The sequence below is a fragment of the Chelonia mydas genome, chromosome 3 (genome assembly GCF_015237465.2).
Source record: "Chelonia mydas isolate rCheMyd1 chromosome 3, rCheMyd1.pri.v2, whole genome shotgun sequence".
In the NCBI taxonomy this organism is placed as follows: domain Eukaryota; kingdom Metazoa; phylum Chordata; order Testudines; family Cheloniidae; genus Chelonia; species Chelonia mydas.
The window spans coordinates 64111886-64256064 of NC_057851.1; the positions used below are offsets into that span (position 1 = coordinate 64111886).

At 43.9% G+C, this 144179-nt stretch overlaps 3 long non-coding RNA genes and 3 other non-coding genes across 11 annotated transcripts; 2 read left to right on the forward strand and 4 right to left on the reverse strand.

Annotated features, from left to right (window-relative positions):
* Positions 1 to 19260: 19260 nt before the first annotated feature.
* LOC114018490 lies at positions 19261 to 43378 on the reverse strand. 3 transcript variants are annotated; one of them, XR_005224631.2, is made up of 10 exons: positions 43367 to 43378; positions 38524 to 38526; positions 33071 to 33097; positions 30550 to 30605; positions 29337 to 29410; positions 28524 to 28620; positions 26764 to 26793; positions 25700 to 25743; positions 24965 to 25080; positions 19261 to 23017 (listed from the first exon to the last, which is right to left on the reverse strand). It is a non-coding gene; the product is annotated as an uncharacterized LOC114018490 (long non-coding RNA). The 3 variants fall into 3 exon arrangements; XR_005224629.2 differs by having other exon boundaries at positions 19261 to 25080; XR_005224630.2 differs by lacking the exons at positions 33071 to 33097; positions 38524 to 38526; positions 43367 to 43378 and adding an exon at positions 32308 to 32745 and having other exon boundaries at positions 19261 to 25080.
* LOC114019741 lies at positions 25295 to 25359 on the reverse strand. The gene has a single exon (XR_003564740.1). It is a non-coding gene; the product is annotated as a small nucleolar RNA SNORD50 (small nucleolar RNA).
* Positions 26641 to 26711, reverse strand: LOC114019734. Its single transcript, XR_003564737.1, has one exon. It is a non-coding gene; the product is annotated as a small nucleolar RNA SNORD50 (small nucleolar RNA).
* On the reverse strand, positions 27876 to 27945 carry LOC114019728. The gene has a single exon (XR_003564732.1). It is a non-coding gene; the product is annotated as a small nucleolar RNA SNORD50 (small nucleolar RNA).
* On the forward strand, positions 32827 to 51635 carry LOC119565762. Of its 3 annotated transcripts, none has more exons than XR_005224636.2 (3): positions 32827 to 33750; positions 33902 to 34068; positions 51381 to 51635. It is a non-coding gene; the product is annotated as an uncharacterized LOC119565762 (long non-coding RNA). The 3 variants fall into 3 exon arrangements; XR_006289476.1 differs by having other exon boundaries at positions 33902 to 34064; XR_005224637.2 differs by having other exon boundaries at positions 33902 to 33942.
* Positions 51636 to 54163: 2528 nt separating this feature from the next.
* Positions 54164 to 80101, forward strand: LOC122464992. Of its 2 annotated transcripts, XR_006289478.1 has the most exons (4): positions 54164 to 56496; positions 74904 to 74975; positions 78055 to 78417; positions 79633 to 80101. It is a non-coding gene; the product is annotated as an uncharacterized LOC122464992 (long non-coding RNA). The 2 variants fall into 2 exon arrangements; XR_006289477.1 differs by lacking the exon at positions 54164 to 56496 and having other exon boundaries at positions 71616 to 74975.
* The last annotated feature ends 64078 nt before the right edge of the window (positions 80102 to 144179 follow it).

Sequence of the window (144179 nt, forward strand, 5' to 3'; positions counted from 1 at the left end):
CCGCCTCCCTAGGTAACGCATTCCAGTGTTTCACCACCCTCTTAGTGAAAAAGTTTTTCCTAATATCCAATCTAAACCTCCCCCATTGCAACTTGAGACCATTACTCCTCGTTCTGTCATCAGCTACCACTGAGAACAGTCTAGATCCATCCTCTTTGGAACCCCCTTTCAGGTAGTTGAAAGCAGCTATCAAATCCCCCCTCATTCTTCTCTTCCGTAGACTAAACAATCCCAGTTCCCTCAGCCTCTCCTCATAAGTCATGTGTTCCAGTCCCCTAATCATTTTTGTTGCCCTTCGCTGGACTCTCTCCAATTTATCCACATCCTTCTTGTAGTGTGGGGCCCAAAACTGGACACAGTACTCCAGATGAGGCCTCACCAGTGTCGAATAGAGGGGCACGATCACGTCCCTCGATCTGCTCGCTATGCCCCTACTTATACATCCCAAAATGCCATTGGCCTTCTTGGCAACAAGGGCACACTGCTGACTCATATCCAGCTTCTCGTCCACTGTCACCCCTAGGTCCTTTTCCGCAGAACTGCTGCCTAGCCATTCGGTCCCTAGTCTGTAGCGGTGCATTGGATTCTTCCATCCTAAGTGTAGGACCCTGCACTTATCCTTATTGAACCTCATCAGATTTCTTTTGGCCCAATCCTCCAATTTGTCTAGGTCCTTCTGTATCCTATCCCTCCCCTCCAGCATATCTACCACTCCTCCCAGTTTAGTATCATCCGCAAATTTGCTGAGAGTGCAATCCACACCATCCTCCAGATCATTTATGAAGATATTGAACAAAACCGGCCCCAGGACCGACCCCTGGGGCACTCCACTTGACACCGGCTGCCAACTAGACATGGAGCCATTGATCACTACCCGTTGAGCCCGACAATCTAGCCAGCTTTCTACCCACCTTATAGTGCATTCATCCAGCCCATACTTCCTTAACTTGCTGACAAGAATACTGTGGGAGACCGTGTCAAAAGCTTTGCTAAAGTCAAGAAACAATACATCCACTGCTTTCCCTTCATCCACAGAACCAGTAATCTCATCATAAAAGGCGATTAGATTAGTCAGACATGACCTTCCCTTGATGAATCCATGCTGACTGTTCCTGATCACTTTCCTCTCATGTAAGTGCTTCAGGACTGATTCTTTGAGGACCTGCTCCATGATTTTTCCAGGGACTGAGGTGAGGCTGACTGGCCTGTAGTTCCCAGGATCCTCCTTCTTCCCTTTTTTAAAGATTGGCACTACATTAGCCTTTTTCCAGTCATCCGGGACTTCCCCCGTTCGCCACGAGTTTTCAAAGATAATGGCCAAGGGCTCTGCAATCACAGCCGCCAATTCCTTCAGCACTCTCGGATGCAACTCGTCCGGCCCCATGGACTTGTGGACGTCCAGCTTTTCTAAATAGTCCCTAACCACCTCTATCTCCACAGAGGGCTGGCCATCTCTTCCCCATTTTGTGATGCCCAACGCAGCAGTCTGGGAGCTGACCTTGTTAGTGAAAACAGAGGCAAAAAAAGCATTGAGTACATTAGCTTTTTCCACATCCTCTGTCACTAGGTTGCCTCCCTCATTCAGTAAGGGGCCCACACTTTCCTTGGCTTTCTTCTTGTTGCCAACATACCTGAAGAAACCCTTCTTGTTACTCTTGACATCCCTTGCTAGCTGCAGCTCCAGGTGCGATTTGGCCCTCCTGATATCTTTCCTACATGCCCGAGCAATATGTCAGGGTGCTGCAGTTTGGCTACCCTCTCTCCACCTCCTCTTCTTACAGAGTCTCTCTCTTCCCCCTCCGCCCACAGCATACTCAAAATGATGGCCACTCTAGAGAATTCAAAAGCTCCATACATACCATTTATTTCTCCAAAATATCAAATCCTACAACCATTGACCAAATATGCTGGGCATCCCCTTCCCGTACTGCTAATTGCTCCTTCTCCTTCCTGGCTGATTGCAGCATCTCCCTCACTCCACTGAAAATAGCGGCACTGTGTGGGTTAAAAATTAAATGCATTGCATGGCAGGCATGTTTATTGTAGCAGCAGATACAGACAAGAAAAAGTAACAGCAATATTTAGGCTCACAGTTTCATTAGCTTTTAGCTGACTTGCAATTTTATGAGGTAAATTTGAGATTGTCAGATATCATAAGGCATTCATAGCTATCCCTCTTAGATTCAGAGCAATTACTGCAGAGTTCTATTTATTTTGCAGTTACTTTATGCTGATCTGCAAGTGTCACAAAAGAGAACTTTATGCAAAGACCGTGCTCCTATTTTGGGTTGTACATTGCAAAGCAATGCAGCCCTCATGACTGCCTATGTAATTTGTGATTTTCCTTCCACTCCTATACCAACTCTAAGGGCACCCTGCTGGCAAACAGCAGTGTGGCATATCTCCTGGTTTGTCCAAGATCCTTTCCCCCTTTTTGGTGACAACTCAGGGTAATGTCTTCCAACATTAGGTCAGCTTACAAAGGTGCATATGCAGTTACTTACCTGTCCCTGCTCTCCCACTCCCATCAACCAACCAACCCCCAGTCAACTGACAGCCTGAAGAGATGTATATGCAATTACTAATTGCCCCCAACTGCTCTCCAACTGTCCCCCACAAAAAAATACACCCCCCCATCCCTACACAAATTGGGAAGGAAGTTGGAAAACCTCTTACTAGCTCCAAGCACAGCCCAGACTTAGAGCCCTTGGGCCTAGAATTTCAAGTGGGGGGGGAGAAAAAGAAACATTTTATCAGTGTTGTCAAGGAGACTAAATTCGGGTAAGAATTACCTGTCCTTTTTCTCTGTCCACTCCCTTAGCACTTGGCATGTCATGGTCCCCAACAACCGGGGTGCTATCACCAGGTGAATGCATGGCAAGTCTGAGGGAAGAGAAAGAGAATAAGGGATGACACATTTGGTGACCTTGTGGCTGCATCCCAGCAGAGGGAGAAGACGACAGAAAAGTGCAGGGAAAGTTTCCTTCTCATGATGCAAAGGAGAGAGAGGAGAACAGGGAACCGTCAAGGGCCACAGCAGACAATCCAGCTGCAGAACAAAGTGGTATTACGTTCACGACACCACCCTAATCTACCCATGTCCTGCAGCCCTCTGAGAGCTCTTCGCACTGGGAGACACCCAGCTTCCCCAACTCCAAGTAACAGGTCCTTCTTTCTCCTTGTTTTCTTGTAGTGTGGACTGGTGAACAGTGAATACTAGGACAACTACAAGGGGCAAGCCCCTCTAACACCATCCCACACCCCAAGGCACAGAGAACCTACATAAGTTTGTGACCTCATCTGCACAAACATGCATCACTCAGCACTTTAGTTATTTTTAAATTTTGCCCTACTTTTTAAACTTTGCACCATGTCATGTTCAACAAACATTCTTCTTACTTACAACCTTGGTTATTATTTATTAAAAATGTATTTAAAGTGTTATAATATTGTTTGAAAATTTCATAAAATCATTGCACAAGGCATGAAAAAAATCCATAACCAAAGCATGAGGAAATCTTTACACAAAGCATAATATGCTTATAGAAAGCCTGATAAAATCCTTCGCATAGATATAGCATTTTTCACAACAACGGTCTTGCCTACATCCCTGACCCACCACCCTGGCTTATGTAGTGGCAATCAGGATTAGGCAACCTTTATGGACCAGTGAGACATCAAGCATGTGGTCAACAGTTTGAAAGGTTGCCTGGAAGTACTGGAAGTAAAAGACTGATGTCCCACTGTGCTGTTGGCTTCACTACTGGTGGGAAGGTCCTAGTCAGACCCTTTAGAAATCTGGCTGTTTCTGGGTAAATAAAAATAGAATAGGCAATCACTGGAGAGTGGAATGCACTGATTGTTATGGGTCTACCTACCAGCAATCTAATAGAAAGACCTTGTCAGGCTGTCTGGAGTGGCTAAAGAGTGGGAGTACCAAAATCAGGGAAGACTGTTACAAAATAGGGCACAAACCCTAAACGGTTTGTGAGTTCTATACTTAGATTTCACCAACCAAGCATCAAGTGTGAACTCCTCAGGCACTATAAACATCTTAACATGGAGTCACAAATAGTCCCCTTGGGCATCTATCTTGACACCTAAACCAGCTTGTCTTTTGATAGATAGTCCCTTACACAAAAAATCACAACAGTGTTCAGGTTAATTGTTCCTTCATGAATCTTTAAATTACAGCTTGTTGAAATATAAACATTTCACAGAAACTTTCAAAAAAGTTTAAAATGTTTGGTTTTGTTTAGAAGTTTAAAAAAAAACAACTAATTGGGGGGGTTCAATTTATTTTTTGTACTAAAAATGTTCAGCTTTTCATTTCTCCTTTTACCTCCTTGCCTCCTTTCCAATTTTGCCACTGGAAAATGGAGTCTGCAGAAGGATAAAAGCAGAAGAAAGGGGGAAACGTTTTCATTTTTAATTGAGCAAAATTTGTTTTAAATCTTTTGTTTTAAAATAAAAGGCCCTTTTTTGACTAAAAAAATCATTACAAAAATGTCAATCAGCTCTGCTTAAGTGGCTTTTCTAAATGTGGTGCCACTAAAACCAAAAACTTAATAGTGCATAAACATTTGCAGAGTAAACTATTTATAAATCAACTATGCATAAATTAAAATATTTCTAAATAGTATTTTTAAAAGGAGAAAATTTCTAAACATTTTTGCATACAAAAAGGGGACTGAAGAGGGAGCTTAAATGACTACTTCATTTAATCATCACTATAACATCAATAATCATAATGGAAATTTCATCTCCGCTAAAGCATGCACTCATCAAAATTTCCTGTTCTCGCCTTCCTTGCCCTATTTAACCATGTACACGAATGTATTAATGCATAAATGCTAACTGGATAATTAAAATGGTTAACGCATAAGTGCATTCTCACAACACACTAACACACAAAGCCTAGTGTGTGGAGCACAGGAAGGTAACCAAGATACAGTAATAGTCTTTCATTTAATGTTTATCTTGTGTGTGTTAAAATAATTCCAACAGGAAACTGAAACAGTGATCTCAATATTGACAACCCCAAGTATTCAAAAAATGCATTAGGCCCCAAAAATTCATGAGATTATATTAAAAATCATGAGTGTTTTTTTGAATAACAAATTCTATGTTCTTTGTATTTACCTTCTGGTTCCTGAATCTTTAGGATGAACTTGGGTAACTTTTTCTAGCTTTTCTCCACAACTATGAGGATTAAAAACTTACTTTCTTTAATTAAAGCTGAGATTTTCACCTAATTACATAAAACTAGCAGCTCAGGGTTCAAGAAAAACACCAAATATCATGAGACACATGATACAGTCACAAAAGTTGGCAACACTGAGATCTTTGCATCCAGAAGCAGGAGTACATGGTAGAAGTCCCATCACTCTGGCACTGCTTCCTCAGTCTGGCTTCACTTAGCAGGATCTTTAGGGTTTTTTTGTTTGTTTGTTTTTAAATCCTTCTGACAGAGAAGCCAACTTGCTGCTGCCACTTTCTCTCCCTTTTAACTGTCTCATTACAAACTTGTGAGAGTAGAAGAAGCAACTGCTCAACCCTAGGTTGTGACCCAAGGGAGCATCCTCTGAAAATCTGGGGAAGTGAGAAACCTCAAGGAGTTAGGAGTTGAGGGATGGAAGAAGTATGTCATAGGGAATGCTGGGACAGAGTGAGAATCAAAGGGTCCTGGAGGTTGAAGCTGAGAATGAAGAGCATAATTAGGACAGGAAGGAAATTGCTCAGATCACAAGGAGAAAGAGTAGTGAGAGACCAAGTGAGGGTAGATTCTCCCTAAGAGGTAGTGGGATGGAAGACTCAAGAAGAGAAGTGACTAGGAGGCAAGAAGTGAAGAGACCAAAAGAAGGAAAAGAGCCTCTTTCCCCTTGCTCTTCACACAACAACAGGTCAATGGCCTTCAACTGGGGACAAAAGACTCCAAATACGGTGTGTAGTACTAACAAGAGAGGGGAGGGGAGTTTGAGACACACATGATGGTAGAAAACCTCTGGTGGGGAGGGAATGAAAGAAGAGTCAAGAAAGAAGAAGGCGGCATGGAGGGTTGGAGCCAGAGGAAGGGGAATGGAAGGAAGGAATTAGGAGGAGGATGAAAGAAAAGTTAGACAGATCTAAGAGGAAAGAAAGACAACATGCAACAAAACTGTGAATGGAACAAAAAGATATGAGAGATATAGTAACTTAAGGTGCAGATCTACTCTGAAAAGAGACTGTCCAGGATGGAGGAGGCTAGTTGAGTAGAGAAGACTACAGCGGCTGCTCTGTGGGAAGGAGACTAGCTGCTTACCACCTTAGACAGTGGTCCACCCTCCCACACAGGTCCCATGTCTATCAAGGTCAAAAAGTGGTATGCTGTACTGGCAACAGGAGAAGAGGAGCAGACCCCGATAGCTGAGGAAGACGTGCCACCTGCTCCCAAGACTGGGAGGCTCCTGGCCACCACATCCAAAAGGAGGAGATGTAGGGTGGTGGTTGGGGACTCCCTTCTGAGAGGGGAGGAGACATGATGTCCCGGGAGGTGTGCAGTGTTACATAAAGGTTGTTCAGGCTCATTTGTTCCTCTGACCGCTGCTCATTCATATGGACATTAATGATACTGCCAGGTATGACCCCGAGCAGCTCATTAGTGACGACAGGGCTCTGGGAGCAAAGGTGAAGGAGTTGGGACAGAGATGTTCTCATCCATTCCCCTGGGTGAGGATAAAGGGACTCACAACTGGAGATAAATGCACAGCTGCGCAAATAGATTCAACAGGAGGACTTTGACTTCCTTGACTACATGATGCTGTTCCATGAAGGCGGACTGCTGGAAAGAGATGACCAAGCAGGGAAAGAGCATCTTCAGACACCAATTTGCCAACCTATTGAAACTAGGTTCAAAGGAGGCAGTTGACAAAGCCCACAACTAAGTCTTAAAAACGTGACCTTAAGAGAGGGCTAGATTATGGGGTGGGGGGTAGAAAGTTAAAGTAGGGTTATAGGAGCAACAAGAGGGAAAACAGTGGGTGAATCTGTTCAGTATCCTAGATGTCTATACACACATGCATAGAGTATGGAGAATAAACAAGAACTGGAAGTCTTAGTATACAAACTAAATTATGACTTAAATGGGATCACTGAGACTTCGTGGGATAAATCTCATGACTGGTATAGAGAGGTATAACTTATTCAGGAAGGACATGCAGAGAAGAAATGGAGGTGTTGCATTATCCATCAGGAATATATAAACTTGTTCTAAGACCCAGAAGGAGATCAGAGGCAGACCAGTTGAAAGCTTCAGGGTGAAGATAAAAGTGGGAAAAATAGGTATGTCATAGTAGAGGTCTACGATCGACTACCAAATCAAGAGGAGGTGGATGAGGCATTTCTATAACAAGTAACAGAAATGTCCAAAACACAAGATCTGGTAGTAGTGGGGGACTTTAACTACTCATCTGTTAGGAAAGTAATATGTATAGACTGGATGGGGTAAATGCTGGTGAAATTATGGTGAAAGAGATTTTATGCAGGACGTCCAGTCATTAGAGTATTGGGATGCAATCTGTAACCATGTGTCACAAATTGTTCGATATTTATTACCAAATGATCCTTTGGTAATTCTCCTGGGGCATCGTAGTGGAAATGGTCACACCAAAGGAAATGAAGAATTAATCTCTCATCTGCTAGTAGCTGCTCTGCTATTGGTAGTCTCTCCTTGTGAAAAAATAGCCCAACCATTGAGGAATGGTTCAAAAAACAAAAAAAAAAAGGGGAGGGGGGGAAAGTTGTAATTATGGAAAAATTAATACACCAATTACAGCAAAACAGACAAAGAATAGATAGATACTTAGATATTTGGTCACCTTTTATTCAGTACTCAAGTACTTCCTCTGCAAAAACAAAACAAAACCCGCACATCTATCCAATTTTTTTAATATTAATATTTGACAGACATACCTGATCTGTTAAAAATGTGTGTGTATATATACAGATTTCACTCAATTTAATAAAATCACTAGAAACAACACAGATGTTGTAACGATGCTCACTCTATAATATGGTAACACCCTGTTAAATAGAAAGATCTGATGGCTATATTCATGTATAACATCTCTTTAAACAAATGCTAAGTGTTGTAATGATTTGTTTCCAATATTTATATAGCAAGGATTGGTAAACTATAAGGTGTGCTAAAAGAAGGCAATATGGTAAAATACAAAATGTCCAGACAAAAAGGTCTTGGAATGTACCAATAACAACTTGTTTCAGAAGGTGGAGGAAAGAAGTAGGGGCACAGCCATTTTAAACTTGATTCTGACGAACAGGGAGGAATTAGTTTGAATCTGAAGGTAGAAAGCAATTTGTGTGACGGTGATCATGAAATGAGATTTCAAGAGTCTAAGGAAATGAAAGCGTTAGAGCAGCAGAATTAGGACAAAGGACTTAACCCCTTCCCTTCTCCCCTCCCCCCAGACTTTAACAAACTCAGAGAACTGGTAGGTAAGGTTCCCTGGGAAGAAAATCTAAGGGAAAAAGGAGTCCAGTACAGCTGGCATTTTCTTTTAAAGAGACAATATTTCAGGCATAACAGCCAACTATTCTGATGTGAAGCAAGATAGGATGAATAGTAAGAGGCCATCAGGAACACTTTAAGGACCTAAAAATTCAAAAAAAGGAATCCTACAAAAAGTGGAAACATGGACAAATTGTGAAGGAAGAGTACAAAAAAATAGCACAAGCATATTGGGATATAATCAGAAAGGCTCAGGGACAAAATTGAGGTATACTTTGCAAGGGTCATGAAAGGCAATAAGAAGAGGTTCTATAAATACTTTAGGAGCCAAGAGAAAGATGAAGGAAAATGCAGGACCACTACTTAGTGGGGAAGGAGAGTTAATAACAGATAACGTTAAGAAGGCTGAGGTGTTTAATGTCTATTTTGCTTCACTAAAAAGGTTAATTATGACCAGATGCTTAACAAAATTAATATTAAATAACAAAAAGGAAGGGGCGCAAGCCAGAATAGGGAAAGAACAGGTTAAAGAATGTTTAGATGAGTTAGATGTATTCAAGTCAGCGGCACCTGATGAAATTCATCCCTTGGAGTATTTAAGGAACTAGCTGAAGCAATCTTGGAACCATTTCTGATTATCTTTGAGAACTCATGGAGGATTGGTCAGGTCCCAGAGGCCTGGAGAAGGGCAAACATAGCACCTATCATTAAAATGGAGAACAAAGAGGACACAGGGAATTATAGACCAGTCAGCCTAACTTTGATACCTGGAAAGAGATTGCAACAAATTATTAAACAATCAATTTGTAAGTACCTACATCATAATAGGGCTAAAAGTAATAGCCAACATTGATTGTGAAGAACAAATCATACAAAACCAACCCAATATCCTTTTCTGACAGGATTACTGGCCTATTGGATGGGGCTTGCCCCACTGCACCCGCCCAGCATTCCAGCCAAGGAGCGGGGTTGGGGCGTGGGGGCTTGCCTCGCTCCACCCAGCATTCCAGTCAGGGAGCAGCGTTGGGGTGTGGGGGCTTACCGCACTCCTGCTCCCCAGCAGGAGCGCCAGGTGGGCTGAACTGGGCAAGCCCCTGCTCCCCAACCCCGCTACACTCCTGCCTCAACCAAGCTTCACCATCATCATTGGTGAGTACAATATTAAATTGTTTAAAGTTATTTAAAACTTATACTGTATATGTATATAATGTCTTTTGTCTGGTGAAAAAAATTTCCCGAGAACCTAACACCCCCCGTCCCCAATTTATATGAATTCTTATGGGGAAATTGGATTTGCTTAACATCATTTTGCTTAAAGTAGCATTTTTCAGGAACATAACTACAATGCTAAGCGAGGGATTACTGTACAATGGATTGGTGAATGGCCCTATTGGATCTTAGAAATGCTACATGCAAGGAAGCTCCTCCTATGGCCTTGGAGGCTGAATGGAGGAAATAAAACAGACACAAGAAAATTTTGCATGTTTTTGCAGTTTGAACGCTCACAGAGCCAGAGATGCTAAACTGAAGCTAGAGATCCCCCACAGCTATCTGTAGGTCCACCCTGAAGGACACTTTGAATTGGTAAATCACTACAATTCTGTCACTCTGAGGTTTTAGACTGCAACTCATTTGTGTCTGTTTACATATTTAAGCTGTAAATAACTCTCATTTCTTTTTCCTAATTAATAAACATGTAGATAGTTTATTACAGGATTAGCTATAGGTGGTGTCTTTGGTGTAAGATGTAGGGTACCCATTGACCTGGAGTAAGTGACTGGTCTCTTGGGACTGGAAGCAACCTGAATATTTTATGATTTTTGCTGGAAGTGACTATTTATCACTAAGTTCAGCTTGCCTGGGTGGCAAGATAGACTGGAGAGTCTAAGGGGACGGTCTGTGACTCCATGGTAAGACTGATGTAGTGGATCCAGGAATTCACATTTGTTACTGGGTTGGTGAAATCTAATTACAGTAGAACCTCAGAGGTATAGACATCTGGGGAACGGAGATTGTCTGTAATTCTGAAATGTTCATAACTCTGAACAAAGCGCAGTTTGGGCTCCAGATCCAGCAGCTGACATTCCAGGACAGGCTTCAGCAGCAGCTGAGCTCCCTACTCAGCGCTGGCATGAGATTGCAAGCTTTCCCCCCTCCCAGCAGGGAGGGAGGGGTGTGTGTGTGTGTATGTGGAAACAGCATGTCCCCCTGCCAGTGAGGGAAGAGGGGGTAAAAATACCATGTCCCCCTCCCGGTGAGTGGGGGAGGGGTGAAAGCTGTGCAGACCCCAACCCTGTTCCTGCTCTGCTGGCTCTGGCAGCCCCAGCGTCTTGCTGTAAGAGGCATCCCTGCCCGTGGGGGTGGGGAGTGGGGACACACAACCCAGATGTGCCTACCTTTAAGATAAAATACAAGCACCGCACAGTATTTGTTGTGGCTTTTTTCGTCTCTGCTACTGCCTGATTGGTTACTTCCAGTTTCACATGGTGTCCAGTTGACTGGTCAGTCTGTAACTCAGGTGGTTGTATCTTTGAGGTTCTACTATATAGAACATACCATGAGTTTGTGATGTATGCCCTGTTTTTGACCGTCTGCCCTGAGGTAGGCACTCATGGTCATGAGTCACTCCAGACAGCATGCCAGTGGGTGCATAACTGGTTGAAAGACCATATGCAAAGACCGGTTTCAGAGTAACAGCGGTGTTAGTCTGTATTCGCAAAAAGAAAAGGAGTACTTGTGGCACCTTAGAGACTAACCAATTTATTTAAGCATAAGCTTTCATGAGCTACAATAAATTGGTTAGTCTCTAAGGTGCCACAAGTACTTCTTTTCCATATGCAAAGAGCAGTTACCAATGGTTCACTGTCAAGGTGGGAGAATGTATTTAGTGGGGTTCCACAGAGGTCTGTCCTGCTACTAATCAACATTTCCATTAATGACTTAGATAATGGAATGGAGAGTATACATATAAAATTTGCAGATGACACCATACTGGGAGGGGTTGCAAGGACTCTGGAGGACAGGATGAGAATTCTAAATGACATTGACAAATTGGAGAATTGGTTTGAAATCAACAAGAAGAAAAACAATAAAGACAAATGCAAAGCACTACATTTAGGAAAGAAAAATCAAATGCACAACTACAAAATGGGAATAACGGGCTGGGTGGTAGTATAGCTGGAAAAGGATCTGGAGGTTATAGTGGATCACAAATTAAATGAGTCAACAGTGTGATATCATTTTGGGGTGTATTATCAGGAGTGTCCTATGTAAAACATGGCAGGTAACTGTCCTAATCTACTTGGCATGAGTGAGGCCTCAGCTAGAGTATTGTGTCCAGTTTGGGGCTCCATACTTTAGGAAAGCAGCAAATTGGAGAGAGTTCAGAAAAATCAACAAAAATGATAAAAGGTTTAGAAACCCATCCTTTGAGGAAAGACTAAATCAACTGGGCATATTGAGTCTTGAGAAAAGGCAAATAAAGGAGACCTGATTACAGTCTTCAAATATGTTATGAAGAGGATGGTGATGAATTATTCTCCATCTCCACTGAAAATAGGACAAGAAGTAATGGGTTTAATCTGCAGCAAGTGAGGTTTAGGTTAATGTGATGGGGTATACAAATGCCACACTGGGCTGGAAGTGGTTAAAGGACAGTATTGGGCTTGAAAGGGTTGAAAAAGGAGCAAGAAGGGGGGAGGCTGGGGAAGAGGAAAGTCCCACTCCGAAGACTCCTGACAAAGGCACCAGAGAAGTCTCCTAGAAGGAATAGAACTATATGCTGAGCCCAGTTGGGGCTAGGGTGACCAGATGTCCTGATTTTATAGGGCTGATATTTGGGGTTTTGTCTTATATAGTGCCTATTACCTTCCACCCATCCCGATTTTTCACATTTGCTGTCTAGTCACCCTAGTTGGATCTGATGGTTTGTTTTCTTCTTTCTACCTCATCTGGGACCTGAAGGTGAAGGAGGAAAGTAGCAATAGGAAGTGATCCAGGAAGGGTAACTCACAGGCTCCCCTTGGAGGCCGAATGCTGTTGACCCTCCTGGGGCCCTGGATCAGAGTTTGGAGTGCATGGGCCAGGGCTCACTTACCACTGCCCTCCCTATAGGGTGGATGCTAATCACTAGGCCATCTAGCCCATCAAGGATCCTATTACAGTTAGATATTAGAAAAAACTTTCTAATTATAAGGATAGGCACTGGAATAGGCTTCCAAGAGAGGTTGTGGAATTCCTGTCATTGGAGGGTTTTATGAACAGGTTAGACCAACACCTGTCAGGGTTGGACTAGTATAGTTCACCCTGCTTCAATGCAGAGGGCTGGACTAGATGACCCTTTGAGGTCCCTTCCCGCCCCTACAGTTCTATGATTCTATCTGAAACTGGCACCATCTTAATGAAACTCACCCCCACAGCCCACTGAGTTTTATCTGTTTACTTTAGTGACACAAGTTACTACTTCTACTATCACTGCAAAGAGCTGACCCAACTAAGAGAACACAATTCTATTCCCTTTGCATGTAATCAGCAGAGTTTTTAAATAGCAGTTTTGCTCTGAGAAGGGACTAAAAATGGCATGCGGCTGGCAGAGGGATACAGTTTCTATGTTCATTCCTAATGCCAACTCTGCATCCTAAGCCTGGAATTTGAAAGACCATTATTTCTCCTCGTTCATGTATCAACACTCACAAAAAGAATCTGCAGAAAAAACCCTGAACTAGTTTGCACCTATCCAAGTCCCATTGGATACAAGATTACATAGATTTAACTAAGGACTTTATTTAGAGAGAATAGGTTTTCAAAAGTATAATTCAGGACAGAATTTGGTCTGTAGAATCTTTTACTGGTGATGATCATGAAAGAAAAAACCTAAATTACCTTTCAAACCTTATGTTGACTATGTAGAGATAGAAGTATGTGTAGGCACTCCATTTACCCACCCACAAATGACTCATGCTCATGACAGATGGAAGTGGGACAAGACAGTTTGTGAAGGTGAGGGACTTTGGTTCTGGAGAGCTGGAGACGGGTATGTTGACCTCGACTGGCCCATCAAAATGACTGCTTTGCACTTCCCAGGTGTTTTGAAGGGCCTGGGGCGGAACCTGAGCAAAACCAGCAGGAGGGAGAGGCCTATGCTTGCAACCCCTGGAACCTCTTTTTTGACAAGTCCTGTCAAAGAAAAGGTACAGAATATTGGTGCATCTGCTGTGGCCGATAGTGCTTCCTCACTAGGACAGGTGTGTATAGACCTAAGGACTTCAAGGTGGCTCTCAAGTCCATGGATCTTACCCTCCATCAGGTCCGAGATTAGAGAATAACTTCAAATTGCAAGTCCTGTGTAGTATTTTAGACTTCATAGGGAAGACCTGAAGACCGCAACCAGGATGATCTATACATGGCAACTGTGGAAGCCAGGGTTGCAAACCCTCATTGAATAAATCTTTCTGCTGAATAAGTCTAGCCTCTTACCATCTTTTAGTTTGGAGGGTGGGGGTGGCAGCCTCATGCCCCAGTTGTGCTCTCTCATTAACCGCTGTAATGACTAATGAGCCTGGACATGGGTGAGCATAACGCCACTCAAAAGGGGGCAAAATCTCTTCTATCAGCTGTTGCTCTGGAACCTCTTTTTCATGCTTAGTACTGGGCAAGGTACTGGACTCTGGAGATGGAGCCACTCAGTGCACAGACTCTGCCCTTCTAGATGAAGGCACTGAGTATGCATGGTGTGGGGAAGATTTGGAAGCTGTGGGGAAAACCCCAACGGTTCCAAAACAGCCACTGGTATGGGGCAGGGCCCCACTGCCCTGGCCACATACCCATGGCAGGTACCATGGAAGAGACATGCTGGTAGGTCAGAAGAGAGGATCTTTGAGGAGACCAGCGGATCCTGCTTCAGGATTGTGAGATGTAAGAACCCACCTCCAAGTCCGAGGACAAAGAGTCCCTTACCTCTGACTGTGGTGGGGATGATCCACTTGGTGCCAGGGACTGATGCCAAGAGGCTGGTGATGGGTGGAGTGATACCATCATTGCAGGCTTCTCCTGGATGGTACCAAAGGCCTGCCTGCCTCGGAAGCAGGCAACTGCAGCTGAATTGCTGGTGGGCAGAGCAGGAAGCAGAGATTTCTTGCCATTGCAAATGCCTCTGGGGTAGTTGGCACCGAGATGGTCTCTTGTTGCAGTGCCAAAGTTGATGGTTTCACTTCTGGCACCAGGCTCAACAGTGCTCCTTTTAAAAGCTGGAACGAACTATGCTGATTTAGGCACCGTTTGGTGGTGGAGTGGTTTCAGGTGCACTCTACTTGACTCCTTCTCAATCCTCTTATCAGATTTAGAGGATGGAGACTTCCTCCCTGGCTAGTGCCTCTCTGGAAGCTTTGTATTATTTCCTTGGTATGGGCGAGGAAGAAAGCTGCCAGGATTCTGCTCAAGCTGAAGGTGCACTTCTCACTGAAACTGTAGCACTTGGAACCAACTCAGAGTGGGATGGCTCCAACAGTGACCTGAGCGCCACCTCCATCAGCAGGAATTTCAGCCTACCCCACCTATCCCTGCAAATCTGGCATTGGTCCTTCCCAAAGTGCTTCCTCCACGCACGTTAGGCAGCTATTGTGTGGGTCATTCACTGGCAAAGGGCTGGAGTAAGAAGCACATGGCTTGAAGCCCAGTGAGTGGGACATACCTTGGTACTGTGAATAGAAAAAACCCAGAACAGGGAAAACAAGTACAAAAAACACAGCTAAAACTTGGAAGTCACCAAGAGTGGAATGCACAGGTGCAATTGTTCAAAGAAAAACCGGTTACTAACTTGCTCCATCTCTGTTGCTCATTCCATGAGCCACCCTCCTACCCCTCTTCATCAGTTAGGGCAAGCAGCTGAGGAGGGCTAGGGACAGCTACTCCTTTTGTGCCTGCCTGCACTGGCACATGGCAGGAGGGGAAGCTTGAGCTGCCCAATGGGTACCACTGGACACACTGACACTGAGTGAAATGCACATATACAATCACTTGAAGAAACTGATATTGTAGGATATGGAGGGCTGGGAGACCTGGTTGTGGTGTGGACAAGAAACCTCTATCAAATGTGAAAGATACTTTCTTTGTTTCAGTTTGGCTTTTTTCCCCAATGTTGATGCTATCTTAATATTTTCAATATAATTTTATGTTTTGTAGGATATATATGTGTTTCTGATGGAAATTATGTGACAATTGTATAGTTCTGATATTTGCTGTATAGCAATTATTTTAGCTTAATTTGCTAAAGAGGCAAGTTATCCTAATATAAGAACGGCCATGCTGGATCAGACCAAGAGCCCATCTAGCCCAGTATCCTGTCTTCTGACAGTGGCCAACTCTCAAAATGCAGATGGAGTTTATCCAGTGTATTACAGATGCAGATTATACTACAACACATAATTAGTGTGAATATGTACGTGAAGTGATAAAGTTGTATTTTTAAAGGAATTTATTTTATTTAAAATGTTGGGTTCTGGAACTGACTATTACAGATACAAAACTTGAAAGAAAATGAGTGTTACTTACTTGTAACCCAGGTTCTTTGAGATGACTGCACCAGGCAGTGCATTACCCAGAAATGGGAATATGCAAAGCCACTCGAAGAAATATCAGTTGCTCTTTATTGGTGGAGGTATTTTGTTGCTCTCCATATTCATGCATGCAGATATTAATCATAAAACATACTCAGTGATTTCATACGACTTTCCTAGTTTAGCTAGGCTTACTTTACAAAGTATATTGAAGTTAAAATTCAATCACAGCAAATCTTCCATTGACCCAGAAGGACTGTAAACGCTTCTGGGCAGTGAACATCTTACTGTATGTAACTCCTCATGTTGAGAAGAACCTTCCTCTGGAATTAGTGCCACTGCAATCTATGGGACTATTCATGATGTACGGCACTACTCAATGTGCATCAGGGTGGCGGAATTTGGCCCTTATATTTTTAAAGTTGTACATTTGCAGTTATATGTGTTATGTACTTTTTTGTTATTTCTCAGAATAGCAGCCGTGTTAGTCTGTATCTGCAAAAAGAACAGGAGTACTTGTGGCATCTTAGAGACTAACACATTTATTAGTCTCTAAAGTGCCACAAGTACTCCTGTTCTTTTTTTGTTATTAACACTTTCATGTGGGAAAGCAGAGTAAAGTTAAGAAGTGACCTTAGGATTCCCATTCTGAGCTGTGGTTTTATGACTAGATGGAAAACAGGGGAAACACAATGCTAGTATACACCATAATGAATGCCCTCCTTATCAGCTATCAAATAAGCATGTACTTTATAAAACATAAACCAGAAATAAAGAGGCTCAGGGCCCAAATGATTTCTATTAGGAGTTGGATCAGGTCATTAGGTCAATATAGAATTCCAGAGCAATACTAAGTTCTTAAATGCAGACATTTAAATAGATTTCAAAACTTTCTTGGACAGGATACCTGAACACAATTTTTTGCCTCTTTTGTAGCCTTTTCAGTATTTTCACTACTGTCGGAACTTATAGGAGAATCTACTTTTTGTCAGAAGCACCTCCATTTAACTCTTAAGAATCCAGGCATGGCTCCCTGTAAAAGGATTTTTTAAATTTATATTATATATATTATATTTATATTTAAATTTATATTAATATTATAAAATTAAATTTTTCATCATGGTATCTGCTATAGTATTACCATTTAAAATTTATATTCTCATGGGTTAACTTGCTCTTGCCCACTAAATGTTTAGTGTCTAGTCTGCCCTTAGCTTATGTGAAGGATGTGTGCAATAGGAAGCATTAGTTCTTTCTAACCAATGTCCCCTCAGTGTCAGACCAACAACTTAACAGTTAATGTCTCTTCATTCTGTTCTTTGGAACTGAAGATAGGCAATTTTCTGGAATGGTAATAATATTTCGCCAAGTAGAAGAGTCAGATTCAAACCAGACAGGATAAAAGAAATGTACTTAGTTTAGGATACAGCAGACAAAGCATACTGGCAACAACTGTTTAAATGTAGTTGCTTTTTTAAAAATACAAGTTTTGCTAATAAAGTTAATTGTGCATGTTTGATTAGAGTAAAATATAGTTATTTACAAACTTATAGTGCTCTGTATTTTAAGAAAATTACACCTCTTTCCTATAGAATGCAAAAAGAGCAGGAGTTCTTAATTTCTCTCCTGGAGTGATCTTACAAATAATAAAGCAAATGAAGAAAACAGGGTTTGAGGATGGAATATTTCCTTCAAAATTTTGTTTATGGTACTTGTGATGTCACTCACCCTACTACAGAAACCAGGAAGCAACTAAAACTGGTGAGAATTGTCTGACATTAATTACATTCAGTTAACATATTACATATATTTCAGCTGCTTTCTCCCTCTTTAGGAATCTTACAAGATAAGCAAAAGATTTATTTTGAATTCCCCAAACTTTCACCCTTTATTCAGTTAGAAGCTGAATAGTTATCACATTCTGGTCCTGTTAGCCTCTTTCCAGAGCTAGAGTGACTTAACCTCAACTATCCTCCACCTAGAATCACAAAACCAGCACTGTGATTGTTGCTGTGACTACAAGACTGAGGTTACAGTCAGAAACAGCCCTATGGGTGGTGGATGTACTGAAGATGGGAGTGGGAAGGCAATGCAAGGCAGTGGACAACATGTGGAAGTGCTGCAGAGGATTATCAGAAGGGAGAGGACTCACTCCTGCTGCAGCATATCAGTCCTCCCCAATCCCCTGCAGATCTCAAGTAAATAAATTGCAGAGCTGCCTGAGTTCTACAGTATAGGCTTATTGTCTCCATATTTCACTTGGTGTTGAGTAGTTGTAGGAGAGAGAGGTCAGAGGAAGGGAAGAACTGCAGGAAAAGGTGAGCTTTCTCCTTTCATCCCTCACCTACAGGAAGTTACAAACACTCAGCACACCTGACATTCAAATTCTGCAGAAACTAAGTTTTGGGGGTTTTTTAAACTGGTTATACCTCTCCTGGTTGCAAAGAAAACTTCCCAAACATGGAATGGTTAAGTCAACACAATGTTGTCTTCCTGAGCCTGCAGGCAACCTGAAATAATAGCTCGTCAGCTATGGCTACACTTCATATATTGTGGCAGCATGTAGAATATGTCTAGGTATATGATGCAGAGAAAGGTTTCAGAGTAACAGCCGTGTTAGTCTGTATTCGCAAAAAGAAAAGGAGTACTTGTGGCACCTTAGAGACTAACCAATTTATTTGAGCATGAGCTTTCGTGAGCTACAGCTCACTTCATCGGATAAAGCTGCATCCACACTGCAGATGTAGCTACCGCTCTCTCTGAGAAGTTCTGGCAGCAGGGACCTGGGAGAGGCTTTCTGTGTTGCCAATGCCTTTCACTGTAGCAGGGAAAGGCTCTGGCAGTGGGATACTACACTGCTAACACTGGCAGTGCAGGCAGGTGAAGTACTGCTTGGCTGTGTAGCAAGCCACATAGGTACATACCTACAGCATTCAGGTGCATCTTCACTCCCCTAAGCAGTGCCTCACTATCTACACTCCTAATTATGCTAGTTCACATACTGCCATAAGGTGTGTATAGTTCAGACATGCAGCATACCTTTAAAAGGGTGGATTCCATGCCCCAATTAGTCCAGATGAACTAGCTCAAAAAGCCCACTACTGACACTTTAATGTAGTATTTAATTTTATGGGGTAGGAAAGGAAGAAAATGCAGAGTGGGGAGACAGGGAAGGAAGAGAAACAAATGGCAGAAAAAGCATTTGTTCTAAAAGTAAGTTTTGTTTAATGTCGAGTACAGCAATGAAGTATTGTACAGATAAGGGTAAGTTTAATTACATAAAGGTCTTTTTAGTGTACTTTATCTCTCTGCAAACCTCCCACTAACATCAACAGAAGTACTGCTTTGGAATTAAAGGGAGTATATAGCAAATTTATATTCCAGCGCATGGCCCAGAACAGCAAATGAAATTCTCACCCCTGCATGAGCATGACTTTCCTGCTGTAGGTCCCAGGAGTTGCCTAGTGACTTTTCTGAGGTGGGAAGGGGGTGAAAATGATTTTGGCCTTGGCCCCAAGGTTCAAAAACTGCTGGACTAAAGAATGGAATAGCTTAACTAGACTAAAGAATGGAACAGGTAGTCTGCCACAGACCAATTGAGAAAACAAAGGACCTTGGCATTTGATGCCATGTCTTATTTCTATTTGCTTCTTCCTCAGTGTTATTTCTGCCTAGACTCTACCAAATCCATTTCTAAGTTTCCATCTCCACTCTGGGAACGTATCACTTTCATGGATAATGTCCGAGGACAACACAGAGCCCCCTCATCAAGCTTTGTGCTAGGCACTAAGGACCAGATGCCCAAAGATAGCAAGGTGCCTAAACACCAGATTTAGGCCGCACTGGAATCCACAAAATCCCTGCTCAGCTAGTGCCTAACATTACTTGACACCTAAATTTGTGCTGCAAAAGTTTCTTAGGCACCTAACTTGCTGGCTCTGAGCATATGCACTGCAGCATCACTAGGTGTCTGACCACCTGGCTCCTACCTAAGCCCCACTGCTCTACCGGGGGGTGGGGTGGGGGTGGGAGGAATAAGAGAGAAGGACGCTCTCCACCTATCTTGCCTGAAACTGTTTGAATTTGGATACTTTAGAGACACGCTCTAGCCCAATGACTTTTCAGCCTGATAGTCAGGGCACCCACACCTGAGCTAGGAAGGAAGCATCCACTCTCCATTATCCAATGACTGTCTACACACAGCACAACAGCTTTACTAAGACACACTGACAGAGACCTCTATCAGAGTAACCCCCAAGTTTAGTGGTTAGGAAATTCTCCCATAACATGCAAAGAACGCTCTTTGGAATTGAATGTGGGTCTGCCTCATCCCTACCCTATAAAAATACTCTTAACGCCCACGTTAAAACTTGAGGCACCATCTCCACTTCCCCTGTCTGTGCAGTTGCCTAATATTCACAAGAAACAGCTTAGGGGAACCTAAACTGTTTGACAGCAGGAGATGGATTCTTGTCCATAGAGCACATTCCTTATCAGCATCTCCCACAGCCTAGCTTAGGGAAAGAGCTGCTTAGCATACAGAATTTGATGAATCCCATTCTCTTTTTTTTTTTTTTAAACCAGTTTTAAGTTCATTTTAAGTTCAGCTGCACAAAGGACTGCACACAGGCTTCAACTATTTTTAATGACAGCAGACACTGAGATGAAAAAAAGTTAGAGGTTTATAAGGACACCTATTAACACCACATATTAAAAGATACTAATATCCTTAAATCAAACTTGGGGCTCCGGCAATGTAAGAAAAACACTGTTTATCTGTGAATTTTTATTATCCATATAAATAGCGAAATCAATGTTTGCCAACATTTACCACTCAGTCAAATCCTTCCTAGCCTACTTACAGACAAAAGCAGAATGTCCCTGCATGAAGAGGGTGCAGGTGCCTGCCTCATCCTGGAAAAGCAAAAAATGTAAGTGGTACCAAGGAATTTATGCAGCACCATTCCATTTTTCCCTCCATGCCCAGCTGTAATTTGATGAAGGTAAAAATCTGAGAAAAGGTATATGGTTTATTCTCACATGTAGCTTTAACTTCTCATTTCCTGGCTTGCTACATACTTCAACATTCAAATCCAATGAATATTGGTACAGGATGTCAGTATAAAGTTTTGCTTGATGCATGTAATGTTTTAATGCTTCATTTACAAAGCAACTTAAGTTTAAAAGGTCTTACATCTTGTTAAACAGCAATCTTATAAAATCATGTAACTGACTGATTTTTCTTGTTGTGCATTAAAAACTCTGCCATGATTTACATTTAATTACTTCTGTTTATATCAAATGTCACCCTATATCTGTGCCACACAAAGTAATGAACACAAAATACCACATTAAAATCAAACACTAAAAAAGTTGAGAAAGATACATTGTTCAGAGGAAGTAATTTCCCCCAAAAACTAGAGGCATCACGCACTTCTTCCCAGTCCCTCCTCACTAATCCCATATCCCAGGTCATCTTCCAAAGTGTAGTCAAGTGGCAAAAAAATGCTTGTTCATTTTTATGAATATCACACCAGAAGGCAGCGAAGATATTCCATAGCTACTATGCTTAGTGCTAGCCAAACCCTTCTCTTACCAAGCTAAGAGATCAAAGGCTCATCATTTTGTGTAAAATAACTGCTCCTGGAGGTAGGCCTCCACCATTTCATAATCAGAGATGCAGGATCTTCTAGCATGGTACCCTTTTCTGCTACTTTAATCAAATCTAGATCAAGGAACAAATCCCAGAGTGACATTTTGGAATGCGTGGAGTGTGATGCCTATGAGGTACCCAAAAAGATCTCACCTTCTGAACACTGAAATCTTTCAATTTTGCTCCAACTTTCTTCTATTTGATACCTGATGCTAGAGGAGCTTGTTTTCTCACCAGTTCTAGTGGAAACACATTTAGCAACTGTATCTGAGAGAACATTTTGGTAATATTCTGTATTAGACCTGGGAGAAAGACAGGTAATGTACTTTAAATCATGGATCTAAAGAAAGCAAGAATGTACTCCTCAGACCCCCCAATATAAATTATACGAGCCTTCTTTCAGAATGGGTAAAATACTATTTAGCCAATATACTGCTGCAATAACATCCACTTCTCCAAACTGTTCTTGCAGGTGGCACTTTTTTGCCCTCTAGGAGGCAAATGAGCAGATTGACTTGGCTAAGACTAGCATCTTTTTAGCACCCCATCAGAAAGCTTCATCAAAAGGTCTCTGCATACTACACAGACTTTTCTTAAAACGCCACTGTGGAAGCGTTAGAAACAGATTGCTTCCTTCATACCTCTGAGGCACTGCATAGTCACTAATAGCTTTGTATTGCCCCAGTAATTGCTCGAGCATAGAGAGTGGAATTCCGTTTGTCTAGCCCAGCGGTTCTCAAACTGGGGGTTGGGAGCTGTCAGCCTCCACCCCAAACCCTGCTTTGCCTCCAGCATTTACAATGTGTTAAATATATAAAGTGTTTTTAATTGATAAGGAGGTGCGCTATGTGAAAGGGGTTACCAGTCCAAAAGTTTGAGAACCACTGGTTTAGCCCATGGTGTTTGGTAGTTGGTGCAATGGAAGGCCATTTTGCCTTTGCAGTTCTTGTAAAGTATAAGCAGCTGTAAAGGAATGGCTGAAGTGACTGCAGACTTTATGTGCAATGGCCAGCATGTTTTTCACATCATCTTTGTTCAGTAATGAATGAACTATTGCATCAAGAAATGTGTACAAAGCATGGCACATGAAAGTATCCCCCCTTCCTTAATGGGACTAACGTGGTATGTGCCATCATCAGAAGTAATAAACCCTGCTAAAAGTGAGCAAGGGGAAAGCCATTCTGCATTAATATTCTGCAGTTTCTCCAATACACAATGGATTGTAGGGTTTTTCAAAACGGAAAATACAGTTTTGCAGGCTGTAGTCTGTGGCCAATGGGTCTGGCTACCTGCTGCCACAGATAACTGAAAAGGAAGAGATACTCAGTGAGCTGATATACACACAGTCCATGACCCAGAGGTGGGCAAACCATGGCCCACAGTACCATCCTGCCCAGCCCCTTCCCCGCAGTCTCAGCGCACTGCGCCACCAGTGCTCTGGCCCACCACTCATGGCAGCAGCGTGGGTGGCTCCAGTATGGTAAGGGGGCGGGAGGTTCCGGGGGCAGTCAGAGGACAGGGAGCGGTTAGATGGAGCAGAGGTTATGGGGGGGGGGTGCGCAGTCAGGGGATGGGGAGCAGGGGGAGTTGGATGGGGTGGGGTTCTGGGGGGCGGTTGTCATGGCAGTCAGGTGACAGGGAGTGGGGGCCACGCTGTTTGGGGAGGCACAGCCTTCCCTACCCGGCCCTCCATACAGTTGTGCAACCCTGACATGGCCCTCAGGCCAAAAAAAAGTTTGCCCACCCCTGGTCTGACCACTAGTCCACATTTCAGTGGTCAGATGGATGTTCCTCCCCTCTGACATCCTCAATGCCTTGGACACAGTTATCTGGAGAGTTTTGTACAACTGTGGTATTGCCTTAGCTGAAAGGTAGGTTTTGCTAGGTATGCGCCACTTGGGAATGGTGTATTCCACTAGTGCCTGAAAGCCCTCTGCCTCGACAAATGAAAAGGGCTGCAGCCCCCAACTAGCATTTTTGCCAGTTCTGTATTAAGTATGGGGATTATAGGATGGTTTTTCTTATACTCTGAAATGCGTGTTTAAGTGTAGGTTGTCATTTGCTGTGTATCACTCTTTCATTCTGCTTTCCTACCTAACACTAGGGTTGAGGATGATACTAAAGGGCATACTGGATGTTATGCCACTCACTGCAGCCTTTGTGGCCTGCAATTTATCAGATGTTTGACCCCTCTCCTCCACCTCTTTCCTTACTGCATTAGGGCTGAATGCAGCAGAGATGTTTCTCCCACATGGTTGTTTTTCACTTGCTTTAAGAAACCACAAGTCCCCATGTGTGTGCCTGCCTCTCTTCCCTCTACTGACCTCTTTTCCACACAAACAACATGCATTGATAGCATCTTTCTGATCAAGAGAAAAAAGTTCCACACCAATGACATTGGTCTTTTCATGTGGTTGGGCAGTGGTGCATAAAAAAAAAAAACTTACTTCTCTTTCCCTATCAGCATAAACAGAACCCAGGCTGTGGTTTAAGCCTTGTTTTCTCTTGTGACCACAACTCCTCCCATGAGTCTTGAATTTTGCTTTCTCACAAATGTCCGATATTTTTGCTTCCTCAGTGCCTTCACTGATTAATACCACAACCTGATCTTCCTCTTTCACTTCCTGAATGATACTGTACTCAAAAGGGGGAAGACTCATTACTATGATTTTCTGCATTATTAGTACTCTCCATCTTTTTACATGGGGTGCCTGGGTTTTCCATTGACTATTTATTATTTTATTACTGTTAGAGGTAAGTTTTTCCTCAGTAATAGCAAATTGTGCTTTATTTCTTTCACAGGAGACCAGCTAGCCACTGGGAGTTTTTTCCACCCCGCTACTGAAGCTTATTGTTTGTTGCCCTTAGTATTTTCTTTACTGAGCAGGGGAGCCTTTCCTGATAAAACAGAAAAAAATTAATTATGCTACACTTTTAAAAAAGTTTTAAAGTATGTTCTATTTCCCTTCAGCCACCATAATCTCCTGAGAGAAGTCATGTCTGAAAACATAAAATGTTAAATGTGACTGATTCTAGCAAAACTGAATTTTCTCTTCTTTGATTCCACATGCAGTTTCTAGCTTTGGTTTCACTAGAGGGAGCTGGGTCTTCACTTTTGGCAAAACCTTCAGATTTCCACAAAACATGATTGCTCACAGTTTTAAAAGTGGAAACCAACTGGTTCTGTGCCATGTGACATTTTAGAAATATTAACTACCAAACAATTCCACAAACTATTTCAGAAGCATAAACCTGGTAAATTTTTTTGTTGTTAAAATCTTGGTATGTGAGTATCTTCAGGTGTTGGACTTCTTCCAGTGATACCATCCACACTTGTCAGGTGATGATACAAAAATTCCACCTCATCACTAAAAAGGGAAAACAAACTAAATAAAACAGCTTATTTTACATGAGAAACTGAATGCACAAAAGAAAAAATATGTTACAAGACATTTTACATTTTATTCTCAAGCAAATGAAGCTATTCCACCTGAAAGTGTGATTTTAAGGTTAAATAGTTGGTAGATTTATCCAATAGACAAATTTAAAATTTAGTATATTCCTATGATATCTCTGGATCTTATTTCAGAAGCTAGATCCATAGTTTTTCAGCAACAAAATCAGGTTCAGAATAGGATTATAAAACCCCAATAAATTACAATTCAATTCACATTTAAAGTGTATAAGTTAAAAAACCAACCAAAAACAGTGCAAGCAATATGCTCAGCCCATAGAAGTAAAGCACACTGACATTTCAGAGTGACCTCTACAGATTAGAAAAGAACAGTGTTGATTCATTCAAAGGCTAATTAAGATTACTGACATATGAAGGGCCTTGAACAGAGGAGGGATGTCCTTTCAGTTTAGGACAAATTGAGATCAGCTACCTCACCAAGTTAAGCCTATGGATATCTGCGAAGTGAGAAACCCAAAATTACCAATACAAGGCACTTTTCAACAGAGGGTGCATTTTCTTCAATTACATACCTGCATAACTAAATGCATCTGCTTGTACATTTTCCACCATTTCACTGTTCAAAAAAAGATTCAGTTAGTAAATCAAACATTCATTTTTAATTCTTAGATTAGGCAAGGAAATGTGCCAATGTCATTCAATGTGCAAATCTAACATCTATTCATCCTTTCTTATTGAAGTCTTATGATGTAGTATTAATTACATACTACATCAGTATAAGCATTCTGCAAACTCTGTGGAGCTGAAAATATAACACCATGATTACACATCTTTCTTGTTATCCTAAAAGATCTACTTTTCTTGCTCACATATAATTTGGCACCTTTGTAAGGCTGGGTAAACAAGTAAACAAATGTGATCATGACACTAGAGACTACTAAAATTCCTGTTTTCCTATCCTTCAGAGATTAGAACGGCAGGGAACTCCCAAAGAATAAGTTAATTGTCAGCCAATGAACAATAAAAATCCCAAATAGGCTTAAACAGCCGGCATTACTAAATTAAAGGCCTACATCCCAGCCACTTTTATTGCGCTGTCCAGGTATTCAATGCATTTTAATCTTTATTACTGCAACAGAAATGCAAACTGAAGTGGCCTCATCCTAGATTGAAATATCAAATATTTCATGAACAATAAATCAATTATATCCTATTAGAAAAGAAAGGACACAAACCAAATGCCATTTAAGTACATATAATGAGCCACTGATCATGCAACAGTCCATGCATCACCACAAGTTCAGAAATCAGACTGAAGTGGGGAATAAGTGCAGTTTTAGAAGAAAACAAGGCAATAATCATGCCTTGTGGAAAACAGTAAATGTGGATACAATAGGCAAATTTTCAGTCAGTCAATACATGGTCTACCAAGTAAACAAAATCTACTTGTTTGAAATACTACTTTCACACAGCTCTAGTGTTTAGAAAAAGCAATATGAATCATGGTTGTCTAATCTCAGAAGCCAGATCCGTATATGAGTTTTTCATCAAGGAATCAGGTTCGGGATAGTATCATCAATGATCAGACCAGAATTACTTATACTTCATCAACATCAACCTTTATTAGAATACATACCTTTAATATTGAGTCAGCCTTCAGAGAACTCTGCAACAAGACAGATTGCACAGTAGTTTGGTGAAACTGAATACTACCAAAGGTATTATGTTCATTTATTAGCGTCCCTAGAGCAACTGTGTTGAGTATGTGACATTTCCCACTAGTCTGCTACCTGTCCAGATGCATGAGTTGACTGCACAGGAAATTAGGATTATGTAATTACTTTATGTGTAAACACTTGGGCCAAATTGTGTCTCATGCCTCATCTTAACATCCTACCCTTATGTCCACCACTCACATACTCCATCCCATTTCCACTGTGATAATTACATTGGGACTGCATTTTCCCTTAGATTAAAAGCCATCTCATCCAAAGCAGAAAGGAAGAAAAATATTACAGATGTAGTATGGATTACACCAAGTCAGAAATTTGATATTGGGGTTTTATTTACGAATGTTAGCTTTAGAAATCTCTGATGTGCTCCTGGAAGTGGGACAAAGTATAAATGCCAACACAAGGGTCCCAGTAGTTGTACTACAGAGCCCAGTCAATTTGGTCTTGTCCCTAAGGATCTACCCATGCTTTTGGCCTCTATATATGCAAGCTATTTGCCATAGGGCTTTTCCTCCTGATTTGGTTCAATGCTATGCACACATACTCCATAGGACTGTATTTTAACTAATCTTCAAACCTCTTGACTAAGCAGAGAAGTTCTGATAAACAAATACAACTGACAATTAACTCTTCAGTTATTTTGAAAATCTCAGCCTAGTCTCTATTCTTCACTACCAGGAGTGTTCTGGAATTATGGGATTTGACCCCTCCTGCTAGAATTTCCCTGATTTGCCAAAAGAATCCTGAGCAAAGTGTCCAGAATGCAGCACACCAACAAGCCTTGCCAGGAATTTTGGGATAGGTTTCCAGACATCAATGTACCACAATCAGTGCAGTACAGCCCCAAGTGTGATTACTGCATAGGACTGCATGTACAGCTAGTACAGCACAAAGACAGTTTGAGTAACAGCATCAATTGACATTAGATACTTTCCTAGTGGTAACAGTAAACATTAATGTCTAAGTAGTGCATAGAACAGTGGTGTAACCAGGTTAACTCTTTTATGGTGGTCTCATCTCAGAAGCCAGATCCGTATAAAATTTCTCATCAGCAAGTCAGGTTCGGGATAGGTTCATCACTGATAGACCACTTTAAAAATTAGACACTTTTTGGTATACTGAACACTATACCAAAATGAACATGTGAGAACTATAACTCAGTTTAGATGCTATCCTAGAATGAAATTATTTCTCAAGAAGTTGAACAGTGCCCTTTTTCCATTTGGGCCAGATACCTTTATCAATACAAGGCACTGCAACTTATAGATACAATAGAGTCTGTTGCGGGGGGGAACCTCACAAAAAAACACTTAAAATCAAGAAAAGTATCAGTACACTATTTTTGCCCTGACAAAGGAAAGCACTTAGACATCTTGTCTTGATTTAAAAGAAAACAAAAAAACCCCACAACACACAGACAGATTGGAACTGCTTAATAAGCCAGAAATATCAAAAGCATTTCTTTTATAGAAAGGGAGGCAAGAATGTATAGGCAGTTCACAAGAAAGACTACTCAAAGATTCAATTGACAAAGAGAGACAGCTTACTCCATAACTTAGCTATGTCCCACGCTTTACAGTATTTGAAAAGTATTAGTGCTTTGAAGATTAGCATATTGTATTGTGTCAAAATATCATCAGAAGAGTGTATTTTTCAATTGTACCTGTCTTAGTAGCACTAGAGTCGCAAGTAGTTTTATATCCCAACTGCGCTGTCAGTTATTCATTCATTCTCCACTGGATACTTGCTAATAAGTCACACTAGAAATAAGGATAAACCAACCATTTAAAGTGTTACTAATAAATATTGCATAATACAGCATTTTGAAAGTGACCTAACAAAACAAAGTTACTTTCCCCTCAAGCATTGTCAGGAAGGGGAAATACTAGATACTCTCGTTAACCAGCATAAAAATTCTATAAAAAAGTGGTCCAAGTTTTGCACCACTCAGGGCCATTGGCCAAGACCCTGAGAACCACAGCTAGTTTGCATATAAATGTGCATAATCTTTATTAAAACTGCACACCACAATATATGTTCATTTTCTGTGATAGATTTGAATTCACCACCAACAAAAAATCTTTGAGGTCATTTTTGTTCTCACCCTCTTAAGAGTCTGAGAGCACTAAACTTCTATCCTGAGTTAGATAATTCAAGTTAATGGATAATGAGTTAACATGGTTGTAAAGCCTAGTGGGGCCACTCCACAAATGGATATGGTTTACAATCTCCCACAGTATTGGTCTTAAACAATCCAAATAAACTACACCACCACATCTACTCCCATGAATCTCAACTGTTCACAATATCAGGATAGACCATGTGATACCTCACAGGACTGAAAGTAACAATTTTACCTCAACTATTTAAATATGGATTAATTGAACTAAACCAATGCATTAAAGTCTAGATTTTTGCCAATCCATTTATCCCCATCTTCATATTTATTCCTCCACTTGACCATTCACAAACATACTTCTTAAACATTCAGGAACATCCACAATTGTACATCATATAGTCTTCAAGAACTGTTGATGTTTTCATGAAGGGCTGCAGTTAAAATTAAACAGAAAAGGGTCAGATTCTGATGTAGAAAAATCAATAGCAAATTCAAGTTTTATAATATGGGAATACTTTTGCTGTCTTTGTGGTAATACAACACCACATCATATTGCATCTTAAAAACGGTTTTCAAGAGTAAAACATTCCCTGCCCCGAAGAATTTATAATCTAAGCCAGTCACAACAAAACTTCAGCTGATTTGTCAGAGAAAGTTTACATCTAGTCTATGGACACTCAAAATTAACACTGTGTATTATGTTAACCTGAATTATTGTCTACCTATGCAATGACAGCGGACTACTGAAAAGCCAAGACATATCAGATACACACTTAGGCCCCAATCCTGCAAACTCTTATGCATAAAATAACTTACTCAATAGGACTAGCCACATATGTAAAGCTATTCATGCTCAGATACTTGCAGGATCCAGGCCCTAATTACTGCAGATGACAGAACTACCTGGCTTAGTTCATATGGCTAATTCACATACTAACCCTAAGGTATGTCTAACACTACTGCAGCTGCAGCCACACCTCAGTAGTGTAGATATTTACTATAGTGACAGATGGAGTTTTTCCATTGCTGTAATAAGTCCATCCCCTCGAAAGGCAGTAAATAGGTCAATGCAAGAATTCTTCTGTCAACTTAAGTACATTGCACAGGGTGTGAAATTTTTCCCAGCCTTAAGCAATGTAGCTAGGTTGACCTAAATTTTAGGTGTAGAACAGGTCTAAAACCAAAACACAACATAGTGCCAGGATAAACAGATGCTCCAGAGTCCAGAATATAGGGTACGGTATTGGTAATAGCACCAAAGTGCTTTCCTCTACTGAGAACAGGTAAGCAGAAGCAGTAAGATGCTGGAGAGCTGACAAATAGAAAATTATGTGGAATGAGTCTAGTAATTTACTGTAACTATCTTTTCTTTCGGCTCTACCCAGTAATACTGTGACAAAGTAACTGATGTCCTGGCACATACTGTAAGAGGGAATTACTTTCAAATAGATGAAGACATGAAGAGCGGTCTATGAAACTGAAGCACTTTGGAGTGTTCAATCTTGACCAAACCCAAAAATACTGTGCCCTTTCCAGCCCAACCAAATTCGAAACATTCTCAGAGTCATACCTTAATTATTCTGCACAACTTCCAGGATATCACCATAAAGTTTATCTCCATAGTTCCTAGAACAAAAAATTGTGACAACACTAGTTATATGCACTATCTACTTGAAAAATCCAGACAGTTAAAAGAAATGTTAAAAGTACTTTCAGCTAATAACTAGTCTTTATTCCCCAAGCTAATTTTTACAGATTTACAAAAAGTGTTCTGTTGCTGTGTAAAAGACCTGCACAAACATGGCAACTGATTATACAAAAAACCTTGTCAAAGAACAAAACATGAAAAAAGTCTGCCAGATATCATAATCTTAAGAGTTACACCTATAGTAGTGGGTTTAACAAAATGGCTAATGAGTGTTATTTAAATTAGGTGACTCTGCTTAAAGGGACAGATCAACTTTTAAATATGTTTTATTATGTAAAATGTTTTTGGTTCCTCCTCTCTGCAAATTCTGAGAGGCTGTTTGAGTCTTCTCCATACCTTTCAACATTCCCATCTCCCAACTGACAGGCCACAAAAAATATGTGAAAAACAACAAAATGTGGAATACCCATACTGTATTTTGGTGTGTGTCACACCATAATCGACAAGTACAGAATCTACTTAATTATGTTTCAGCTATGTTCTCAAACCCAGCAATCTCACAGATTAATTGTTGGAGGGTGTCCTGTTGCAGTTGAATAATCTTAATTCAAAAGTCTTACACACTAGTGGTTCCACATTTTGGTGTTCACACCCCAGCTGCCTCAATATTCAATCAAAGCAGCCCACACACACTTGTAACACTGCTCATCCTACTCTCCCAAATCAATGCAACCACCTCCCAATTATTGCTTGTTGGAGCCCTTCCTTTCCCAAGGCTGCTGCTGTAGCACCCTGCACTGTCCTTCAGGAGCCCAGAGAGTCTCAGCTCTGAAGCTCTGTGCTTGCTGCTCCTTTGCCACCCTCTCCTCCAGAAAAACCACTGCTCAGGTATTTTTCCAGAAGTAGGGAAGCAGGAGTAACATCCACCTGCTCTCTGCTCCCTCCCTTATCTGAAGTCTCCTGAAGAGATTCCTTCTTCACAGTACTCTTTGCTTGCAAGGGAAGGGAAACTGAGGAGCAGTGGTTCAGAACTGTAAATTAGCAGCCTTTTATCCTGTCAAACACCTTAGGTATGTAGAGTCCCAGTACAGCTAGAATTACAAGTGCACTGATGCTGTCACAGCTAATATGCCAGTTCCATATATAAGAGAACTAGGCCAATTCAAGTGAGTGAGAAGATATCAGAGTTGGGGGGAAAAAAAAAGCAAAGTTTGACAAACTCCAGATATGCGTAACTCATCTTGACTGTAGTCTCAAATCCCTAAAGTTAAAGATTAATTTATAATATTGCAAACTAAGATTCCCAGCTGACTTCAGTTTGTGTACTGCTCTGGTTTTAGGTATACTAACTCAAGCATCATCCACTAAATTATACTGGGTGGGAGTCATGACTGTACGATTACACTAAAAGGGGATTTCAACATGAAATACTTCAACAACCATAAGGATTAGGAATTCAAGCTATCAGTGTATAGCATTCATTTATAGCCACTGAGGATCCATGAAATAGCCCATTTAAATTGATTAATTCAATCAGATATGTAACTGTCAATATTAAATGACATTGTCTGCTATATTTCGTAATTTCCTTAATTATTTTTACCAGTTTCATTCAGAGATACTCTTAAATACTCTTCAGTGGTAGTTCTCAACTTAATAGCACTACAGCAACACACGTACATAGTTAAAGCAAGTTTATTCCACGCACACACAGCTACTAGTATCATATTACACTTGGAGGAAAGTAGCAGGATTGATACAGATGCCTGGGCAAGTGTGAACTCCACGCATCATAAAGCGGAGCAGTAACAGCTCAGTTTCACAGGACCAGAGATGATGAACATAAAAACGCCTGTTTTGCTTCCAGCACGAATTGCTGGATGTCGCGGAGAACAGCTCCAGCCCTGAACAGGAGGAAGAGGGGCGAACTGTCTGCTACTGCTCGGGAGCAGACCGCTGTCCGGGCCAAGGTTATTTCGCGCTCCCTGTGCGGCGCCTGACACCGCGTTTGGGCCGCGCCAAGCGGCAGAGCGCAGCGCCCCGCACCCGCGCCGCAAGGCTCGAGGCAGCAGCCGGGACGCACCGCCCAAGCCACGTTTCAGCCGATCAGCCCCGCCGCGCCCAATCACGCAGCCTCGCTGCGAGCGACGGAGCCCGGCCTGCGCGGCCCACCAACCCCAGCATGCACTGCGCCACGGGCACGCGGCGGCTCAAGAGGAGCGCTGCATTTTGGGACTTGTAGTCTCCGCAGCCTTCATCCAGCTGCCGCCGTGAGTCGCACAACCCGGCCTCGGCAGGTGCAGGCGGCCCGCCCGCCGCGGGGGGAACGCAGCAAGAACTCCTGGACATGTCTAAGACGAAGCCTCCCGAAAACAGGGACGGGACCGGACCAGCCCAGCCTCTTCCCTCCCCGCTCCGGGGGCACAGAACACCCCAGACTCACCCGCCACTTGAGTCACCAGCTCTGACGCTCCGCAGGAAAAAAGGAAAGAACATCCCCCAGAGACTGTTATATAGCAGCTGCCTAAACCAGAGCGAGGCCGACTCCTCCCCTACCCGCCCATTGGGCAGAGCGCGCCAGGGCGGAGTTTTGTGCGGGGGAGTTTGAGGGCCGATTATCTCATCGTGCAGCCGAGGCCACGCCCCTCGCTGCTGGAGCGCGCGTCGTAGCAGCGCGAGGATTCAGAGCCGAGGAAGCGGCGCGCGCAGGGTGGGGTTCTAGTGGTTAGCTCCCCCAGAGCTTAGGCCATGGCACTGCGTTGACAGACTGTGGTTCTGTCTCCGGCCCCAGAGAAGAGTGCTGTGATCTTCCAAAGCGTGTCCTTCCCACCTGCAGACGTTGGGCTAATAAAAGTTATGACCCCTGACCTTCCCCAGCTTGTGGCTCTCAGAGTGCATGAGAAAAATTTGCATGAAAAAAATTTCTTATTAAACAGAATCTATTTGTGCATTGTCTAATTAGTGCCAGAATGGTGTTTGTTAGGGTTGTGGCAGCGTTTTCAGCTGTAGCAGCCTAAGTGAGGAAAGAAGATGAAGTTTTTCTCAACTACTACATGGTCAAACTGTTGTGATTTTTTTATAATCTGAAAAAAGGGACAGTACATGACCTGAAATGCTCAGAAGGTGAGAATCACTGTTGCTTGTTAAATTGCTATAACTGCCCCTACTTTGTGTTTTTACATAGCTTCAGAATTAAGAAACTGTGCTCATATTACCTGTGATAGGTGGGTGAATACAAATTTTCTTGTTGATTAACTTTGCCTTTCTCTTGCAGACACAGGGAGAAGGTGAACATGGGCTGTGTTGGAATCTGAGGTAACAGTGCAGCCTCCTGTAGCATAGTTAAGAGGGTGCTATGAAAAGACACAATGTGAATGGAAATAGGCTTAAGATGTATCTTCAGTAATTTCCTTGCTGGTTCTTGCATATTTTTCAAAGTAGGTATGTAAACTCTGAGCTATGTAGCTGGGTTTCTTTCAAATAGTAAATATATCTATGAATTGTATGCTCTGTCTACCTTATAGAGGCATTACAATTTTAAAGTGAGCTTCACAGGCTCTTTATTATAATGCTTGCGTTCTTTAATATTTTATATACTAGCTGAAATAAGCACATAAATGCCAGTTGGCCAAAGGGAGGACCATCCCCCTAAATAAACAGCACTAAGGCCAAAAGTTTAAAACTTGTGTTCCTAGACATATTAGACATATAAATCCATTGTCTTCAGTGGTAGTTTTGAAATTGCACATCTCTTACTTATTTAGGTGCCGAAATAGGGATTTAGTTATCTAACTTTTCTTGAATGGAATTTATTACTTCAGGATTATGAAATTTAGTATTCTTATTTTCAGTACATTTTCTGATTTATTTTTAAATATCCCTAGTGATGGGTCTTCCACTAATTCATAAGGAAGGCTACTCAGCGGTCTAATAAGTTGCACTGTTAGTCACTATAATATTTCAGGACTAGATCACTCAGCCCTTACATGGATAACCATTTATCCACAAAAACAATACCACTGAAGACAGTGGGCCTACTTGTGTAACTGCTTATAATTGCAATGGAGGGTGGGGGGCATGGATCAGTGTTTACATTTACTCCCCATCAGTACCTGACCCAAGCCAGGGAAGCTAATGATTCAACCAGCGCACCAAATTCGGTGATGAATCCTGGTCACGTGACACCTGAGGCACGTTGTGCCTTCTCTAAGGAGTGCAATAGATATAGAGCCACAATCGCTCCCAAAGCACTTTTCCTGATACTGTAAAATCCCTTTTCTTTATTTGAATCCATTATCCTTGGTGACCTCCTTACATTATCCTAATTATTGTTCTCCATGCTTGATGTTTACACCTTTCATATACTTGTAGAATGGTTAATACACCCCTGTTTAATCATTGAGCTAAGCTATGTAGTAGACAGTTATTTTAATCATTCTTCACATATTAATCTGTTCAGCACCTGGCTATTGTTCAAATTTCCTGACATTGAAGTAATAAGAAATATTTCAGGTGTTGTCTCAACTGAGTCATACACAGAGAGATTATAACGTGTTACTCCAGAACACGATGTCTTCTTGTATGCAGCATAAAAGCATATTGACATTTTTTATTTTTTGCTGCCATACTACACTATGCACTATTGTCTTATTTCCTTCTTTGTCCCTCCCATTCACTGCTGAAAGGCTGCTTTCCAGGTTTGACCCACCCACTGAATATCTGTTTTCAAATTATTATTCCCCACCTATATTAACTTGCATTTTCCTAAGGTGAATCTCTTTTTATTTGCTGACTAATAAAGAGACCTATAAAGGTTAGAAATATAGTTATATGTCCACAATGTTCACAGTGCCTCCCAATTAAGTATTGTTATGCCGAAGGGTATTGATAGCTGCCAGTCAGGAGCTGCTTTAGCTATAAGCAAACTAGGCCACAGTCTAGCACTGCCGATTTATGAGGAGGAGGCTGGTGGGGCTGCCTTGGGGAGGGGGTATCCCACAACAGGCACTCCAAGGAGCAGGAAGCAGCCCTCAGCCCTCAGCCCTCAGGGGAAGCACTCCTGACCCCTCCTCAACCACTCCCTGCCTCCGCTGCAGTAAGATCATGGCTCAGGCACTGAGTGGCTTTGGGCTGCTCCTGGCAGCACCACGAGTGCTCCAGGGACTTTGGCCACAAATTCAATGACCCACCCTGTTCCCTGTCAGCATGTGGGCCCTGCCACCCAGGCAGCACGCAGCCCCTGCCATGGCTGCCTCTGCCACTTCAACCTCACTGTGGCTGGGTTCTGGAGGTGCTACTACAGTGCAGGATAGGAGCTCCTCCGGAAAGGTGTGGGCTGAGGGTGCGGAGGCTGGGTAGGAGTTGCAGAGCAGGGGTGGAGTGTGGGGGACTGCATAGGCAGTGCAGGCTGGCACGGCCTGGGGGTGTGGAGTGCAAGGGGCCAGGTGTGGGGTGGGATTATGGGGGTCAGGCAGGTGGATTTGGGATGGTGTGGAGGCCTGGGAGCGTGGGGCTAAGCTGGGGCTGGGGCTGTGGCAGGCTGGGGCTGTAGGTGCTGAGATCCAGTGATCCTCACTCTGTCCAGGAGGGAGCCTACTGATCCCTGTACAAGGGGTGATCTGTACCCCCAGCCCGCGTAGCTTTGTGCAGCGTGGGAAGTCTGCGCAGCCCATTAAACAGGTCCCTACTGGCTGGGAGCTGCCTCCTGCCAGTGCCCAGATGTTAGCTGATTTCTGTCCTAGGGGGGTCTGCAGTAGCCTCTGCAGCCCCAGGCCCGGGTGTCCTACATCAGCCTCTGGCCAGGCTGCACAAGTTTCAGGGATGGGGGTGTTAGCAGTGAGGGAGGTGCTGAAGTTTTGCTTAGGGTGGACGATTGTCTTGAATCACCTCTGCTGCCAGTAAGTGTCTTTGATCTTGAGGCTGATGGGTGTATTAGACACCCTTCATTCTGACAAAATGCAAGAAGGCATTAAGGTCCTTTATGGAGTAAGATAGCTTTTTTGTTGTTGATTTGGCCAAAGCTAACTTGTCCCCATTCGGTTTTGCTCTTTATTAAATGATCTAATATAGAAATATTCTTTTCATGCCCTGGGGCTGAAATAAATCCCTTTTGGCTGTTACATATGACAACTGCAGTTGTCAATCTCTTGGCTAAACTTTTTGTATTCAGTCTAATCCAAACAGATCTAATAGTCAGTGGTCTCCAAGAAGACAGTTTAGCTAATTCTTCCTCATCCTGTACCTTGGGGATTAAAATTGTTCTATTTTCTTTAAAATAGTCAGGGATCTGCATATTTAAAAACCAAATATTAAAAATGTGTGAGAATTTGAGTCCAAATTAAAGATTTCCCATAAATTGTTAATAGTTACTCTGTCAGGGCCTGGGGTACTAGTTTTACAAATAACTTGCAACACCTCCCTAACTTCCTCCATAGAGATCGATTCAGTAATTAATCATTATCTGCATTTTCAACGGCTGGGGGTGCCAGCCTCTCATACTATCATGTCCAATATTATCTAACATACCTACATAATATTGTAGGATCTCAATCAGGGGAGTACTACATTTGGTTTTATCTGGTTCACCCATAATTATCCACGCCAATCTTTTCTTATCTTTAACAAATAACTGTTGATAGACTTTGTATCAGGCCTTCTTAGTAGCATACCTTCTGTAGAGATCAGCTGCTTCTTTTGGTCTCCATTCCCGTTATTCCTTACCCTATTTCTATTCATCTCTGTTCCTCAGCACCACTACTTAAATCAACCTCTATCAATGATTTACACAATTCCTCTACCATCCCCATACCAACAGAAGCCATATGAACTTCTCTCAATAACTTTTTGATTTCCTCCAGACTACTTAAAATCTGCTCAGCCTTTCTATTTTGTCTACCTTGCCTACGCAATGTAACCACATTATTTACCGATGGATGCTCTCTTAAAAGAATTTTTTCCCGAGGGGGCGGAACCTCCAATACACACATCACAAACTCCTTCATTACTTAAATCAACAATATCCTTATTAACCCTCTTCTTAGCCAACTTATGTCTTTTATCTGAAATTTGTTTATTAGTTTTAGTCCCTAATTCACTCTATACACTTATTTATGTTTCTCTTACCTGCATATTTAATCTCTAATCGGGTAAGAAGTTCAGCTTCTTGTTCAGTTCATATTCGAGAGTGAATAGACTCACTAACAACCTTCCTAACCACCTTACCTTCCTTCGCTCATTTCTAACTGCAGGGTGCCTGTGTCTAGTATGTTGGCTCCGTCCTGTCTTGGTGTGGAAAGCCGACCCGCAGAGCAAACAGACATAACCCATATCTGGGTGGCCACCTCCTTGGGCACACACTTGGGGTAGTGGCAAGCTATATTATGGAACTGAGAGTGTTTAACCACATTTTTTGCATACAACTCTCATAGCCTTACTCTTATGGAACACTTTGATATGTTTAGCCTACTTACCAAAGGTTGCTAAAGTCTGTGGGCATATAGGACAATTATAACATTCAACGGGATATTTTAAATAAAAAATTCAGTCCTTCCACAAGCTGCTATTTTGTGAGGTATCCATATTATTAAAAGCAGTAGTAAAATTAGCACTAAAATGTCCCATCTCATAAAAATACAGATCATCCAAAGTACCTAAATACTTAAAATTAGGATTAAAATTGTCCACATCCAAATTATTAAAAAAGCTATTCATAAAAACCATAGGTAAAAATGACAAATCATCAACCTGGTCCTCACCTAATCAGCCAAAATTCTTCACTCCCATATCATCTCTGGCAGGGAAAAATCACATATCTTAGTCTCATAAGGTAACCACTCACAAAAAATGTTTTATGGATCAGTCCAGTGACCCGAATTAGTCCCCTAACATATTTGACACAGCCTGCCAGGGCATCAAAACCAGCAGGGGGGCAGGAGAGGGGGTGTTGTTTACCTGGTCCAGCACCACTACGGTGTGAATATTAAAATTCCTTTTCTCCGTAATTAAAAAGATATAACGCTTCACAGGGGGAGGCTATCCCTTACCCGGGGGATTCACCGGTGCCTGGAGGAGACTACCCTTGCCAGGGGGAGGCTACCGTTGCCGGGGGAGCAGATTTTCTTGGGGCTGCCACCCCACCCCCCAATAAGGGGGGGCAGGGTTTGCCCTCTGCATTCTGCCCAGCAATCGATACTAGTTAGCGACTCTCACCATGAGGAGGTGGTGGTAGGACTTGCCATCCAGAGGCTTTCCACACGGAGGGGTTCCTGTCAGCTTAATGTCAAGTCCTAATGGGAGTGTGAAAGAGGGCTCAGATCTTGATAGAGATTGGTGAAGTGGAGAAGGGTGCGAACCTTACCAGGAGGGGCAGTTACCAATCCACCACAACCCTCAGGCATTCAAAACCATCTGGACTCAACAACTGAACAGGGTCCAGAGACACATAAATGGCCTTGAGAGTCTTTGGGGTTATACATACCACCCTCGCAGAGATGCACAGCAACAGTTATATAGGCCACAGCGTCCTTGCATGAAGCCCTTCCCCCCCGAAACAGTGAGACTATCCCAGGAAGAGAGACCAGTCTCACAAAATGAACTGCTCGAACTTGAGGCTTGGCCAGTATTTTCACCCTTCAGTGCCTCCTAAGTGCCCATTTTGACTGTTTAGTGAGTGCAGGGCACCATTCCAGTTGTCGTTCTTCCACCTTAGTTGTCCCTCTGTTTGGGGACAGACTGGCCTGCTTTGACAATGCTTGGGTCTCAATTATCTCCAACAGCTGGGTCCTTGACACAGTTAAATCGGTCTCTACCATCCAGTTTCTCTTCACACCCCCCCTCCACCACCTTTCCTTATCCATCTTCAGGGACGCCCTCACAAGACACTGCTCTTTGAGCAGGTCAGCTCTCTGCTAACATTGGGAGCTGTGGAGGAAATTCCGCAAGAATAATGGAGTCATGGGTTCTACTTTGATACCAAAATTCAAGGGTAGGATGAGGCCTATCCTCAACTTTTGCAGACTCAACAAAGTCATCATGAGGTTCCTCATGGTCACGCTCAGCTATCGTCCCTGCTCTGTCTCAGAATGACTGGTTCACTGCTGTGGACCTTCAGGACATTTATTTTTATGTGGCCATTCCACCGAGTCACAGGAAGTTTGTGTTTTGTAGCAGGAGAATGTCATTGTCAGGATATGGGTTCTTCCATTCAGCCTCTCTTCTGACCCCTGAGTCTTCACCAAATGCATGGTGGTGGTCATGCTGTACCTCAGGAAGAAGTGAATCTACATCTTCCCTATCTCAATGACTGGTTGCTGAAGGGCCGCTCCAGAGAGGAGGTTTTTGCCCACATCAACACCCCACTGCATTTACTTGACCATCATGAAGTCAACCTTGGCTCCCACTCAACAAATAGAGTTTATTGGGGTCTTGTTAGATTTCATGAAGTAGAGAGCATTCCTACTGACTGATCCCTTCCAGGAAATTCAACAGCTGTGTCTCAGTCTACAATCTCAACCTTCCACGGCAATCCGGATATGCTGAGCCTGTTGGGCCACATGTCCACTTGCACACAGGTGGTCCACTTCTCTAGGTTGCGTCTTTGCCTTCTTCAAACGTGGTTTAGGATGGTTTACTACCCGGTCCCACATTCTCTGGACAGGTTGCTTTGCCTTCCTCCACCTGCTCTGGAGTCCTTGCACTGGTGGGGACCTCACACAATGTATGCCAAGAAGTCCCCTTCGCTTGACCCTCTCTGACCAAGTCAGCGATTACCAATGTGTCCCTTCTGGGTAGGGGAGTGCATCTGGACTTCTTGAGGGTATAGGGCCAATGGTCGGAACACAAAGCCTCATTCCACATCAACGTGTTGGAGCTTTGGGCCACCCACAACATGTGTCATGCCTTCTGGGACTGTATCAGGCATTTAGTGGTTCACATACTCACTAACAATACCTCTGCAATGTACTGTGTGAACAAAAAAAGAGCCCACTCCTGATCACTCTTCCTGGAGGTGATCAATTTGTGGCAGTTCATTATTGAAGAGGACATCACCCCACTAGCTGTCTACTTACTAAGAGTGCAGAACCATCTCACAGACCATCACAGCAGGATTTGCTCCCTGAGCAGCGAATGGTTTCTGAAGGCAGGTGTCCCTCGGATTGTTTTCACAGAGTGGGGCATCCCCATGAGCAACTTATTTGCACAAGGGACAACAGGAAACATCACCTGTTCTGTTCTTGGGGCGGTCTCAGCCCAGGTGCCCTCTCTGACACCTTCCACTGCAGCTGGCAGTTGATTTTTCTGTATGCCTTCCTTCCTATCCCAATCATTCCACAGGTCAATCGTCAAGCTCAAGGCGGATTGAGCTAGGCTCATCCTGATTGCCACAGCGTGGACGAGACAGTGATGGTCCTCGGATCTCCTTGCTCTGTCAGTTGTGCCTCCCACATTGCTTCCTCTCCTTCCCAACCTTCTCACACAGGACTGCGGCCACACCGTGCATCCGACAATCGGTTCCCTGCCCCCTACAGGGTGGCTGCTGCCTGGATGAATGAGGAGGAAGAGCATTGCAACAACTGGTGCCCCCCATACTGAGGGGAGCAGCAGCTGACCTCCCAACATCTCCTTTCCTCCATGCCCCGACCCCAGCCCCCATGCTCTCCCCGCCCCACCCCATGTTACCTGTGTGTGGAGGCTCTGTCCTTCCACTGCACCTGCTCCCTCCCCTCCCCCGGCATGTTCGGTTGTTCTTCCTGACAGCCAGAGCCGGGCAGGGAGCAGGACAGAGCCGCTGCCTGATGCGCTGCAGCAGCTGCCTGGGAAAGTGCCTGGCTGCGGCCGCAGCAGACTACCTCCTGCCTGGGCTTGGCTTCCAGGATAGCTGCTGAGCAAGTCAGAGCCCCCTGCCACCCTCCAGGATGCACAGAATCAGCTCCTGTCCCCAGAAGCGGAGCCTCAGCCGCCCCTCCCCAGTAGAAGAGTTTTTTGGAGCGGCCCTTGGCCTGTGGGGCCCACCCAGCAGGGACTTCCATCCAGGACATCTTCAAGTACCTGCTATATTTTCAGAAATAGAGTTTGACTCTCAGTTCTCTGAGAGTGCACTTGGCAGCAATATCCAAGAAAATGCCAATGCCATGGTGATGAGATTTCTGAAAAGACTTCTTTGCCTGCATCCTCCAGTTGGAGAGTTGGTCCCTTTTTAGAACCTGAACATGGTTTTAGCAGCTCTAATAGAGCCTGCATTCAAGCTTCTTTTTTCCTGTCTACTGCCCCTCGTCTCAAGAAAACTGCATTCTTGATTGCAATTACCTCTGCCACGAGGGTGGGTGAGTTGCAGGCCCTGATGGTGGGGGCTTCCTTACACACGTTTCTCTAAGGACGAGGTAATGCTCCAGTCACACCTGACACTCTTATCCAAGGTGGTTTCTCAGTGGCCATGTATTTGCCTGTATTTTCCCCTAAGCTCGAGGAGCAATGCTTCCATATATTGGACACGGTCTACCCTTTTATCTGAGCAGGACTAAACAGTTCTGTGCTTTGCCTTGCCTGTTCATATCATATGTGGACCACATAAAGATACAAGCAATCTCTGCATAGACCTGACTGGTGCCTCCCTCTCCTGGGGAGCATCAGCTAAAGGGGAGGACACATGACCTCCCCACATGTCTTCTCCCTGCCCTGCCCCCAGCCTGGGGCCCTGTACTCTGCCCCATGTTACCAGGAGGTTGGAGAGGGCAGAAAGGGGCTCTGTCCTTTTGCTGTGCCGGCTCCCCCTCAGCACGTTTGGCCACCCTCCTTGGCAACCAGGCCTGGGCAGGGAGTGGAATGGAGCCGTTCCTGGTTGCTGTTCCACACAGCATGGCCAGCTGCCTGGAAGAGAGCGTGGCTGAGGATGGGTGGCAGCAAGCAGCCCACTACCTGCCTGGGCTCAGCTTCTGGGCCAGGAGCCAAGTGAGCTGGAGCCCCCCAACCCCAGCATGCTCTGTACACAACAGCAGCTGCTTGGGAGAGAGCCTGGCTAGAGATGGGCGGGGAAGTGGCAGCCCGCTCCCTGCCTGGGCTCCGCTTCTGGGGGCAGGGGCCAAATGTGCCAGGGGAGAGTGTGTGTGTGTGGGGGGGGGGGGCCCTCTGGCTCACTCGGCTGCTGTTCCCAGAAGCTGAGCTGGGGGTGTGGGGTGGGTGGGTGGGTGGAAGCCTGCCACCACTGGAACCAGGCTGTCTCCCAGGCAGCTGCTATGGGCAGTGTCCCCCTGCGGCCAGAGAGGCTCTGGCCCCGCCCCACCCCTTCCTCTCCAGTTCTGGCCCTGCCCCTTCCTCTTGCTGCCTGGTTGGCTGCTGGGGGGGCACTGGACCCTCCATACCTCCGCCCCCACCTCCAAGTTGCCTTGGAAACATCTTGTTTTAAGACTGCATATGAGATCGTATGTACTAAGGAGTAGGGTGACCAGACAGCAAATGTGAAAAATTGGGACGGGGTGTGTGAATGTGTGTGTATGGGTAAATAGGAGCCTATATTAGAAAAAGACCCCAAAATTGGGACTGTCGCTATAAAATTGGGACATCTGGTCACCCTACTGAGGCATATTGTTAATCTATCCAACTATACTCTTAGCCCAGCAGAAGAATCTGTCCTATCTCGGGGCCTACCTCTCCTTCTGCCCCTCCGCCCCCACGAACATGATACAGTTCTGTGGTGACCTAGAATCCTATTTTCGATGTCTCCGACTCAAGGAATATTTCCAACACACCTCTGAACAACATACTAACCCACAGAGACCTTCCTACCAAGACTACAAAAAGAAGGATTCTGGATGGACTCCTCTTGAAGGTCGAAACAACAGACTGGACTTCTACATAGAGTGCTTCCGCTGACGTGCACTGGCTGAAATTGTGGAGAAGTAGCATCACTTGCCCCATAACCTCAGCCGTGCAGAACACAATGCCATCCACAGCCTCAGAAACAACTCTGACATCATAATCAAAAAGGCTGACAAAGGAGGTGCTGTCGTCATCATGAATAGGTCGGAATATGAACAAGAGGCTGCTAGGCAGCTCTCCAACACCATTTTCTACAAGCCATTACCCTCTGATCCTACTGAGGGTTACCAAAAGAAACTAGACCATCTGCTCAGGAAACTCCCTGAAAAAGCACAAGAACAAATCCGCACAGACACACCCCTATAACTCTGACCAGGGGTATTCTATCTGCTACCCAAGATCCATAAACCTGGAAATCCTGGATGCCCCATCATCTCAGGCATTGGCACCCTGACAGCAGGATTGTCTGGCTATGTAGACTCCCTCCTCAGGCCCTACGCTACCAGCACTCCCAACTATTTTCGAGACACCACTGACTTCCTGAGGAAACTACAATCCATCGGTGATCTTCCTGAAAACACCATCCTGGCCACTATGGATGTAGAAGCCCTCTACACCAACATTCCACACAAAGATGGACTACAAGCCGTCAGGAACAGTATCCCCGATAATGCCATGGCAAACCTGGTGGCTGAACTTTGTGACTTTGTCCTCACCCATAACTATTTCACATTTGGGAACAATGTATACCTTCAAATCAGCAGCACTGCTCTGGGTACCCGCATGGCTCCACAGTATGCCAACATTTTTATGGCTGACTTAGAACAACGCTTCCTCAGCTCTCGTCCCCTAATGCCCATACTCTACTTGCGCTACATTGATGACATCTTCATCATCTGGACCCATGGAAAAGAAGCCCTTGAGGAATTCCACCATGAATTCAACAGTTTTCATCCCACCATCAACCTCAGCCTGGACCAGTCCACACAAGAGATCCACTTCCTGGACACTATGGTGCTAATAAGCGATGGTCACATAAATGCCACCCTATACCAGAAACCTACCGACCGTTATTCCTACCTACATGCCTCCAGCTTTCATCCAGACCACACGATCCATCGTCTACAGCCAAGCTCTATGATACAACCGCATTTGCTCCAACCTCTCAGATAGAGACAAACACCTACAAGATCTCTATCAAGCATTTTTACAACTACAATACCCACCTGCGGAAGTGAAGAAACAGATTGACAGAGCCAGAAGAGTACTCAGAAGTCACCTGCTACAGGGCAGGCCCAACAAAGAAAATAACAGAACGCCACTAGCTATCACCTTCAGCCCCCAGCCTCTCCAACGCATCATCAAGGATCTACAACCTATCCTGAAGGATGACCCATCACCCTCACAGATCTTGGGAGTCAGGCCAGTCCTTGCTTACAGACAGCCCCCCAACCTGAAGCAAATACTCACCAGCAACCACACACCACACAAGAAACACACTAACCCAGGAACCTATCCTTGCAACAAAGCCTGTTGCCAACTGTGTCCACATATCTATTCGGGGGACACCATCATAGGGCCTAATCACATCAGCCACACTATCAGAGGCTCGTTCACCTGCAGATCTACCAATGTGATATATGCCATCATGTGCCAGCAATGCCCCTCTGTCATGTACATTGGCCAAACTGGACAGTCTCTACATAAAAGAATAAATGGACATAAATCAGACGTCAAGAATGATAACATTCAAAAACCAGTTGGCGAACACTTCAATCTCATTGGTCACTCGATTACAGACCTAAAAGTGGCAATTCTTCAACAAAAAAAACCTTCAAAAACAGACTCCGAGAGACTGCTGAATTGGAATTAATTTGCAAACTGGATACAATTAACTTAGGCTTGAATAAAGACTGGGAGTGGATGTGTCATTACACAAAGTAAAACTATTTCCCCTTGTTTATTCCCCCCCCCCACCCCCCCACTGTTCCTCACACGTTCTTGTCAACTGCTGGAAATGGCCCACCTTGATTATCACTACAAAAGGTTCCCCTCTCCCCTCCCCCGCCCCCCGCCTCTCCTGCTGGTAATAGCTCACCTTACCTGATCACTCTTGTTACAGTCTGTATGGTAACACCCATTGTTTCATGTTCTCTGTGTATGTAAAATCTCCCCACTTTATTTTACATTGCATACATCCGATGAAGTGAGCTGTAGCTCACAAAAGCTTATGCGCAAATAAATTTGTTAGTCTCTAAGGTGCCACAAGTACTCTTTTTCTTATAGCTGACACTGACTCATTCAACAAGAGCGTAGACATCAGTAGTGTTCCTTGACATTTCCATATTGGACATTTATAGGGCGGCCACATGGCCATCAATACATATGGTTACAGACTATTATGCAATCACTGCATCTTCCAGAGCAGATGCTAATGTTGGAAGAGTGGTCCTACAATCCCTACTTTGATTGACTCCAAGCCCCACCTCTTACAGGTGGTACTGCTTATGAGTCACCTACCTGGAATACACATCTGCATCTACTCAAAGAAGAAATGGTTACTTACTGTAACTGTGGTTCTTTGAGGTGTGATGCAGATGTGTATTCCACAACCTGCCCTCCATCCCCTCTGAATTGGAGTCTTCCCCTGGATATTCAGTGTGAAGGAACTGAGGGGAATCGGGGCGGCACCACCTCATATAGTGACTCCTCAGTCCCATTAGCTTGGACTAAAGAAAAGGCTTAGATCTTCCTCAGGCTTGCTACCTTGCTCGACTGTGTCTGTACTGAATCCAGACAGAGGCAGAGACTCTACACAAAGTATTCAGGGAAGAAGATCTCTCTGGAACACTTGTCACCTACTGTGACCTGGGGTGCCTAGGGTAGCCTTCCCTGAAAATGCCAAGGTCAGGGTAGGCTGCAAAAGAAGAGCAGATTCTCCCAGGACTGGTGGTTAACACTGAAATTAGATTCACTATCCAGTCACAAACTGTACTCCTGATCCCCCACACTGGTTATAAAGAAACTGAAAAAAGTAATCACACAATCCCCTTTATTGCATTCCAGTTCTCTGGCTCCCAGTCAGCCCATAGGTCTAGTAAGGTGAAGAGTTTTTAAAAAATTCTGCTCACTATACAAAATGTTCTGAAGCCCAAAGGACCAGTGTGTACCAACCCTGCACTGGTGCAGCAGGGGTTAATCCTTCTCTTTGGGCCAAGGAGGCCATGCCCGCTTGGCTATGCTGGGCATCCTCCAGCTGTAAACAGGATATAAAAGGAAGCAGAGCAGCTCAGTCTGAGCTGACCGCTGGAGAGGAAGGAGTGTGCTGCCGACTCCTGTCAAAGGACTGCCCACACTCTCTAGGATGCGGAGGCCATCCAGACAGAGATGACCCATGACCCCCATGCTCAGGGCACCACTGAACGAGGAGAGACTGTGGAAATCCCAAGACGGGAAGCCATGGAGAATCAGGTAGGAAGTGACCGAGGGAAACTTTGTGGGGAGTCGGTTGTAGAACCGGAGACTAGCTTTGCGTGCTGCAGCAGGATCCGAGCTGAGCTGGTCGTGAGCAACCCCACCACTGACAGGGCCCTGGGTTGGGACCCAGTGGAGAGGGAGGGCCTGGGTCCCCCTACCCAAGCTGCCACCCACCCTGGGGTGGCGACCCAGCTCATCAATACTATTGACTCTGGCCACCAGGCCGCACTGCCCTGACAGCGAGGGCTATGCTATTGACTCGGGCCAATAGTAGGATTTCAGGAATGCCTGGTTAAAGGGATCCTGGTGGCTCTGGAACAATAATTTTGTCATCTCTGGATTGGAGGATGGACCCTCTGAAAGTTTGTGTAGGGGTTCCCTTTGCCCCCCCCACTACAAACCCTCAGTCTAGTCACAGATAGGGGTTCCCTGCAGACTCAGGGTGTCTGGTCATCTCAAGATCTAACGACTCAAAAATATTGGACTTATCAGTGGTATGTCTAGCCTGCTTGGCCTTTCTCCTCCATTTAGTAGGAAAGAATTAATTCAACAGACAATTTGGTGACCAAGTTTTACATAAACAGGCAGGGAAGGACACTGTCAACTAAACTGTGCCAGGAGGCAATTTGCCTATGGGACTTTTGTATAACCAACTCGGTTCATCTCAGGGCTTCTTACCTTCTGCTAATGTATTCTGTTTCCCTGGATTATCTGAGCAGGTCCTTCTGAGATCACCATGAGTGGGCACTATGTCTAGATGTGGCCAGGTCCATCTTCCAGCTCTGGGGACTCCCCAAGTGAGAGTTTGCAAGAAGAACCAACAGAAAATGCCATCAGTTCTGTTCCCGGGGTGGGCTCAGCCCAGGCTCAATGACAGAGGATTTTCTCCTGTCTTGGAGGAATGCTCTACTGTATGCCTTCCCTCCAATTCCTTTATTCCCAGGGTTCAGCTGGAAGGACATTCTGAATAGCAGAAAACCCTCAGCTAGGAACACTTGAAGAAGTGCTCCACTTGGCCAGCTATTTGGTCTCATCAGGAAGGTGTATGTCCAGAGCAGGCACTCCTGGACCTGGTGCTGGACTATCTTCTAGGTCTAAAACCAGGCTTTGGCTATTAGCTCTATAAAAGTGAATCTGGCAGCTATTTTGGCTTTGTACGTCTTAGTGGATAGTAGATTCCTTTTCTCCAACCCCATTGTCCTCAGATTCCTAAAGGGCTTAGTAAGATTATACCCCCACCCACAAGATCCCATCCCTCCTTGGGATCTGAACTTAGTCCCATCAACTTTGTTAGGACTATCCTTTGAGCCCCTTACAATTTGCTGCCTCCACCTCTCTATGAAGGTAACATTTCTAGTTGCAATTACCTCAGCCAGAAGGGTGGGTGAGTTGAGAGCTCTACTATCAGAGCCTCTCTATACAGGTTTCCATAAAGATAAAGTTTGTCTGCCCTCACCCACAATTTCTCATAAAAACAGTCTCTAATTTTCATGTTAACCAGGCAATCTATTTGCAGATGTTCTTTCCAAAACCCTGTGCACACAGGGACAAGGAAAAACTTCATTTGTTGGATGTCAGAAGTGTTTTAGCTTTCTGCCTGGAGTGTACGAAGTCCCTTAGTTCCTCTATGAAGCTGTTCATTGTAGTTGCAGACAAAGCCAAGGGCTACCTGTTTCAACTCAGAATCTCATCCTGGATCTCTTTCTGCATTTTTTTGTGCTACCAACTGGCTAATATAACCTCACCAGCGAGAGTATTGGCACTTTCTTCTAGAGTGCAGGCAACTTTGGCTGCTTTCTTGGCACAATTGCTGACTGTAGACATTTGTAAAGCAGCAACTTGGTCATTAGCCCACATTTTTGCTTCTGATATGCCATTTCCCATCAGTCCAGAGATGATGCCAGTTTCGGACAGATTGTCTTACAATCACTGTTCAGGTAGATCCAGGCCCACCTCTATGCAGGTTTGCCTGTAAATCACCTACACTGAAATGGATGTGCCATCATAAGGAAAAAAGTGACTACCTACTTTTCTGTAACAGTTGTTCTGAGAGATGTGTTGCACATGTCCAATTCTACAACCCTCCCATCTTTGCCTCTTTTGGATCCTGTTTGGTATGAAGAAACTCAGGGGAGATGGGAGCAGCCCTGCCCTCTTATACCAGCATGCAGGGGTGTGTGGCAGTAGAGGGTGTTTGAGCCACCCTGATGGATACCACAGAGTGAAAAAAAAAATCTGACAATTGGACAGGGCGCACGCGTGTGCAGACACACAGGGGAATGGACATGTGCAACACATCTTGAAGAACAGTTACAGAAAGGTAGGTAGCCATTTGTTACCATCATTCTTGCCTTAAATTGTGTTATAAAACTATGGTTAATTAAGTTTGGAGAAATACTAGTATTCCTCCTTTGTTAGTTATATTTTGGACTAATTATACTGTATAAGCTTTTCTATAGCACCATAAATGTACACAACACTTCATAATGCTCTAGTTCAAAAGGAATTATTTTGGCAAAGTTCTGCTGCTTGTATTATGTAGGAGGGCAGATTATCTGATCACAATGATCCCTGCTGGTCTTGGAATCTACGATTAAAATAGAGAATAAGACATAGTCCCTGCTACAGAGAGCTGATATTGTAGAGTATAAATTTGAGATCTATTTGCAGGATATAACCTGTGTGTTGAAGGCACACCCCTTGCACAGGTGTAATAATTGTGAGGTGGGGGTGGGGTGGAGACACATCACTACCAGAAGCGTACAAGGGGATACAATGCCTCATGGAACAGTCAGGGAGTACAGCCACAGCACCACCATTTCAGAGGGTGCAGTGTGTATTCTCCAAGTTCAGCCAGCTCTACCTCAGAGTATGGGGTTATGTTCTAGTTACTACTTTACCCTCCCTGTTTGCTTTGGTGGCTAGTGCTTGTAGCTAGGAACAATTCTTGTATACAAGGGAACATAAGGTCTGCATTTGTCCTAGACAGCTGCCCTAAGACTCTGGCAGGTTTCATGCTTTTCATCATAAAACCCACAATCTTTCATAAATTGGCTAATAGGGAGCCAGCTGAACTAGGGAAAGAGCCTTCTTGCACCCTTCTTTTCTTGTCAGCCTATGCAGGGGCCAGGCATAGTGTGACCTCATATTAAGCCTGGGTCTCAATCCAGCAAGAAGCAGAGTGCCTTCAGCTCACACTGAATTTAATGGGAGTTGAGAGTACTCAGCACCTTGAGAGATTGAGCCATTACTGCATAAGTAGATAGCAAGTGATAGGAAAGCTAAGAGAGCTTCTTCAGCAAGGACTTCAATTTGCATTATTATTGCATCAACTAGTATACCATTCTGTGATGATAGTGTCTATGGTAAGAATGAGAAAAAACAAACGACACTTTTTGAAGGGTTTTGGAGTGGGAGTCACATCTTAAAATGATAAGGCTACTTCTATCATCTCAGGTATCAAATAATCTACTTAATTTCTTACCTGCATGGAATATTTTATGCTAGTTCATTGTGCCAATACTGTATTTATAACTACAGTTTGCCATATCTAAGATTCTTTAAGGAATATGATGTATGTGGTCTATTTAAACATTTGTCTAGCATAGACAGATGTGCAGAGAGGATTGATCTTATATACAGGAAATGTTAATAGATTTGTTTAACTTGTCTTAATGATCCAGTAGTTCGTTAGCACAAATAGTTCCCACAGATTTCATTGGGAGATCCACACACAGGACAGCAGGATCAGGCCTTTAAGAGCAAGTCAAGGCTTGGAATAACTTTAATAAAGTGTGTGTGTGTGTGTGTGTATGACACACACAGCACATGAACTAGTTATCTTGAACTGCATTCAAATAATTCTTTCAAACACAAGAGGGCACTCACCTCACTTAATTTTTTCAAATTTGCTGTATACTTTAAATGCATTTGGAGGTTCATAAAGGGACTGAGGTGCTGTGATGCTAAGCTTTGTGACACTTAACTTTTAGGCACCTAAAATATCGCAGGAACAACACAGGCTTTGTGAATCACAGAGTTAGGTACCTAGCCTCCCTATACAATGAATAGGGAAGAGATAAGCACCTACGATTCATAAAAGCCAGCATACTAAAGCAGGGCACTGCCTAAACTAGCAGTGGGAGATGTTGATAAGAGGAGGGTGTCCTAAGCCCTCCCTCCCTCTCTCGGAGTTAGGTGTTTAAGTCCAGGCTACTGGGAACCACATAGCTCTGCTTGCAATTATCAGCCATGAACCCTGTCCTGGAGTTATGTTCATGTGATGTTATCTGATAAACGACCATGTAGATGTTGTTGCTACCAATAATTGCAACAAATTGTGTACAAAGTATGTCAAGTAAGGTGTCTATGGAAAGGTTAAGATTTGCAGCTTGTGCTATTTGTATGCATGTATCATTTTTGTATCTGAAGTTATGAATATTAACGATGTACCTGTATTTCAGATGTTTGCTCCTGTGGTTACACCCACGTGGTATTTAGCCTGCACATCTTGAAGGGACTATTCAAGTTAAAAGGCTTAACACTTAACTCTTAATGGACCATGGAAGATGCCTATCTACACTTCTCTTGGGAGGTAGGCCAGTCCTCGCTTACAGACAGCCCCCCCAACCTGAAGCAAATACTCATCAGCAACTACACACCACAGAACAAAAACACTAACCTAGGAACCAATCCCTGGAACAAACCCCGTTGCCAACTCTGGCGCATATCTATTCAAGGGACACCATCATAGACCTAACCACATCAGCCACACCATCAGGGGCTCGTTCACCTGCATATCTTCCAATGTTATATGTGCCAGCAATGCCCCTCTGCCATGTCCATTGTCCAAACCAGACAGTCTCTACGTAAAAGAATGAATGGAGACAAATCAGACATCAAGAATTGTAACATTCAAAAACCAGTAGGAGAATACTTCAATCTCCCTGGATACTCAGACTTAAACATGGCACTTCAAGAAAAAACTTCAAAAACAGACTCCAATGAGAAACTGCAGAACTGGAATTACTTTGCAAACGGACACCATCAAATTGGGCCTGAATAAAGGCTGGGAGTGGATGGGTCACTACAAAGAAGTAATTTTCCTCCTTTGATATTTACCCCTTCTTCTCAACTTTTGAGAATAGACCACTTCCACCTTAATTGAATTGGCCTCGTTAGCACTGACCCTCCCACACACACACACTTGAAAAGATGGGAGTTGCCTTACCATGTGCTGTAATATTTATACTGCTTACTGTATTTTTCACTCCATGCATCTGATAAAGTGGGTCTTAACCCACGAAAGCTTATGCCCAAATAAATTTGTTAGTCTAAGGTGCCACAAGGACTCCTTGTTTTATCTACACTTAATGGACTTTCCTATGATGGCCTCAGCTATGACTAAGTGAAATCATGCATGGACATGTGACTTGCCCATGTGACTCCAAACACCATCCTGTTACCTGTAACTTTCCACAGTGAGAACAATGGGAGTCCCTTCACTTGGCAGAAGCTATAAAAGGCCCTGGAAACATCTCCCTTTTGCCTCTTTCCTGCTCCAGACTATGGACTTATACTCATGGGAGCATTCTAACAGAAGGACTGAGGACCTTCCAGTGATTTGGAAGCAACCAGAGATTTAACAAGCCAGCAGTTTATTCCATCTCTGCTAGAAGTCTGATCCCAGAATGTTGCAATTGTATTTGATTCCTTTAACCAATTTTAATCCCTTTCTATAAAGTGATTTTAAAAAAACCCAACACCACACAATCATTTAAATATTTTTGGATGTTTTCTACATTTTCATATATATTGATTTAAATTACAACACAGAATACAGAGTGTAAAGTGCTCACTTTATATGTATTTTTGATTACAAGTATTTTCACTGTAAAACATAGTATTTTTCAGGTTTCAGAGTAGCAGCCGTGTTAGTCTGTATTCGCAAAAAGAAAAGGAGTACTTGTGGCACCTTAGAGACTAACAAATTTATTTGAGCATAAGCTTTTGTGAGCTACAGCTCACTTCATCGGACATTTTTCAATTCACCTAAGTACTGTAGTGCAATCTCTTTATCATGAAAGTTGATCTTACAAATGTAGATTACAAAAAACCTGCATTCAAAAACAAAACAATGTAAAATTTTAAAGCCTGCAAGTCCACTCAGTCCTACTTCTTGTTCAGCCAGTCACTCAGATGAACAAGTTTGTTTACAACGGGAGAATGCTGCCTGCTTGTTTACAATGTCACCTGAATGTGAGAACAGGCATTTTCATGACACTGTTGTAACCGGCTTCACAAGATATTTATGTGCCAGATGTGCTAAAGATTCATATGTCCCTTCAACCACCATTCCAGAAGATATGCATCCATGCTGATGACTGGTTCTGCTGGATAACAATCCAAAGCAGTGAGGACCGATGCATGTTCATTTTCATTATCTGAGCCGGATGCCACCAGCAGAAGGTTGATTTTCTTTTTTGGTGGTTCGGGTTCTGTAGCTTCCGCATCAGAGCATTGCTCTTTTAAGACTTCTGAAAACATGCTCCACACCTCATCCCTCTCAGATTTTGGAAGGCACTTCAGATTCTTAAATCTTAGGTCGAGTGCTGTAGCTGTCTTTAGAAATCTCATTTTGGTACCTTCTTTGTGTTTTGTCAAATCTGCTGTGAAAAAGTGTTCTTAAAATGAACAACATGTGCTGGGTCATCATCTGAGATCACTATAACGTGAAATATATGGCAGAATGCGGGTAAAATAGAACAGGGGACATAAAAGTCTCCCCCAAGGAGTTCAGTCAAATTTAATTAACACTTTTTTAAAAAAATAAAAACAAATATCAGCATGGAAACATGTCCTCTGGAATCGGGGCCAAAGCATGAAGGGGCATACGAATGTTTAGCATATCTGGCACGTAAATACCTTGCAATGCCAGCTACAAAAGTACCATGCTAATGCCTGTTCTCACTTTCTGGTGACATTGTAAATAAGAAGTGAGCAGCATTATCTCCTGTAAATGTAAACAAACTTGTTTCTCTTCGTGATTGGCTGAACAAGAAGTAGGACCAAGTGGACTTGTAGGCTCTGAAGTTTTACATTGTTTTGTTTTTGAGTGCAGTTATGTAACAAAAATAAAAATCTACATTTGTAAGTTGCACTTTCATGACAGACTGCATGCACTACAATATTTGTATGAGGTGAATTGAAAAAAAAAAAATGTTTATCATTTTACAGAGCAAATATTTGTAATATACACTGATTTCAATTACAACACAGTACAATATATACAAAAATGTAGAAAAACATTCAAAATATTGAATACATTTCAGTTGTTATTCTATTGTTTAACAGTGCGATTAAAAGTGCAATTACTTTGAGTTATTCTCATGAGTTAACAGATTAATTGACAGCCATAAAATAAACCGTTAGATTTTAGATAAAGGATTGGCAACAGCGTGATTATTGGGTAAGATCTGAGTTAATGTATTGACCCGGGTATGTGGCTGGTCCTTTGGGATCAGAAGAACCCTTTTATTTGATGAAATTGGTCTTCAGTTGTGACCATAGAAGCACAGTGACAGCACTTAAAGCATTTATTGCAAGCGGGGAGTGGGGAGAAGGAAGAGCTCCCTCAACTTTTAGATCAGTGGTTAAGGTAGGGTGTTTAGCCAGGATGTGGGTGAGCCATGGGTCCCTCCTTTGCCTGATGAGAAGGAATTTGAACAGGATCTGCCACCACTCAGGTGAGTGCCCTAACCACTAGGCTAGGGGTCATAGCTTGAGGTGGGTCTCCCTCAGTTTATCCTGTTGAAGCTGTTCCTCTGGATAAATTAAAAAAAAAAGAAAAAAAAAAGAAAAGCAGTTTAAGTATCCAGTACAGTAATGAAAACCCAGGAATATAAAATGGAATTTTTTGTTTTTAAATGCAAGTCAGACACACAAACAGTAATGCCAATTTGCCATTTTGCAGGGAATACTACCTTTATAAACCTAATATTAGTAACTTTAGAAAAAATGCAAAATACCAATTTAACTTATTTTTTAAGTAAGTTACTTGTAAATCTTTGGCTAGGGTGAAATATGCCCCACTTCCCCCTCAAGGAGAGTAATTGGGTTTTGTTTAGGGATTTACATGGAAGATGTGGAGGTAGCAAATTTTAATGCCAAAACTCTGGGCTGAAATAGTTGTAGCAGCTACTCCACATGCTCACTGCGGGGAATTTTGTGCCATTGCACAGGTGCAGAATTCATGTTTCCTGCAGATTTCTTTGCTTCCCTGCAGAAATAGGACTTTCTGACAGGGAAGCCACAAGAGTGGTCATATGCCCCCCCCCCCCCCCCCCAGCAACGTGGGTATGTCATTTCAGGTGCTTGGAGCAGCTGGTGGAGAGATAAATCACTGTGGCGTAGAGGGGGCTGGAGATCCCCTGACTGGTGGCTCCTATCCTGCACCGGGCTCCCCTGCTAGTCCTAGCTGGGCTAGGGTGGGGGAGGAGTGGAGGGAGAGGGGAAGGACAGGACTTGCTCTTCCCCTGCAAGGAGCAGCTGGGTCAGACCCACCCCCAGAAGCTTCCCCCAGCTGAAGGAAGCTCTGCCCCCTCTTCCCCACCCCACTTTCTGCCACTATCACTCTTCAGCCATGGAAAGAGAAGTTACAGTATGGGGAGCTGCTCCCGCATGCATCCCCCATCCCTCCAAGCCAGAGTCCTCCAGCACCCTGCCTTCCCCCACTCCCTTGTATCCAGATCCCTACCCCCAGATCAAACTGAACCCCAGCACTTGAACCCCCACCTCTATGAGCCCAACCCTCTGCATCCAGACTTCCACCCCCCTGAGCCTCATCCCCTGCATTCAGAGTCCCCCTGCACCTAGACCCCACCACCAAGCCCCAACCAGCTGTACCTGGACCCCCACTTCCCCAGCACCCAGAACCCCCTGCTGAGCTACCCACACCCAGACCCCCCTACTGAGCCCCATCCCCCCACACCCAGACTCAATGAGCTGAGCCCCAACTACTTTCACCTGGACCCTCCTACAGAGTCCCATTGCCCCTCCACCCAGAACCCCCACCCCTTGCAAGGCCCAGTGCATCCAGATCCCCCCTGCCCCTGGACTCCCCACTGAGCTGCCTGCACCCAGATTGCCCCACCCAGAAACCTCACCCCACACCTGGATCCGCCCCCACTAAGCCCCTCCACACTTGGATCCTGCTGGGCCCAATGTGTCTGCCCACACCTGGAACAGAGCGGCAGGTTCCCAGGGTTTTTCTGGGGCAGGTGTGGCCCTTGCATTGTGTCAAGGTCTGTGATAAATAAAGGGCGGGGAAGCTCCCTTTGATGGACACCCACCTAGTCAGTTAGCTGTAAAATCCCTCTTGGTAGCTGTTCTCTACTTGCTTTACCTGTAAAGGGTTAAAAAGTCCCCCATGTAAAGAAAAAAGTGGGCACCTGACCAAAAGAGCCAATGGGAAGGCTAGAAATTTTTAAAATGGGGAAAGAAACTTTCCCTTTGTCTGCTGTTCTTCTATGGGCTGCAGGAACATCTATAAGCAGAAATGCTGTGTAAGGTTTGAACCAGGTATGAAAAAGTATTTTCCATATCCAGAAGGAATAATTTGGATAGGGAATGTTTAGACAGATGCTATCAGGTTTATTTCTTATTTTGGCTTGTGGATCTCCTCTGTGCTAATCCCTGATGCTTTTGTGTGCTTGTAACCTTTAAGCTGAAGCCCCAAGAAAGCTAATTTGGGTGCTTAATTTTTGGAATTGCTCTTTAAAAAAAAAAAAATATCTAGCAAATGCCTAAGTTCTAGATGTATTTTCTCTTTGTTTTAATAAAATTTACTTTTTTAAAAAACAGGATTGGATTTTTGGTGTTCTAAGACATGTTGCTTGGTTAGCTGGTAGAAAACAAAGGAGATTAGCTGTGGCTTTTTCAGCTCTTCCCCGGAGGGGGTGGTTAAAGGGCTTGAGGGTATCCCACAGGGAGGGATCATCAAGTGCTCCTTTCTGGGTTCAAAAGGGGGTTTTTTACATTTGGGTGCTGGCATTTACCAACCAAGGTCAGAGAAAAGCTGTAACCTTGGGAGTGTAATACAAGCCTGGAGTGACCAGTATTAATTTTTAGAATCCTTGTGGGCCCCCAGCTTCTGTACTCAGCATGCCAGAGTGGGGATTCAGCCTTGACAGGGTCGGATACAGCTTTCCCACTGAGTTCATGTCCTGAGGGGTGGCTGCAGGGTGATCTCCTACCTCCATGCAGCCAGTGGCCTGTGCTCCCCACTGTGATGTCAGAGCCTCCACATTTATTTATTGACAGATAAGATTTGCGGTATTTTTTTGGTGCAGAATTCCCTCAGGAGTACTTGATCCACATAATTTCTGGCCAGCGAGAGGCCTCTCTGTGGAGTGCAGAGGTTTCCTGCCACCTGCCCAACAGCTATGCCCAAACAGCCATTCTTACCCTTGCACTGAGAAACAATGCAAGGCTTACAGAAGTGCAGCATGCCTTGCATTGAGCCTCGTGAATACCACTCAAATAAAAAGATATACTCCGATACATGGAGCAGGTATAGTACAGACCAAGCAGGTCAGATTATGGTGGATAATTGTGCCTCTTGATCATTATGTATCTGATCTTCTCTTTCTGAGGCACAGCTCCTACTGGCCAGCAGGAGCCACCTCTCCAGTTGACAGTTATTTTCCTTATCAAAAATGTTAAGGAAAGGAAGGACAGAACATGTTAGTTTCTAGTGCAGAAAATTGCTTGCTAGTACTTTAGAGGACATTTTCAAAATATGAAATATTGTGGGTGTTTCCATGTTGATCATTGAGGCATATGAGTTTATATTGTGGGCTCTTCATCTCCATTTTACTTTTAACAATTAATTTTTTACCGTACCTAGCAGACATCTCTCTTGGGGCCAGTTTAAACCATGGTGGAGGTCCCTGGCAGCAGAGAGTCTTTCAGGAGATCAGGGTGCTGTGGCTCAAAGTTGCTGCCTACTGTCCTATTCAGAAAGTGGCATCACCTCAAACATGGGTGTTGATGGCCAAGAAGGAGATGTGGTCAGAAGAGCCAGGAAATTCACTGATTCAGTATTACTCCCACAGTGCCTCCCACAGGTGAGAGGCAAGCTGCTGCCTCCTCAAGCACCTGTACTACATCAGAGGGAATGTCCTCTGGGGCTTAAAGGTCCTCACTGCTGGACTCTCAATCAGACCTGACTGCTAGAACACATTGGCCCAAATCCACAAATGGACTTAGACATCGTTGTCACAGTGTCAGGGCAATGGCACCTGTATTCCCCTGCTGTGGTCCACCGAAGGCACCCACTTAAAGGTTTCCATCTCCTAGCCATCGCCACTCCTGTGGCACGCTTCTGAACACCCCAAGAATAACTCGCCCTGCTCCCCCTCTGCCTTAGCAAAAGAGGGACTTGTTGGTGCTAAACTGTGTGCCGTCCCAGTCTGTTAGCCAGCCAGATAAACTCCTTAGGACTCTGCCAGCTCTTACTTTGCTGGCAGAGTCCTAAGGGATGGCACACAGCTAGGTGGTAATCCATCTAAGACTGGCATCTCCCATTGGCTATGACAGAAGTATAGCTAGTGCTTAATTTGTAGTGAAAGAGCTCCTGGGGCTCAAGCAATTTTTTTATTTTCATAAATGACATGGCAAGCCCAGAACTGCTGGGGCTATGAACTGCCAAGCCTAGAGATGCCAGGGCTTAGCCTTGGGACAAATTAAGCACGGGGTATAGGTAGGGCCCTACCAAATTCACGGCCATGAAAAACACGTCACAGCTGTGTCTGGTCTCCCCCTGTGAAATCTGGTCTTTTGTGTGCTTTTACCCTCCACTATACAGATTTCACGGGGGAGACCAGCGTTTCTCAAATTGGGGGTTCTGACCCAAAAGGGAGTTGCAGGGCAGTCGCAGGGTTATTTTAGGGTGGGTCACACTATTGCCACCCTTACTTCTGCAGTGCTGCCTTCAGAGCTGGATGGCTGGAGAGTGGCAGCTGCTGACTGAGGCCATGCTCCACAGGCAGCAGCGCAGAAGTAAGGGTGGCAATACCATACCATGCCCTCCTTCCTCCTGGGCTGCTGCTGGCGGCAGCTCTGCCTTCAGAGCTGGGCTCCCGGCCAGCAGTTGCTGCTCTCCAGCTGCCCAGCTCTGAAGGCAGCACCGCCACCAGCAGCAGAAATAAGGGTAGCAGTACCGCAACCCACCCCTTCAATAACCTTGTGACCCATCCCCACCCCCCCTCAACCAAGAATTTGTTTTTGGGTCAGGACCCTTACAATTACCATACCATGAATTTCAGATTTAAATAGCTGAAATCATGAAATTTATTATTTTAAAATTCCTATTACTGTGAAATTGACCCAAGATGGACCATGAATTTTGGTAGGGCCCTAAGCCTAAGCCTAACCCTACCCCAGCCTTAGCGCCCCCCCTCTCCCCCCCCCCCCCCCCGCCCCGAGTTAGTCACCTAAGTCTGGGCTGCAGGGAGGCACCTATCTGTGCTTGAGATCCACCATGGGTAACCCTCTCCTGGAGTCAGGCAGCTTAGGCACTTATGCTGTTTCTTGCGAGAGTGAGTTAGGCAGGTGTCTAACTCCACATGAAACAGCTGACCGGAGAGTGAGGGGAGTTGGGAATCCTTTCTAATATTTAGCCCAGTGATTACAGCACTCATCCAGGGTGGGAGACTCCAGTCCAATTCTCCCCTTCTGCCTGATGAAGAGAAGGGATTTGAACAGAGGCCTCACACCTCTCAGGTGGGTGCCCTATCTGCTGGAGTCAGTCTTTGGCTCAATTAATATTTAACTGAAGTGGAACAACTTCAGCAGGAGAGGTTGACGGAGACCCAGATCAGAATATCCCATAACTCAGTGGTTAGGGCACTCACCTGGGAGATCCCTGTTCAAATTCCTTCTTCTCATCAGGTAGAGGAGCGAATTGAACTGGGGTCTCCCAAGGCAAGCTGAGTACCCTAACCATTGGCGTGTTTTGTGGGGGGGTTAGGTGGCCTCCGAGCACACCTACAGAATCAGGCCCCACAGGTAGGTGGAAGAGTGCTGGGGTTTAGGTATAAATAGGTATCTCAACACCTAGCATGAGGCAACAGTGTGCATGCCTGAAACTTAGCTGCTTAGGGAATATTTTAAGGGCTGTTATAAAGAGGATGGGGTTGAGGAACAACCATTTTTGGAGGTTTTTAAGAGCAGGTTAGACAAACACCTGTCAGGGATGGAGAAGGGATAGTTGGACCTGCCTCAGGGTACTGGACTAGATGACATCTTGAAGACCCTTCCAGCCCTACATTTCTATGATTCTTTGAATGTTCGTGGGTCACTGAGTGCAGAGAAGGAGCTGGAGCAGGGGCTGGTGCCAGCCACCATGGTCTAAGCTGAGGCAGAGCAGGTGCTCGCCACTTCTATGTACAGCCTGTCCTATCTCACCCAAGACTCCCAGGACCTGTTCATGGAGGAGGTGAAGGAACAGACCAGGGGAATAGTCATGGGAGAACACAGCAGAGGAACGAACATAGCCTCAGCTGCACTGTCCTGAGGCAGCTGGACTGCTAGTCTTGTTCACTTTTGCACTGCATTTACTTTGTGGCAGTTGGACTGCCACTGTTGTTCAAAATAGTTTGCTGTTCAATGACTTTTGACAAGACAGATAGAAGAACTTCAAAACATCGATATTTTAATGCAGTCACACTATAACAATACATACACAGGAACACAGTCATCTCATAGGCCCGTTGACACAGTGCATTATAGTAATGCTCAGGTGATCTCATTTTCCCCTTCCTCCGTTTCCCTATCCAAGCTAAGGATGTGGAAACACAAGGCATCCCTTACTTCCTTAGCTGTCCTGCTTCTAGCTCCAGCTGGTTCATTTTCTGGCAGCCTGTTTCTCTAAAGCAGTGGCTCTCCAGACAACTGTACCCCTTTCAGGAGTCTGATTTGCCTTGAGTACTCCAAGTTTCACCTCACTTAAAAACTACTTGCTTACAAAATCAGACATAAAAATATGAAAGTGTCACAGCACTTTATTACTGAAAAATTGCTTATTTTCTCATTTTTACCATATAATTATAAACCAATTGGAATATAAATACTGAACTTATATTTCAGTATATAGTATCTAGAGAAGTATAAACAAGTCACTGTCTGTATGAAATTTTAGTTTGTACTGACTTTGCTAGTGCTTTTTATGTAGCTTGTAAAACTAGGCAAATATCTAGATGAGTTGATGTACTCCCTGGAAAACCTCTGCATACCCCCAGGGGTACACGTACCCCTGGTTGAGACCCACTACCTTTAAATCATGACCAAAGTAATTTCTCCTTATCCTCACATATATTGTTTAGAACACTGCATGCCCTAATGACATGAATGGCATTATAAATGCTGTCAAATGATGGTTCTGTAGACAGCAGCTTCTGGCCTTCAGCCAGCCAAGTGAACACTTCACCACCATCTTGCAACTGATCAGTGTGTAATTAAGCTTTCATCTGCCATAGACAGACAGATGTCTGTCTATGTATAATTATTATCATGCTGTAGTCCTTTTATCTCCCCTAAACAGAATGCTTCCTTTTCCTAGGTGTAATATATGTCCTCAGCTAGAGATATTCAACAAAATTCTTCTCAGCAGTGACACTAGAAAAGAAAAAGATTTTTCAAAGGTTTGCAAAGTAGTGAAATGATTTGCTGCATCAATTTTTCTTCATGAAAGTACAAGGCTGTTTTCACAAATGGAAAACATTTCTCCCCCAAATTCATCTTTTCTTTCCATTATACCAGTTTCTTTTTGATTCAAGTAGACAATAGGATTCTGCAGAACCATAAAGGCCCAAGTGAGGGCTAATTCATTATTTCAAATTAAAATTTTTTAATAAACCTACTTTTAAAAATTGGGACAGAAATGATAAATTCCTGATACAGAAACAAAGAGCTTGTGGTCATTGTTTTCTTGGGGACTACCTTTGTAGTGCCACTGGTACGTTGATAGTAATAAGGAGACATTAAAACTTTAAAAAACTGTTTCAAGGTGAAACTGCTGCATAACTGTAAAAACAATTGATTAAGATCAATACAGGCTCATTTCTAATCAGAGGTACTTGATCTAGATGCCTCTTTAAAGTCAATTATCTCTGTTTTGTGCAGCTGACTGAAGAAAGTACAGATTGAAATAGCTACCTTAGATCAATGTAGATTTGTCTTCTAATCTTGAAAATATGACTGACTGATTTTTATTTTACATTATTTGAATTTAAAGAAGCTATTTTCTTGACATGGAATAAAATGTAGTATTGCTGGACAATTAGATTTCTTTTTCAATTAATAGAAAAAGAAATACAGCTGAATAACTACAGGGCATGATTGCCTATTCATAATAGCTCTTTCATAAATGTGTTGCCTTTATTGATTTCGACATTAAGATCAGTTTTTGTCACCTCTAGGGGGCAGTTTAAGACAAGCTATATAGTTGTTGGATTACGTACAGTTAGAGTAGGCTACAGAGATGGGAAGATATTATTATATAGTGGAAAACTGTCTGTTTTTGTAGCAGATGCTGAAGAATTTATTTCTCCTTAAAGGGTTTGATCAAGCCAAAGTTAGTTTCTGGGGCTGCTGATCCATGAAAGCTCTGCAATGGGTCTCCTAGACTACAAGAGCACAGAAGCTGATCCATATTCTCAGGGAGATGTCAGCCTTTCTCAATGGCCCCAGAAAACCAAATGAGGCTTTCTGAAATTTTCCTTTCTCAACAATAGAGTCCTTCTAGCCTAGTGTGGCAATCAGGCTCTTGGGGATTGTAATGGGGTAACAGCCCTTTAGGGCCAGCGGAGGCAATCTGAGAGGCCAGTTATTTCATCATCTTCGCCAGGTGCCCAAGGAAAGTGAATGAAGTACTGAAAGAATAACTGAAACAGACACTGGGCGAGGGGTAGATGGTCGAGGAAGGAGTAGGAAAACTCAGGCCACTGTTCCTTTAAGGGACAGCCTGGGTCCAGGAGCCTGGTAGAGTGGATGGGACAAGGCTCCCCTCTCTCCCTGAGGCCCCAGATAAGCGTTTGGGGTTATTAGACACCTGGGAAGGATCAAGAGCATGGTCAGATGACTTGGCTCCAACTCCAGTTAAGGAGAGCTGCAGAGACGAAGAACTCGGAGATGTCACAGGTCCCAGAACAACAGCTGTGAAAACCCTGAACATAAAGGGAAGGCTTGGGGTAGGCTAGGGAGCCCAGCACTGGAACCACACAATCCTGAGAAGGATGATGGAGTCTCCAACCTAAATGGGGATGTAGTAGGGACTGTTTTTGGAGCTGGAAACTGTTTAATAGATAGACCCTGGGTGTAGGAATATAGTCCCACAAATTTGGGTGAACTATGGTTTTAAATTGAGTTGGGATATTAGTATGGCCCAAAGGATGTAACCAAAAAGAATGAGATCATAAGAAAGAAGATTTGTGTGAAACTGGCACTGATCCTGTGAAATAGCAGTGTTACCTTATTTAAGTTTTGGACTGAAGTAATAGAAATAAAACATTGTTAACTGGGTACCAGTTGCTGTAAGTTATTGGCTATAAAAGAAACTCCTTCATCTGGCCTTAGCTAAGGTCTGATAATTGGCAGTGACATCCCTTGTTTGTTAAAAGATATAAAACCAGTAAACTCTTAAAGGGTTCATTGCTAATACCTGCCTGACCAAGTTGGAGCTGACCAATATCAATTGAAACACCTCTAGGTTCAGCCTGTTTTGTAAGTATGTTGATCAAATGCTTATAAATGTTTTATTGCTGTTTGGATGTAGTAAATTGCTTATTATTTGGACTTTTTAGGCATGTTTAGAGCAATTGTGTAAATATCTTTTGGCCTTTGGATTTAATAAAATAATTTTTGATTAAACTAGTGATGAGGTAATACCCTGCATAAATAGTAACAATTCCAATACCAGGAGAGGGGAAATACTGTTTAATGACTCTGGGTAGTGGTGTGTAAATTATTCTGACAATTGGAGGGAAACTGAAGCAGGGGACTGCAGTGGCATGCCAGGCTGTCTGGGATTATGCTTGGAGACCATATCCTTCTTTCAGTGATGATGTTGGACTAGGATATCCCCTCAGTTCTTTTCTTTCCCCTCCCCCCAAGAAAGGACAAAAATAAACAAATGCAATGAATAACACATTGAAATTAATACAACAATAATTAATACCAATGTCAGGCTGTCTAGGGCAAAGATGGTTTTATGGTTAAGGCATGGGGTGTAACTCCGGAGATTTAGGTTTGATTCCTAGCTCTGAGACATACTTCATGTGTGACCTTGGAAAAAATACAATTTCTCTGTGTCTCTGTCCCTACCTGTAAAACAGGGATAGTAGTTACAGCTGGTCAAAAAAATTTTTTAAACAAACTTCCCCATGGGCCATTTCACCAGCCAGGGATTGGCTGCATGCAGTAGTGCTCCAACCATGCCTCCTCCAAGGGAGGAGTGTCCTAGGAGCCATTATGCTAGTCCTTATGGCACTTGGGGATTCCAATCCAGTCCAGTTAATGGGTGAAGATCCATTAATCTCACCAAGATAGTTTACCAAGTACCCTTCGCTTATAGCAATAGTAAACTCCTCAGCATCACTGAGTTAAGTAGGTTACATTCCCACCAATTAATGAGACACATTAACACCATTAGTCTTTTTAACCTTCAGTAGTTTGTATTTCTCCAGTTATTTTCCCAAGGTATTGCAGTAAGTAGATGTCTTGTTCATGGCATTAACCTTGCAAAAAACAATGTAAGTAGCTCAAATCCTATCAGAAATCAGATCCAAACTTCCTCTGAGTCTGGCAGTGTTTGGATTTGGGGTTTAGGGTGGGGTCTACATCTCTTAGAAATACATAATATAGGCCATGGGGTATTCTGCAGTCAGATTTTCAAAAATCAAACATACCGTCTAAACCAGGTAGATAGATGAATGCACAGTGCAGTTTTAGTAGGGAATTTTCAGAGCTTGTGTGAATCACTCATATATTTGGAAATTCCAGTCACATAATTATGTATAGTCATGGGCTATGCTTAGCTGGGATATTCAGAAAGGCTGATGAAAGTAATTTGTACCTGATGAGCAGATGGTGAGGTAACGTGGTGGCATGCTGCAGCTGGTCCAGTGTGTGCATTTTGCAGTGAAGTCTCTTGTTTCTTGAAGGAAACTGAAAAAATAACAACAATTTCCTTCGGTTTGCCTCTGGTTTGTTGCAAATATAAGAATGTAACCATAGAAAGCTTTCCTTCAATCTTTATATCTGCCCCAAAGTGATACAGATGCAGCTTTCCCCGAAGCAACAGCCATTTGCCTTCAGGCAGAAACTCCAAAGGTACCCAACACTTAGGGAGCATGACCATAGCAGAGGAAGAGATATAGGGTATGACACTGGTATGAGAGATGGAACATCTGAGCTCTCACCCCACCCCAATAACTCTCTACCACAGCTAAAATCCCCATGCCACTGACTATTGGCAGAGAAATGAGACTAATATCCACCCGCCATCCTTGACACTAACACCTACCTCACAATATTTTCCAGCAAAGGCACCTACATCCAACTGAAGAAGAACAGTGTCTCTCCCTGCAGGACCAATGCCTGAAGCAGATAAGACAACTGACCTTGCGAGAACTGCCAGATGGACCCTTCAATAGCCTTTTTCAAATATGTTAAAATAATATTGGGGTTAAATTTGAAAGATGCATATGGAACCCTCTGAGCCTCACCCACAACCTTCAAAATTTACTAACCTTTTGAGGCAAAGGAAGTATAGAAATAGAGCAAGTTAAAGCTGAAATTTGGAGGATCTGGTATTTTATCTAAGAGATAGTGTTGCTTAGAAGCAACATACTGTACTTAGTAAATCTCAGACACAATAGGATGAGTTAGGGATAGTTAGTAACTTTGAGCTTTTTGACTTCTAATTAGGTCCAGAATATTATTAGGAATAATCAATTGTAAGAGCTACTATAATAGAACCAAACCATTAATCTTTTTAATTTGCCATACTGGATTGGCCCACTGATCTGTTTTCTATAGCACTCGGCCTTTGACCGTGACAAATACTTGATGTTTCAGAAGGAGGCAAACTTCTTCTAATGCATGTGACACACTGAATGGTTATTTGGAGGGGATGATAAATTCTTTCTCAACTATCACAAGTAATTGGTTTGTGCCTTAAAACATGAAGCTAGATTTCCTTTGTATATTTTTGCTCTAGCCAATGATCCAATACTTTTTAAATCAAAGGGAGCCTTTCTGGGGATTTCAGCGGGGGTTGAGTCAGGCCCATAACTAAAATTATTATTTTATTGTTACACATACAGTGCTCAGTCTTGAAAATCCTTGTGCATGTGATTAGCTTTACTCAGATGTGTAATGTTAGTCCTGTGTGGTGGATTAGACCTTAAATTCTGTAATCCCTTGAAAGATCCAACTAAACTATTTAACACTGACTTCCTGTGATAGTGGTCTAAACAATTTACTGTTAAATTGGCAATCTTATCTCAGTGTTTGAAGATTTGTTTTGAAAATATTTAATTATTACAACTCCACACTTCTTTAGATGAACTAATTAAATTCAGCCTATCTTCACTCATAAGGGGGAAAGATTCCTACCAGGTAAACTCAATTTCTGTGACAAAAATAATTGCTCTGATGCATTCAAACTGATTTGAAATCAAGTTTGCTGATAAATGTATAATGTGGTATCTGGGATACTGAGTACACATGTAACAAACAAATGTGGAAAAATGCCTCTTTATTAGCAAAGTCCTGACACAGGGAAGAAAGGAGAGCAGCAGAATACGGACCCTGGATTTCAGAAAAGCAGACTTTGACAACCTCCAGGAACTGATGGGCAGGATCCCCTGGGAGAATAACATGAGGGGGAAAGGAGTCCAGGAAAGCTGGCTCTATTTTAAAGAATCCTTATTGAGGTTACAGGGAAAAAAACATCCCGATGTGTAGAAAGAATAGTAAATATGGCAGGCGACCAGCTTGGCTTAACAGTGAAATCCTTGCTGATCTTAAACACAAAAAAGAAGCTTACAAGAAGTGGAAGATTGGACAAATGACCAGGGAAGAGTATAAAAATATTGCTTGGGCATGCAGGAGTGAAACCAGGAAGGCCAAATCACACCTGGAGTTGCAGCTAGCAAGAGATGTTAAGAGTAACAAGAAGGGTTTCTTCAGGTATGTTAGCAACAAGAAGAAAGTCAAGGAAAGTGTGGGCCCCTTACTGAATGAGGGAGGCAACCTAGTGACAGAGGATGTGGAAAAAGCTAATGTACTCAATGCTTTTTTTGCCTCTGTTTTCACGAACAAGGTCAGCTCCCAGACTGCTGCACTGGGCAGCTCAGCATGGAGAGGAGGTGACCAGCCCTCTGTGAAGAAAGAAGTGGCTCGGGACTATTTAGAAAAGCTGGACGAGCACAAGTCCATGGGGCCGGATGCGCTGCATCCGAGAGTGCTAAAAGAGTTGGCGGATGTGATTGCAGAGCCATTGGCCATTATCTTTGAAAACTCATGGCGATTGGGGGAGGTCCCGGACGACTGGAAAAAGGCTAAGGTAGTGCCCATCTTTTAAAAAGGGAAGGAGGAGGATCCTGGGAACTACAGGCCAGTCAGCCTCACCTCAGTCCCCGGAAAAATCATGGAGCAGGTCCTCAGGGAATCAATCCTGAAGCACTTAGAGGAGAGGAAAGTGATCAAGAACAGTCAGCATGGATTCACCAAGCGCAAGTCATGCCTGACTAATCTAATTGCCTTCTATGACGAGATAACTGGCTCTGTGGATGAGGGGAAAGCAGTGGACATGTTGTTCCTTGACTTTAGCAAAGCTTTTGATACAGTCTCCCACAATATTCTTGCCAGTAAGTTAAAGAAGTATGGGCTGGATGAATGGACTGTAAGGTGGATAGAAAGCTGGCTAGATCGTCGGGCTCAACGGGTAGTGATCAGTGGCTCCATGTCTAGTTGGCAGCCGGTATCAAGTGGAGTGCCCCAAGGGTCGGTCCTCGGGCTGGTTTTGTTCAATATCTTCATTAATGATCTGGAGGATGGTGTGGATTGCACCCTCAGCAAGTTTGCAGATGACACTAAACTGGGAGGAGAGGTAGGTACGCTGGAGGGTAGGGATAGGATACAGAGGGCCCTAGACATATTAGAGGATTGGGCCAAAAGAAATCTGATGAGGTTCAACAAGGACCAGTGCAGAGTCCTGCACTTAGGATGGAAGAATCCCATGCACTGCTACAAACTAGAGACCAAGTGGCTAGGCAGCAGTTCTGCAGAAAAGGACCTAGGTGTTACAGTGGACGAGAAGCTGGATATGAGTCAACAGTGTGCCGTTGTTGCCAAGAAGGCCAATGGCATTTTGGGATGTATAAGTAGGGGCATTGCCAGCAGATCGAGGGACGTGATCGTTCCCCTCTATTCGACATTGGTGAGGCCTCATCTGGAGTACTGTGTCCAGTTTTGGGCCCCACACTACAAGAAGGATTTGGAAAAATTGGAAAACGTCCAGCAGAGGGCAACAAAAATGATTAGGGGACTGGAACACATGACTTATGAGGAGAGGCTGAGGGAACTGGGATTGTTTAGTCTGCGGAAGAGAAGAATGAGGGGGGATTTGATAGCTGCTTTCAACTACCTGAAAGGGGGTTCCAAAGAGGATGGATCTAGACTGTTCTCAGTGGTAGAAGATGACAGAATGAGGAGTAATGGTCTCAAGTTGCAGTGGGGGAGGTTTAGGTTGGATATTAGGAAAAACTTTTTCACTAGGAGGGTGGTGAAACACTGGAATGCGTTACCTAGGGAGGTGGTGGAATCTCCTTCCTTAGAAGTTTTTAAGGTCAGGCTTGACAAAGCCCTGGCTGGGATGATTTGATTGGGGATTGGTCCTGCTTTGAGCAGGGGGTTGGACTAGATGACCTCCTGAGGACCCTTCCAACCCTGATATTCTATGATTCTATGATAAAGTGATGAACAACCTTCGAACATTACATTAAGCTCTCAATAACTGTCATAATGAGAAACAAACTGAGCTAAAAGCTGATCTTTTACACTGGAACAACCATACTACTTCAGTAGTTTCCTCAATGTGGCTGAGCAGAATTAAGTCTATATTTAAATATCAATACACCTCTACCCCGATATAACATGATCCGATATAACATGAATTTGGATATAACGCGGTAAAGCAAAAATGGTTTTTGTCTCATCTACAACATACAATACTTTTATTCTGTTTAATCCCAGTTTATACATTTAATGATTACCGTGTACAAATTCAGTATGTATGTTTTTACAAGCCTGCCTTGGATCGAAAGTCGAAACACAAAGCCGAGCGCATTTTCAGTATTTTTAAACTTTCACACTGATCTTCATTGCATAAAAAACAGTCTTGTCTGCAAGTCTTAATTAAAGTTATAATGTTGACAGTTTAAATCCGTTGATAGTTTAAAAACATTGAAAGTTTAAATTTGTTTTGTGGACAACAAAACCATGTGCGAGGTGGTAGCTAATTTTCAACGGCCGTTATAATAAAAATAGCCTTTGTATTTATAACCATGACTAATTTATCAAAAAGGAGAGTTCAGTCTAACTTCGTCGTTGACTAACCTGCTGCCGCCTTGCCAGTTTAACGTTGTTACAAAACCATCTGTGGTTGGTGCCTCAGCTCTTAAAATGTGGCTTGTGTCAAATTACATACATACAGTACATTGTCTGTACAAATGTGCATGTATCAAAGTGGTGGAATGAATGTGCAACAATGAGAAAGCAGGGGTAAACATATGTTGCCTGCCCGTGGTCCCATTAGGCGTTCTCATCTCTCCCGCCTATTTTAATCTCATTTCTAAATTGTGTGCAGTACAGACTAAGTTTAAATTGTCTCACTAGTTGTATTTTGGAACCATTGTAGCTCTGTGCTCACATTTTCTAAACAATTAAAAAAAATTGTTAGCATTAATATTAAAATACCATTGACATGATGGCAAGTAGTTCACAGCCACGGAAATGAAAGGCATGGACAGTCACAGAAAAATTGGAAGCTTTGGGCAGACTGAAATCAGGAATGAGCCAAGCGAAGGTCTCAAAAGAACTAGGAGTGGGGGAATCAACATTAAGAGGGTGGATCAAAGATGAGGAAAAATTACGATCAATGCTAGTTGAACTGGATGAAAGTGAAGGCCTGGAAAGGAAGTGCCTAAAAACTGCCCAGGATAACCAACTAGGTAGAGCAGTATTTACGTGGTTTACCCAAGAATACACCGACAGCACGCCAATTTCCGGCGACATTATAAGGAAACAAGCGGGGAAATTGAAGAAGGATCTCGATTTTAGACGCTTGGACAAGGACACTTCTGCACATCAAGGTAACAAATTTAAAGCTGGCAGTGGATGGCTTAATCGTTTTAAAAAATGTCATGGCATTCGGCAAGTCACAATTTCAGGAGAGACATGCTCTGCAGATATAAAAGCTTGCGACGAATACTCACTAAAGTTACAAGAGATCATCATCGAGGGTGGCTATGCTCTGGAGCAAATCTATAATGCTGATGAAACCAGCTTATGTTACCGTATGCTGCCGGATAGAACACTTGCTTCTAGGACCGAAGAACAAAAGGCCGAAGGTTTTAAGGTGATAAAAGAGAGAGTGACAATACTTTTCTGTGTGAATAAAACCGGTTCACATAAACTTAAACCTCTGTGCATAGGCAAATCCAGGTCACCTAGGGCTTTCCACCATAAGAACATGGATTCGCTTTCATTCATTTATCACCATTCAAAAAATGCCTGGATGACATTGGATATTTTCGAGGAATGGTTTAATAAATATTTTGTACCAGCTGTCCGGAGCCACCTACTCATACAAAACCTGGAGCCAAAGGCACTGATTCTACTTGACACCTGTCCTGCCCACCCCCAGTTGAGACCTTAACCAGCAAAGATGGGAAGATAAAGGTGAGCTATCTTCCTAAGAACACAACGTCCAAAATACAGCCCCTCGATCAATGCATTATAGCCACATTTAAAATGAACTATCGTAAACCCTTAATAAAGAAAATTGTTGAGGACAACAGTAGCATAATGGATGTAATCAAGAAATTGAATTTGCTGGATGTATTTAACTTAGGCGAGACAGTCTGGCTAGGAATCACTCCATCAACGTTAGAGAAATGTTGGCATTGTGGTCTCAAAAGTGCTTTTGTCACTGAAAGCGACAACAACCAAGATGAGGAAGAAGACGAAGATGAGAACAACTTGGAATTTTACGGAAGAGGAGGCCATGGAGGCAGAACAAGTCTACAGGGAACTTACGGCTCAAAGTGGGATAGCTGATCATAGAATCATAGAATATCAGGGTTGGAAGGGATCTCAGGAGGTCATCTAGTCCAACTCCCTGCTCAAAACAGGACCTATCCCCAACTAAATCATCCATCAAGACTGGATGGAGGTGGATGCTATGTGTCCAACCTATGAACGACTTCCAGATGTAGATATAATTCATAATGTTGCCCCTCAACCACCTGGTGCCTCAGAAAATGTGTCTAACCCTGAGGATAGTGACGAAGAACCCTTGGAGCCATTGCCCAAAGCTGCTGATGCCGTTGAAAGGTTAGAGATTGGTCTTAAGTGGCTAGAAAGCCAGGATGTGGATAGACTGCAAATACTGCAGTTAAAATCCATAATTGGCCTGGTGAAGAAGAAGGCTCGCAGTAGCATGAAGCAACAAAGTATAACAAGTTTTTTAAAAATGAAAAAAATGTTAAGGGGTGCATCTTAAATAAGAAAGCATCTTGTACACCAAAAAAAGGTATTTACTATTTTATCAATGTCTCTAAACTTGATTACTTTACCTTTTTTTAGCTTCATTTTAACCTTTTCTATAAGTAAAAACTCCCATCTCCAAAATGTTTTCAAACGATTTAATAGTTAACAGTTCATATTACTTAACAACCTACGTATAACATAGTTGGCTAAGTGACAAAGGGGCCCATGCTCCTATTTGCTAAGAACTGATCCCTGTGGGACCCCACTGGAGACAGACCCACTCAGTGAGAATTCCCTGTTTACGGTTATATTTTGAGACCTATCAGTTAACAGTTTTTAATCTATTTAATGAGTGCCATGTTAATTTTATTCTAGTTTTTTAATCAATATTTGCAGCACCAAGTCCAATACCTTACAGAAGTCAGTTATATCAACACCATTACTTTTATGAACCAAATGTATAATGTCATAAAAAAAATCAGTTAGTTTTACAGGTTCTATTTTCCATAAACCCATGTTGATTTGTCTTAATTACATTCTCCTCCTTTAGTTCATTATTAATTTAGCACTTATCAGTAGCTCTTCTATCTTGCCTGGGATTGAAGTCATGCTGACAGGCCTATAATTACCCAGGTCATCCCATTTACCCTTGGCTTTCTTTCAGTCTTCCCCAGTGTTCCAGAACATGGAGTCCACTCACATTATTATACGAGAAACACAGCTCAGGGGAACATGGTAGCAGCGGTCAGTCGTGTGACTTACAGCAAGAAAGTGTGTTTAACCAGAAAACAAAGCAGCAGCTGAAACAGAGTAAACACACAGCATGGAGGGACTTGGACAACTGGAAAAGCCTAATTTCCAGACAAACCTTTCACAAGCACAGAAGCAAGAACTGACTCTGTATACAGAGCTGACTGTAAAAAGGCTGATGATATCCTGAACAAACCTGAAGGAATGAAGATAAACTTTATTGAATTAGGGATAATACCTTTGGGGTACACTGTATTAAAAATGCAGTTGGATATTGTATATACCTTCCCTACTAGGGAAGGGGGATGCTAATGTATTTTCTCTATATCCGCTTCTGAAGCCACCCCCTGGAGATATGTATATACTAATTCAAACTGGATTTTCCAGAGACCAACAGACAAAGAAAAGACTCTTGGATAAAAGCCTGGGTTCTAAGCTGACTTAGGGTCTTCTTCCTGATCTAGCAAACTGACTGGACCCCTGGTCCATGGAGACCGCCACTCCTTAGGGGAGGGTTGAAAGGACGTCACCTAGGGAGGCCTCAGAAGACTGCTTGTTCTGAGCCGAAGCTCTGATGAACTCGTAACCTCAAGTGGGGTGATTCCTGGTGAGCTTATTAGCATAGGTGCAGGTTCTTTTATTATTTTAATGTTTCTCTGTAATACCTTTTACCTGAAGAAGAAAGCAGGCTTGCTTAGAAAGAACTGTGAGGTACATATCTGTAGAAACTACTCTTACCAGGCTCTGAGGAGAAAGCAAGCAGGTTTGTTTCGACAGACTCTTTGCTGGGAAATACACAGCCAAGGCAGGGACCTGTGCAGGCTGGGAATACCTTGGTCAGAAGAGAGAGAGGTGCGTGTCTCCACCTAGAAAGGCAACAGCTGGGGACCTGAGCGTGGGTAGCCTTGCTGAACCACTGAGGGGAAATACAGGAGCAGTTGCCCTGAACTTTGACACTGACCATGGGGCATAAAGATGAGAAAATGAAGGTAAAACTTTTTTTTACTGTCACTGGGAAAACACTGCCATGCAGTGTGGCCAACTCTTGTGATTCCTTTTATCATGTGTCTTGTGGTACTCAGTGTGTTTTCTTGAAGTCCCAGCTCTTGGAGTCATATGAATACAACAATTTCAGCTTTCATTTTTTTTTTTAAATGGAATCTAAGTTTCTAGCCCTCCTGGTTGCAAATATGCTTGAAAACTTGAACACTAAAACTTCAAAAGCCAGAAGGCAAATAAAGATTTTCAAATACATTTTTAATATCACATTTTTCTGCCTGTGATGGGGGTGTATAAACCCCATACTGGGACAGGTGTGATTAAGGGCACAGGTGACTCTGCTCTACCAAACTTGCAGAGCCCGCTCCACCTGGCGGAGGAGCTTATAAAAGGGAGCCAGACTGCTCAGGTATGGGAGTGGAGAAGACAGAACTGTGTTGGACTATATAGCTCTCCAACACTTTGATGAGATGTTGCCACCCTTAAAATGGCACGGAAGGCTACGAAGGACAAAAGCAGCTGTACAGAAGGTTGACGTTGGTTCCAACAGCTGCAAATAAGCAACACCCTTTCCATAAAAAGGATGTGCCTGCCTCTGGAAGAACAAAGAACAAAGAACAAAGAACAAATTCCTGCTCATTTGCCACAATTGTCTTCATGACATCCTTCTTGTAGCAGTGTTCATGTACTCATGTCCAGCACTGGGTGGCAGTACTAACTCAGATATACAGCATGTCAGGGCCATCATCTATGTCTTTGCCATTTTTCGTAACGTTTCAGGATTGCCAGAGCACACAGTGTCCCATTGTAGATGCCCTACTTTCCCTTACAGTTTTTGTATCTGAACTTTTTCCTTGTTTTACACTGAAAAGCAATTTGTAGTAATATCCATCCATCTCATTTTCCAGTGGAAGCTTCATAGTTCGGAAAGGGAGAATGACATGGGGTCCTATAAACTACAGGCTTCTATCTCTTTCACTACAGTCTGGGGTTGGAGTTTATAGTTTAGCTGAAGTTATCACAGATACACCTAGATACACCATTTTCTAGTGGTCTGTATAGTTCATCTAGGGTTTTTTTCCCCTCTGACATGATTTTTCCTGTTCTTAACCTTGTTTGTTTACATTTTTACCAATCACATAAAGGGGAAGAAATATAAATATCACCAGTAATCTGCTAAAGTTGAAATCTTTTCTCCACACTCTCATTTGCCCTGGTATTGATAGGTTGGTGTGTAGCAGAGTTTTATGAAGAGCGGTTTGTTTGCAAGAGTTCAGTTGACCTCTTTCATGGGCTTCCATTTGTGGCTTTGTATCTCTGAAGTTTCAGGTTTGAATGAACACAGCAAGTTTCACCTGGTTCCACTGCAAACAATCAGTGTCTCATTCCCTCTAGTGCAGGTCCACAAGGAGGATGACCTACTATTGCTGGCAGAGGCTTGTGGATATAAAGGTTCCAACCCTGCTGTTGAGGTACGTAAGTCACAATATGATGTCACATGATGGAATTTCTGTGGTTTTTTTGTTTTTTTTCTTAAAAACCTTAGCAAATAACACACAACTCTTAAAAGACCAGTAAGGTTGCAAAGTCAAGCACTCAAAAGTTAGGAAGTGCCAGAATTAAGGTTGCCATTGCCATCTTTAATTATGATGATAGTTTCTAATTACATGATCATACTGTTTTCCTCCACAGAAGCTGCTTCATTCAGTGCACAGGATGGACCTGCTTTGAAGATGAATCAAGTTGTGTCATGAAGGAAGCTGTCTGTAGGACCCCTTCTTCATTTGTTGTAGAACTTAGGTGTGTTAAGACAGTTGAATGCTTCCTTGGAGAACTGCATGCTATTCTACCTGTGCCACAGATATTCTCTGTGCTAGTTAAGTTACTTAAACCAAACTTTTCGTAGGTGTTCACTAGTTGAAGGTGCCTTATTTTCTGGATGTCCTGAGATTCTCGTCTCTGACTTGCAGAAGTGTTGCACACTCTCCACTGCAACTGAGGTTTGTGGGAGCTTTGAACATAGAAAGTGTTATATAATTCTAAGTACTCTGAAAAGTCAGGTTTTAGGCATCTCAAATTGTCCACTCACAATTAGTGGACTCTTTTGACCTTAATCTGTTTGTGCCTTATTTCCCCATCTGTAAAATGGGGATAATACTAGCCCATCGTTTCACAGGGGTTTTGTGAAGATGCTTAATATTTGTAAAGCACTCAGATAATATGGTGATGAACACCAGAGAAAAGCTCACAAGGAAATCAATAATACTGTTTTCAGGGCAGGGCGTGCTTAGTGTTCAGTAAATAAGGCGTGATGCCATTTATTGAACAATATATTGAACAAAATACTAAATAGCTCCTCACTAGGTGAGAATTGTCCATCCTGTGTACTGAATGTCAGGGGTCCTGTGAAAAACTCTGTGATCATTTAATTAAAGACCACATCATAATATATATGCACAAAGGGGCCAAATCAAGGTTGTGCAGGAAGCTTTAATTCTGCATTTCTTAACTTTGAGTACTTGTCTCTGCAGTGGGGGAGGTTTAAGTTGGATATTAGGAAAAACTTTTTCACTAGGAGGGTGGTGAAACACTGAAATGCGTTACCTAGGGAGATGGTAGAATCTCCTTCCTTGGAAGTTTTTAAGGTCAGGCTTGACAAAGCCCTGGCTGGGATGATTTGATTGGGGATTGGTCCTGCTTTGAGCAGGGGGTTGGACTAGATGACCTCCTGAGGTCCCTTCCAACCCTGATATTCTATGATTCTATGAATATTAGACACACACGAATTGAGAAAGGTAATTACTATTAGACTTGTTCTAATTCTTTCAGTTTGGTCTGTCATGAAGTATATATTTCACCAGCTGATTCCAACTTAAAATGAAAGGCAGGCATTTCAGGAGATATGGCTTGCTCAGCTGCACATTGCTCTAAAATGGTTGGGGAAAGGCTTTCTTCCCAATTGTCTCTTCAAATGGGGTTCTTAGTATCAGGGAAATCATTAGTTCTCAACCTCTCAAGTCTTTCATCCTGTAACCATTTGCCTGCTGTGCCTACCATTTTCATTAGTCTTTCCTCATGATTGCTGCTTGTATCTTGGCAGCACTATTCACAGCCATCCTTCTGCCCAAAGCTTGTGACCTACTCTCCAGGTCAAGTGCCTTTTTTCTTACACCTCATTCCAGTGGCTAGAACTTTGTTTCCCTTGCTGTCAGAATAGCTTGCAGGAATTAGTTCAGTGAGGCCCTCTGTGCATTAGAAACATTAGAAATGTGTACCTATATTACAGCAACTGGCATTAGCAATGGTGCCCCATATAGTATCCTACTGACAAGCACAGCGGTGCCATGATAAACCCTTTATTGTAAGCCAAGGTCTGAAAGCTCTTGCCTGCCATCTATTGATGAACTGGGGGAAGAAATTTCAGGAGCCGACTGTATTCACTTAGGTGAAGTAGGTTGCTGTGTCTAGGTCAGCATTTCTCAAATGTGGCCACCAGAGGCTTTTTTTTTTTTTTTTTTACTACCACAGCAGCCTCCAAAGCATGGGCAGAGACTGGGGTGGGGTGGGGGGGTATAGAGGGCCTTGCTTCCCCAAACTGTATATGTTGATAGCGGAGGGGCACAAGTTAAAGTTTCAGCTGCCCCCGGAATGGCTCGACTCACAGCCCCACTCTACCCTCCCCGAAACCAGCACTCCTTCCCAGCAGCGCCCAGCTGTTGCTCCTGAATAGCTGTTGCCAAGGGCAGTGAGATGCACCATCTTGGTGTTTGCACTGGTGCTGCCAGCAGGGATTGGTGCCTTGCACTGCACAGACGCTTTGGGGGCTCTGGGTAGTGCCTCTGGAAACCTGTGGGGCCGGTGTGCCTGGCACCCGAGGCGGCTCTTGTCTGTGGAGGCAGCTGCGGTGTTCAGTCACCAGGGCTCTCCCCTGGGCAGTTCCCTTGCTTCTGCCCAGCCAGGGCGTGAGATGCCTGGGGCTCTGCAGCCAGCTGGTGAGTTCTGACCCAGCTTCCCTGGGGCAGACTCTTGCTGAAGGGCCGTCGGAGGCAGGGACAGAGATGGGTCAGCACTTGGATGTGTCTTGGAAAAAAACAAAAATAAAATGCACATAAAGTAAATTATGTATTTTAGGAAAAATTATCAGAGTGGCCACCAGCAAAAGTCAGAGTGCAGCCACCAAAAATGTGTTGTGAGAACCCCTGGTCTAGGTGATCATCTGACAAACCTGCTTTGCTAAAGTTATCAATTTTGGCTGTTTTGGGTTAAACTTCACTTTTCGTTTTGGCTGCAAGGGTAATAAATTGTTTTTATCTTTATGTATGACTAAAGGGCAGCAAAACTGTACTTAACATGTCTTAATTGAAGAGGGGTCACTCTAACTTGAACCTCATTTGCTAAGCAGGGGATAGTGATGCCAAGTGAAAGTCCGAGGTGGTGGGAATAGCTGTTCCTATCTAGTTGTGCCACAGACTCTGTTAGATATCCCTTGGCTCTCCCTTCCAATATTTAAAGAGAGGTGATCAGACTCAAGTTAGAGCCCTTTTCTTCTAGGGGGCTGAATCCTAAACCTGGTATGGAGACAGTAGTGTGGCGAGAGACAGAATGCAGCAGCAGCGAGGTTTCCTACTACACACAAGAATCACTAAAAGCTGGGGCACAGACCCCTCAGAACACATCACATCAACAGGCAGAGGTGATCAGTGGTGATCAGCAGCAAGCGGCAGCAGTGGCATTGCTCGACACATATCCACTCCAGAAGTGGGAAGTGAACTCACACGAATGCACCCCCAAATTCTGGCTTTGTTGACCTAACAACAAACCGAGGGCAATCCAGTGGAGGGAAAGGGGAGGGGCACGTCTGAACTTTCATACCAAGAGCTGGGAAACTGAGGACACCGCTCAAGATATTGTGGGGTGAGTGTTTACTTTGTGTCTCCATGCTTTTGAAATCATTGTTGTGATGTTTTTCTGAATTAATGCTGAATTCCTTCTACTCTTAAGTTTTCTCTTGTTATGCAGACTCCGCACTTGCGAGCGGGGAAGTATTGCCTCAGAGGTGCCCCAGGGAGGGAATACAACAAAATCCAAGTGAAAGGAAATACACTTTATCTATACAATAGGCTTTATGCAGAGCTGTATTCATAAAAGCATAACATTTTTCACCTAGATTCTGAATGGACAGACAAATAGTTGCTAGAAATGAACCAACTTAAACTGGCAGTGGATGAGTTTCATTGCAATGACAGTATCTCTGTTCTGCCATATAATTTCCTGCTTTATCCAAAATGTTAAATTATTCCCTTCTGTACAGAAGATGGTCCTAATTAACTTTACTAAAATTAGTTTTGAAGAAATATGTTTGGCATCCATTTTGATCAGTGTCTTTATCTGGCTCCCACAGTTGCAATACTAATGGTGCAGATAAATAGGATAAATATTTTGTTGACTCTGACTTTATATCCTAGAACTGGAAGGGGCCTTGCGAGGTCATCTATTCCAGTCCCCTGCACTAATGATCTAGACCATCCCTGACATGTGCTTGTCTAACCTGCTTTTAAAAATCTCCAGTGCTGGAGATTCCACAAACTCCCTAGGCAATTTATTCCAGTGCTTAACCACCCTGACAGTTAAGAAGTTTTTCCTAATTGAAGGGCTAAAATCCATATGCTGTTTATGTTACAACCTGATATATAGACTGTGTCAGCTCTTTTTACAGACCCAAAATCCAGAGTTTGGTCAAGAAGACAGAGGCCTAGCAAAAAGAGTGAACAATATTAGCTAAGAAGCGGAACAAACAAAGGACAACCTTGCTTTTTGCTAAGATAAGCTTGGTCAGCAAGAAGCCAGGTGGAAATTATAATTGGGGGTTTATCTCAAAGTTGCAAACAGACCAAAGAAATGAAAGGGGCCCTGTTTCTTCTGTAGAAGAGGTGCCTTCCCACACACCAGCCTTGAGTTTATGGAAGAGGTTCAAACATATCAGTATGAGATATGATATCCTTCCTTTCACAGATGTGCACCTCTCCTCCAAGCCATTGCCAGTGCCTGCCTTAGAAACACAAATGAATAATTAAAAGACAATCTTTATTGCTATATACTTTTCATTTGTCCTTTTGCTTTAACTCCTAGGGGTGTACCTGTTGGACAATCAGGGGAGCTACTTCATTCATGTGGATCCCAAAACAGAATTCAACATATATATTTTATACTAACACACTCTATATATTGTTTAATGGAAAACACCTGTGTACTAATTACCATGGGCGGAAACATTATGTAACCTTTTGACCATTGGCTACTGTGCTTATCTTGTCTTGCTGCTAGATCTATCAAGGGGTTTAGGACTGCCTACCCTGTCATTTCTCTCCGCCCATGGAAAAGCCATATAATCCATTGTAATCAATTGTTTGGCAGTGTCTCTGAGCCTAATAAGCGAGGTGACGCTCCGTCAGCGCTGTGCATAATAAACCCACGTGCTTGATTCTACATGGTGTCCATATTTGTTCCTTCACTAATGTCCAACCTAAACCTCCCTTGCTGCAATTTAAGCCCATTGCTTCTTGTCCTATCCTCAAAGGTTAAGAAAAACAATTTTTCTTCCTCCTCATTGTAACAACCTTTTACAAACTTGAAAACTATTATGTCCCCACTCAATCTTCTTTTCCAAACTAAACAAACCCAATTTTTTCAATTTTCCCTCATAGTCATGTTTTCTAGACCTTTAATAATTTTTGTTGCTCTTCTCTGGACTCTCTCCAATTTGTCCACATCTTTCCTGAAATGTGGTGCCCAAAACTGGACACAATAGTCCAGTTGAGGCCTAATCAGAGTAGAGCAGAAGAATTACTTCTCGTGTCTTGCTTACAACACTCCTGTTAATACATCCCAGAATGTTTGCTTTTTTTGCAACAATATTACACTGTTGACTCATATTTAGCTTGTGGTCCACTATGACCCCCAGATCGCTTTCCGCAGTACTCCTTCCCAGGCAGTCATTTCCCATTTTGTATGTGTGCAACTGATTGTTCTTTCCTAAATGGAGTATTTTGCATTTGTCCTTATTGAATTTCATCCTGTTTACTTCAGACCATTTCTCCAGTTTGTCCAGATCATTTTGAATTTTAATCCTATCCTCCAAAGCACTTGCAACCTCTCCCATCTTGGTATCGTCAGCAAACTTTATAAGTGTACTCTGTATGCCATTATCTAAATCGTTGATAAAGATATTGAACAGAACCAGACCCAGAACTGATCCCTGTGGGACCCCACTTGTTATGCCCTTCCAGCATGACTGTGAACCACTGATAACTACTCTCTGGGAACGGTTTTTCAACCAGTTTTGCACCAACCTTATAGTAGTTCCAGCCAGGTTGCATTTCCGTAGTTTGTTTGAGAAGGTCATGTGAGACAGTGTCTAAAGCTTTACTAAAGTCAAGATATACCACAGCTACCACTTCCCTACCCCATCCACAAGGCTTGTTACCCTGTCAAAGAAAGCTATCTGGTTGGTTTGACATTTGTTTTTGACAAATCCATGCTGACTGTTACTTATCATCTTATTTTCTAGATCGGGGTGGCCAACCTGAGCTTGAGAAGAAGCCAGAAGTTACCTATGTACATTGCCAAAGAGCCACAGTAATACGTCAGCAGCCCCCCATCAGCTCCCCGCTGCTCCCAGGGCCTCCCACCCACTGGCAGCCCCGCCAATCAGCACCTCCCCTTCCCTCCCCGCACCTCCCGATCAGCTGTTTCGTGGCATGCAGGAGGCTCTAGGGAAAAGGGGGGAGGAGTGAGGGCACAACAGGGTTGGGAAGAGGCGGGAAGAGATGGAGTGGGGACAGGGCCTGTGGCAGTGAGCACCCCCTGACACATTGGAAAGTTGGCGCCTGTAGCTCCAGCCCCGGAGTCGGTGCCTATACAAGCAGCCGCATATTAGCTTCTGAAGAGCCGCATGTGGCTCCGGAACCATAAGTTGGCCACTCCTGTTCTAGATGTTTGCAAATTGATTGCTTAATTATTTGCTCCATTATCTTTCCAGGTACAGAAGTTAAGCCGACTGGTCTGTAATTTCCTGGGTTGTCCTTATTTTCCTTTTTATAGATGGGCACTATATTTGCCCTTTTCCAGTCTTCTGGAATGTCTCTCGTCTTCCATGACTTGTCAAAGATAATCGCTAATGGCTCACATATCTCCTCAGTCTGCTTCTTGAGTATTCTAGGATGCATTTAATCAAGCCCTGGTGACTTGAAGACATCTAATTTGTCTAAGTAATTTTTAACTTGTTCTTTCTCTATTTTAGCCTCTTCTGTTCCTACCTCATTTTCACTGACATTCACTGTGTTAGACATCCAATCACCTCCCAACTTCTTGGTGAAAACCGAAACAAGTCTTTAAGCACCTCTGCCATTGCCCCATTTTCTGTTGTCTCCCCCCACCCCCCATTGAGTAACGGGCCTACCAGTCCTTGGTCTTCCCCTTGCTTCTAATGTATTTGTAGAATGTTTTCTTATTACCCTTTGTCTTTAGCTAGCTTGATCTCATTTTGTGCCTTGGCCTTTCTAATTTTGTCCCTATATACTTGTGTTTTTTTGTTTATATTCATCCTTTGTAATTTGACCTAGTTTCCACTTTTTGTAGGACTCTTTTTTTTTTATTATTTTTTTTAGATCATTGAAGATCTGGTTAAGCCAGGGTGGTCTCTTGCCATACTTCCTATCTTAATCCCACTGCGTAGGAGTTTCCTCTTGTGCACTTAATAACATCTCTTTGAAAACTGCCAACTCTCTTGTATTGGTTTTCCCCTTAGGCTTGCTTCCCATGGGATCTTACCTACCTAACTGGAGTATTTAATAAAAAGTCACCTTTTTTGAAGTTTTTACACATACTGTGCATGCTCTACACAAACACACACACTTTAAAGTCAATATAATTCCATTACTGGCTCTCTTATGATGCCATATAAAACAGCATAATGGCATATAGAACAGCTTCCAATCAATGAAGTGAAATGTGATCCAGTTATTCTATCTTTCAATTACTACAAATACCTTTAGATAAACTGAATTTAAATTTCCAGCACAATTTTTAGCTTTGCTTGTCTGAGTGAAAGAAAGTGTTGATCTAAAATGTAGCTCTGAACCACTAATATGGGATAGAGACTAAAAGTTATCAGAGTTGTACCCGAAGCACCCAAGTAATCTGGGGAGCCAGAGCAACCTTTTGCTGATTCAAAATAAAATTCAGCATTTATTTCAGATCTTTCTGACACAATGCACTGACATTAGATGCTCTACGTGCTAAAAATCTCACCAAGCATGAACAGAATTACCACATTTTTTCAGGTGCTTACTGTTGCTAAGGAAACTGCAATAGCCAGGTTTTTTCTAGGCTGTGTGGTGCTGTGGTTTGAAGTGCAGGACTGAACCCTAAAATAATGTAGTGGCGACATAAGGAAAAGAGCAGGAAAAAATGAAGAAAAGTAAAACCACTTTCCAACACCTTTTTAAAAACGTTTACTGGACAAAATATTACCTAACCTCCCTAAATAGGCACTCAGCTACTACAGTGATGGAACAGAATAAAAAGGTATGGTCATTAAAGGTGGGGATTCTTCTGCTTTCTTTTACCTACAATAAGTTCCAAAGCTCAAGCAGTATACACCTTCTTGGAGCTGCTCTGATCACCAAACTCTGTCCACATAGGCCACTGAGTGACTTGCAGGCCTAGAGGCTGAGCTGCAGCTGAGAAGTGTTCAGTGGCACTGAGTAGTGGGCTGTCAAGGGTGGCTAACACCACCTTTCTCCTGGAACCAGGCTGGTCCCTGGCATAAATTAGAATATTTTAAAGGTTGCTTTAATCTATGACAGCTGTTACAGCAGCCAGGAATTGCCAGGGCATAACATAAGGGATTCCTCTCCAAGCTTCATGTCCCCAGGATAAGCCCCCAGAACTGGCAGCTGAGACTCAACAATCAAGCTACTTCACATCTACTGTAGAGGTATGTCCTGTTAAATGGACAGGTATCCACAATGGCCAGGACTAAGGCCACCAATTCATTTCACAGAGGCCCCAGCGCTGCCATAAGGCTATCCTAACTTTTGTCAGCTATCTGCTTGGCCTGGATTCAAAATGGTAGCGGATAAAAGGCTCTATATTCAAGCCCCTGACTCTTATTCATCTGAACGTTGTGTACAGGCTTTAAATTCTAAGTGTTATAAAGCCCTACAGTGTAAGGGGACTTATTTCCTCTTTATGCATGTTTAGCATCCTAACAGAAGTCAATAGGATTCACCAGTCTGTAGAAGCAGATATAGTCAATATTCTGCTGATTCACCATGTCCCCCAGACCAGGTGGGCCCTATTAGCTCTAATCCAGACAAATTGGATAACTGGTCTGAAATCAAGGCACTACACTTGGAAACGGTAAAAAAAAAAATAAGTTTTGAGACAGGGTGACCAGACCTGCATGCAGTATTCAAGGTGTGGGCATACCATTGATTTATATAGTAGCATTATGCTATGTTGTGTAAAATGGTCACAGTGGCATAAAGGGGCCAGACCTGCATGCAGTATTCAAGGTGTGGGCATACCATTGATTTATATAGTAGCATTATGCTATGTTGTGTAAAATGGTCACAGTGGCATAAAGGGGCCCTAAGATCCCCATATCAGGCCAGGGAAGGATTCCCTCAGTACAGCGACTGAGGAAGCCAGCTGTAAGTCTGCCTCTTAAGAATGTCCCTTAAGCTGTGCTTGTGAGCAGGACTGCAGAGATTCCATCCTTTGCTGTGGCCCACAGGGTAGCTTCTCTCTAGGTTGCCCTACTTTAGACTGGCCCAAGGTATGTCTAAATTATGAGGGCTAAATTTATCCCTGATGTAACACTGCTAAAACAATGTAGTTACATCAGGGGTGAATTTTGCATGGAGGGGGGCGAGATTAAAGTTTGAAATTAGACATGCTTGCTAGGTATTTTGTAGTTTTATGGTGGTATCCTATACTAAAATTTCCAACACCCTTGTGATTCAATAACAATATAAGATCAACCAGACTGTAAAAATTAAAAGTTAAAAACCTGAGCTTATGATTTGTTCCTAGCTGGAGTTGAATAGGTATTTAAAAATACAGTACTCCACAGCGGTGGCTTGGATGGTGTTGGCTATTAATTTACTGTCTACTGTCAGATGCCTCTTCATTCAGTAGTGCATCTCTGCCAAACCAGTGGCAGGAAAAGACCCAAACAAACAGATGCTTACATCCATTAAGACCACATTACAGTGAAAACTGTGATATCCGGCTCTGTACCAACCAGAAAGCTCTATAAACCAGTATTTCTAATCTTCATAGAAAGTCCAGTTTATAATCCAGTTGGCATGGGGCTGGCAGGCTTCCTACCTGACTCCACATGGCTCCCCACAAGCAGCTCACCTGCTACTCCTAGGCAGAGGCATGACTAGGTGTCTCTGCACGCTGCCTCCACCCGCAGGCACCGTCCCTGCAGCTCTCATTGGCTGCAGTTCCTGGCCAATGGGAGTTGTGGAGCCAGCACTCGCGGCAGGGTGGGGACAGCGCACAGAGCTGCCTAGTCACACCTCCACCTAGGAGCAGCAGGGACAGGTCACTGCTTGTGGAGAGCTGCCTGAGGTAAGCATCCCCCAGATCTGGCACCCTGAAACCTCTCCCATGCCCCAACCCCCCAGCCCTGCACTCCCTGCTACACCCAAACTCCCTCCCTCTTAGTTAATCAGAATTTTTCACTTACAGGCACCCCCCATTCCTCCTACATGCCGGATAAAAAAGCTTTTACTTTATTGTCTTAATGTGGGAACTCTTAGTTTTAAAGGTCATATAATGACACTGATAAATGTAATGCATATGGTGGATCGGCAAGAAATACTAAAGCTACGTGATCTAATCTGTAGCCCCAGTTATTGCATCTCTGTGGTTTGGAAGGACTGCTCTCTCTGATAAGGGATGATAAGTTCTTTAGTTTTAGTCAGTCATAAATCCCTTCTAAGCTAAAGCTGCCAGCTGTGTTGAGTTTCAGCAAATTTGTGATCAGAGCTTAAATTAGTTCCATATAGCCATGAATCTCTTTCTAATCAAGTGGATTTTTGCTTTTCGCTGGATGAAACTGTGATCCCAGAAGCCAGACACCAAAGATTAATCCTGTGCACTTTTGAAGAAACTTTCTACATTCCAATTTATTTGAGCATAAGCTTTTGTGAGCTACAGCTCACTTCATCGGAAGTGATGAAGTGAGCTGTAGCTCACGAAAGCTTATGCTCAAATAAATTGGTTAGTCTCTAAGGTGCCACAAGTACTCCTTTTCTTTTTGCGAATACAGACTAACACGGCTGTTACTCTGAAACCTTTCTACATTCCTGTTTATTCATTTACAATTTCCCATTTCAAAAGTACCAGAGATACTAGCCACTTTTTCTTATACATTTTAATATCCTCTGACAGCTGTTGAGATTTTAAGGCTGCCATTTTTTTATTTTCATAGGTTTGCTGTGTAGGATTTTGTCACCTATGATCTATAGAACTTGTGCTCAAAAGATCTTTCATAAGTAGAGCTTAGAGAAACAACACAACTGAGATAATTAGCCTTTGGTAGTGTATAAAGCTTTATCTAATTCAAGGATTTTGTGTTGTTATTTTTATGCAATTTTTTAATATTGTATCATGCTAAATAATTCATCCCATATTCCAGGCACTCCCTAGACTGATCCTAAACCATGACTTGGAGGAGGGTTGCATTTGTTTGAGCATGCAGCCAGACACCAGGGCGGTTAGAAGAGCACAGCAGGAAGCGCTGTGCATCAGAGAAGCTTTGAAAACCAGTTTCATGACTGGCCAGGGTACTGTGTGACACTTTTGTTTGTTTCTCCTTGATGAAAACCCACCCCCTTCGTTGCCTCTAAATTCCATGTAAGCCACCCGCCCTCCCCCCTTCGATCACAGCTTGCTTGCAAAGGAAATAAAGTCACTATCGTTTAAAAACATGCATTCTTTATTAATTGATTATAAAAATAGGGAGATAAGTCACAAGGTAGCCCAGGTGGGGTGTGGGAGGAGCGTAGGAGGGAAGGAAAAGGCCACTTCAAAACTTGTTGAATGACAGCCTTCTGTTGCTTGGGCTGTCCACTGGGATGGAGTGGTTGGGTGCCCGGAGCCTCCCCACCCGCGTTCTTGGGTGTCTGTGTGAGGAGGCTATGGAACTTGGGGAGGAGGGAGGACTGTTAACAGGGGCTGCAGCAGCAGTCTGTGATCCTGCTGTCAATCGTGAACCTCCACCAGATGCCAGAGCATGTCCGTTTCATCCCGCAGTAGCCCCAGCGTTGCATCATGCCTCCTCTGATCTTCCTGCCGCTACCTCTCCTCACTTTCATTGGCCACTTTTCCTGTACTCTGCTATTGTGTCCCTCCACACAGCTCTGTCAGTGCCGGACGACTGCATGAGCTCAGAGAACATTTCATCACACGTGCGTTTTTTTCGCCACCTTATCTGAGATAGCCTTTGGGATGGAGGGAGGCTTGAAACATTTGCAGCTGCTGGAGGAAAAAAAGGGAGTGAAGGATTTAAAAAGATACATTTTATAGAACAATGGCTATACTCTTTCATGGTGAACACACTATTCACATTACATAGCACATGTGATTTTGGTACAAGTTTGCATTTTGCATCTTATATTGAGTGCCTGCGGCTTTGGTGTTCAAGATCATACACGCAGTGCTGGGCAACAGAATTCGGCTTGCAGGCGGCCATGATAAGCCATAGTCTTTCGGCGCCCTCCTCTCCTATACCAAGCAAAGCACGTTGAGTTGGCCATTTAGTGCTGCGGTTTTCCTGTTAACATGCAGCAGCAGAAACCAAACTAACCCCGCCGCATCCAATTCTCTGGGATGATTGCTTTACCCCTCACCCCACCGTGTGCCTGGTATCAGGGAAGATCCCTGCTAGCCAAACGCGAACAGCTCAGTGCCAATGCCCCCCCTATTACATAAAGCCAATTTTTGCCTTAATATATACTCGGTCTATCCCAGTGAAGTCAATTTACTTCACTGGAGCTCTACCAGGGATGAACTTGCCCCCCAGTAGGATTACGCCAGTTTAAAAAGCAGAGTATAGCCCATAATGTGCTTGTTAATTACACTCTTTTTTATCATGTTTTAATGTCATTCTGCAACAGCCTGAATAGTTCTGGTTCAGTGAAAACCTTTACTTTTCTTGAATTATTTGCATTTTAAATCTCAACAATAACTGCATTAAAGTAGGAGTTACGGCTGATTTCTGCTCCTTTTGTCTGGATCTAGCTCAAACACCTAAATCACTACCGTTTTACAGATCTAGCTCAGGAGATAGGGGCTCATATTTTCAGATCAGAAGGTCCTAAATTGTTTCCTGTTTAAAATTAGGAATTCTTAGGTGGCTACAATATGGGAGCTACATGAGTGGACATAGATTTGTTGTAGTCACCAGGCAGGGCTTAAGAGCTAGAGTAGTTTTTGCCAAACTAAGAATGGGGGTGGGATCAGGAGTTTCACTTTGGAAGCAGAATGAAAAACATTTTGGAGAGAGAAAACACAGAAATTATCAAAAAAATGAAAATGTGCTTGCAACTTTCTGTGCATAAAACTTATTTACTGGGCTCTTTAAGGATGATTTTGGTAATGAAAAATATATTTTAGAGCAGGAAGAACTGATATAGTTTTGAAAATCTAAATTATTCATTATCAGCACAGAATGGTATATATTTATAATGTGTAATGTCCCCACACATTTACACCTATAGAAAAGGAAGTTGGAAACCATCTGGAAAGTTGGCCCATGTTGCATTGCATTTCTTTCTACACTGAGAGATGGAAAGGAGATCACGTTGACAGATGTAAGGCAATATTAAAAGTATTTTTGTAGGTAGTTTGTTCAAAGGAGACAAGGCATGTAGGTCCTGGAAACTTTATTATTAATTGCATACATTTTACAGAACATATAGAAAGACAGGTCCCTGCCTGGAATGGCTTGCAATCTAAAAATCAATATCCAAACAAAGGAGTTAGGGGCAAAGGGGCTGGGAAGGATACAACCATTTTTGATTTTTCACATTAACCATTTGCCCTTCTCACTCATTCCTTTAAATTTCTTGTCAGTTTTAAACTATTATATATGTCTTCATTTCTACCTTACTGAATGCTATTAATCAACTGTACACTGTGGTTATTAACCACTGTTTTATCCCTTCCCATTACGTTTCCATCCTCATCCCCTGAATTTGATGCAGCAAGGTCAGAGCACCATTGCACACTGGCTATTCTCTCCTGCTGAAATGGCAGCTGAGTGATATTTAGAGCTGCCCCAAGGCCATGTTGCTGTCTGAAGCCTATTCCTGAATTTAGAAAATAAGGACCCTCTGATGAATAATCTCTATGCATTTTTGATGGAACATTGTGACCTTAAGAGTTCATTTTATGCCTCTGGGCAAAGGGCACACCCAACACACTGCTGTCAGAGTATTTAGCCAAACAGCATCTTGTAAGGTACCTCATTAAAAACTGGTGACATGCTGATCATGAATCGCTCTGTGTGATGTGTATAAAGAGTATGTGTATGTCGGTAATATGTTCTTAAAAATTGTTGTGGAGGCTGCTGATAAACAAATTTGCCCTGGACAAAAGAAAGTTGTTTTGCTTGTTTGTATCTCACTGTAAATTGAGCTTGGTGGTGCCAGAGACAATGGAAGTTCATTTGCATGTGAGTCCACAGGAAAAACAAAACTGAGAGGAGGGTGAGGAAGACAGGTTGGCATCAGCTTGCTGGAGTACAAGCAGCAGGGGGGAGAAACTTTATCTGGGGATACACTTCAAAGGTTTACTGGACTATAAAAAGAAAGGGAGAGAACCCCTTAGCTCTCCAGCACTTAAGGAACAAAAGAGGCCAGAGGTCTTGAAATCTGTGAAAGATGGATCCTTCAGCCACGTGAGTTGAGATGCTAAGAAATTGTCTGGGAGCAGGATTATAATCTATTAAATTTTAGGCAATAGAAATGGTTGTTTTTGTATTGTTTTGTTTTGTTTGTTTGTAACCATTTTATGGCTATTATCTCTGCTTAGTATCACTTAATCTTTGTTATTAATAAACTAATTATTTTATCATAAATTCATCTCAGTGTTGTTATATTAAAGTAAGCCATGCACCCTCAGTTGAGCCAATAGGCTCATGTATCTTGTCTCTTTGGAGACTGTAGATTTGCTAATTTCTGTCAGTGTGCAGTGAGAGGGAATGGACACTATAGAGAGATGTTTCTGGGGAACTCTGGAAGGGGGTTCACTGAATGTTACCTGCAAGGCAAGGTTTAAACTGGCAAAGAGTTTGCTAGTCTGTCATGCAGACAGGTGTGGCACACAGCTTAAGCTCCAGCAAAGCTCTTTCTTGCTAAAGCAGAGTGGTAACAGTGGCTTATGGTTTTGGGCTCCCTGAGGAGAGTGTGTTTTAATGAACCTTAATTCTCTAGAATGCACAGCTGTAAAAATAAGATAATGTGAAATAAAAAAAGATGACTACCGTAGTCTTTCAGATGCATAAACATTATTTCAGGTTTTGGCTGTATGATCACTGTATTCTGCAAAAGTGGAAAATTTATTTAATATGAGAAGTATGCTGCTTCTGAAGATTTCAAGAAAGACTTAAAGGCTGAACAAGGCTCTTTTTGTTCAGTCCAGCAAGGAATCATTATCAGCAAAAAAAGAAGGCCTCTTTTTACATAAAAATGAGAGACGAGTTGTGCAGGAATCCTCAAAATTGCACCCAAAAATGCAGATCTGGGAATCTAAGACATTTGGCTGGGATACATAGTTCAAGGAATTCATTGAGCTCAGAATCCATGGTTGGCTGTTTGAGGTGCAGGAAGTTCATTGGCATGGGAACATGGCTACTTAGCAGGTAGAGAACCCAACTTTGTAAATCAGAATCAACATTCTATAGCCTAGCACACGGCTGTGAGTGGATTCTGCACCCCTTACGGCAATGTAAAGGTAGGACAGGATTTGGCCCATAGGCACCGAGTCCATGGGTGCTCCAAGGCTGGAGCACCTTCAAAATAGTGGGTGCTCAGTACCCACCAGCCACCCACCAATCAGCTGTTCAGTAGGCCCCACCAATCAGCTCCTTTCCCTCTCCCCAGTGTCTCCCGCGAACTTCCAATCAGCTCTTTGGTGGCGGGTGGGAGATGCTGGGGAGGAGAAGAAGGGGGAGGAGCGGGGTCAGGAAGAGGTGGAGCAAGGGTGGGGTGTGCTCGGGGGAGGGGTGGAGTGGGGACGGGAAGAGGCAGGGGCGGAGCATCAAGTGAGGGGCGGAGTGGGGGCAGGAAGGGGTGGAGTGCGGTGGGGCCTTGGACCGACCGGGCGTGAAGCACCCCCAGGGAAAGCTGAAAGTCGGCACCTGTGATTTGGCCCATAACATCTACTGAGATCTGCAGCAGCAACTTGAGCAGAGTTAAAGGGTAAGTAACTAGATAAAATACAGCTTGATAGTCTTGATGGGAAATGTGGGATTTTGCCCTCAGTGTGTTAACAAGCAAAATGCTATTCTTTGTGATTTACCCCAATGTGTAAAACATCTTGTGTTTTAGCTCTAATGGCTCTGATTTTCCACTGCTTTATTCCAGTTTTACACTAATGTAAGTCATTGGTTTCAGTGGAGTAAAGAAGTTGTGAAATTAACAAGAATTGTATGCTGTGCTTCGCTGTTCGCTCATTTGGGTCTTGTTGCATTTCGTCCCCTGTCCTTTGTCTATGCATCACAGTGTCTATTTAGATTGTAAACTGCGCAGGGAAGGGAATTTGCTCTTTTGTTTATCTGTAAAATGCCTAGCATATTCTTGAGAATAATAATCACTACAGTATTTTCAGAGCAGCAGTCATGTTAAAGAAGCTGCACATGTGAGGGAGACACGAAAAGTTGTGTTTGTTCAATATGTCACTGTCTGTTTCTTTTGTAATTCATCTGCATGTATGAGTCCTACCCAATCACCATACCACATAAGAAAGCTGAAAATCCTCAGTAAAACTCCCAGGAGAGACTTAGTTATGACCAAAAGCATTACATAGCATTTGGTAATCCACAAATGCCAGTTCACTTGGTACATTGCATATTATAGAATCAGACCTTTTCTGACTGAAATAAATCTGATTGCTGAGAGAACATTTCAGGGTAGGAAGGCATCTGTGTGCACATCTACCTTCAGAGAACAGCAATTACAGCTAAGTCATTTAATGCACGTTCTCTAAAGATAGCTGAGCATTTTTGGTTGGGGCTTTTCCCTTTTGCTGGTGCATGATACCACAGCTGGGGGCCACAACTGGGTACTTATGTGTATCTTATCCACTAGGAACCAAACCTGCCTAGTTAAAATAATCCTGAAAAGAAATTGGTCCTGTTCTTCAATTGTATGAAGAAATAAAACCTAGTAACATTACAGAACACTTCATAATTCAGACACTTAAATCCCAGGAGAGATTGTTGCCTGAACTCTGTTTCCTCTCCTGCCATCAGTGCTAACTCTGAACTCTTTCTGTGCATCCTCTTTCATAACCCTTTTTACTTTTTTCCTTATTTTTACTTCTGTTTTTCCTCCTGATCTCCTTTCTCACAAATCTGCTTTTCTCGCCTTCCATCTCTTTCCTCCTCTTTCCTTCCTTGGTTTTCTCTTAGCTCTCCCCCACCCCCAACTTCTTCATTCTCTCATGATTCTTTCCCTCCATTCTCCCTTTCCTGTCTCTTCCTTCTTATGCTCATGTGGTCACCTGTGCTACCCAACATGGCTCCCTGTCTGTTGCCATAGAGACTGCAGGCAACAAGGCTGTGTATTGCCATCTAAAGCAAATGGGAAGAACCCAGGGCCTGATGTGGGAATGGCAGCAGCAGCAGCAGAGAGATGAAAATAAGCACTAAGCAAATCACTGTCTCCCTGCAACTAGAGAACCTTAAATGGGTCTGATCTCCCTATAGTTTGGAAACGTTGGCTGTAAGCTTTTTATTTGTTTGGTTATATATAAACAATCTCTGCTCTGAGAGTACAGAGAATGGCTGCTATACCTGACAAAGAGAGTATATGACTGTCACAAAGTGGCTTGGCTTCTTAAGGGGATTTGGTCTCAGTCCCACTTGTGCCTAGTAATCTGCCTTCCAGGTGATGAGTTTGGGCTTAGGTTCGTGGCTAGGTCAGGTGACAGGCATGACATGATGGTAGCCAAAGACTTTCTGACCCTCTATCAAAGGGAACCTGCTCATGCAGGGGGACACTTGGGACTAGAAAAGACCTAAGAGGGGGCTAAGGAGCTGAGAGAGACTGCTGATACAAGGATGAAGAGGAGAAACCTTCAGGGAGGCTCCTGAGGAGCCCTAGCTTAAGAGAGGGCCAGGGAACAAGTTCCCCTAGACCATCCATAAGGAAAAGATAGGCTAAAGCTACTGCCTGGACTGGGTAGTGTAGATGGGTGTTGAAGGGAGCTGATACTTGCACTTTGTCTGCAGTTCAATCTGGGACTTCCAGTGGGGGTGAGAGGAAGTCCCTTCTTCTGTTGCCATGTACTAATCAGGTGTAACAGAGCACTGAGCCCAGTGAAGGTGAAGACAGCATGTGGCCCATGAGGGAGCTTTTGATGGAACAAGGGAAGACTCAGAGTCAGTTGTAGGATATATTTGTTTTGCTGAACTGTGTTCCATTAAATTAGATTGCAGAAGGGACAAGAGTCTGGGACAGTTTGTTGACAATCCCAAAAGTGGGGAGGCTGAGACAGTGGCAGGGTCCAATGCCAGAGGAAGTTATAGTGACAAAGACAACTGAAAGGCTGTCCCAGAAACTAGAGGAGCTAGCCTCTAGAATAAGATACTAGTATAATAAATTGGCTGTATGTTCTATGCCTCTCATACTGTATGTATTCATTATTTTCCATAGCAAATAAACATCCCCTGGATTGCCTTCGTAGAACACTCATATCCTGCTTTTGGATGCTCAAAGGAATTTATAGACTAATTTAGATACCTCAGTGCTGATTAGTGTCCCAATGCTGGATTTGAATGTCCTCTTAAGGTGCCAAAACTTTAAAAATGGGCTCTCTGCCTCTTTTGCCATAGTGATAGATGGAGAGTGATCTGCAGTCGATTTGGCGGGGCTTTGTTAGACCCACTAAATCGACCACTGGTGGATAGATCTCAGAGCATCAATTCCTGCTGTAGTGTAGACCTGCCCTAAGATGCAAGAGGTTCTATAAATACATTAGGAGCAAGAGAAAGATGAAGGAAAGCATAGGTTCATTTTTAGCAGGGAAGGAAAGCTAATAATGAGCAACATCAAGAAGGCTGAGGAGTGTAATGCTTATTTTGCTTCAGTATTAACTAAAAATGTAAATTGTGACTGGATATTAATAACAAGGGGAAAACACAAGCCAAAATAGGGAAAAAACAGATTCAAGAATATTTAGATAAATTGATGTATTCAAATCAACAAAGATTAATGAAATTCACCCTACAATATTTAAGGAACTATCTGAAACAGTCTCAGAACCATTAGCTATTATCTTTGAGACTTCCTGGAGGACAGTGATGTCCCAGAGGACAGGAGAAGGACAAACATAGTACCTATCTTTAAAAAGAGGAACAAAGAGGATCCAGTGAACTACAGACCGGTCAGTCTAACTTTGATTCCTGGACAGATATTAGAACAAATTATTAAACAATCAAATTTGTAAGCACCTAAAGGATAATAGGGTGATAAATAATAGCCAGCCTGGATTTGTCAAGTACAAATAATTCCAAGCCATCCTAATTTCCTTTTTTGACAAGGTTACTGGCCAAGTAGATGGGAGGAAGCAGTAGATGTGATATCTTGGTTTGAGTAAGGCTTTTGACACAGTCCAACACAACATTCTCATATGCAAAGTAAGACAATGTGGACTTCTAAAAAATATTTTTTGATTTAAAAACAGATCAATCAAATATTTTAATTAGAACTGCATTTTCTGTCTCTGGCTGTGAATAGTCAGTGACAGATGAACAGTGTCCCCCTCTCCGCACATCCTTCCAAAAGAGAAAAAAAAGCCCAGTGACTATCTTTTTAAGCAGGTGAGCAGTATTTTCTATAAGTAATTAATTTAAAATGAGAAGTTACAATCTTAAACTGTATCACATGATGAACCTGTTATAATAGTATAACAAGAATACATTTAATCTACTGTATATAGTGGCTTTTAATGGAGGATCTGTATGTGCCCATCAAACTGAGACACTTTGGAGTACGTAAGTAGGATAGCACTTTACAAATGTGTAAATTGAAGCACAGAAATTCTATAATTTGCACAAGATCATACAGTGAGTCATTGGCAGAGCCAGGAACAGCACGTGGGGATCCATAATGTTCTGGTAACATCTCCTCCAGATTATTGACCAAGACTCTGGCCCCAGAGAATCCATCCTAAATTTTATACTTACTTAAATCATTGCACAGTGGGACAGGATTTGGGGAGTTTAGTTTTGTGTGAATACTTACTTATTACAGCTATGTAAGGGTCTAAATGAGCTGAATGAATTCTCCCCTGACAGCTAGCTGGGAGAGGGAGAGACTTCCGGAGCCAACTGTATTTACATGAACACACCTACTTTGCTTAGATATCCAGCAGATAGAGTGGTGTTGCTCAAAATTATCAACTTTAGCTGGTGTTGGGTTACAAATCACTTTACTACTGAATGCAGGGGTAGTGAAATGCTGTTAACCAATGTTCTTGGCATTACTGTATGAATACAGGGAAGCAGGACTGTGCTTAACCTGTCCCAAATAAGGGGGTCACCCTCAGCTGAAAAGACCTCATTAAGCCAGGGGCTCAAATGCCAGAGCCCTGTGAAAGTAAAATGAGTCAGGATAGGTGTCCCAGCCAAGAGGTGTGAACCCTCCCACAAGGATCCTCCCTGGACTGGTTTAATCTGTTCCCCCCTCCACACACTCACGCTGTTCAGAGAAAGAGCTAAATAGTTTCATTAGGATCCTCTTTTTTTCAAATGTCAATCAGAGCTGAAATCAGTTGTGGTGGGACCGTGTTTCTGCCCTGCCTGCTAAGAGCTAAAAATCAGTGAGAGCTGAAATCACTTGGGATAAGGCAGTGTTTCTGTCCAGCCTGCAGAGAGCTGAAAATTACTAAAAGATGATGTACAGAGGTCACAGCAGAGAGGCAGGTGGCAGCAGAAGGTGACTGACAGTCGGCTAGTGAATGAGTGGCTGGAGAGGCGCGATGAGCAGCCAAGCAGGGTGGCTGGTGGAGAGGAGCGGCCAACAGGGCGGCTCGCAGGGCTGCCATAGAGGTGTGGTGAGCGAGTGCCTGAGTAGCGGAGCGAGTAAGGTGCCACTTTACCCTCCCCCATCTGAACTCTAGGTCTGCACTGACCAAGGACAGCAACTGTGAGTGGGGTGCAGAGAAGGGTCGGGCACGTGAATGGGACTTTTGGGTTTGTGGACTTAAGAACTTGAAGGGAAAAGGATACTGTCCAACTTACTTGGGGGTGGGTCTTCTGCTCATGGTTTATGTTTATGAACCCTGTTTGAGATGTTTTCCCAAATTAATGCCAAGTTACTTCCCTCCTCTTATTAAAAGTTTCTTTTCTACACACAGACTCTGTGCTTGCAAGTGGGGAAGTATAGCCTCTCAGAGGTGCCCGGGGCGGTGTGTAATTTTCCCAGGTTACTGGGTGGAGGCTCGAGCCGGTTCTGTGTTGTATTGATAAAAAGGAACCCCTAGATATTGAACCCGGCCCTGGTTGCTACTGGCTTCACCTGGCAGATACGATCAATAACCCTCCTAACTGATCTCCCTCACTACAAGCGTCAGTGCTTGGAGGTTTGTAGAGTTGGGCCGAATTCAAATACTGATCTTTTTAGCATTTTTAGAATCTTTAGTTCCCAGCTTGTTCTCTTACTACTTTAACATTTTTAATGAGTTTGTTCTTGGCTTTTACACCTCTTTTCCTCCCACACACACTTTTTTACTGTCTCCAAAATGTCACTCTGAATACTGTAAATACAATGGTAGCTTCTGAATCAAAATATAAGGATAAGAATCTATTTTTGAGCTGATGTTGTTGAAACATCAATAGTGGCGACATGAAATAGAGTGCTATGGATTCCTAGTGGATCACCTTCCTCAGCCACTGAAGTTGATTAAGCTGTCAGTTTTAATAAGTATCAGGATTCTTTGAGTATCTTTCTTGATCAGGTGACATTAGTGACCCTGGAATGTTTCTCCTTAATGATATAAATAATGTAAAGGAACATTCTGTAGAGTGTCATTAGTGAATACTTGAGAGAGTCCTTGGCTAAATAATAGCCTGCCATTACTCTTAAAATGGGAGATTACTTATGATACATGTGGGCCATCAGTTTTGTTGTCACAAATCTTGAATTTGCTTAAGACTGGTAGAGAAAATTGCAAGATTAATTGTGTGGCTGCTTGTGCAGAGCTTGACAGTTCATAATGTAATTGTAATATAGTCATTAATAAAGCATTTCCATGCCTATATATATTAAAGCACTCTGCTTATTTGCATAGAAATGGCAGGGCAAATAACACATATTCCCTAGACATAGGGTATGTCTACACTGGGAAGTTGTCGACAAAATTTTTGTCTTTCACGGGTATTTTAAAAAGCCCCCCTGCAAAAGACAAAAGTTTTGCCGATGCAAGCAGCAGTGTGAATGCGGCTTTGTCGGCAAGAGCGCTCTCCTGCCAACAAAGCTAATGCCGCTCACAGGGCTGGAAGTATTTTGTCGGCAAAAGTGCCTACAAAGTATCAACAAAGAGCATTTACACACGCTGACTTTTAGCGACAAGGCTGTGTCGACACAGCCTTGTCGCTAAAAGCTGCGTGGTGTAGACAAGCCCATAAGAGTGGTTTGAGAGCTTTCCTGGCTATTTTAGAAAAGGGAGTGGTGTGATCTTAATTTGAGCTGTAAAGGGACATGATTAATTTAGTGGCCTTGGAACTTGACCTTTGGGAAGGGCACCTAATTGATATACATTCTGCTGTTCACTAGTGAAACAGTGCTTTGGCCTTTCCTATTTGTAGTTGTGTCAGTCCCAGGATATTAGAGAGACAAGGTGGGTGAGGTAATATCTTTTACTGGACCAACTTCTGTTGGTGAGAGAGATAAGCTTATCAGCTAACCAGAGCTCTTCTTCAAATCTACACAGAGCTCTGGGTAGCTCGTAAGCGAGTCTCTCTCACCAACAGAAGTTGGTCTAATACAAGATGTTACCTCACCCACCTTTCAGAGTAGCAGCCGTGTTAGTCTGTATTCGCAAAAAGAAAAGGAGGACTTGTGGCACCTTAGAGACTAACAAATTTATTTGAGCATAAGCTTTCGTGAGAGCTGTAGCTCACGAAAGCTTATGCTCAAATAAATTTGTTACTCACCCACCTTGTCTCTCTAACAGCCTTTCCTGGTGATCATTATTTCTTGAAATACCGCCTGCATTAGTACTGCACTTACAAAAATTCCCTTTCAACTGTTCAGATACTAATTTGCTAACACGGAAACATCACTTCCAGATGTATTACCTCTGAGAATTCATCATACGTGGTAAAAGGAAGCACCTGTAGGTAAATTCTGGGTATTAATGCATACATCTCTAAGTACAAAAAGATGATGCCTGTATTACCATATCTCCTTTTTGGGTTGTACTGGCCATTTGCAGGTCCCCCATTGACAGAGGTTACAGAAACCTTGTACTGCTACAATCCCCCACTAGGCAGGCTCTCTACCTTAGGGAGGGAGGGAAGGGCTGTAGCCTGGTAGCATAATCTGGGATCAATATAGCCTGTTTTCTTTGTCCTAAATTGCAGTCTACTATTTTCCCTAGACAACGTTAATGAGCAGAATTTTTTTTCTAAAATATATTTTTAAACTCTAAAATATTTGAAAATAGCTTTAATGTGGTCACAGTTTAGACATACTGGTCAAAATCTCTGCTGGTGTACACTGGCGGAGTTCCACTGTCTTCAATGGCAATCATTGACATTTATACTAGCAGAGAACCTAGTCCATTATGTTACTTTGAACTAACACATCACACATAGAAAATGCAATGTGATGGTGCTTACAGTGGGAATCCAATCACCTTGCAGGGATTCTCAAACTGGGGGTCATGACCCCTCAGGAGATTGCAAGGTTATTACGTGGGGGGTCACAAGCTATCAGCCTCCACCCCCAAACCTTACTTCACCTCCAGAATTTATAATAGTGTTAAATATTTTAAAAGTGTGTTTAATTGGGGAGGTTGCAACCAGAGGCTTGTTGTGTGAAAGGGGTCACCAATACAAAAGTTTGAGAAATACTGCAGGAATGAGGATAACCCAGACACTGGAATTCAGAAAATAATCTTTTAGAAAACACTAAAGAAGAGGGAGGAACTTAAGGGGGAAGTACACATGGAACATAAGAGGTGGGGGAAAATAATTCTCTACCTCATTTTTACTCTCTCCCAAAAAAGGTATAAATTCTATCTATAAACATAGTAGAAAAGGAATTTGAAGCGTGAATAAATTGCTACACAGAGATGAAGCATTTTGCAGTTAAGTGAAAGAGGGTGCTGGAAGGAGACTCATCAGGATTTATTTTGAATCTAAATGTCTACCAAAGAAAAAGAAGAATGCTCAAAGATAGTGATAAGATAGAAAGCACTCTATCAAAGTGATAAGATAGAGAACAAACCTCCGCTCCCCAGAGCGATAAACAGAATTGGCTGGTACTGATGCATAGAGGCAAGACCGTTGTTGGAATTAAATGTGATACACAGAGTGAACATTATAAATGCTCCTGCTCTTTGTTTGACTTGAATCTTGGCAAACAGTTTTTATGAGACTTCACATCAGTAAGTGAGGTTACCTTTTCATGAGAAGCAAGTTCTCAAAATATGGATACTAGTCCAGAAAGTCACTAAACACATAGGCACTGATTCTTATTTACCGTAAGGCCTTTTGCATTGCTCTGGCAGTGTAAAAGGGCCTTAAATTGAACATAAAGGTAATTTGCTCCCACTTTAGGGCTCCGTTACACAGCCGTAGTGGTGGAAAAGAGGCCTTTGTAAAATTCAGAATTAGGCCTATGGAATTGAGGAGAATCCTGAAGATGGAATAATGGAACACCATCTTATAATCATCATACTCTGTGATAATGTAAAAGAAATATAGGGGTTCTAATGAAGAGTTGTGAACTCCCTTGAATTAGATACTTTTCAGTTGTGCAAATATATTTATCGTGTGTGGCAGGAAAAAAGGCACCTGTGTGAACAAACTAGTTGAGAATGATGCTTTCTCTTTTATGCTATATCTTCCCCCTTCTTCTTTCTCTTGCCCTTATGGACCTTGTCAACGACACAGCAGAAACAAATACAATCCATGTTTGACGTGATGATGATATTTATGCAAATAACACCAGGTGGCGCCAGTTCAGATATTTCTTAGGAAGAGGCAAATTCCAGTCCCTGCTCCTCGCCCCCCATCAGCAGGGACACCATTCCAGTCCCCACTCATCCCTCCTCCTGCAGGAACCCCAAGTCTCACTTGTCTGGGGAGTCTCCCCTCTCTCTCAGCAACACAGTGCATGAACCATTGGTGCCTCAACTTAAGCTCTTGGCAGACTCCCCTGCACTCTGTGATACAGGAACAGATTCTCCATGTGCCAAGTCTCAACAGCATTTGGCTTCTGTACAGAGGGGCAGCTGGGTCAAATTTCAGTGACCTTGTGACCAGGCAGCTGGAGCAACGCTCTGGAGCGCTCTGGCAGCAGCCATACTGTTTAATATGAGACCACTGCTAAAATCGCCCCCCCCCTACCCCCAGCTCAGCGGCCTATAGAGCATTGAACAGATGCAAAAGCCTTGTGGGGAGGTTGCCTCCTCCTCCCGAACCTCCCTTAATTGGCACCACTGGATTACAGAAGAACTGTCAGTCACCATCTCACAAGATGAACCATAGGTCTCGTCTTGTAGGCTAGTTCTTATGTAGTATCAATGTCTGTAATTTACACAATAGTCCCTTGCACAGAACACAATCCATTCCTGAAGAAGGCCCCAGAACAAAGCAACTTTCCTATAGTTTCCTTCTCTTGTTTCTAATTTTACACGCTAGTAACATCCAAATATGAATAACGCTATTCAGTTCACACAGAACGTAAATTAAGCTCTTAACAATGAAACAATAGTTCTGGAAAGCATGCTGCCATTAATGCAAAAAATATTGATATTTAAAAAGGTGCTGAAAATTGCAGTGTTGACACATTATAAACATCTTAATGATAGTGAGCTGAATTTTTTCGTTTTGTAGCCTCATTGATTTCAGAGGAGTTACACCAGGAAGGAATTTCACCCATATTACCTACAAGCAATGTAAAACTCTCTGTAGAAATATAAAGTGTTGCAAAATAGTGATGGACCTTTAAGATTCAGCACAGTTCTTAAAGTACATACAACAGATATAGGATAAATTTATTCCTACAGCTTCCAAACATGGAGGTGTCTTGTTAAGCCACTTAAACTCTGTTCTTGTCTGTGTCATTAGGAAGTTTTCATACAGCCATCTTCCTGTGTCACTAGGAAGTTTTCATACAGACCATGGCTTTGCAAGCAACATATTTGATAGGTGAAGACTAAGGCCTGGTCTACACTGCCAATCTTTTTTTGCCAAAAGGCAGCTTTTGGCAATGAAACAGCAGAGGCGTACACACTACAAGCCACTTTTTGCGATGAAACTCCTCAGTTGCAGCTCTGTAATAAAACCACCAAGACAAGAGTGATAAGGCTTTTTGTGCAAAGGTTTTATCGCCAAAGTGCCAGTGTGAACACCTTGCTTGCTTTTATCACTTAATTGTCTTCTGGAGATGTCCCACAATGCCTACAGTGACCGCTCTGCTCACTGTTGTGAACTCAGCAGCCCCATAGGAATGCACCCCTCCCCTTTCAAAGCTCCGTTCTGACAGCTGGGGTTCTGTGCTGCGCCGGGAAACAAAGAGCAAATCTTTAACGTGGAATGCTTCTGCTCTGTCCCACACTAAGGGCATGGCTACACTTGCAGATGTAGAGTGCTTTAAGTTAAACCAGCCTTCGTAGAGCGCAGTAGGGAAAGCGCTGCAATCTGTCCACATTGACAGCTGCAAGTGCACTGGCGCGGCCACATTAGCAGCTCTTGCAACGGCCACAGAGAGCAGCGTGTTGTGGTAGCTATCCCAGCATGCAAGTGGCTGCAATGTGCTTTTCAAATGGGGGTGGAGTGGGGTGAAGTGTGACAGGGAGTGTGTTGTGTGTATGTGGGGGAGAGAGAGTGGGTTTTTGGGGGGCTGAGAGCATGTCAGCATGCTGTTTTGTAAGTTCAGACAGCAGCAGACCCTCCCCTCCTCCACCGCCTCTCTCTCTCACACACACACACTCACAACAGCAGCATTCCACAGTAACGGTTGCTTTGTTTTGAAGCAGATAAGCATGCCGGCTGTCAGAAACGGAGCCTTCAAAGGGCATATCCGCATTCCTACAGTGAGTTCAAAACAATGACAAGAATGGCCACTTGACTTAAGGGGATTATGGGACGTTTCCAGAGGCTGAGCAGAGCGCAGCAGTGCAGCACCTTGTTCACACTGACACCTGGGCAGTTCAGCCAAGGCGCAGCAAGCGTTAATCTTCTCGCCAAGGTGGAGTACTAGGAGCGCTCTAGCCATGGAGTCAGAGCGCTCTACGTGCCTTGCTAGTGTGGACGGGCAGTGAGTTAGGGTGCCTGGGGCTGCTTTAATGCGCTCTCACTTGCAAGTGTAGCCAACCCCTAAGAACACGGAGGCAGGCAGGCAGGGGTGGATGTGTGTGTGTGTGAGAGAGAGAGAGAGAGAGAGAGAGTCTGTGCTGTGCAGACAGCCCAGGGAGGGAGGCGGGGGCTGATGTCGGGGTTTCTCCCTCCCCCTGCCTCAGCACAGATTGCTTTTGGCTGCTGTCTGAACTTAGAAAACAGCATCCTGACACACTCACACTCCCCCACCACACAGTCTGTCTCTCCCTCTCTTCTCCCATACATACATGCTCCCCTTCCCCTCAACTTCAGTTGAAAAGCGGCTGGCAATCTACTAGGATGCCCATGGAACAATGGGATTGAGAAACCTGCATCATGTGATGCTGTACCTGCCCCATGAGGCATTGCAAACCCTTCCCAAAGCACCCTGTGGGATAGCTAGCACAGTGCACTGCTCTCTGTGTCGATGCAAGAGCTGCTAGTGTGGATGCACTCCAGCGACACAAGGAGCACAGTGTGGACATGCAACAGTGGTTTAATTAAAGTGCTTTAATAAAAGTGGCATAACTTCTGGCCAAAAAATTTGGCAGTGTAGCCATAGCCTTAGTCTGTGCCCTTTTGACTGAGAATCTTGAGTGGGGTTTGGCTCCAGGCAACTTTCCTTCACTCTCTCATGTTAGAGGTTGAAGATTTTTTTATGTCGCTGGGTGGTCTATGTGACATTCCTAAACAATCAGACTCAAGTGGTCTAATTAAAGCCAAGATGTATTCAGATTATTTTTCCTCTAATCAAATTAAAACATAAGGGGTCCGTATAATCAAGATTTAAGTCCCATATACCCCCAAAGGCACCAGTTTATCTAAAAGGTTTTTATTCTGAAGCAATTTAGGCTATGTCTACACTAGAGAACTTACAGCGGCACAACTGTACCAATGCAGCTGTGTCGCTGTAAGATCTCTCATGTAGCCACTCTATGCTAATGGCAGAGAGCTCTGCCAGAACATAATTAATCCACCCCCAACAAGTGGCAGTAGTTATGTCAGCAGGAGAAGCTCTTTCGCTGACATAGTGCTGTGCACACTAGCATTTATGCTGGTGTAATTTATGTTGCTCGGGGTGCGTGTGTGTGTGTGGAATATTCCACCCCCCCAAGCAACGTAAGTGGTAGTGTAGACATAGCCTTAGTTAAATCAGTGCAACTTTGGGTGTGAATGCTCTTATTGATTTAGGACAAGCTAAACTGCTACAACTAGTTTAAAACGAAGACAAGTGTATCAACACAGGGATCGGAGCAGTTTGATTAACAAGTGCTAGTTTGTGTGCAGAGAAACCTATATACCTGGGAAGGTATATAAAGGTTACAAAGGCTAGTGAGTGTCCTCTCCACATCGAGGGAGGGGCGGACGGGGTAATGAACTTACAGTGGTCAGGCTTCTGCCAAGGGCAAGGTGGTACAGTTCTGGGGTGTAAGGCTGGAGAGCTGGGGGGATTTGGCTGGTGTCTTTCTCTGCGCGATTTGTGAGTGGCTCTGGGAGCATTCATGCAATCTAGCTGGGTGTGGGGCTCCACATGCGGTTGTGCTGAGTGATAACAGTGCTGGGAGAGGTTTGCTGCTTATCACTAGCAAAGCAACAGCCCAGGCTGGAGAGTTAAGGGGCACAGCGGTACCCCAGTTCTAGATTATACCCCAGGGATCCTGTCACAACCCCTCCTTTCTGACTTCCAAAAGGTGGGGTCTCATGCCATGGCTGTTATCTGGATCCCAAATCCATTCAGGACTGATTTAATTGATTTAGATTAACAGTTTCAGTTACCATTTTTCCTGTTTCATCTTCATATCTTATTACCCCAAATATATATCTAGGCTTGGCATAATTCAATTTTAATTTTTTATAGGTTTGACCAATTAATATCTGTTTATTTGTAAGCATTTTTTTTAGATTTGCATCTATTTAAAATTTCCAAGTTAAGGGAAATTATGGGGGGATCAAACAATTATTTAAGGACAGTAGATATTGAGATGCGAACAGTTAAAGCTTTGTAAACCATTAAAACAAATTGTCAACATCACATGTCAAAATATACAAAGTAAATATCCTTTAATCCAGTGGCTCTCAACCAGGGGCATGCATACCCCTGGGACAACTCAGACGCCATCGGGGTTCATCACCTCATCTAGATATTTGCCTAGTTTTACAACAGGCTACATAAAAATCACTAACAAAGTCAGTACAAACTAAAATTTCAAACAGACAATGACTTGTTTCTTCTGCTCTATACACTGAAATACAAGTACAATATTTATATTCCAATTGATTTATTTTATAATTATAAGGTAAAAATGAGAAAGTAAGCAATTTTGCAGTAATAGTGTGCTGTGACACTTTTGTATTTTTATGTCTGATTTTGTAAGCAAGTAGCTTTTTAAGTGAGATGAAACTTTAGGGTATGTAAGACAAATCAGACTCCTGAAAGGGGTACAGTCATCTGGACAGGTTGAGAACCAACAAAGGTTCAGAAGCAACAAGTCATACCTGTTTTTATATTCATTTGCTAGTCCGTTTGTAACAAGCCTAATTCAAAAGTCTGAACCACTGGATTTTTACTTTAAGTTCCCAAGAAGCATTTTTCTTACTTTGCTTATTTGTAAATTTTTATTATTATTGATGGAAATATTTTTGTTGACTTGTGTGTATGGTGAAATCTGTTTACCAACTTTTATTGATAAAAATTGAATCTTTCTATATATATCTTACCCCGCTCCAAGAGCTGTCTATCCTTTGTTCTAGCTACTGCACTTTCATATGTTAATTGACCTGGCTGGAGGTATTAATCTGAGTCAAATTCAATCTGTTTTTCAAAACACAGGACTGTTATAATTCTTAAAATAAATTCTACTCTAGCTCAGATATGAATCATGGATTGATGAACTACATTGTTACAATAAGGATGTGACAATCACTACTTGTGTATTCAATCAAATACTAATTTAACTAAAAATGGTTTATGTCTAAAACATGTAATTTTAAAATTATGAATAGTGTCAGGAGGAATTTAGAAAGTTTGCCTTTCCTGTATTAATTCAATTTCAATTGTTAGAATGCTATAATATCTTTCAGTACACAACAGACACAGAAACACACAGAATCCTGCAGAGTGGGAGCTGTCCTGTCCCTCCTGGTCCCCACTAGGGCTGACAGCTGCAGTGATGACTACTTTTAAAGGAGAGTCCTAGCCACTCACCAACCAAGACTCAGAACCTTGGACGGGGAGCATGCTGTTGGTGAGGAGTATATTATTGGAGGTCTGGTCACTCCCGGCCTCCTCATGGAACTCCAGACTTGAAGAGAATGCAGTGAAAAGTTTAGGGCAAGGGACAAATGTTGCCACTGAGGCGAGTGTCATCCCTGCCCCCCACCTTTCCATGCCAGAAGCCAGAGATCCACACGTGGAGGGCCACAGCAAGGCAGAGATCTCTTAGGCATTGGAGGGCCCTGTTTTGGTTTCTTTAAAATTCTGGGAACACATTTTCTTAGTGAAATTTTCAAAATTACTCAGCCCTTGCTCCAGCAATATAAAGCAAATGTAAACCCAAGTTAACTGGCCAGTGCACTCTGGCTGCTTTGTACTATTCCAGAGTGGCACAGAACATCCAGAATATCCCAGGAAATCTGTTCCTAACCATTAAAAGTTTAAAAATATTGTTTAAGGTAGATCTCGCCGATCTTCAAATTATTAGAATTATTCCTCATTTGGGGGATAGTTACAATATCCCTGTGTTTACCCTAAATCACTGATATGTGATCTCAACTTTAATTCCATTTTGAGATAGTTCTTTTCTCAAAGTATAGTGTGTATATATAAGAATACTTAGCTCTTGATTAAACCTCTGAATATCCTTATTCCCATTTTACAGGTTGGGAAGCAGATGACAGAGGCTACATGATTTGCCCAAGTCACACAGCAAGCCAAGGGCATAAATGGGATTGGGAACTAGGTATCCCTAACCTCCAGCCCTGTATGAAAACCTTTAGAACACACTGATCTATCACCATGTGGATGCACATATAACATGGCTTAAAGAGTTATGGGGAAGAGGATGTCGGTAGCTACTTGCTCTCCATAGCAGCAGAGGTTTAGGGTTGCCCCATGCATGGGATTAGGTCCAGAGGAGATAGCATCTGACATGGAAAACAATTCACCTATTGAAAGTAGTGCTTTGCATGACATCATTTGATACTTTTCATCAACCATCTTGTGAGATGTTACCTACCCTTAACTGAAAGATGCTTTGTAAATTTTGAGCAGGAAATGTATATATTTTGCTGAGCAAAGAGAGTGAAAGCGTGATACTGTTAAACTTGTCTTTGTGACAAAGACTTTAATTTTTAGAAAGAAAAACATGGAGTGAAATCCTGGCTCCACTGAAGTCAATGAGAGTTTTGCCATTGACTTTGGTGGGGTCAGAATTTCACCCATGAGGTTCCAGTGGATGGCAGAAAAAGAACTTTACCACTGTGGCTAGAGAAATTCATACAAATTTCTATTAAAACTAAAAGAAATTGAGTTAAATCCATATTTGAATGAGTTCTATCTTCAAGTAAGAACTTCTCCTTCCAACCCTCTTGAAACTGTTATTTATAACTCTTAGAATTATGAGTGTGCTTTTGACATCAGTGGGAACAGTGACTGTACATTGATAATCTGTAACTTAATTAGGAAGCTGCTGTAGCTAATTCATATTTAATGAAAAATACTGTTGCTAAATTTTCATTCCATCTTCTGATCTGTTGAACAAAAGGCATTTCAAAAACATTTCTGATGTATGCAACTATGAAAACAGCTTTGACTGAATTTGTTAAAATAATATTTCTTTTGTGTGATGTCACTTTGTAACTGTTAGCCAGGTTTCCATGCACTCTATTTTTAAGCGTTAAAGTGGATTCCTTATCCTGCTATGAGCGTGTTCAAGATGGTTGCTGTTAGAAAGTCATGTATACTCTTCTCTATTGGTGAGTTTTTTTGTTCTTTTCCTTTTTGTTTTACCTAATCAAAAATATCACATATAGAATGCAACACAGAAACTGTTTTTCCATACACAAGGAGTGAAATCCTGTCCGGTTGAAGTCAGTAGCAAAATTCCCACTGAGGTCAATAGCACCATGATTTTACCCAAAAGTGTTGAAAGTAGATGATTGCAGTTCTAATATTTTGGACCTTCTGATTGCAAACATCTGTTTCTACCATCAGGATTTTGAGCTTTAAGACCTCTGCATGTCTGAAACACTATAGCTACAAATCCCAGGGGGGAATTAGCAACAAAGTCATTTTTATTGTTGACCTTGAAGAATTCTGTCACATACAACATTTAAAAAAACAAAATGCAACCCTATACATTATGTGACATGCTTACTTGAAACCAAAACCATATATGCTTTTATAACTCGGAGTTGAAACAGACAAATACTTGTATCCTTTGTCCTGTGCTAGAAAGTTTTGTTGGATCATATTAAAGAAGTTCTGTATTAAAATCACAAATGAGTTTGATTCCCCATAGTTTAAATTCCAGGATATTACTAATTAAGAGGTCTCGGTTTTTGGTACTGTTTCTCTCCCTGTCTGTGTGAAACTTGCAAGCTGCTAATTGTGTTAGTACATTCTAAGACAGAGTCTGTTCTCAAAGCAATTCTTTGTAATAACAACTACTCACACAGAGAGAGACTCAAAGCAATACTCTGTAACAACAGAAACAGCACCCAGAGACTCCCCGCCCTTTTGTTGTATTCATCTCGCTTTGTTAACAATTGTATGTGGATGGATGCTTGGGGTGGATAATAACTGAATGATCAGGGAGATGCCAGCCTAAGAATCCAGTGTTCATCGGCTGAAGAAGGCGTTAAGTGGAAATAACCAGAGGACCCCCGGAGGGCAGACTGGAATCCACCCAACAGCCTCAAGGATGGGAGAACCAAAGAACAAGATAACATCTGGCAGCACAGAGCCATCAGGAATGTGCCATCTGCTGACTGATTCAGCAACAGCATGATGAAGCAATTCCCACAGACTGCCATAGGAAGAAATTCCTATAAAAATGGACTCTAGAAAGTGAGAACTTTGGGGTCTGATTCTGCAAACCAACTTCCAGGAGCATCAGACAAGCATCTGAGAAGGCCCTGCTCCCTCCTCATGTCCAGGCCACCTGGCCAGTGGCTTGGCATGAGCAACTCTGAGGCTGGTAACTATGACAACAACCTTGCAGAACCTGTGTGTGCGTGTGTGTATGAATGAATGTGTGAATAAATATGATAGGAATGGAATGTTATAGCTATAACTAACTGCTTACTATGATTCTTTCTGTATTCACAATAAATGTGGCATTTTGCCTTTCCCCCTTTAATAAGATCCTGCTTGTTTTTATTTTATTGGTATAACAGTTTAATCAATGAAAATTGAATTTAAAATATTTTAGATGTTACAGATTGGTATGGATTGAAATGGAAGGAGAATGAAAAACAAAATTTCTTAGAACACTGTCATGGGCAAATCCCCACGTTCTTAAGATTCAAGCACATTCTCAAGTGTATATAATATACTTCAAATTTGGAAAAGTAGGACTGGTGCTTGTGATACATCAAATTATCACCATATAATCAAGTAGGGAACCCAACTAAATTTGCCCTGAAGTTTTAGTGAAATGGGAACTTTAACTGGAAATAATAAATAAGCTTTACCTACTGCCTTCATAGCAAAGCATTAGAAGGTATGCAGAGCTTACAACATTTCAGTTACATATATTTTTCTTGTGAAGAAGCTTTGCACTTCAGACAGATAATAAAATAATGCTACCAAGGGACCCAATTATTTTGGAAACTTTGTTTACCAGACAATAACAGAAAGGCACAAGAGGAGAAATCTGTAGAGCTTTGCATTGTTTGAATAAACCTAAAATTGACAGCATAGCATCCAGCTGGGAAAAGGCCTTAAACATTACAGTAAAGGTAGAGGATTGTCAGGATGTATTTCGTTTAATGAGCCATACCCCTGCTTATAATTTAACCAAAATATAAAACAAAATATGGTATACAGTATACTACAGACCAAAATGACACCAAAAGAACATTAAGGTTGTAATGTCAAGCACTAATAAGTTAAGTAATGCCAGAATTATAGTTGCTTGTGAAACCTTAATTTGGCCCGCTAGTGCATATGCATTATTATACTGTCTTTATTGGGTGAGAACATAAATTTCCAAAGGAGCCTGTGCACAGGATGGATGATGGTCATTTAATGAGCAACTATCCAATACTTTGTTTTCTCCCCATTGTTCAATATGTCATCCCATGTCTTAGTTCCTGTGCTCTATTCCTCCTGTGGAGACAGAAATGCCCATGAGGAAATTAATAATTTGATGGCACTCATCACGATAGTAGCAAAGTGCTTTGAAAACATTAATATATTTTCACAACATCCCTGGGGTGACAGGATGGCTGGTATTATCCCCATTTTAGATATAGGGAACTAAAGAACAGAGAAATTAAAGTTAATTTTGGGTGCCCAATGTGAGGCTCCTAGGGCCCAGTTTTTCCTAGGGCCCAGTTAGACTGTTCTCAATGGTAGCAGATGACAGAACGAGGAGTAATGGTCTCAAGTTGCAATGGGGGAGGTTTAGATTGGATATTAGGAAAAACTTTTTCACTAAGAGGGTGGTGAAACACTGGAATGCGTTACCTAGGGAGGTGGTAGAATCTCCTTCCTTAGAGGTTTTTAAGGTCAGGCTTGACAAAGCCCTGGCTGGGATGATTTAACTGGGACTTGGTCCTGCTTTGAGCAGGGGGTTGGACTAGATGACCTTCTGGGGTCCCTTCCAACCCTGATATTCTATGATTCTATGATTCTATGATTCAGAGTACTTAGCTTTATATGGAACTATAAAGCACAGCTCCCCTTGACTTCAATTTCAGCTGTGTGTGCTCAACACTTCAGCAACTCACACCCAGCCCCAAAAGTCCAGAGGATGAAGAACATACAATTAATTACCACTTGTAAAAAGTATGATTTTTAAATGACTTGACTAGCATTACACAGGCACTCTGTGGCAAACACAGGAATAGGAGTCTATTATCCAGGGTGTTATGTTATGCCTTAAACATAAGACCATCCTTTCTCTCCCTACAAAACTGTGCCTTATTCATTATACTCCTTCTAACTTCTGCAAAAATCAAGGCCTCTTTTACTACCCAACCCTGATTCATTCCCAGAGCTGATCCATTTTTATGTGTAACCCTTCTGCCGGTCAGAGTTGGCAGCAACAAGGGCCGGGTTCAGTATCTAGGGGTTCCATTCCAATAACACAATGCAAAACCGGCTCGAGCCCCCACCCAGTGACCTGGGACAAATATATACCACCCCTGCTGGGTGCCTCCAAGAGGCAATACTTCCCCTCTCGCAAGCACAGTCTGAGTGTAGCAAAAAGCCTTTTAATAACAGAGAGAAACAATGTGGCATTATGTTGGGGAAACACCACCAACAGGATTCATACCACAACCCATTAGCAAAAAACCCACCCCAAGCAAATTGGGGCATGTCCTTTCCCTTTGGTTCTTGAGTCCAGCAACCCAAAATCACCCAAAGTCCCAAAAGTCCAACGACCCAAAAGTCTCTGTCCTTGGTCAGGGCAGCCCCAGAGTTCAAAAGTTTATCTGCAGAGTTTTACCTCCCAACCTGGGTGGAGATTGGGGGGGAGGGGTTTAAGGGGCACCTTACGTGGTCCAAAGCTGACGGCCCTACCTCTCTATGGGGCTCCACCCCATGAGCTGCTCTAGGCATCCAACAAACTGCTCCACCATATAGCTTCAGGCTCCCCCACTACTTAACATAACACTCAGTGATTTCAGCTCTTAGTAAGTTTAGCTCTTTTGTGATTTCAGCTTGTAGTAGTGGAGCCTTAGTGCTGGTGCACCATTAGCCCAAAGTGAATTCAGCTCAGCAGCCTGTAACTTAGACTACTAATGGAATCAAAATTAGCTCTGATATTCCAGTGGAGAGAGGAAGAAGTACAATTAGCATGTAAGGACCTCACCAGGGGACCCATACCACCAAGTATTAATACCTGTCCCCAGCCTCTCTCAATTCACAGAGTTTTGGAACCCATGTCCCTTGCCTAGCGAGTGCTACTTAGTTGATGGCGAGTCCCTCCATCATAACAAAAGGCCAAGTACAGTTCCACTGTCCTTGATTCCCATAATCCGGGTAATAACAATTTATTCTTCCTGCCCCAATAACAGAGATACTGGGGATCCCATCACAGCCAAAGTGACCATTGGGCAGCTATGGCCTCATTTTAGGCGGGGTGGGTGTGCCTATGTAAATGAGATCAGCCCCTGAAGTTCTTTTCCACAACTTGCCACACCTCACCACCAGATGTCAGGGTGGAGCTCATCCTGACTCTGCTTACATATGCACTGAATGTGGCCGGGGTCCTACGGAAAATATAGTATGCGATCATATAATTAAAGATTGTGTCACAAGGGGTATGCACAAAGGAGGTGGTGGTGGTGAATTGAGGGTGCTTAATTCACTTTGCCAGTGGGTTTCACTGATACTTGCTGACAGCAGAGGAATGGCGAGACTCAGGAATCTGAGGTTCCATTCACAGACTCTTTCTGTTCCCTTCAGGATAGACCCCATCTGCCTCCAACCTGTCTCTGTCCTAGTCCTGTCTCTTCCTGCCTACCCAGCCCCTTTCTCCACTTCTCAGGCTTCTCATCCCAGTCCCAATGTCCTCATCCACAACAAAGAACATCTAAAATGCATTAGGTTGCATGATTTCATATAAAAATAGATTTCCCAGTAAGACATTATGGTGTTTTTATGTTCTTGATCAAAATTTTTGAATGAAATATCTAGGAGGGGAAAGAAGAATACATCATTGTGTTAGTGCTTGGACTTACTCTGGTGATAATTTCATAGATTAATAAAGCACTACAATCACAAGGATCACCTAGAGCTAGATGCATTGTTATACTAATACCAAAGCTTGCAAGAATTAGAAAGGCAACAATTACGTGCTGGCTGGTAAATTTCTCCATTTTGATATTTGCAATTTAATTGCTATTCACTGTAACTGTGGCAGACTCTGTTTTAGAAAATGAATTTACAAAGAGCTTCAGGTGGAGTCTTCTGTCAAAGCTGTAATTAGCACTCTGTTTCAGTGCTGCTTTCAACACCAAGGTCTCCTGAGTCAGGAGGTTTAGTAAGTGCCTTCTGTGTATAGGCACCATCATATTATCCAAGCACGTCAGACTCAAACTTAGTGGTAAATCCGTCTCTGGGTTAGTGCCAGGATTCATGCAGCAGGTTGAACAAATACAGTATAATCTTTCACAAAAAGCTTTACAGCACAGAGCTGCATGATTCTGGATTGATTTGCAGGGGCTGGTGCGCAATGGGAGAACGGGAAGATTGCACATTGATATATTAGAATCATAGAATCTCGGGGTTGGAAGGGACCTCAGGAGGTCATTGTGACAGGGCATATTGGGCCATTTGAGGCCCCCTGCTGCACGCTTCGCAGTCCTACCACACCCCGTTCAAGAGAAGAGGCAGAGAAGGTGGGTCCTTCAAGCCTGCCTAAAATGGCTGCAGGGAAGCAGCCAATCAGAGCCCAGCAGGCTCAGTTAAAAGGAGCTGCAGGGTCTGAGCAGATCAGATCATGGCTTGGACCAGAGGAATAAGGAAGGATGCTTCTTGTTGGAGCTCAAGGGAGAACCAGAAGAAGGGTTCTGGGGACACTGGCATTTGGTGAGGAGTTGAGAACTTCAGCCCTGAGGTAGGGGCTACTTGGGAGGCAGCCCAGGAAATAGCAGCAGCAGCAACTATTAGAGGAAGTAGTACGTGGTTGCTGTGTATAGGGTCCCTGGGTTGGGACCCGGAGTAGTGGGTGGGCCTGGGTCCTTGCACTGGCCACTGGAGAAGTGGCCTAAGCTCAAGGAGGGGATAAGTCTTTGTAATAAAAGCCCAAGAAAGGGGCTGGGACTTTAAACAGGCTCAGGGATGGGGCTGAAGACCCTGAAGAGGGTCAACCATTTGTTGAACCTTTGTTACCCTGGAGTAGGGTGACCTAATGTCTTGCTATTAGGGGCTTTGTCTTATACAGGCAACCCTGCCCCCTGATTTTTCACACTTGCTATCTAGTCACCCTACCCTGGAAGGGGACCGAAGTTAAGAAGTGACCTGGTTAGGTGGCTGGGAAACCACAGAATGGCTAACGATGAACTCTCCAGGGAGAAAGCCTGGGGAGTAGTGCTCCATAACAGGGCAGGGACAGACTTAAAGCTAACCCAGAAGGGGCTGAGAATTGAGCCCAGAGACAGGGCTGCAGAACCGACAACGGCACAGTGAAAGACCATGTTGGACCTTTGTTACCCCAGAAAGGGTTCCTTCATTTTAGACCTGTGTGACTCAGCTGGAGGGCTGAGCCACTGAAGACCTGCCTGACAAGGGCAACAGCTGCCAGGAGGTGCTCACGAGAGGTGAGTGCACCCCATCACACTGATCCATATATGTAAGTAGCTGAGAATTAACATGGCTCTAGTTTTGTGCTTCCTTTGATGTTAAGGAGATACAGGAGGTTGCTGCAAATGCAGCTTATTATGTGGCAATCAGATGCAGTCACTGCTCAGAGTTCTTGCCTACAAATTTCAGACAACAAAAATGATCAACAACAAAAATCTTTTTTTTTATTAAAGATGTGTGACTTCTTTGCTCTCCAAAGACTGTGGTACGTTAGTACAAAGAAATACACACACAGAGACAAAATGAAACCTATTCAATACCTGCTGCTCAGGGGGCCTCCATATCTGGTGTAGAGATGCCATGAAGGCTTTGCTGTGCCCCTGCAGCCAGTGCCTGGCATAGGGGGCAGGAAGGTGGTATGCAAGGGCAGTAGAGGAGTCATGGCTGCAGCTGACCCTACTCACCTTTCTCCCTGGCTGGAGCTCCTTGGCCATGCTTACAGTAAGGGCAATGCTGCATAGGGAATTTGTTGTTCAAAGAACATGTTATTTATGTCAGTCACAGGATGCGGCCTCTATCTGCTAGGTTACAGCCTGATGTTTTTGTCTAGATACACATACCGTTTCTCCAGAGAAAGCCATCCGATTAGGCACAATAGGCATGTGCATAGGGGTGCTAGCGTTCTAGGGGTGCCCCAGAGTTAAAAGTGGGTTAAGTTTCATTTTTTATGGAATACACTATGGTGAGCTGTAGGCAGGAATGTGTGCGTGTGCTGTGCCTAGGTGGCATAAAGTGTAAATCCGGCCCTGCTCTAAGCCATGTGTTTGAAACAATCTAGGACCGACATTGATTCCTGATATCTGTTGTTTGACTTATTTCAATGTATTAACATTTCTTTTCTTTGAATCGCTACCTGATCTTTTCAGTCACTGACACAACACAAAATGTAGGTAGTCATGTCAGCTGTGCAACCCCCAGAAGCCAATGGGCCCTAGCTTTTTGGCAGGCTGATTAATTCTAAATGAAAGGTTGTGGAGAGAGCTGGGCAAATAATGGATTTTTAGTTCAGGGACAAAACTGAAAAATCTGAAGAAAAAATATTGATTGGTTTTGGTTCAAATCTCTTTATCAAACTATTAAATTGTTTTCAATTGACTGATATGTTTAGGCTGACTTGAGATAATTAAAAAAAATCTTTCATTTCAATTCAGCCATTTTTGTGTGGTGTTTGCCTTTCTTTTTTTTAAAAAAAGAAAAATGGCCAAATTTGAAACAGCATTTTGAAATAAGTTAAAACAACACACTTCAACTTGGTCGATATAAAACATTTCTTCTTCTTAAGGAAGAGTTTGTTTTTTCTTGGCTGAAACTATTTGACAAATTTGACCTGGCCTGACTTCGTGAATATTCTGAGGTGCCTCCCACCAAAAAAAAAAAAAAAAGCACTCTACAGTGAAAAAAATCTGTGTGGTTAAAAAATAATTGCCCAGCTCTTGGCTAAACTTTAAGCTGTGTAACATTCTTACTCTCCCTGCCTTGGCCAAGGAAAGGCATGGTGTGTTTTGGCTTTCAGCCCCTTTAAACTTTTTCCTCAGCTAACAATATTCAGGCCTGGTTTACACTAGAAAGTTAGGTCTGTTTAACAGCATTGGTCATGGATGTGAAAAATCCACCCCCATGAATGGTTTTGGTAAGCTGATCTACACCGCCAGTGTAGACAGTGCTAGGTCAACACAAAAATTCTTCCATCAACCTAGCTACTGGCTCTCAGGGAGGTGGATTACCTGTGCTGTTACCTATCAGCTCTGTGTTCTTGGGGAACCAGGGCACAGTATCCAGCCTGTCTGACTCAAGAAAGACCTCTCCCCCACCCCGCCCAGCCTCTGCTTGAACCAAAACCAATCAGAAGAAAGACGTAGAAAAAGCAATAAAAAGGCAGTGGGAGACACACCTGAAACCCCTCCAGACAAGGGTGACATGATTAAGGAAACTCCCCTAGCCTCATTTGCATTGGAGATGGGCATACAGAATGGAGAACAGAGATTCCAAGGCAAGAACCGCACGGAACTATGGGACCAGAAAACCAGGGAAGTACTGCATGATGGGGAATCTCTGCTCCAGATGTTAATGAACCCATGCCTGCACACACCCAGCTCAGTAGTTATCAGACCAATTCTAGTAATAAAGCCTTTATGACAGGTTTCAGAGTTAACAGCCGTGTTAGTCTGTATTCGCAAAAAGAAAAGGAGTACTTGTGGCACCTTAGAGACTAACCAATTTATTTGAGCATGAGCTTTCGTGAGCTACAGCTCACTTCATCGGATGCATACTGTGGAAGCTGCAGAAGACATTATATACACTGAAGCTGCCCTATTGCATTGTGCTCCCTCGAAGGAACACCGACCATAGCCAAGAATGATCAGTTCCTATTGTCCAGCATGAACAAAACAACTTTGGTATACTCCCTTGAGCCATCAGTTTACCCACAAACAATCTAGTGTTCTCCCTTGAACCATTGTTCTTTCCCTAAAAAAAGCCCCTACCTATGCTCAAGTAAGTGCTCTGATGCCTGGATCCAAAATCTGTATCAGTTCCATAGGGACTTTATCTTCTCCTGACTGATCGTGCTGGGGGCTCTGCCTGTCTCCAGGACTCCGGACCCTCAGCTACCACCACCTGGGAACCCCAATTGATTCAAGCTTCATAGAGTGGTGAGAACCCAGCTCCCTCTCTCTCTCTAGATACAGCCTTCTGACCCTGACTTGTGTGATCAGTTCTTAGTTTTCTAAACCTGACTTTTATAGTCAAATTTAAGTTAGATTTAATATTATCGCTGTTTCGTTTGTTTGGCTCCCTTGTATGGTTATTACCTAGCAATAAATAACTTTAATGATTAAGCTGGTTGCCCCTCTCTCTCCCCCCTCCACCCACCGGTGGGTGTTTTTTTGCTTCCCCATTCGCTCTGCAGCAACGCTCCTCATACCTAAGCTAAAGATCCCTGCAGTGCTCAAAAATCCAGTGGGATTTGCTCATCAAGTGGGTTACTACCCGAACAATTGTAACGTGAAACTGGGGATAGGGACGTGCTGAACCTGGGACATATGAGGGTGGCAGACTGAAAGTGCTGCTCGACCCAGCATGCTCTGTTTTGGTGCGATGCCCATGGCATAGGAGGGTGACAGCCTGGAGGTGCTGTTCAACCCAGCCTGCTGAGTCCAGGGACATCTAAGGGGTCAGCTTGGGAGTGCTGATTAACCCGGTCCTCTCAGATGCGCTCTCTTAATGTGTGTGTATTCATCTGATTCTGGGGCTGGAAGAACCCAACCCTGGGGAACCTAGGTCCTGCAGGATAGCTCCATTGGGAGGGAACTTGAGAAGGGAGAAGTAGAACTCCATATAAGAACACAAGTGACACAAGCAGTACATTGATAGAATTACAGAACCCCCAGAAGAGTAACCCTAATACATAAGCATACCCCAAAGTAACGGGCAAATCTGGTAACAATGCTGATGGGAGAACCCCTTCCATCAGCGTAGGTAGTGTCTATCTCCACTGAAGCGCTAGAGTGGTGCAGCTGTGCTGCTGTAGTGTTTTAAGTGTAGATAGACCCTCAGAGGCATGCAAGAGAACCAATCCTCTCATTAGCACTCTGGAATTGTCTCTGTGTGTCCTTAGGAAATCAAAGTGACACCATCAGTTTTCTTAGAACAAAGCATAAAAGCAACAGCTGAGGTTTTGGGCTGCTAAATGGAAGATAATGGATGTTTTCCTCAAGCCCCCTCGTTGTGCAATAACTGTCATAGGGTGGTGGGGGGACGGGTATAGGTGTATATAGCTGCATTATCTATATCTATAACAAGACCAGAGTAGCAGCCGTGTTAGCCTGTATTCACAAAAAGAAAAGGAGTACTTGTGGCACCTTAGAGACTAAATAAACTAAATAAATTTGTTAGTCTCTAAGGTGCCACAAGTACTCCTTTTCTTTTTATAACAAGACCATTTATTGTGGTCAGGATAAGTTTTCCCCAGTAAACGGTCTCTCACATGGAAGACTACAAAAGGTTATTAGCTACGTAAATTACGTACTGTACATACAAACTAGCAAGTATGTCTGGGTAGTTCCACTGAGAATAATGTGTTTAAGTTGATGAAGTCTCTGCCTTGGAGCTCATTATCTACTATAAACATCACAGAAAGTGAATGTCGATCTGGGCAGTGCATTTTGGTCACATAGCGAATCTCATGTCAAATATACACCGACTGTAAAAGCACAGCTTCTCTTTATCTCATTCTGTCCAGAAAATGTTAAGAAAGCAGAACCATCAGACAGATGTGTGTCAAGTACTTGTGTATGTCAACTGCTAAACAAAGGAGAATCAGCTAATGACAGAGAAATAGATATTGCTCTTACTCATTATTTATATTACAGTAGTGCCCAGAGGCCCTGATCAAGATCAAGGCTCAGTTATGCTAGATGTTGTACAAACATAAGCCCAATCCTACAATTGGCTGCATCCACACAATCCCCTGAAGTCAATAGAGTTGTGTGTGTGCAGTAGTGCATCCATGAAGTCAATTGCAAGTCTGGGGTCATTGGTAGACACAACCCATACCCTTAACAATTTGCAGCTAATATGAGAAATATGCTGAGAATGGGAGGGGAAGGTAGATAAATGTATGCCATTCCCTGGGAGCCTCCAGGAATAAACCTAAGCTAATCTGTGCAATGGATCTAACTCAAAAATACCAATTATAAATGCTATACACACAGTATACAGTTAGATTAGAATTAGCACACCTTAATTTAAAGAAATATGGTATAACAGACAGGTATTAAGTGTCACTACTAATTTAAATCAGCAGGGGGCAGTTTGATCAATTAACAAATGCAGTTTACCCAGTAGTAATGCAACTTATCTAAACTTGTGTTTACAGTGTCACCATTTGCCCCACCCCAGAGTGTACGCTCCTCTGGATTTCAGAGTCCTAAACCCCTGCGTGGGCACACTTGAAGATTTTGAAGCTGGAGACAGCACTCTGTCGGTCCAGTAAATTGGTCCAGCCAAGGCAACAAGGGGCAGAACAATTCTAACCTGGGATCACTGCACACCCCCTCTGAGGGGAGGGACAGCTCAGTGGTTTGAGCATTGGCCTGCTAAACCCAGGGTTGTGAGTTCAATCCTTGAGGGGGCCATTTAGGGATCTGGGGCAAAAATTGGGGATTGGTCCTGCTTTGAGCAGGGGGTTGGACTAGATGGCCTCCTGAGGTTCCTTCCAACCCTGATATTCTATGAAACAAAGATTGGAGTTGTTTTAACCAGATGTCAGCAACCCTGGATTCTGGTTTGATGACAAAACACTTGTCTCTTCTCAGACAACCCCTTTTAGTCTCTCTGCTGTCGCCCTCTCCTGGCAATCACTTTTCCCATACAAGCGTGGTCGTGACTCACACAGCCTTCACTGCAGGCCCACCTCAGTCGGCTCTAGGCACAGCAACAGTCACTGCCTTGGCTGCCATGAAGCCACCAACAGTCTCTGAGGCTCCCTGCTTGATCAAAGCTCCAGCAGGCTCTCAAGAGCAGCTTCTAGCTCCCTAGCAGCAGTTTAGCCACACTTCCTGGTATGGACACTGCTCCACAAAAGCAAGCTCAGCTCCTCTCCAAAATGGATCCCACCACATGCGCTCCCTGTATTTCCTGGAAGAGGAATCTTCCCCAAGGCATTATGGGAGCTGTAGTCTCCGAGGCTGAATTGCAGCACTCAGGATCTTCCCAACTGGAGCACTCCCAATTAAGTTCAGAGGCCCATCTAATAAAGGGTGCTTACAGGTATATACCTACAAACCTATGCAACTGGAACCTATTAGGATGTCATATAATATTACAGAAATTCCATTACTTTTATCATTGCTTGTTTCTAACACTGATTTATTTTACATTTTCTCTTCTTCCTCTTTCCCCACACTCTTTAAATGGTGGTACTGGAAACACTTGTGAGATGAGTTTATTTGGTTACAAATGGTTATTTGTATAATGTCTATTATAGAAAATTCTTTTCTTTTTCTACCAATTTAAATTTCTCCCCCTGACTATTTATAAAACCCCAAATGCAGAACTGACTCACTGTCAGTCAGTATCTACAGACATTTATAGACCTTGGCAAATATTATTCAGTGTTCAACAGATCCTATCCTGCTGTTCTAAAAAAGAGGCAACTATAACAGGCTAGACCACAAGCGGAGCTCAAAATCAAATTACCACATAGTTTTAGAAGACAACTCTGTCAGTTTTCAATCTATGACACCACTCTTACCCAAACTGATTGAAATTAAAATGCAATGTAAAATTTGTGGGACCCTCTATTAAATACTTTAGCAAACCCCAAATATATTTATATTGACCCTTTTCCCTCTATCCACTGCTTTTTATTCAATCTAAAGATGCAGCCAAGTTGCTGTTTATTGCCCATAGTTTTGTTATCCTGGTTCTGTTGCAATGACAATGTGTGAAATTAGACATTTTTAATTGAACACTTGCAAAACCAATGCTCTACATATCACATGGATACAATGTGTTGTCTTTCTGGTGGTTTGTGTTGTGTATACGATTGTAGGAGTCAGAGTGACAGTAAAATAATTATTTGTCCAGGTGAAAGTACATTAAGAATTAATCTCCCTGGTAACGAAATGTTGACAGGTTAGCATTAGCAGTTGACACTGGTGGGCAGATTAAGAATACTGTTCAAACTAAAAGACAAAAAGAGCATGAACTCCAGATTTGTCTCCTTTAAAAAGAAGTATAGTACTTGTGAAAGATGTGAGTAATAGTATTAGCTCTATTTATCCACAGAACAGATAGAGCTCATGAGTAATATCCCTGCAAACGTCTCCACACTATGTTGCCACGTAGTTGCCTCAATTCTGACTTGGAAGGACCTCATTTATGGATTAGGAAGGGTGGTCAGTGTTCAGAGTCCATTCTGCGATGTTGGCATTGTTACGAAGTGTGTCACTTGTGATTATTTTTGTGTGTGAATATCCATCCCCTGGGAGCTGCTGTCTTAGTTCACTTAGGCCAATGAACAGTTGTCAGATAGTAATGTCTTACTTATAAAGTAGCATCTAATCCGTCTCTCATTGAAGTCACTGACTTCAATGGGAACAGAATTATGGCCTAGTAATTTTACTTTTGCCACTGTATATGCTTTCTCATGAAATCAACATTAATTGGTTATGTACTAATTATAATTTTTATAAATGTTTTCCTTAGCTGAGGATTCAGATTTCTGTTGATAATTTGCATGTAAATTTCTGGAATTAAAAAGTAGAGATATACATTTGCTGCTGCTTTAATTGTTCTTAGGTATAATTTAATTTTATTAAGTCTGAATAGAGCCAGTTAAAATTTTTAGTCCAAAAAATGTTCTTATGATTAAATGGAAATGTTCACAAGAGCATTCATGATTTGTTGAAAAAAAAACTTAAATGAAAACCTGAAATATTCTGTAGAAAATTTTGGAAAAAAATTCCAATTTCTCTGAAAATTTTTATGGAAAAATGTTGATGAACTCCAATCTTGAGACCCACAAGAAAGAAAGATGCCATATACATTAAACTTGGGTCACCTGGTCTGGATGAAAGCGATGGGACAAGAGCAATGACATTTATGCATAATCCCATCAGATGCAGCAAGGATTTCAGGTTATACAACCATGTAGCACAAAGTTGGAAATGGTAAACGCAATCCATAGTGCCCAAATAGACAGAAGTGTAAGAACAGAACTTGAGATGTCCAACTCTGACCAGGCATGAATGCTGCCATCGAAGATAGAGTTGAAATCCAAACCCATCTGAAGTCAATGGGTGTTTTTCCTTTGACTGTAATAGGGTTAGGATTTCCTGCAAGACAGAAGTGGATTAGATTTATTGGGGCCCTGGACACAAAGAACATTTGGGCCCTCCACATCCCATTAACTGGGGGACGGAGGGGGCTATGCCTGCCCACTTTTTAACATGGCCGTAGTAGCCCCAGGCAGGTGTGGAGCAGTGATGGCTTGGGCATAGTTTGGGAAGGGTGTGTGTGTGTGTGTGTGTGTGGTTCCCTCCCCGCAACTGCAAACCTCAGGCCAGAGACGACAGGTGGAATGGTGCTGTACGTGGTTGCTGTCTTGGGCACAAAGCCCAGACGGCAGTGGGGACAGCCTGTCACCAAGAGCTGGAGGGACCCGGCGGGGGCAGCAGAGCAGCAGTGGGACCCTGCAGGGGCAGCCTGGCAGCGGAAGCCAGGCACAGGCACTGAGTGAGCCCAGGTGGAGTGAGGCGGCCTTTGAGGTCAGGCCAGTAGCAGCGGGAGCCATGCCAGAGGAGCCCTTCCTGCCTGGCAACTCCCTGCCTGTGACCTCCCAGCTGGGGCAGGGTCTCCTGCCCCATAGAGTGTGTCTGCAGACCTTGGGGAGGAGGTCAGAGGCCAGACTGGAGCCCCCGCCTTGGATCCCACCAGCGGCGCCGTGCCTGGAGTGAAGGGACACAGGCTGGGGCCTGCTCTTGGGCACACTGGCCCCCCGCCCAGGCCAAGTGGAGGATCCGGGCTCCCCACAGCAGACTGGGCCCCCTGGTTGGCTCTTACCACTGGCCGGCTCTGGCTTCTGGCATTTCACCCTGCCTGCACAGTTTTAATTGCACTGTTAAACAATAATAGAATACCAATTTAAATTTATAATTATTTTTGGATGTTTTTCTACATTTTCAGATATTGATTTCAATTAAAACAGAATCCAAAGTGTACAGTGCTCACTTTATTATTATTATTATTATTACAAATATTTATACTGTAAAAAAGAGACAATAGTTGTGACAATGCACCCCCATATTCATCATAGTACCGGGGTTCTCAAACTGGGGGTTAGGTCCCCTCAGGGTCACGAGGTTATTACATGGGGGGAGGAGTTGCGAGCTGTTAACCTCCACCCCAAATCCCGCTTTGCTGCCAGCATTTATAATAGTGTTAAATATATAAAAAAAAGTGTTTTTCATTTATAAGGGGGGGGGGTCGCACTCAGAGGCTTGCTATGTGAAAGGGGTCACCAGTAAAAAAGTTCGAGAGTCACTGTCATAGTGGTATCGTGAAATGATTATGACATAGTACAAAATGTGTCATTTAAGATGTCTATGGAAAAGTTATGATTTGTCGAATCCGACTATCCTATTTGTATGCATGTATCATTTTTGTATCTGAAGTTATGAATATTGACTATGTATCTGTATTTCAAACGTGGTTACACCTGGGTAACACCCACTAGGCAGCTGGTTGTAAAGGGCCTATTCAAGGTAATGGACCATTAAGGGAAACAATAGGCCTTAGGAGAAGCTTATCTTCCTAGGAACTCACAGGCTGTCCAGAGCATAATGGCTACTATGAGTCAGCATGGCATGCGATCAGATCACATGACACTGAATTCCATTTTGGTACCTGTATTTTTCCACAAATTGGTCTGGGAATTTAGCTTAAAACAAAGGGTTCCCACCAAAGGGAGGGCCTATATAAGGTGGGGAGTGACATCATGATTGGCCTCCCCCCCCCCCCCAACTCAACACCTGAAGGAAGTTCTGAAAGACAAAGGACTTGGTACGGGGGAGGGGAACCCAAGCTGCACAGCAGTTGCAGTCTGTGCCTTAAGAATCTGCAGGCCTGCTTGTATCATCAGTCAGGGTGAGAAATTGCTCATTCCTAGAACTCACCTACTACAGGACAGGCCCAACAAAGAAAATAACAGAACGCCACTAGCCATCACCTTCAGCCCCCAACTAAAACCTCTCCAACGCATCATCAGCGATCTAGAACCTATCCTGAAGGACCGACCCATCACTCTCACAGATCTTAAGAGACAGGCCAGTCCTTGCTTACAGATAGCCCCCCAACCTGAAGCAAATACTCACCAGCAACCACACACCACATAACAAAAACACTAACCCAGGAACTTATCCTTGCAACAAAGCCCGTTGCCAGCTGTGTCCACATATCTATTCAGGGGACACCATCATAGGGCCTACTTACATCAGCCACAATATCAGAGGCTCGTTCACCTGCACATCTACCAGTGTGATATATGCCATCACGTGCCAGCAATGCCCCTCTGCCATGTACATTGGTCAAACTGGACAGTCTCTACGTAAAAGAATATATGGAGACAAATCACACATCAAGAATTATAACATTCAAAAACCAGTTGGAGAACACTTCAATATCTCTGATTACTCAATTACAGACCTAAAAGTGGCAATTCTTCAACAAAAAAACTTCAAAAACAGACTCCAATGAGAGACTGCTGAATTGGAATTAATTTGCAAACTGGATACAATTAACTTAGGCTTGAATAGAGACTGGGAGTGGATGAGTCATTACACAAAGTAAAACTATTTCCCCATGTTTATCCCCACCCACCCTCCACTGTTCCTCAGACGTTCTTGTCAACTGCTGGAAATGACCCACCTTGATTATCACTACAAAAGGTCCTTCCCCCCCCTCCCCCCGCCTCCCGCCACTCTCCTGCTGGTAATAGCTCACCTTAAGTGATCACTCTGGTTACAGTGTGTATGGTTTCAGAGTAGCAGCCGTGTTAGTCTGTATTCGCAAAAAGAAAAGGAGGACTTGTGGCACCTTAGAGACTAACCAATTTATTTGAGCATAAGCTTTCGTAAGCTCACGAAAGCTTATGCTCAAATAAATTGGTTAGTCTCTAAGGTTCCACTAGTACTCCTTTTCTTCTTAGTGTATGGTAACGCCCCTTGTTTCATGTTCTCTATGTATATAAATCTCCCCACTGTATTTTCCACTGAATGCATCCGATGAAGTGAGCTGTATCTCACGAAAGCTTATGCTTAAATAAATGTTAGTCTCTAAGGTGCCAAAAGTAGTCCTTATCTATCTAGTATGTTAGGCCTAGTTTGCAGTTTTTGTTTATTTGTTAGGTAATGTGCTTTGATCTGTTTGCTATCACTTAATCTTTCTGTAGTTAAGACACTTGTTTTATGCTTTATCTTAACCAGTGTGTTTTGAATGAAGTGTCTGGAAAATCTCAGCTTGGTTAACACAAGCTTGCTGTGCATACCTTTTTCCACATCAAGGGCAAAACGAACTATATTAATGAGCTTACCTTATACAGATCCCTGTGCAGTGTCAGACGGTACAATTCTGGGTTTATGCTCCAGCAGCAGGGCTGGTATAACCATGAGGGAAACTAGGCGGCTGCCTAGGGCGCCAAGATTTGGGGGCACCAAAAAGCAGTGCCCCCCAATTTTTTCTTTTTTACACTATTGCTTAGGGACAGGTACCTGTCAGTCTTCAGCGCTTGGGCCGTGCCAGGGCCAGCAGCCTTTTCACCTCAGAATCTCCCACGCTTGCCCTGGGGCCACTCCTCCTCTCAGGCTCCCCGGCTGCTGCCACCGTGGCCGGACATGGGTGGAGGGTGCCGCCGCGGAGGAGACACAAGGGGCCGGGCTCGGCTGGGACCCCGCACCTGCCGGCCGAGAGCAGCAGGAACCGGGCACTGCTCGGGGGGAGCCAGGCGGCCCAAGCCCAGGGCGGTGGCAGCCTCCACAGTAGCAGGGGCAGGCGGGGAGCATAAGTACCTCCTGCCCCCCAGCCCAGTGAGTGTTACCTGCCCCACCAGCCTCAGTGCCCTGCCCCATACTGTCAGCCAGCCCGAGCTCACTGTGACACCAGCACCCCGAGGCAAAGGGCCCCCTGATTTTCACAAACAGCTGTCACCACAGGCCTGACAAACTCACTGCACCCACACGTGTCTTACAGGGCACTTATGCACAAAGAGGAACGTGGAAGGGATCTACACAAGGCTGGTAACTTATCAAGAGTGAGAATCTTTTTGAGATGTGTCCATGGGTAATATTGAAGGAATAATGTATTTACCTTAAAAGTCTGCTTTACAGACTCGGAGTAGAAATTCGTCACCAGGGGATAATGGCCCTCTGGGGCAAGGGGGATTTGTCACCCTGCCTAACCTGGCTGGTGATGCAATGCCAGGCTCAATTGTTTAGCTTTGCACAACAGTAAGACTTTGAATGGGACACCATCACAGGCAATGGCAAACAACTGAAACGCCTTAAAGGTAAATAAGAAACATTACAACAGCTGTTAGCATTATAAACAGCCTGTCAGAATGGGTAAGTTTACTAGTTTTCTGAGGGGGGAGGAGGGGAGGGCAGGAGGGTGCAAGGGGGAAGTTTCGCCTAGGGTGCAAAATATCCTTGCACAGCCCTGTCCAGAAGGGGTGCAAGGCTGGGGAGCTGGGAAATTGGATGTTGTCTTCTGTCTGTCCTGAGTGGCTTAGGCAGAGCACTCGGGTAGCTCAGTTTGGTGTGTGGCACCACCTGCTGTCGTGTTGGGTGATAACAGGGCCTGGAGAGGCTGGTTGAGTCACCAGGAGAGCCATGTGAGAAGGGCCAGCTCAGCTGTAGGCTTAGGGGGCAAAGCAGTCCCCACAGCGCCCAGACTTTACCCCGGGGGTGACAGCCTGTCACAGTGGTGTAGTCGAGCAGGGCGAAATGCACAGCTTATTGTTCTGAGTGAGATTTGCATTTCATGCGCTGGTGCAGATTTAAAGTGAAAGTTGAGTGTGGTGGCTTGAGATCAGTCAAAGAGATTACCAGTTTGTTATTTTCTGTTTGCTTATTTTGGGAAAGGGAAGTGGGGACAGAAAAGCAGCGTGAGAGAGGCCCGCCCAGCTGGGTTGTGGGGGGGTACAGCAGTCCCCACAGCTCGCAGACTGCACGCCAGGGGTGACAACCTGTCATAAGAGTGTTTTTCAATTCACCTCATAAAAGTACTGTAGTGCAGTCTCTTTATTGTGAAAGTGCAATTTACAAATGTAGATTTTGTTGTTGTTACATAACTACACTCAAAAACAAAATAATATAAAACTTTAGCACCTACATGCCCACTCATTCCTACTTCTTGTTCAGCCAATCATTTAGAAAAACAAGTTTGTTTACATTTATGGGTGATAATGCTACCTGCTTCTTATTTATAATATCACCACAAAGTGAGAGCATTCTCATGGCACTCTTGTAGCCGGCATTGCAAGGTATTTATGTGCCAGATACGCTAAACATTTGTATGCCCCTTCATGCTTCAGCCACTATTCCAGAGGACATGCTTCCATGCTGATGATGGGCTCTGCTCAATAACGATCCAAAGTAGTGTGGTTGTCATCACCTGAGTCAGATGCCACCAGCAGAAGGTTGATTTTCTTTTTCGGTTGTTCGGATCCTGTAGTTTCCAAATTGAAGTGTTGCTCTTTTAAGACTTCTGAAAGCACACTCCACACCTCATCTCTGTCAGATTTTTGAAGGCACTTCAGATTCTTAAACCTTGGGTAGAGTGCTGTAGCTATCTTTAGAAATCTCATATTGGTACTTTCTTTGCATTTTGTCAAATCTGCAATGAAACTGTTCTTAAATCGAACAACATATGCTGGGTCGTTGTCCAAGACTGCCATAACACAAAATATATGGCAGAATGCGGGCAAAACAGAACAGGAGACATACAATTCTCCCCCAACGTGTTCAGTCACAAATTTAGTTAACACATTTTTTTAACGAGCATCATCAGAATGGAAGCATGTCCTCTGGAATGGTGGCCGAAGCATGAAAGGACATATGAATGTTTAGCATATCTGGCACATAAATACCTTGCAACGTCGGCTACAACAGTGCCATGAGAATGCCTGTTCTCACTTTCTGGTGATATTGTAAATAAGAAGTGGGCAGCATTATCTCCCATACATGTAAACCAACTTGTTCATCTTAGCGATTGGCTGAACAAGAAGTAGCACTGAATGTACTTGAGGCTCTAACGTTTTATATTGTTTTGTTTTTGAGTGCGGTTATGTAAAAAAAAAAAAATTCTACATTTGTAAGCTGCACTCTCATGATAAAGAGACCTGTGGCACCTTATAGACTAATAGACAAAAGCATAAGCTTTTGTGGGTGAATACCCACTTATTCACCCACGAAAGCTTATGCTCCAATACGTCTGTGAGTCTATAAGGTGCCACAGGACTCTTTGCCGCTTTCACAGATCCAGACTAACACGGCTACCCCTCTGATGCATGATAAAGAGGTTGCACTACAGTATTGCTATTTCTTTTGTTTAAAAATGCTATTTCTTTTGTTTGTTGTTTTTACAGTACAAATATTTGTAATAAAAATAATATAAAGTGAGCACTGTGCACTTGATATTCTGTGTTGTAACGGAAATCGATATATTAGAAAATGTAGAAAACATCCAAAAATATTTAAATAAATGGGATTCTATTTTTTTAACAGTGCGATTAAAACTGCGATTAGTTGCGATTAATTTTTATAATTGTTTCACACCTCTAGTTTAAACATAATTCACTCATGAATTGTGGGGTCTCATTCTGGCAATTTGATATATACTTTTCAGGCATTTACACAGTAAAACAGAATAGCTTAAAAGTTGGTTTGCATTGTTTTGTTAAGAAAGTCTTGGTGGATTTAAGGATCCATGCTTGATGTAATACTGACAGACCCTGGTTGTCGGAATCGAACCTGGGATCTTTGTGTATGAGCCTCTACTGCACAAGCTAAAGGCCATATGCCCATGAGTTAAGGTTGTAGAGCAGACTCATTAATCTCTGACTCTCTAAGTGGTCTCAGTGCCACTAGATGGGACAGAGCACCACACTCAGGAGGTGTGTGGGTTACACTTAACACTGTTATAATATTACAACACACTTCAAAAGGTGTATCAGTTCCAGAGGTTTATGGACAGAGGACAAAATCCTAAATGCCAAACTGATGGTCACCAATTTGGGGATTGAACAGGGACCTTCAGAGCTAAAAGCTTGCATCTGGAGCTATAACACATTCACATCCTCTGTGGATTGGGCACAAAGGGGGACACTGTGACCAGTGGGTTATACCAGCAACTGACAATTCACTCTTAATTGAAGAAGTTTCATAGAACTACATTACAGGAAACTAGAACAGAAAGAATACTAGGACAAGAACACCAAATAGTTACTGTCATTGTGACTAAGGCCAGGAAATATAGTTCAATCTCTTATCCATACTCCTGCGTGTGGCATGCCTTTATACAGGATTCATCACCTTTCATTCAGTTGTTACACTCTAATTTACACTGTAACTTGGGCTGTAATGGAACAGGACGGAGCTGTGTATGAATTGCAAGGGGGCACCAGCCCTGCAGTGAGGCTTAGTTGTAGGGCTGGGCATTTGACAGGTCAAAAAATAATTGGTCAATTGACTGGTTCAAATACTGTCAAATATTTTAAAGCACTGATTTGTTAGAAAAGTAACAACCATAACAAAGAGTAAGACTTTATGTGTCTAAGGCTAAGCCTACTGGAGACCATATGTCTAATAAAAAACAACAACAACAACAAAAAAAACCCACAAGTTACTTAACTGAGTTATATTAACTCAGAAAAATGTGAAACACAATGAAATGAAGTTCAAATTTTTTTTTCCTTTTTAGCAATGTTAGGTTAGCAGTTAAATGTGTGTTATTCAAGACTGAATAGGCACAAAAGAAATGAAAAATAGCAACCATAAAAGAAAAGAAGTCATCAATTTCAAATGCATTCATGGTAAGTAGGCCAACTTAATGGCTGTACGTCATTACTCTTTGTGCTGGTATAGGAAGTTTAATGATCGTGAATCCTCCTCTTCTTCCCCAACTCACTTGTGTGTTAATTTCAGTATTTGTCTAGTCAGTTTAGAAAGTAAACTCTTTGGGGCAGGGACTCTGTCTTTTTACTTATTTAATGTGCTTTGGAAACCACCATGTACACTTATGGCCTGATTAACAAATAAAGAAATACATACATTGCTGTTTGCTCTAGAATATTCAAATCAGTCGAGATGCGCATCTTTCAATTAGTTCAGCATTTTCCCAACACGTTGCATTAGCACGTAGTAAAGTGAACAGTCAATACATTGAAGTCGGCTTGCTAACAGATGGAACCAGGATGCAATCAAAACAGTAGGCTGCCACCTATATCAGGGCATTCTTATTGGAATATTTGATGAATGACAATATTCGGCTGCCATTCTTTGACTGGTTCATTGACCAGCTTGCCAAGCCTACTTAGTACAGAAACTTTTCTTTAATATATGGGGAAGGGAAGCCTAGAGTACCCATCATAAAGAGCCTGAAATACTAAATATGGGTATTTATAATGGTTAACTGCTTATATAGACCATCTATAATCATAAAGGTGTGGTCACAAATTATGCTGTGATATCTTTGTTTTCTTTCAGTGTTTGTAACTTCAGAGAAGGGAAACCAATGATTTCGGAGTCAATTTATTAGTCATCCCTGCAGCGCTGATAATTTAGATTTGTAAACTAAAGCAGAGAGCTTGGGGAAATAAAGAGATTAAGAGAATTAATTAGGAACCCTGAAGGTCTCAGCAATGAAATGACTGCTTTAGAGACAAAGTCTTGACTGTTTTTTCTTTACAGTGAACACCAAATGCTTGCTTTAAACATATACAAACCACAATAAAGTAAATGAAATGCTTATAACAGCTGAAGTAGACTGTAAACTAAGACATCATTCCTTTTATGGGCCCTGATCTAATTATATAAACCAGTGATACTCACTCCTCAGTGGTTCAGGAGCCAAATTGTCAATCAACATTACCCAAAAGAGCCACATTAGTGTGAAATCATTGTTTCATTTACTATATATATTGTGGCAAATTGCCGGCACTACTTTGATGGGTCTCGCGCTTTCTCTTCTTGGGGAGGGTTCAGGGAACCATTTCTCGCCCCTGAACTGGGGTATTAACTGCCCCACTAGTGTCCTACAGGAGGAGAGTGGAGAGGGAGGGACCCGGGCCCGCCCTCTACTCCAGGTCCCAGCCCAGGGGCCCTAGGAATAGCGGTAAACCGCTTGAACTAGCGGTTTCTTCCCTTGGACTACTTCGCTCTCCTGCCCTTCAGCTTGTGGGGCTTCCTGCCCTCCCTCTGCACAAACCAGGTGTCCCTTTACCTAGGGTCTTGGTTTTCTTAGCCCACCACAGCACTTCTCCAAACTCTCCTCTGCTTCCCTCCAAACTGCTCTCTGCTCCAACACCAATCCACTCTGCTTCAACTCCTTCCCTTGTCTGATTGAAGCAGGGGGGTGTTATCAGGTGCTCTAATTGGCTTCAAGTGCTTTAATTAATCTATAGCAAACTTTCTTCCCTCTAGGGGGAAGAAGGCTCCCTTCTACACTCTCCTGCTGCCCTCTGGCCTGGGCTTTCCTTGCTTTTTGCCCCTGCTTCAGTTCCCCCCCTCCCCCGCGACCAGGCCAGACGCTTTTTCTTCGTTTTTTTTTTTTTTGCTGTTTTTTTTTTTTTTTTTGCTGCCGTTCGAGTGCTGGTCGGCTGCCAGCTTGCCTGCCAGCCCCCCAAAGCCTGCCCTCGGACGCTGCTATTGCTTCAGCTGCAACCCCCGGAGAAGGGGGGGAGGACTGCCGACCCGCTCCCCGGAGGAGGGGAGTGGACGCCCCCAGACCCAACCATTTGCTGTTTGTTTGTGGACCCGCAATTAATTGTCATCTTATCTTTGCTTGGCATTTTTGGAATGCTCCACAAAGACAGGGAGAGAAGACAGCTAACAGAGACATCGCCCGGGGAAGCTACAAATCATCGTGGAGGGGGTCGTAAGACTGAGTAACTTTTGAACTGTACTCTCGTGAGGGGGGAGTTTGACTGTGTCTTAACTGCGTTTGTAGGGGCACAGGGGGTGTGGCACGAAGCTGCCCCCCGATCCATCTGTGCCCCCCCCCCCCCCAACACTACTACAGCCGTCACATCCCTGCTGGCAACCTGCTGTCTGCCTCTAGCCTCAACTGCTTGCTTTGAATTCCATCATCCGGACCAGACACAACAGTCGACCAAACGAGACTCTTTGGATAAACACGCGTGGGTCCGTGTTCCCCCCAACCCCCGGACTGCCCACCCCACAGTTTGCCCCTACTACCTGACCCCAACTCCTGGTTCCTTCCCCTGTCCAGTCCGACCCATTTGGCCACCCCCTGCCTGCAGCCCAACAGGGAGAAGTGGTTAATCTGCTTCCCCCTCCCCCCTCCTCCTTCTGGTGTCTCTCCGTCTCTCCCCGCTCACGATGGCGGGGAATGAGAGGGGTGAGACCCCACTAACAACCTTAGTTGCCCCTCCCCCAACTACCCCCCTGCCCAACCCCCAAGCCTCCCCCCCACCACTGCTGCCAAAACACCTGCCACCGCCCCCGCTGGGGCATCGGCAGCCGGAGGCACCGGGGCGACTATTGCCGCTGCTACGCCCACCGCTCCCCCAGATTCTAGGAAAGCCCCCCCGGTTAGCCGGAAAGGCCAGGGTGCAAAGAAGGGGAAGGGCCCCGCCACAACCACCAAGCCCTCCATGGCAGAGGCTGCCCCCACCGCTGTGGCCTCGTCATCGACCATGGCGTCCCTCCCCGCTGTTCCCTCCACCAGCTCTGCGAGCATCCCTCCCCCGGCCCCCAGGGTGTATGCCCGGGCGGTGGCAGCCCCCCCGTCTGCCGCCTCGTCATCTTGCCCACCCACCACCTCTGCTACCATCAATAGCGGCCGAGGCCCCTTTCCCACCATGACCAGGAAGCATGGCGTCCGTTGCCTCCTGGTGCCCACCTCGCCCCACATGGAGACATATGTGCAGGCGTTGGCGAGGGTGATAGGACCCACGGCCATTGTGGCGGCCTCCAAAATGTACGGGAAGGTCGTCTTTTTCTTAGCATCGGAGGCTGCCACCCAGGAGGCGGTGAAGAAGGGCCTGGCGGTGGGGGGGAGGTATTTGTCCCCCTGGAGCCGCTAGAGGACCTGGGCTTCCGCCTAGTCCTGACCTCTGTCACTCCTTTTCTACCCAATGCAGCCCTGTTACCTGCTCTCTCCACCCTGGGGAAACCCGTTTCTGTCATCAGCGCTCTCCCGTTGGGCTGCAAGGACCCCACCCTCCGTCACGTCCTTTCGTTCCACCGGCAAGTGCAGCTTCTACCGCCGGCGGTGGCGCATGATGGAGAGGCGCTTGAGGGGTCCTTCCTAGTCCCCGACCAGGGAGCCCGCTATCGGGTCTTTTACTCCACGGGAGAGGCCCGGTGCTACCTCTGCCGATCAGCAGGGCATGTCCGAAGAGACTGCCCCTTGGCCCGGCGGGGAGGGGCACCCGAGACCCGGCAGGACATCGGCTCCGTCGTTGCCGACGCCCCTGGCCGCCCGAGAACTGCAACCACCTCTCCTCCTGCTCGATCCACCGCTGCTCCTGCCCGGGCCCAAGAGACACCTCCCCTACAACGCCCAGACGAGCGAGAGAGCCCCGCCCTTGCTGTTAACAATCCAGTAGAGGCTATGGAGGAGGGTGCAGCAAAGATATTACCGGGCATAGGAGAGGGCCCGCCCCAAGGAGAACCGCCCCCCCCTCATGTTGCCTCACCGTTCCCCGCCCCCCCCCCCCCCCCCGAGCCCCTGAACCATCGCCTCTGCCACCATAACAGCCTCCCTCCGTGCAGAGAGGCCGGGACTGGCCTATTTGCACTTTAACAACAGCCTGTTGGAGGATGAGGGCTTCATGACGTCCCTCCGGGAGTTTTGGCTGGCCTGGTGAGAGCAGCGGCATGCCTTTCCCTCCGCGTGGCGATGGTGGGATCTAGGGAAGGTGCGCGCCAAGCTCTTCTGCCATGACTACACCCGGGGCACCAGCCGACGGAGAAATACAGCGATAGAGCAGTTGGAACGGGAGGTCTTAGAGATGGAGAGGCGTCTGGCCGCCAGCCCCAAGGACCCGTCCTTCTGCGGAGCGTGCTGGGAGAAGCAGGAGCAGCTCCGGGCCCTTGAGGACCATCGGGCCCAAGGTGCCTTTGTTCAATCCCGCATCCGCCTCCTTCGGGAGATGGATCGCGGCTCCCATTTCTTCTACGCCCTGGAGAAAATGAGGGAGGCCAAGAAACACGTCACCTGCCTCCTAGCAGAAGACGGCGCCCCCCTCACGGATCCGGTGGAGATGTGTGGGAGGGCCCGTGACTTCTACACAAGCCTTTTCTCCCCGGATCCGACTGATCCTGGCGCTTGCAGGGTGCGCTGGGAGGAACTCCCCATGGTCAGCATGGGCGACCGAGACTGACTAGAGCTGCCTCTCACCCTGGCCGAGTTCTTGGAAGCCCTCCGTCGCATGCCCACCAATAAATCTCCGGGCATGGACGGGCTGACCGTGGAGTTCTACCGCGCGTTCTGGGACATCCCTGGCCCAGACCTAGCCACTGTCTGGGCTGAGTCTTTGCAGTGCGGGGTCCTCCCTCTTTCGTGCAGGCGAGCGGTGCTCGCCTTGTTGCCGAAGAAGGGGGACCTCCGCGATTTACGAAACTGGCGTCCCATCTCGCTCCTTAGCACGGACTACAAAATCGTAGCAAAAGCAATCTCGCTGTGGCTAGGGTCCGTGATGGCGGACGTGATCCACCCAGACCAAACCTACACTGTTCTGGGTCGCAGCATTTTTGACAACCTATTTCTAGTCCGAGATCTTTTGGAACTCGGGCATAGAGACGGTCTGTCATTCGCTCTCTTGATCAGGAGAAGGCGTTCGACAGAGTGGACCATGGATACCTCCTGGGCACTCTGCAGGTGTTTGGATTCGGACCTCAGTTTGTGAGTTTTCTCCATGTGCTGTACGCTTCTGCGGAGTGTCTGGTTAGGCTCAACTGGACCCTGACCGAACCGGTCAGCTTCGGGCTAGAAGTATGGCAGAGGTGCCCCCTCTCGGGCCAGCTGTACGCTCTGGCGATCGAGCCCTTCCTCTGTCTCCTCCGCAGGAGGTTGACGGGGTTGGTGCTGCGGGAGCCGGAGCTGCGGTTGGTCCTGTCGGCGTACACCGATGACATGCTCCTCATGGTCCAGGACCCGGGGGATTTGGCGCGGGTGGAGGCTTGCCAGGCCATCTATTCGGCAGCCTCCTCTGCCCGAGTCAACTGGGTCAAGAGCTCTGGCTTGGCGGTGGGAGACTGGTGGCAGGTGAGCTCCCTCCCTCCTGCGCTTCAGACCATCCGGTGGAGCGCGGGTCCACTGCTCTACCTAGGCGTTTACCTTTCTGCCACGCACCCTTCTCCGCCGGAGAACTGGCAAAATTTAGAAGGCGGGGTGATAGAGCGGCTCCGGAAATGGACGAGGCTACTCCGATGTCTCTCCCTCCGAGGGAGAGCGCTGGTGCTTAACCAGCTAGTCCTGTCCACGCTTTGGTACCGGCTCAACACCCTGGTCCCGGCCCCGGGTTTCCTGACCAACCTCCGGACATCGATTCTAGAGTTCTTTTGGTCAGGAATGCACTGGGCCCCTGTTGGGGTTCTTCATCTACCCCTGAAGGAAGGAGGGCAGGGCCTGAAGTGTCTGCGCACTCAGGTCCGTGTCTTCCACCTCCAGGCCCTGCAGAGGCTCCTTTATAGTGCAGGTAGTTCGACGTGGAGCATATTGGCGCACGCCTTCCTGCGCCGCTTCCAAGGGCTCCGATACGACCGGCAGCTCTTTTATCTTTGTCCGAGAGGTTTTCCGCGAGACCTCTCCAGGCTGCCGGTCTTCTACCAGGACATCCTCCGGACCTGGAAACTGTTTTCAACGACCAGGTCCGTGGCGGCCACCATGGGAGCAGATCTCCTCGCGGAGCCCCTGCTACACAACCCCCAGCTCCGTGTGCAGGCGGCGGAGTCCCGCTCGGTGCGCCAGAGTTTGGTCCTGCCGGAAGTCACAAGAGTCGGAGACCTCCTGGACTAGGACCGGGGAGACTGGCTGGATCCCCTAACGCTCACTCGGCGCATGGGGCTCTCCAGACCTCGTACCCTCCGGCGCGTACTTCAGGAGGTGAAGGCCACCTTGACGCCCGCTGCTCAGGCTTATCTCAGCCGAGCCCTGCGCGAGGGCGCACCCCGCCCACCCTCTACCCCAGGCCCGCCGGACCTTTCAGTTGGGCCCCTACCCCGTAGATCCCAACAAACCCCTCACCCTTTCACTGCGAGCCGGCTGCATGAACTGCAGCCGGTCAGCTTCCAAATCGCGCCACGGAAATATCTGTACACACTCACGCTTCACGCCCACACCTTGGTGTCCCACCCCGATACAAAATGGCGGGACCTCCTGCCACCTTTGGAGGGTGAGCAATTCTGGTGGGCCAGCCTGTATTCCACAGCCTTCACAGAGCTGTGAGCACGGGCGTGTTTTTGACACGGTTCACCCCCATCCCGCATACTTGCCCTTTTTGCAACGTGAGGGAAACCCTGGCGCACGTACATTTAGAGTGTGCCAGGCTGCAGCCCCTTTTCCGGCTCCTCACGAATATTTTATTACGCTTTTGGCTACACTTTTCCCCTCACCTTTTTATTTACACACTCCCCATCCGTGGCCCCACAAAATCGCGAGATCTCCTGGTTAACGTCCTCCTAGCCCTAGCTAAAACAGCTATTTATAAAACCAGAGAGGGGAGGTTGGCTAATGAAGCATCCTGTGATTGTAGGGCCGTTTTCCAATCCTCAGTACATTCACGTATCCGGGCGGAGTTCCTCTGGGCAGCGTCCACCGACTCCCTTGACGCCTTCGAGGAGCGGTGGGCGCTGTCAGACGTTCTCTGCTCGGTGACCCCGTCCGGTTCCCTCCGTCTGACCCTTTGATTGAGGGGAAGAGCGAGAGACCCCAGCCCCAGCCATTGCCGCTGTGGATACCATCATCACTGTCACCTAGGAGGGGTCCTATCACACGTGGTGTACGTCCCCCCCCACCCCCAAACCGCCCACCCCGCAGCCGTGCCCATCTTGTCGGGCACTCTCAGGAGAGGAATAATCAGTGACACTGGGCGCGGCACTAGGTAACTCGAGGGGGTGGAAGGCCACGAGAGTCGAGGAAGCCCCCCAGCTCTGGGCCCAGGCTAGCCTGAACACTTCTCCCTCCTGAAGGCTGCTGTGTTATACCTTGTGTTTGCTTTTGTTTTGTTGCACAGTTTTGCTTTATCCTTTTTGGTGATTCCTTGTAAGTGTTACACAAATAAAATTCTTTTCTGCTTTAAAAAAAAAAAAAAAAAACCACTCTCCTGCTGCCCTCTGGCCATGTTGTATCACTATATATATAAATTCTCACAGCAAAATGACTTACAAGGTAGTATTATTTTATCAGCTACAGTTGGTTAATAACATAGTAAAAGCATCTTGACTGGTTAATAACTTAGATTAGTTAATAGTTAAATCACAGAGTTTTTCAATAGCATGTGCTGCAAAGAGCTGCAGGAGACAGGTTAAAGAGCCACTTGAGGCTTGGGAACCCCAGTCTGAGTATCAGTGGTCTAAACCATGACACAAACTATTTCCAACAGCACGTGAGGCAGCTGTACAGACTGAGGCCTGGTCTACACTATGGGGTTAGGTCGAATTTAGCCGCGTTAGGTCGATTTTAAAATGAATGCGTCCGCACAACCAACCCCATTCTGTCGACTTAAAGGGCTTTTAAAATCGACTTCTGTACTCCTCCCCGGCAAGGGGAGTAGCTCTAAAAATTGACCTTGCTGGGTCGAATTTGGGGTAGTGCGGACGCAAATCGATGGTATTGGCCTCTGGGAACTATCCCAGAGTGCTCCAATGTGACCGCTCTGGACAGCACTTTCAACTCCAATGCACTAGCCAGGTACACAGGAAAAGCCCCAGGAACTTTTGAATTTCATTTCCTGTTTGGTCAGCATGGTGAACTCAGCAGCACAGGTGACCATGCAGTCCCCCCAGAATCACAAACGAGCTCCAGCATGGACCAAAAGGGAGACACTGGATCTGATTGCTGTATGGGGAGAAGCATGTGTGCAGGCAGAACTCAGATCAAAAAGAAGAAATGCAAATATATTTGCCAAAATCTCACAGGGCATGTTGGACAGAGGCTACAACAGGGACACACAGCAGTGCTGTGTGAAAGTTAAGGAACTGAGGAAGCCTACCAAAAGACAAAGGAGGCAAATGGTCGCTCCGGGTCAGAGCCCCATACATGCCGCTTCTCGTAGGCGTGCATACAGGGTGTGCTGGGTGTGCCCAGGCACACCCTAATGGAGAGGTGGGCAAACTACGGCCCACGGGCTGCAGCGGGGGGGTTGCACTGCGGGGGCAGGGGGGGGCAGGGGAGAGCAGGGAGGGAGGTTCACCTGCAGCCTCAGGGGAGCAGGGATAGAGGGTGGGGTCCCCGGGGGAGGGGGTCCCAGGAGGGGGTTGTCAGGGGACAAGGAGCCGGGGGGTTGGATGGGTTGGGGGTTCTGAGGGGGGCAGTCAGGGGGCAGGAAGTGGGAGGGGGTGGATACGGGGAGGGGGCCAGGCTGTTTGGGGAGGCACAAACATACATACCTGGCCCTCCATACAGTTTTGGAACCCCGATGTGGCCCTCAGGCCAAAACATTTGCCCACCCCTGCCCTAATGTCTCAAAAAAAAAAAAGTGGCTTTGCATTTTAATTTAACCGCATGATACGCTCTTTTAGTTTTAAAGTATGGATTGCAGCCTGCGTCCCCACTATTGCGGCGCCGCATTACCATTGGTCCTCCCCGTCCCCTCCGACTACTATTCTAGAAAATTCTTTGACCTATATAAGCGGCCGCATCAGGCGTGCCCAGCGCAGTGTCTACAGTGTTTGTAATCTTTGTCACGTGTACTCTACTGAAATAGCATAACAAGCCCATGGCTTTACGTTTTAATTCAATCGTATGATACCCCCTTTTAATTTTAAAATATGGATCAGTTCGTTGTTAAGATAAGAAAAGGAGCAGACAAACTGAATTATAATGAATGTGCTGATAGTAGTGCAAATACCTCGGACTCCTCGGTTAAGAACTTACATGAAGATAATGCCGCCACCAGTTCCAGTGCGTGCAATAAACTGAGTAATGACCAACAGAAACAGACTTTGTCTCTTAGTTCAGGTCAGTGTAGTTCCCATTCAAAGCCATCAAACATTCCATCTGATGACCGGTCTGTGATATTCCAAAAAATAGATTAGAACTCCGGTCTCGATTATCTAGAGGTCCTTATCAGCCTAGATTGAGCATGTTTCCTAGAAGTAAAATAGGGAATAAACAAAGAAGTTTTCAGTCCGATTGGTATGAAAAGTATAGAATATAGCCCATCAAAGGATGCAGCATTTTGTTTTTACTGCCGTTTCTTCTCCTCTAATGATGCAGCACACAAAGGTCACGCTGATCCAGCATTTATTGATAAGGGATTCAGAAACTGGCATAGGGGTAACGAATGTTTTAAAAACCACCAACTGTCAAAATGTCATGTGTTGAGCTGTTCTTCATGGTCAAGTTTTAATGAAGGGAAACCTATTGATGTATTGTTGGATGAGGGCAAGCAGGCTTATCTGTCTAAATAAGAAGAAGAACGCTGCCATAACCGAAGTGTAATGGAGCGACTGATTGACATTGTTCTGTGTTTGGCGAAAGGTGGGAGACCATTCAGGGGTCACAGTGAAAAAGCTGACAGTTTTGAGAGAGGTTTATTTCTAAATCTTGTCAATGTGCTCCAAAAATATGGTCCCATAATGGCAAAGCATGTGCAACAATCTCCTCGAAACGCTACCTATCTGAGTAATCGCATCCAAAATGATTTAATTGTGGCCTTGCACAATGTTGTGCAACAAAAGATTGTGTCTTCACTAAATGGAAAAATGGTCTCAATAATTGCCGACGACACTACTGACTGTCGACACCATGAACAGATGTCCATTGTGGTGCGGTATTTTGACAATGAAAAACATAGTCCAGTTGAACATTTTTTGTCTGTTTAGAGACGATTAACAGTTGATGCTCATTCTATTTTTGACCAGTTAAATGATGTTCTTGGCATTCTTAAAATGGACTGGTCATCAGTGATGTCTGTCTGTTTTGATGGGGCATCTACTGTGTCTGGATGTACTGCGGGAGTTCAAATGAAATGTAAAGAAAGAAACGGTGAAATACTCTATGTACACTGCTATAAGCATTGTTTGAACCTCGTCCTAGTAGATGCGTGCACTGCAAGTAAACAAAACAGAACTGTCTTTGATTTTTTTGGTGTTATTCAGACTTTTTATGCCTTCATGGAGGGGAGTCCTGTGCGACATGAAGTTATGGAGAAGATTTCACAAGAAGTAGGATCCCAGTTGAAGACTTGGAAATCACTATCAAACACAAGATGGGCATGCAGAGCAGAAGCAGTGGCAGCTGTAAAACAAAACTACTCCATCATTTTTCAAGCTTTATAAGAGATTATCGAAACAACTCGCCTTGCTGATGCTAAAATAAAAGCCAGAGGCCTTATCTGTGAACTAAATTCATTCAAGTTCATCTTTGCCCTTCACATGATGCACCCTATTCTCCAGATGGTGGCAAAAGCGAGTAAGGCTCTCCAAGCTCCAGATCTCAACTTACTTACTGCAATGCCAGGGGTGAAAAGCTTGCATAACTCTTTGGCTGCATTGAGAAGTGGTCCAGAATATTTTCAATCTATTTTCAATGACAGTGTGAAAATGTGTATAGAGAATGACATATCGATTCCCCCAGTTAAGAAGAGAAAAACATCCACTTGTATTGATGACGCGTTTGAGTCCCAGCATCACTTTGATACAAAAGAGGAGCAGGAGAGAATAACTTCATTTTACCCACTCCTAGACTCAGTGATTACTGGCATTGACCAGCGATTTGAACAGAAGACTTGTAAAATTGTGACTGCAGCGGGAAAACTGCTGAGCTTAGACATTGGCAGGGACAATACGAGAATCGTTGCCAACAAATTTATGAGTTGGAAGCTGAAGTCGGATTGCTTCGGGGTTATGACTGATCTGTTCCTAAAGGTAGCACTACGAACACCACAAGAGAGTGGCTTGATTGGCTAAAGGAATCGGATCGGTCTTCCATGTTCCAGGCCTTTTACAAATCTATTCAATGCTTTGCAGTATTACCTGTTACAAGCTGTTCATGTGAAAGAGCCTTTTTGAAACTAGCACATGTAAAAAAACAAACTAAGAAGTACAATGTCCCAACAGCGCCTTGACTGACTCATGATTTTGTACGTTGAACAAGAATTGGCTTTGTCAGCTAATTACAATGATGTGATTGAGGAATTTAAGTCCATAACACCTGGTGAGCAACGTCTCATTCTCTAGGACAGGAAGATGAAAAAGCCTTAATCTGTTTTCGTCAATTTGGATTAGCTCATTATCTGGTTAAAGATAAATATCATTAAAATTGATTGTATCTTTTTATATGCCTGGTTATCACTACAGCAAAAATTTGGTATTTTGTGTCTCTTTTTTTAAGTTGGTATTTTTAAGTAAAGTTTAGTTGTTAATTTAAAAAAATTAAGTTTAGTTAAGTTTTAGTTTGTTTAGTTTGTTTGATGAATAAAAATAATGTCCTTTATGATTGAGTATTCAATAAATGTTTGCCTTTAAAAAAAATATTCCCTGGGTGCGCACCCTAATGAAATGTGCTGCTCAGGCCCTTGTCGCTTCTATGATCAGCTGCATGCCATTCTAGGAGGGGACCCTACCACTACCCCACCACTGTCCATGGACAGCTGCAAGGGGGGAGTCTCATGCAACAGGTAGGAGGATTTTGTGGATGAGGAAGAGGAGGAGGAGGAGGAGGAGAATGTGCAGCAGGCAAGCGGTGAATCTGTTCTCCCCGGCAGCTAGGACCTTTTCATCACCCTGGAGCCAATACCCTCCAAAGGCGGGATCCCCGATCCTGAAGTTGGAGAAGGCACCTCTGGTGAGTGCACATGTGTAACTACAGTACAGGGTTTAAAATCAATAGTGTTTAATGTTTGATTTGCCCTGAAGAATTGGGATACATTCACGGCCAGTACAACTACAGGAAAAGTCTGTTCACATGTCTGGGGATGGAGCGGGAATCCTCCAGGGACATCTCCATGAAGCTCTCCTGGAGGTACTCTGAAAGTATTCTGGAATTGTTGCGGCACAAAACATAGCAGCAAATGGTCCTGGGTTTTGGTCGCATTCAAGCAACATTCGATCTATAGCTTTCTGTGTTAGCCTCAGGAGAATGATATCATTCATGGCCACCTGGTTGAAATAGGGGAATTTTTGTAAGGGAACAGTAAAAGGACCCCGTTCATGCTGGGTTGTTTGTGCTTGCCTAAAAGGGATCATCCTGGAGAATAGCCATGCGGTGGGGTGGGGGAGGTGTGTGCTGCACATCACCTGAAAACCGCAGCCCCTCCTTTTAAATGTGAAATCCAACCCATTGCTTGCTATGGGAAAGGATGGTGCTGCAGTTTGAAACCATTCCCACATCTTATGCGTAAGAAGCCAACCCCGCATACCCTTTGCCTTACCGTGGCTGCATGGAAACTGAATTCTGTTGCCCAGCCGTGTGTGATGTGTCACCATTCCGGCAGGCGCTCAATATAAAAGGCAAAATGTGACCTTGTACCTAAAGCACATATGCTGTCTGCTGTGAATTGCTTGATTCACTGTGAAAGATTGTTGTATTATGCAACAGAAATGTATCATCTTAAATTTTACTCTCCCTTTTTATCTCCCCCCAGGTGCAAATGTTTCTAGGTTCCCCCTATCATCTCCATCCCTGAGGTTATCGCAGATTAGAAGGCGAAAAAAAACGCGCTCGTGATGACATGTTTTCCGAGCTCATGCAGTCCTCTCGCACTTATAGGGCACAGCTGAATGCAGGGAGGCATTCAGTGTTAGAGGCTAGGAAAGCATTAAGTGAGCGCAAAGAGCAGAGGCAGGAGGCGATGCTAAGGCTAATGGGGGAGCAAACGGATATGATGAAGCATCTGGTGCAGCTGCAGGAAAGCCAACAAGAGCACAGACCCCTGCTGCATCCATTGTACAACCACCTGACCTCCTCCCCAAGTTCCATATCCTCCTCACCCAGATTCCCAAGAACACAGGGCAGGGGAGGGAGGGAGAGGATCTGGGCACCCAGTCACTCCACTCCAGAGGATGGCCCAAGCAACAGAAGGCTGTCATTCAAACAGTTTGATTTGTAGAGTGGCTACAATAAGCAATGTGGCCTTGTCCTTCCCTCCTCCCCCACCCCACCCAGGCTACCTTGTCAGTTATTTCCCTTTTTTTTAATTAATAAAGAATGCATGGTTCCAAAACAATAGTTACTTTATTTCGAAGTGGGGAGGTTGGTTGGCTTACAGGGAATTAAAATCAACAAAGGAGGCGGGTTTGCATCAAGGAGAAATACACACAACTGTCACACCGAAGCCTGGCCAGTCATGAAACTGGTTTTCAAAGCCTCTCTGATGCGCAGCGCGCCTTGCTGTGCTCTTCTAATCACCCTGGTGTCTGGCTGCTGAAATCGGATGCCAGGCGATTTGTGTCAACCTCCCACCCCTCTGCCCCTTACTCTCACAGATATTATGGAGCACACAGCAAGCAGCAATAACAATGAGAATATTGGTTGCACTGAGGTCTGACCTAGTCAGCAAATAGCACAAGCAAGCTTTTAAACGTCCAAAGGCACATTCTACCACCATTCTGCACTTGCTCAGCCTATAGCTGAACTGCTCCTTACTAAAAAAAAAAAAGGAGTACTTGTGGCACCTTAGAGACTAACCAGTTTATTTGAGCATGAGCTTTCGTGAGCTACAGCTCACTTCATCGGAGTGAAGTTCACTTCATGCTCCTTACTACTGTCCAGGGTGCCTGTGTACAGCTTCATGAGCCAGGGCATTAAAGGGTAGGCTGGGTCCCCAAGGATACTATTGGCATTTCAACGTCCCCAACAGTAATTTTCTGGTCTGGGAAGTAAGTCCCTTCTTGCAGCTGCTCAAACAGCCCAGAGTTCTTAAAGATGCGAGCGTCATGCACCTTTCCCGGCCATTCCACGTTGATGTTGGTGAAATGTCCCTTGTGATTCACCAGAGCTTGCAGCACCATTGAGAAGTACCCCTTGTGGTTTATGTACTGGTTGGCAAGGTGGTCTGGTGCCAAGATAGGGATATGTGTTCTGTCTATTGCCCCACCACAGTTAGCGAAACCCATTGCAGCAAAGCCATCCACTATGACCTGCACATTTCCCAGAGTCACTATCCTTGATAACAGAACGTCAATGATTGCATTGGCTACTTGGATCACAGCAGCCCCCACAGTAGATTTGCCCACTCCAAATTGATTGCCAACTGACCAGTAGCAGTCAGGCGTAGCAAGCTTCCACAGGGCTATCGCCACTCGCTTCTCAACTGTCAGGGCAGCTCTCATCTCGGTATTCCTGCTCTGCAGGGCGGGGCAAAGCAACTCACAGAGT